Raw genomic sequence first — 144179 nt, forward strand, 5'->3', positions numbered from 1 at the left:
TCAGGTCAGCCCTTACAGGACCAGCTGAGATGCTCAGCAAACCATTCCCCTTAGTTTGCATTTGGTCTCCCTGATATAGTGAAGACCACATCAGGAATGGCAGATACAGTAAACTAGGTTGGATCCCATTACCTGGCACTTCTTCCACAAGGACTGATCCCTTCACTAATTTTGTTTCGTGTCATACTCCCCACCAAACCTGTCAATCCCCATGGGCAACTGACACTTGCAGATGAAAAATAAAATACATCACCTGCTGGCACACACCTCCCTCACCTCTAACCAGTGCCCCAAACAGTCCTTCCAGGTGAAACAGAGGTTCACCTGCCTCTCCTTCAACCTAGTTCACTGCAGTAGGTTCTCCTGATGTGGTCTTGTCTACATCGGGGAGAGCAACGTAAACTAAGTGCACATTTCACCGAGCATCACAGCCCGGTCCAAACGGGCTGGCCTGAGCTCCCACTCACCACCCATTTCAATTCCCCTTCCCAATTCCTTTCCAACATGACCTCCTTGGCTTCCTCTGTTGCCACAGTGAGTCAGACCGCAAATTGAACGAATAACATCTTACCTTCTGCCTGGTTAGCTTACAGCCTGGAGGACTCAACATTGAGTTCACCAATTTTAAATAACCATTCCAGCCCCGCCTCCTCCCTTCCATTCCACCAAATGACCCCACCTTCTCGTTCCCAACTGTATTCATCCCTCCCATCGAACAACCACGTTGCACCCACCACTTGTGTCCACCTATCCCCTACCTCACCATCCTTCTGCTCTCCACACCCCAACCACTCCTTTCCCTCTTTATCTGCAGTTCCCCCTACCCCCACCCGCAATCCTGAAGAACAGGTATACTTGAAATGTTGACTTCTTCACCTCCTGATGCTACCGGACTTGCTGTTTCTTCCAACCTCCTGTTTGTCTAATGTTACACAGGAATATAAGGAAACTAGTCAGCACAACACGCAGGTAAGCAGCTACCACGGGTCAACCAATAATGAGCCTCTTCCCTGGAACGAGGAAGAGGACATTCAGCCACCCGAGACACTGACACACGAACAGAAGAGGCCATTCAGCCTCTCCAAACTGTTACACAGAAATAGGAGGACGTCATCGATGCTGTAACTTTACAAACCAATTAAGCAGAGAATGCACAAACAGACTGTTCCATGCTGTGCCTTCTGGCTCCATTGCTAATGTTTCACGCATATTACATTAACATGGTTTGCTGATGGTAAGGAGGCACAGCGGATGATTTGTGCCATGTCTCAAGGAGGCATCTTCCATCTCTGAGAAGACAGTCTAGTCTTCTGCATGGAGGTCAGAAGCTTTTGAGAATGACCAACCCTGTCAGAGTGTCGCTGCTGACAATTTTGTGAACAACATGATGCTCAGTACTTACTGCTCTGTATGAATTCTGTCAGTGGCTCATGGCCAAGGACATCCACCTCCTTTTCACCAAGAGCACTTCCCATCATCTCGCCTTCTCATTAATACAAAATGAGAAGGATGATATGTTTTGCCAAATCATTTTGTTGCCTTGCAAAACGCTATGCTTTAAGCACAGCCACGCCAACAGCAATGCCACGTTTGCCATTGGAGATCATTGGAGATGCTGAGGAGGTGATGGCCTAACCGTATTATCCCTGTAATGTTAACCCAGAGACCCAGGTGATGTCTCAGACCCCGGATTCGAATCCCACCAAGGCAAATGTTAGATTTTGCATTCAATAAAATATCAGGAATTGAGAATCAAATGAAGCAATGAAAGCATTGTGTTTGTCCTACCTGGCACACTAGTGCACTTCAGGGAAGGAAATCTACCATCTTCACCCGGTCGGATTTACATGTGACTCCAGGCCCATAGCACTGTGGTTAACACACAGTTGTAGTTTGAAATGGACAAGCCAGCCGCTCAGTTATGTCACTCACTACAAATTCTCAAATAAATGAATGCGGGCGGACCTCAGCACTGACTACTTACAGCCCATAGACTGCAGTGGGTCAGGAGGGCAGCTCACCAACACCTTCTCAAGGACAATGAAGAAAGGGAATTATATACTGGCCCAGCATCCCATTACTGAATAAAAGAAGATGATCACACTCAAGGAAGAGAGACAAAGTGACATAACTCACTTCAAACGGGGACTTTTATATATACCTGACACGGGCATGAATTTCAGTAATATGAGAACAAGAGAAAAATAAATAAGATTAGTCTGGATTTTTATTTCCATTCCAGCTGATCATCAACGAACCCTTTGTTTGTTCTTTCTCTCTACCTCTCTCTTTCTCTATCGATTCAACTCACTCCTTCTTCCTTTCACAGCAGCCAAACATGTCATCAACATCAAACACACTGTTTCCCAGCTGCATTCAGTTCTGATGTATAGTGATAGGATGCGAAATTTCACTTCTATTTTTCTCTCGACCTGAGGCTGCCAAATCTGTTCAGTTTCTCTGGCACTTACTCATTCCTTTTGTTTCTGATCTCTAGTATCATACTTTGTATTTTTTCCCTCTACCTTACATGTTGTTATTGCGTGGGATGTCTGCATCACTGGCAGGGCAGCATTTGTGGACCTCACTAAATGCCTGTTACTGTGAGGCCATTCCTTAAAGTATTGAGTCTGATATCAGTCTTAATTCAGATCAGGCAATAATGTGAGATTTCTTCACCAAAGGATAACAGTGAAATAGATAAACTTCTTGACAAAGTGCTGGTTGGATTATATTAGTAAAATTCACTTTTATTTCCAGTTCCTCTTATTTGAATTTAAGTTCTGTCATCATCTGAGATAAGATTTGAAACAGCGTCCATAGTGTAGATATCTGGACCACTGAATTACGTGGCCACCGACAGTACTACTCTGACACAGTGTCCCTGTCATGAATATATTTTACAGACAAGAACAAGATTTTGATGGAAACATTTGTAACGGAAAGAGCGATTAGAAGAGAACAGGAACCATAAAGTCTCAGTTTTACCATGGTGTAGTTAATGGTTTATTTAGCACCCCCACTGACGTCAAGATGGGGTCTGGGGATATCATGGAGTTGGTAGTGGGTAGCTTTAGTGATGGAGAGAATACCAAGACATAAATCAATTCGGGGCAAATGGGTACTTCGGGATTGTGAACAGTCTTGTTCTCAGATGTTTGTGAGGGCGGGAGTGTGGGTGGTTCTGAAATTTGTGGAGAATGAATGGATTTGCATTTGAAACTGAAGACAATAGTTTCAGTCTTTACTAAAAATAGATAACAGAAATAGCATTGAAGTTCACCATGGCTTATGGGATTAATAAATCGATAGAGATGGGGAGACTTACCAGGAACACCAACAATAGCGAGCATGGGATAGTAACCAGCCTGAATAATCCACAGTACACCTAATATCCGATATGGTAATTTGTGCCAAAACCAGGAAAGATACATAAGACCCAAAGATAAACTCCTGTCCATTGTTGCAGCATTCCAGTCTATTTTTCTTAGATTCTGAACCATTGGTGCGACATTCCAGTCTACTGTTCTCAGATTCTGGTCCATTGTTGGAATATTCCAGTCTGTGGTTCTCTGATTCTGATCTCTCCTCTCCCTGTTTCTGCAACTGCTGATCCTTGTCAGTGTTGCAGATGATGCATCTGCAGCAACAATGGGATAAAGCATTGGAAGACGCCCGGTACAAATAGAAGAGAAAAACCATCCAGTGACATAATTAGGATCCATGGAGACTAACATCAATCACAGTCACTGCACAAACAGATCCAGATAATTTCTTTCAGAATTCGACCTTCAGTTCAAAATAACAACTGGATTGAATTGAATGTTGACATTGCTGACTAATGGATTAGGAATTGGCTGGCTGGAAGGAGACAGAGGGTAGTAGTTGATGGTAAAGGTTCATCTTGGAGTGCAGTTACTAGCGGTGTTCCACAAGGATCTGTTTTGGGACCATTGCTGTTTGTCATTTTTATAAATGATCTGGAAGAAGGGCTTGAAGGCTGGGTGAGCAAGTTTGCGGATGATACGAAAGTCGGTGGAGTGGTGGGCAGTGAAGAAGGATGTGGCAGGTTACAGCGGGATATAGATAAGTTGCAGAGCTAGGCAGAAAGGTGGCAAATGGAGTTCAATGTAGCTAAGTGTGAAGTCATTCACTTTGGTAGGAGTAACAAGAAGATGGATTACTGGGTTAATGGTAGGCTACTTGGTAGTGTGGATGAGCAGAGGGATCTTGGTGTCCATGTATACAGATCTCTGAAAGTTGCCACCCTGGTAAATAGTGCTGTGAAGAAGGCTTATGGTGTACTGGGCTTTATTGGTAGAGGAATTGAGTTCCGGAGTCCTGAGGTCATGTTGCAGTTGTATAAGACTCTGGTGCGGCCTTATCTGGAGTATTGTCTACAGTTTTGGTCGCCATACTATAGGAAGGATGTGGAGGCACTGGAACGGGTGCAGAGGAGGTTTACCAGGACGTTGCCTGGCATGGTAGGAAGATCGTATGAGGAAAGGCTGAGGCACTTGGGGCTGTTCTCATTGGAGAAAAGAAGGTTTAAGGGAGATTTGAGAGAGGTGTACAAGATGATTTGGGGTTTAAATAGGGTTAACAGTGAGAACCTTTTTCCATGTATGGAGTCAGCTGTTACTAGGGGACACAGGTTTAAATTAAGCGGAGGTTGGTATAGGACAGATGGTAGGGTAGATTCTTTTCACAGCGGGTTGTGAGTTCATGGAATGCCCTGCCAGTAGCAGTGGTGGACTCTCCCTCTTTATGGTCATTTAAGCGGGCATTGGATAGGTATATGGAGGATAGTGGGCTAGTGTAGGTTAGGTAGGCTTCGGTCGGAGAAACATCGAGGGCCGAAGGGCCTGTACTGCGCTGTATTTTTCTATGTTCAATGTTCTATGGTCACATCTCCCATCACCAATTGCTCTCGTGAAGTTAGTTGTGAGGGAGAATTATGGACGTTTTCTTATCGCAGGCTAGATGATTCTGCTGTGTTGTTCATTTGCAATACTGTAACCACCTGAACGCTCCATCATGACCATCCACAAAAAAATCACAATCTAGACTTGGTTTCCATGCTGGTCTCTCCTCGACTAGTACAGTCGCAAAGCAACAGATTCTCAGTGGATATATTTGCCCTGACCATATACAGGAAGTGTGGATCTGTCTGGACAATCCACTCGTGACCATGCTGAATCTTCAACACACAGTATGATTGAGTACCGTTTTATGAAAACTAACAAACAACTTAATGCATTATATTGTCTTCAAAGCTGTAAGATTTACATTTTTGGAATTCCGTCCAAAGCCAAATGTGGCATGTTCTCACAAAGCTAGTCCTTTTACAGGGTTATGTTGTCATTGATGTTTTTTAAAGAGGGTCTAAACGACCAAGGATTCCAATATGTCATAATTTTGAAAGGTTCGTTGGGGTCCTTTTGTTTATACCTAACTGATAATACCTCATACAGAAGCCTTTCAAGTCTTGAAAAGTAGCCTGTATAATCAAGAGGACCTGTCCAGCTCCCACAACTGGACAGGCTGGATCAGTTCGGGGGTTTGTTGAGTCAGGGTCACTGGACGCTCTCTGCCTCATTCTGACCTTCTGACCTTATAACCTGTAAGCAGTTGTGTCAGTTTTACCCTTGGTGCTGAGGGGTTTTGTTTATTGGGTTGTTGCAAGTATATTGGAACAGCATCCTTAAATCGGGATAGCCTGTCAGGTTCGGATACGCTACGTTATTCAGGTATTCTATTTTCGGTTCCTTATGTTTCATTTGGTAATTTGGCAAATAAATGTCATTTGTTTAAAAATCGGCTGTCTGACCAGCTAATTCACTCTGGAAGTATCAGCTATACACTAACCTTCAAAAAATAGCAAATCTAAGGTCCGGGATTCCCATTTAAACGTTTTGAGGGGTCGGGTCTGGTCCGCAACAAATTAGGGGGCCTTTGCAGAATTTAGACAGCGAGTGGCGGGTGCTATTGTGTCTTATTTCGTGTGTTGATTTGGTGAGTAAGCAGAGCTTCAGGTAGCAATGGTTCTTGCAGGAACCAAGCTTGTTTTGGAGGTCGGGAAAGTGACCTTGTGGGTTTTACAGAATGCACATAAGTCCAAGCAGCGGGAATTAGTAGACAAAGTGAGTTGAAGCAACCGTCTGATGTGAGGAAAGATGAGATGATTGCAGCAGTAGTTCAGCATTCCATCTTGCTGGAAACTCTATCAGGATCTGTGGTATGACTAAACTTCAATCGCAAAAGAAGCAGCTTGAGTTAGAAGCAGAGATGAAGCAGTTTGAGCTACAGTCAGAAGAGGAAGAAAGATAACCGAATAGGTTTAGCAGAGGAAAGAGAAAAAAATAATGCATTCAGCAGGAGAGAAAGAAAAAGAGGGAGCATTTGAGCTTCAGAGATGGACACTTAGAATGGAAAGTCAGCTTTAAAGGATGAGGATGAAGGCTGAAGGTAAGCTTAGTGAGGAACAGACTGAGGATGGGCAATCCCATTGTAGTCCAAAGCCTAGTTTCAGTATATTCACAGCTTGCCTAAATTTGATGAGTAGGAAAGTGGCTAAAGAATTTCAGTGGCCAGTGACCATGTAGGTTTTGTTGACCCAAACAAAACTTGTATGTAGAGCTAGTGAGATATGTGCAACACAATCAAAGGAGGGATCTGGGGAGTATGAGGAGAGGAAAACATATATGTGAGCTTGTGCCAAAAGCCTACAGACAACGTTTCAGGAATTTAAGGAAGGATCCTGTTCGAACACATATTGAGTTTGAAAGGATCAAACAAAGTAATTTTGATAGATGGATAAGAGCTTTAAAAAGAGAGCAAACATACGATGGTCTTCGAGAGACAATTACTTTGAAGGTGTTTAAGCATTCACATAGTGCACACTCATTTGGAAGATCATAGATTTATAAAGCCAAAACTGGCAGCTGAAGAGGCTGATGATTATGACTAGTGATTATGATTATAAAACTTGTTCTGGCTTCCAGAATCAATTTCAGTCCATGATGGATAGAAATTGTGGCAAAGAGAAATCCCCACGTAGAAAGGGAGATATAGATCTCGGTGAAGAACTTACGACAGGGTAAAAAGGCAATACGTGAAGGAGGCAAATAAGATAAAAAGCTCTGGTGTTTTCATTGCACCAAATTAGGACACATGAAATCACTGTTTTGGTGGGTTCAGAAAAAAAACGGATGCAGGAAAAAAGATAAGTCTGGGAGTTTTGTCGGAGTGGTAACAGAAAGCACAGTGGAAGCTAGAAAGCTGCATCAGAGTGTACAAGCTGATTGGAAGTTTGTTAAGGAGGAAGTGCCAGATCTGCTTGGAAAATATACCTGCAAAGGGAAATTTTACTCACATAGGGCAGGTAGAGAGGGTGTAATATTAAGAGACACAGGATCCTCTGTGAAAACATAAGGAGATATGTACTCCTGAAGGACTATTTCCAGAAAAGGTACTGCAAGAGGGAATTCACCATGAGACAAAAGGTGCAAAAGTATGTAATGTGTGCTTAGCGTGTCCCAAAAAGTGTGGGGAAATTGTGGCAGGGGTACTGGACAAACTCTCAGCTCCAGGAATGAAATTTGTCCTTGCAGAAAATATAGCTGATTCAGTGGTTGGATTACTGCTACTCTCGTTTAAAAGCCAGTGGATATGCAGACAACTGAATCAATGTAGGAATCTTATCCTGGAAACTTTCCTGATTATGGGTAATAAAGTCCCAATATCACCAGTTGAAATAGAAAATACTAAAAACGTAAAGATAAGGAAGCTTAAGTGGCATGAGCAGATACTTTGGTCCATCAGAAAGTTGAGACAAAACAGGTGCAAATAGGTGATCATGTAAATATTTTTTGCTCAGCTAAACTGATTGATTCACAGCAGGAAGATAAAAGTTTAAAGCAGTTGCATCAAAAAACAAATACGTTAGGAATTTTGAATGTATCCCTAAGTGTTATTACCTTAAAAATGATGTCCAAATGAGGAAATCTAGACTAACTATTTTCAAGGAGATGAGAAATGGGAAGAGATTCATCAAATCATATTGCCAATGGGTTACAGAAAGGAGGTGATGCGAATGGTGTATGAGTTACCATCTAGAAGTCAGTTAGGAGTGAGGAAAAAAACAGACCAAATACAGAGACACTTCACTGGCCTGGACCGCAACAGGATGCAGTTGAATTTTGCCAGATGTGTCATACATGTCATGTAATTGGAAAAACTCAAGCGATAATAAAATCTGCACCTTTCATAACTATTCCGGCATTTGAGGAACCTTTTACAGGAGTCTTAATTGATTGGCTAGGTTCCCGATCGCAAACAAAAAAGTGGCCATCAGTATTTGTTAACACTAATGGTGGCATCGACTAGATTTCCAGAGGTCATCCCAAGATACAGTATCACAGCTAAAAGAATTGGAAAGGAATTACTCTTTTATAAAAAAAAGATACGGACTACCAATGAAGATACAGTGGGATCAAGGTTCAAACTTTACATCTAATTTATCACGATAATGTTTTAGGATTAAGCAATTCAAATCTACTGCAAACCATTCAAAATTGCAAGGAGCGCTAAAAATGTGACATTAAACATTAAAGACCATGTTGAGGGCTTATAATCCAGGGATTATCCAGATGATTAAGGTTTGGGAATTCCATTTGCAGTTTTTGTTATCAGGAATGCCCAAAATTAACAGAGCAAATTCATTCCATTGGAATTATGTTTGGGGCATTAAGTGAGAGAACCATTAAAATTGATTAAGGAGAAAATAGCAAATCAGAGTTTAAAGGCCACACATTTGGACTCGGTCTCAAAACTTAAGGGACGATTAATAGCGCTGGGGAGTTGGCTAGACAGCATTTAAAAGTATTGCAATATGCAATAAAATAGGAAGCGGATGGGAAATGTTTTTAAAAAGTGCAATTTTGCGATCGGGGATAAGGTATTACTATTTCTTCCAGTTATAGGTGAACCTTGACAAGCAAGGTTTAGTAGCCCTTATCAAATACAACGGATATTGAGTGAGGGTTTTAAGTATCTTAAGTCATTTGGTGCTTCAGCACGATCTTAGAATGCTGGGGATGCTTAGAGTTATGATAATAGCTCTCTTATTATTGGGATTTTGTCAAACATCAATGTCATATGTGTTATTAACGGTTCCTGAGTCTGATAACCCGCAAGTAATAGATGCCGATGCATGCAGCTTGGTAAATTGTGGGGATGTACATAATCAGGGACAGTACCACAGCTCAGAAATACATCTTAAGTCCGATGGGAATGGCCTCGGGGATGGTACTTGGTATAATAGTCTCGTCACAATACACTGGGCCACCTTCCGAACAGCTTTTGATTGTCCCGATACAGTGTAACCCAATATACTTAACGATAACGAAACATCGCACGAAGCAACCCTGGGGGTGGGGGGGGGGGGGGGGGGGGGCGGCGGGGGGCACCTATCAGTTACATTTACATGAAAACTATCGGGAATGATTTCTTGGGCTGTTGTTTACGAATTAGCGTAGGACAGGGAAAATGGGCAGAACTACTGGATAATAAGGTACAACCTTTCACCCCTCCCGATGACTTTAAAGTAGTAAAAAGTATAGAGGTAAAGGACTTAAACAGACCATTGAAATAGAAACTGGGTACGGGGATGAAAATGCCTGGATTGAATGGGTAAAGTATACTGTAAAAAGTCTGAACAAAAGCAATTGCTATGCATGTGCCTCCGGTATACCAGGTGGCCCAGGTGGTTCCCTTTCCGCTCGGGTGGAAGCGAGACAGGAAGGGCATGAAACATATGATAGCCCTGTAACAGGATAAGACTGCATGGAATGATAGGAACTGTACCTCCCTATCTCTGATGTTCCCTCCCTTGGAGATGAAAGACTTAAAAGCATCCCCCGAGTCAGCTCTCTTTTGGTGGGTGACAGTTAATAAAAATGTAGATTGGATAAATTACATTTTCTATAACCAACAGCGATTTATAAATTGTACAAGAAATGCTGTTAAAGGAATATCAGAACAGCTTGACGCGACAAGTAGGATGGCTTGGGAAAACAGAATGGCCCTTGATATGATTCTAGTGGAAAAAGGGTATGTGTGTGTGTGTGTGTGATGTTAGGAGGAAGCTGTTTTACCTTCATTCCCAATAACACTGCACCTGATGGTTCAATTGCTCGGGCCGTAAGGGCTTTGACTACCTTAGCAGAGAAACTGCTGATAATTCAGGAGAAAACACATCTCTCACGTGATGGCGTCAATCATTGTTTAGAAAATGGAAGGCTATGGTGGTTTCCATCCTTACTTCCCTGGTAGTAGTAGCCATGGTATTGGTAGCCATTGGCTGTTGCATCATACCCTGTATTTGAGGGCTCACCCAAAGATTGATTGAGACAGCCTTAATGAAAGAGATGCCCCCTAAAAGGGAATCAGGCAGAAGGACTTTCTTCTATTAAATAATGAGGGGATGAGTGAGACCAAGATGGATGAAGTCTCAGGAATGATGCTTGTGAATTTTGGGGGCGGTGCTTAAAGGAAAAATTGCAGAAACAACAATTAAATGTAAAAATAGAAAGGGGGAATTGTGAGGAGTAATTATAAATGTTGTTATCAGCAACAATCACAAGGCTGAAAAAATGAAAGTGGAAGAGGGGTGTAGGTTAAGCGAGATATGCTTGCACAAACAGCTATAAGTATCTGTTTCCCACTTCTGCAAAAACAAACAAAAAACACAATCAAGAGTTCATAAGGATCCGTATGGGCAAAGAATGGAAGGAAATGTTGCTTTAGCGAAGAAGGAAGCAGATGACAGTCAAGGAGGATATATAACAATAGACCACAGAGGGATGTGGTGAAACAGCCAAGCAGGACATGCATTTTTGTCACGAACAAGGCCAGATGAGGCAACAGATAAACAGCCGTGTTGAAAGAAGTGGGAGATGTAAACAGGGGAGAAGCAATGGAATAAGTAGGGGAGGAGTAAAAGGGGAATGAATTGTACAAAAAGTTGTGTACTAGTTAAATTCGGTGTGCCTATCTCATAGGCACCACTCTTGCAAGAGTATAATAACCGATACTGCTGCTTCAGATCTTGTCTCAGACTGAAGTTATTGAATTCAGTGGGTTCTATTTCCCACACAACCATGGAGATCCTGCTTTTAAACTCAGGTCTTGGTTCCTAAACATTCTTTGCTGGACCTTTCACTCCTCTTAAGGATATCATTCATATCAATGTGTACCACGACCGCTGGCTGTTCACCCACCCCCTTCAGTATGCCCAGAACATGCTCAGAGACATCCCTGATCCTCGCACCAACCGCCCTTTGTACGAACAATTCATAGAATCACAGAATCACTGCAGTGGGAAAACAGGCCATTTCACACAGCACGTCCACGCTGACCCTCCGAAGTGTAACGTACTCTGACCCATTCCCCTACTCGATTACTCTGCATTTGCCCCTGACTAATGCACCTAACCGGCACATAGTTGAACACTATTGGCAAAAAGTAAGCAACCTAGACCCATTCTGTTACCCTATGTTGAATCTGCTTTCTCACAGCAGATACTTCCATAAACACTGAGCATGACCAGCAACTTGTGGTTTTGTCACCGATGATATTTGCCTATTGACAAAAACATGCACAACTCAGACTTGAAACAAAGCTAAATTTAAAATCTCAGGGGAAAACTAAATATTTAGTCATTCAATGATCCCAGTAAAGCTTTATTGAATTACTCCTGTTCTCTCTGTGAACGCCATTTGTTCACTTTCCCAATCCTGAATAAAGGAGATTTTTGCATCATTTTTAAAATCAGAAAGCTCGGAAAAGTTGCACATTTACTTCTTCATATGGGAATGTGATTGCATCTCATTCGTTCATCTCATTTCAATTACAGAGGATTATTCACAAAACACACACAATGTATCACTTTGTCGAAGAATACCAGTAACATTGTAAGCAATTGGAATCATAACTGGAAAGAAGGATTTAGACAAAGGAAGGATGAGAGAAAGCGGGTCTTATTTAAAAAAAAAACTATTACGTGAACTTAGGTGATCAAATTCATGGAAAACTACATAGGGCTGACAAACGATATTGATATGAACGTGTAGAGGTGTACAGTGTTCTGAAAAAAGTTAAAATGTAAAATTTGACTGTGAAACAAATAGTGAGTCTGAGTTGTCATGGCACAAAATCAAATTCAAATTCGGCCGGTCAGTTTAACTATGCCCCAACACTCTGAAATCCAATGGAGTTTGAAATATAATGTTTTTGATGACATCCAAATCAATTAAATAATCCAATGTTTTGAGGTGTAAAACTGGACAGTTTGAACATTTAGGGAGAGAACTGCCAAGGGCATCCACAAAGCTGAAGAGCTTTCTGAAAGGTACCTGTCTGTAAGACGTTTGCACAGCAGAACATCAATGCCAACCGAGATAAAAATCTACAGAGAAAAATCTACAAAGGAGAATTGACAAAGCTGACTGGTTTTGAAACGTGATTGTATTTTTTTCAAATCTTAATCATGGTGTTATCTTTTATCGGACCAGTATTGTAGAGTGGAAGGTAAAAGATAGGTTTAACGAAACGAGTTCTAAATAATTTTCATTTTAATATTCTCTGTTGGACTTAAATAACAAAATTGTTAATTTTACTTTAAATAGTGACCTCTGTAAATGGATCATTGCCTCTCGAAATTTAACAGATTACAGCATGAGGTGCACTTTTTTCTTTGTGGCTGGTTCAGATTAGGAGAAGGGTTAACCCTGTGTCATAACAGTTTGGGGCCTTTTGTCTGTGATTAAAACAAGTTTAGACAGATCTAGTCTGAGATTTGGGCAGAGTTAAATGGGTTTGGGGTATGAAAATGCACAGCAGATTTAATCATTTACATTAACTCATTTAATAATTTAATCAATCATAATCAGTTATTATCCGAGAGCTTTAAATAAAAAGTCGATGAGACACTTTGTTTAATTTCGGTGACTTGTAGTTGGTTAATTTTAAAGTGAGAGAAATGGCTCTTTAAAAATGTTAAAAAGATTTAAGATGATTCTCACTTTTGCCGATGGCATTTAATAGGAAAAATAAAGGCCAAATATTTAGAATTAGCAAAGAATTTAGATTTGGGTTTAACCAAGAACAAGAGTAAAGTTGAAATTGTCAGGAAATTAATCAAACAAAAAGGTGTGCCAGAGAAACAGACAAGTGAACGATATTTAGAAAAAAAACTTAAATTACAGTTGAAGAAAATGTAGTTTTAAAGATAAACAAAGGGAGAGAGAAAGAGAGAGAAGAAAGAGAAAGCAAGAGGGAAGAGAGACAGGGGATTAAAAAGAGAGGAGAAGGTTCTCAGCTGAGCAAAGGGAGATTGAATTTGAACTTGAGAAGTTGTGATTTAGTATGCAAAGTCAAGTGAACAGGCTGGAGAGTAAAAGGGACATTAGTGATGTATACAACTATGTCAAAATTCTGTCACATTTTGATGAGAAAGATGTTGAAGCCTTCTTTATTTCTTTTTTTAAAATGGCTAGGCAGGTAGAGAGGTGAAAGGATTTATGGGTAATGGTAGTTCAGGCTAAGCTGGTCGGCACAGTTAGTGAGGTATTTGCTCCCCTGCCAGTTGAGGGGTCAAGAGATTATGAAGACGTGAAACAAGGTATTTTATGTGCTTAGGAATTGGTACTGGAAGCATATAGATAGCAGTTCAGAAACATAAAGAAGGAACAAGATCATCCTTATGTTGAGTTCGAAAGAATTAAACATAGGCATTTTGATAGATGGGTGCAGGCTTTAAAGATAGATAAGACCTATGAGGCTCTAAGGGAGATTATTCTGCTGGAGGAGTTTAAAACCTCACTTCCAGAGATGATAATAATTCATGTGGAGGGAAAGAAAGTTCAGAAATTGAGAAGGGCAGGAGAATTAATAGATGAATACATGCTGCTGCATAAGACAAGCTTCCAGCCAGAATTTTGTCCTGTGAGGGATAGAGTTTGGGAGAAGGGGAGATGCTACACTATAAAAGAAAGAGTAGAACATATGAGTTTACCACAGGTTAAAGAAGCTGCCCAAGTGAGTGGAAAGGAGGTGAAAGGCCTCAGGTGTTTTCACTGTAAATGAGTGGGACACAGAAAATTACAGTGCCGGTGGTTTCCAAAGGGCATTAGGAAAAGGTGTTTTCACCGACATAAGGACGTTAATGTATGGTCACAGTGCTGATTGTTAAGAAAAGGACTGTGGGAAAAGATGTGGTAAACGAAGCTAAGCCAGTGGCATTAGTGAAAGATTTAAAGGAAACCCCAACAAGACCGAAGAGCTGCAGGAAAGTGCACAGCCAAGGCAGGGGCTAGGTATGGAGTTAGTACCTGATCTCTATAAAGAATTTGCGTCTGTGAGTAAAGTTTACTCAGAACTAAAGGGGGTAGAAGAGCAAGAAGTTACCATTTTGAGAGATACATGATCTAACCAGACGATAATATGAAGAGATGAATGAATTTGCAGTCTTTCTGATCTGTTACCCGGGAATGCATTAATGTATGGGAAGGATGGACAGAAATTTAGCATTTCCCAATGTAAGATCAGGTTGGAGTGCCTAATCAAGACTGGGGATGTTATAGCGGGAAGGATTGACAGACTGTCACATCCAGGAATGCAGTTTGTTCTTGGGAAGGGTTTAGCAGTTTCCAAGTTGGGAGTGACATCGCTTGTTGTGGAGAAGCCCAAGGAAGACAAAGAAACGGAAGTGTTAAATCGGAAATATCCTGGTATTTTCCCAGGCTGTGCAGTAACCATATCCCACTATTACAAGTCACAGCACGAAGGACAAACTATAGACAAAGATGAAGGAGTTGAGATTCAGTTAATGGACACCCTGTTTGCCGTAATGGTGCAGGGAAAACCTTAACAGGCAGTGGGTCAGACAGAGGTGTTTTGTCCTGAAAGGCTAAAGGACTTGAAACAGACAGACAAGACGATAAAAGATATATATGTGGATGTGTACTCTGAAAAGGAGGCAGAGGATATTCATGAGGGTTATTATCTGAAAGATAGACCTTAAGACAGAAATAGAGACCACATCAGGTTAGTGCAGAGGAGAAATGTGCTGAGGTGCACCAGATTGTGTTGCTAGTAGCATAGAGACAGGAAGTTTTACAGGTAGCATATGAAATACCTGTAGGAGGTCACATAGGGTACGAAAGACTCGGGCTAAGGGACAAAAATATTTTTATTGACCTGGAATGCACAAAGATGTGGTTAACGTTTTGCATACATGTCATTCATGCCAAATGGTAGGTAGGACACGGACAGTAATGAAACTAGCACCTCTGTTGCCAATTCCCACATTTGAAGACCACTTCATGTGACTTATAAATGAGTGTGCAGGTCCCCTCCTGAAAAGTAGAGGAGAGAAAGAATTGGAGAAACAGGTGTTATTTACTCCCCCACAGAGTGAAGAATCAATTCCAAATGTCGTGGATTTTGATGTGCCTCAAAATATGTCAAAAACGTAGAATTCCTTCAGCAGTGGGGTAGATTAGTAAACTATCTGTCTCAGGAGCATAGAACACAGTTGAAAGGTTTGTTATTGCAATATGAGGACATATGTTAGAATCATATGGTGGGCACTATTGTATATGAAGTTGTTGTAGAGAGTACTGTTCCGATAAAACAATCCATATCGGCTTTATCCCTCAAAGCCAGACAGGTCCAGAAGGAGGTGGAGGATATGCTCAATGAGGACATCATCGAACCAAGCCCAAGCGAGTGGAGCTCGCCGATCATCTTAGTTCCCAAACCGGATGGGACTCAATGATTTTGCTTGGATTATTGGAAGATCGACACTATTACAAAATCACACTTATATCCAAGACCAACATTGGAGGACTGTATCGAGAAAGTTGGACAAGTCAGTTACATCACGAAGTTGGATTTAATGCGTGGTTTCTGGCAGGTACCTTTATCAGAGACAGTGAAATAAATTTCTGAATTGTAATACCAAATGATCTGTATCAATTCAAAGTGATGCCCTTTGGAATGACGAACACACCCAACACATTCCAAAGACTCATGAACAGAGTTTTAGCCTGATTAATAAACTGTGCAGTCCGTTTAGACGGATGTAGTGATCTTTACTAAGTCCTGGAAAGATCACTTGGTACAGTTGGCAGAGCTTTTTGAATGAATACGAGAAACAAAACTGGTGATAAAATTAAACAAAACACAATTTGTGAAAGCAGACATGATGTTCTAGGGACAAAATATCAGTCATGGAAGGTTGATCCCATGGAACGCAAAGACAAAAGCAACCAAGGAATTTCCACGGCCAACCTCGAAGAAAAAAGTACTTCGCTCCTTCGGAGTCAGCGGATTCTATCGGAAGTTTGTTCCAAATGTCAGCAGTGTAGTGGCACCGTTAACCGACTTGCTGAAGAACAACACAAAGTATTGGATGACAGAACAATGCCAGGAGGCATTCGACCATTCAAAAGAAATATTGAGCACCAAACCAGTCTCAGCTACACCAAACGCTTGAAAACATTTCAAAGTTGCTGTCGATGTGAGTGACATAGGAGTTGGATCTGCACTGCGATGCGATGGGATCGTCCTTTTCAAAGAAGCTCAACATCGACCAGATAAAATATTCCACGGTTGAGAAAGGAGTATTGAGTTTGGTACAAGCCTTATAACATTTTAATGTGTACTCACAAACAGAGTGTTGGAGATGGTTGTGTACACGGAGCCCAATCTGCTTACATTCTTTGAACGCTTTAAAGACTATTTCATTGGAGTCTTATGTTACAGACTTTTAATTTAAAAATCTATACACGTAGTGTCTTAAGTATGTAATCTCAGATGCGTTCTCACAGATTTAACTGATAAAGATTAGACGAGATTTGTAATTATCCAATGTTAAATATAGGTAAAGGGGAAGAAGTTAAGGTGAACTTAGATTTAGGTTATCTGTATGTTATGGTAATGTGTTGAAAGAATAGAAAAACAAATGAGACCGTATTTTCATTATGATTGTTCTTTTTTGAGAGAGAAGGGGTTATGAATGTGTAAAGGGTATTGTACATTTAAGAGAGTTGAAGGATTTCCAAGCACAGTGAGTTCTGGAAAATTTACAATGTAACATGTGGTCCAGCAGCTTGCAGTGCCTGCGTTGCTATGAGACAAAAAATAAAATCAAATTTGATCAATCCATTTAAATTATGTTCCAAGAAGCTAAATTACAATCGCGTTTAAATTTGGCATTTGGCAATATTATAAAAAAAAGGATATTACCCGATGATTTGGGATAGAAAGCTGAAAAGAAATTCGACCAGTTAGGGGAGAACTGCCACGCCACCAACATCTGCAGACTGCCCGGAGAATAGCTCTCCGAAATGTACATATATTTATCAATGACCTGTGAAACAGAAACTCTAAGGAGAAGAAGCGAAGACAGAGGACGATACAAAGAGAAGATTCGACAGCTGGCTGGTTCTGAAATTTGAATGTTTTGGTATATCTTAATTGGGGGTGGGGTGGGGGGGGGATTATCGGACCAGTATTATAGAAGAGTAAGTAAAAGATAGGTCAGAGAAAGGAGTTGCAAAAAGTTATTAGGTAATTATTCCCTGTTAGACTTTTTTTTAAAAAAAATGTTAATTCTTGCTTTAAATAGTGACCTTTAGGATGGTTATTGGCCTTTCGAATTTTTACAAATTACAGCATGGGTTAAATCTTTTCTGTGTTGCAAGTTTAAATTAGCGTGAGGTGGTGGAGATGGTGGGAGGGGGGGAAGGTTTCCCCCGTGTTGTAACACATTAACTCGGATTTCTCTGCACAGATGCTGCCGGACCAGCAGAGCTTTTCCAGCACATTTCTGTCTTAGTTTCTGGTTGACGAAATCTGAAGTTCTCTTGACTTTCTTATGTGTATCATTGACAGCCACGGTTGAGGTCCTGGAGGACAGGAAGACAGCTCATGTTGTTACATTATTTGTAATTTGTCTGCAAAGAAAACCCAGGGAACTACAGACCGTGAGTTTGATGTCAAGGGTGGATAGGTGTTTGTAGGAGATTCTGGGAGGCAGGATTTACATGCATTTGGAAAGGCAAGGACTGATTAGGGATATTCAGCACGACTTTTTGTCTGGGAATCCATGTCTCACAAACTAGATTGGAGTTTTAGAAGAAGTGATCAGGAAGATAGATGAAGGTAAAGCAACATACGTTGTCTATGTGGACCTTATTGATGCCCAACAAGGTTCCACATGGTAGTCTGTTTAATAAGGTTAGATCACAGGAGATCAGGGAGAGCGATCCAATTAGATACAAAACAGACTTGACTGTAGGAGACAGAGGGTGCTGGGAGAGATTTGCTGTTCCAATTGGAGGCCTGTGTCCAGCGTTGTGCCACAAGGACCAGGCTGCTGTTGTTCATGGTTTTTGTAAATGGTTTGGATGAGAATATTGGAACTGTGGATAGTAATTTGGAGATGAAACCCCCAAAATTGGAGCTATGGTGTACAGTGAAGAAGGCTATCTTAGGGAACAAAGCTTTCTTGATCTACTTGACAAGTGGGCTGAGGATTGGCTGATGGATCTTCATGCAGATAAATGCGACATTTTGCATTTTGTTAGACAAAAGTGTGTAGGTTTTATTCAGAAAATGGTAGCGCGCTGGGGAGTGTTGCCAAACAGGGAAATCTAGGGTCCAGGTACATAGTTCCGTGAAAGTGGAGTCGCAGATTGACAGGACAGTGAATAAGGCATAAGGCAAGCTGACTTCCATCGGTCAGAGGATTGATTATAGGAATTGGCACATCATGTTCTGGCTCTACAAGAGAATGGTCAGGCCACATTTGAAGCAATTCTTGTTGTCCTGCTATTGGAAGAATGTTATAAACTGAGAAGGGGACAAAAATATTTAAAATGATGTGATGGAGACGGGAAGTTTTGAGATATAAGGATAGGCTGGGATTTTGTTCCTTTTGCGTTGGAGGCTGAGAGGTTACCTTTATTACATCATGAGAGGCATGGATAGGATAAATAGACAAGATCATTTCCTCCAGGTGGGTGTGTCCAGAACCAGACAGGATAGGTTTAAGGTGAGAGAGAAAAGAGATCTAAGGGACAGTTGTTTCTCACAGAGGGTGGCGTGTATATGTAGCGAGTTTTCAGAGGAAGTAGCATTGGGGAGTACAGTTACAACATTTGAAAGAATATTGGATGTGTACATGAATACCAAAGGTTTGGAGGGGTGTGTGCCTAAAGAAGAAAAATAGTAATCATTCGGTTTAGAAAACCAGGTGAGTATGGACGAGTTGAGCCAAAATGTCTGTTTGTTTATTGTATGATTCGAAGAGTCAATGACTTTTTCACTCCTCCTTCATCACTAGTCTTTAATTGCATTCAATTCATTTCCAAGTCAAAGCTCATCTGCAGATATTTTAAATGATCTAACTCTGCAAACTTTCTTAAATAGAGAATTCCTGACATTGATGTGGTTCTGCAGACCACAGCAGCAGCAGAAACAGAATTAAATTCAAGCACAATCTGTGACGTTTTTCCTGGGATAATCCCTCAGTCTACCATTCCAACCAAGTTGATCTATGGTTTAGTGATGTATAGGTGAATGTGCCAGTGTCCCAATCGTGTATACCTAAACCTGATGACAACCCGTTAAAGCTACCATAACTAACTGTCTGCATTCCAAACTGCAGCAATAACATGTGATAGAGAGGGTGTAATGATCCCAACACCAACAAACCAACAGTACTGTCACATCCAGCCATAAATGGTGATGGACGGTTAAACAATTTCATGGAGGAGAGGGCTCACTATTATCCCCATCCTAAATAATGGAACAGTCCTGTACATCAGTGTAAAAGATAAGGATGTAGTTTTGGCAAGATACTCCGCCAGACGTGTTGAGTGGATGATCCACCTCACCCTCGCATGATGCCCAAAGAATCACAGATGCCAGTCTTCAATCAATTCGATTTGGTTCAAGCGACATGAAGAAACAGTTGAACACAGTAGATACGGCAAGGGCAAAGAGCCCTGACACGATTCCTACAACAGGACTAAAGACTTGTGCTGTGCAACAACCGTGTCCCTGGGGGAAGCTGTTTCATTCCAGCTCCAACTCTGACATCTTCTTGGCAATGTGGAAAATTACTCAACTATGTCCAGTCCGCGAAAAGGAGAATAATTACAATCTGACCATTTGCCACCCCCTCAGTCCCATCACGATAGTTAAACTGGTTGAAGTTCTTTTTGACAGATCTGTCAAACCGCACAGAAATAACCAGCTCAGTGTGGTTTCCAATAGGTCCCTACGTGGAGATGGTGCTGTTGTGGAAATATCACTGGGTTACTAATCCAGACCAGGCTAATGCTCTGTCAGCTGATGGAATTGAATAGCAAATTAACAACATATCGAGATCTAAAATCTGGTATCAGTCACGATGATGCTGAAATCAATGCCGATTGCAAACTCCAATTTGCTTCATCAATGTACATTCAGGAAGTGAATTCTGGCCTGGTGAATTCCATGCATTCCTGGTCTGGCTTAAACGATACTCTATACACACATGCATGTGATAAACTTTTCAATGGTCTCAAAAACGGCAAAGTAGGACACAAAATTGTATCAAACTGCTCTGAATTTGGAAGGATAAAACTGACAGAATTCCCGGCACCAGCCTCAGTATCCGAAAAGGGAATGGGAAGCACATTCTTGTTGACCCTGCAGAGGTCTACTTCCTATCGGCTGAGAGCTTGTGACAGCCATACTCCAGATGCCTCCCGCTCACTTTCGTGTCGAGAAATCCTTATTCATATTCAGTGCCTTGTGTTCCACAGCTTATGTGGGAGAGAAATTCCCAGAGTCACCAGTCACTGAGCGCAGACATTTATTCTCATCTCAATGCAGAGTGGCCTGTCTGTACCTAATACGGTGGCCTCTTGTTTTAGACGTGCCAGGCAGGGTAATTAACATCTTCCAATATGTCTCACACTGTCAGAGTTTTATATGTCTCACTGAGATCTCCATTCATTTTCCTGAAGCCCATGGAATACAGGCCCAAACGCCCCAAACTCTGCTCTCACAACAAGCCTGTCATTCCAGAGATCGGTCTGGTCATCCTTCACTGCACTCCCTCAATGTCAGGTTTGTCACTTATTAGGTAAGGAGACCAGTACTGCACACAATAATGCACAGTGTTCGAGATGGCCTCTCACCGAGGTCCTGTACACCTGCAGTAAGACACCCTTCCTTCTGTCAGTCAATCCCCTAGAAATTAAGGTCAACATACCATTTATCTTCCTGCCTGCTTTCTGCTCTTGCAATACTACTTTCAGTGATTGGTGTACAAGGAGATACAGATCCTTTTAAATGTTACAGCTCCCAACTTGGTGGGTTTGTGTACACTGGTCAGCGTGCCAATGCCATTCCCAGGATTGACTTCTGGGTTCAGAACTCACTGTCCTGCATTGACCCCGGAGGGCTGCGCAACAGGAAAAAAAAGAACATAAATCCCTTTAAAGACCAACATGTTTCATACAATCCCTTTTCAAATGATAGGTTGCTGTTCTATTGTACCTATCAAAGTACACACCATCACATCCACCCCCATTGATCTTCATCTGCCACATATTTGCCCATTCACGCCACTTGTCTCAATCACCTTGGAGCTTTTGTTTTAAATCCTCCTCACCCACTAACAATCTGACATCATTTAGTGCTGTCAGCAGATTTGATTCCCTCACCTAAATGTTTGGCATGCATTGAGAATAGCTGTGTCACAATCACTAATCCCTACGACACGCCATGATCCTTCAACTTCAAAACAGATTGTTTTGGTCTCCCCATCGAAGAAAGGAAATACTGGCACTACAATGTATGCAGAGGGGGCTCGTTACGTTGGTTTCAGAGGTGAGGAGTCTGGTTATGAGGAGAGACTGAATAGATTGGAATTATACATTGAAATCATGTTCATATTTTAGTCCCAATGCCGTAACATTTGAGTTTGCACACTCGGCCATAGTCTTTATCAAGATCTTTCTGAAACTCTAAATGCATTGCATCCATTTCTTCTCTGTATGCATCGACCAGTCAGTTTGTCAAATATAATTCCCATTTCATGTTCGCCCATTACATAAGAACGTACAAACTAGGAGCAGGAGTAGGCCATCGGGCCCTTCAAGCCTGTGCCACCATTCAATAAGATCATGGCTGATCATTTCATAGCCTCAGCTCCACTTACCCGCCCACTCACCATAATCCATCATTCCTTTAATCTTCAAACAATTATCTATAAGAGTTCAAACACATTCAATGACAAATCCTCAAGAATTCCATAGATTCACAAGCTTCTTGGTCAAGATGTTCCTTCTCAATTCAGTCCTAAATCTGCTCCATATAGTTTTGAGGCTTTGCCCTGTTATCTAATTTCACATGCTTCTGGAAACATCCTTTATATTTCTATCGTACCTACTCCCTTCACAATTATAAATGTTTCTACTCCTTCCTCCCTCATTCTTTCAAATTCCAATCAATGTATAATTCCAATCTATTCAGTCTCTCCTCATAACCAGACCCCTCACCTCTGGAACCAACCTAACGAGCCTCCTCTGTATACATTATTGTGCCAGTATTTCCTTTCTCAGATGGGGAGACCAAAACTGCACGTACTACAGGTGTGGTCTCCCCAGCATCCTTTAAATCTGCAACATTACCTCCCTACTTTTACACTCAATCCCTTTCGCAATGAAGGGCAAAATTCAATTTGTCTTGTTAATTACCTGTTGCCCCTACAGACCAGCTTCTGTGATTCATGCACAAGGACACCCAGGTCCCTCTGCACAAGAGCATGCTGCATTTTTTAAACAATTCAAATAAGAGTCCTCTTTTGTATTTGTCCTACCAAAATGGATGATTTTACATTTGTTATCATTGCACTACATCTGCCAGACCTTGACCCACTCACTTCAACTCTTTATGTTCCTTTGTAAAATTTAACCATCCTCTCCACATTTTACTCTGCCAGTCATGTTAGTATCGTCTGCAACCTTTGAGATACTACACGTGCTCCCCTACTACAAATTATCTATGTAAGCTGTGAATAATTGCAGTCGCCGCTCTGATCCCTGAGGCACTCCACTAGTCACTGATCAGCAACCAGAAAAACAATCATGTATTCCCACTCGTTGCTTCATGTTAGTTAACCAATCCTCTCTCCATGTTAATACATTACCCGTAATGCCACACCTTATGCAGCAGCCTTTTTGGCGTCACTATATTGAATGTCTTTTGGAAATCTCAGTACACCACACCTACTGGGTCCCTGCAGTTGTAATGTCTTCATAGAATTCCAGTAGGTTAGTTACACGTGGCCTGCCTTTTATTAACCAACACTGTGTCTGCCCAACGGGACATTTTCTATCAAGATACATTGCCATTTATTCCTTGATTATAGATTGAAATATTTTCTCCTACAGATGTTCGGCTAACTGGTCTATAATTCCCCATGTTTTGTCTATCTCCCTTTTTAAACAGTGCTGTCTGAACTCCTGTTTTCCAATTTGCTGGAACTGTATCAGAGTCCAGTGAAATCAGAAAAATTTCCACAAGTACATTTGCTATTTCTCTCATCACCTCTGTTAGTACCTTGGGATACATTCCATCAGGGCCAGGAGACTTATCTACCTTTGGCTCATGAGCGTGCCCAACACTCTCTCTCTCGGGAATGGTTGTTTCCAGATACTAACTTACCTTCCTGCATTTGACAATTACTGACATGTTATTAGTGTCCTTCATTGTGTAGATCAACTAAATAACTCTTCAATTCCTCGTCCATTTCCTCATATCTCATTACTGCATCCCACTTCTCACCTTCTAAAGGACAATTGCTTACCCTAGCCATTCATTTCGTTTTGTATATTTATAGAATATTTTGCTATCTGTCTCTATATTCTGAGTAGTTTAATCTCATAACCTATCTGATGTGTCCTGATCACTTTTTTGTTGCTTTATTTTGAAATTTAACGGTTTTGACATTATTTTGACATTTAAAGTTTTCCCAATCTTCTACTTTCCCACTGGTCTTTGCCATTATTTATACCATTTATTTTAATTTGATAGACTCCCTTATTTCCTGAGACATTCACGGCAGATTACCCTTTTCCTATAGTCCTTCCATTTCACCATTATATGCTGTTGCTGAGAACGTTGAAAAATTGTTTTGAAAGCCTTCCACTGTTCATCAACGGTTCCACCGTAAAGTCTTCACTTCCAGCCATCTTTTGCCAAGATCAAAGGGTTGTACAATTTATGCACATGAATTGAACACACCTAAGATGGCTATTAAGTACTTAATCAGTTAGAATGGAAACGCGAGTTTGATTGATTAAAATGCAAATCACTGCCTGGAGATAACTTCAGGTACTATCGATGTAAATGAAGTAACATTTGCTGTCAGATAATATATTGTAAGCTTGAGGCCTTGTTTGGACTCTGTCTGTGTCTTGACCTGGAGTCAGACTGGTTTTATTTACAAAGTAGGAGTAGCGCGTGTGCTTATGTGTGTGAGAGAGGGGGCGTGTCTGCGTGAAGGGGAGTGAGAGACATACATTCTGTATGTGAGAGAGAGTGAGGTGGATTGTGCGTGTGTGTGCGGGATGGAGAGAGACAGAAGGTCTGTGTTCATCCGTGTGTGTGACAGAGTGGGATGCGTGTGTGGAAACTGAGAGAGGGGCAGTGTGATTGTGTGTGAGGGGCAGATAGGGAGAGTGTGCATTAGTGTATGTAACGGGGAGAGTGAGAGTGTGTACTTGTCCAGACTAAGACACAGACACTGATCACTTTCCCCACACACACTCACTCCGTGGTTTCAGAGCTTCCCCTCTCTGTAGCCTCTTCTCCATTTGTTGTTCATGTTACAGACCCAGATGCTGTAACTACAGTCCCCATGTTCCATTCAGAGTTGGGTCACCAAATCCTCAGGTTGTCCGGAATGTCTGAGGCAGCTCACAGCACAACCTCCAGCAAACCATCCCCAGCAGCTCCACTAACTTTTAAATAACAGGAGTCAGTCACAAGCCCCTCAGCTACAAGTTAGATGCCTGGTCCTTTACGATTATACTTAAGGGCATTCCTCGTTTTACTGACTTCACAATCAACTGAGAGAGACAAACAGAGGCATTCCGCGATCAGGCACATACCAAGTTTCAAACACGTGAGTCAGAGCTGCTGGAACACCGCTGTCCATGGAGCACCACATGGGAGACATCGGGAAGTGACCAACAGCCTGGCACACACCATTTTAATGTTTTTGAAGTTCGCCATGCTAGCACGCGATACACGAGGGAGTCAAAAGCCAAGGCCAGGGAAAGATACAGAAAAAAACCCAAATAATTAATTAACTGATAACTTGGTGAAAATGTGGATAAGGAGATGGGGTGATTGGAATAACTGGATAAGTGAGACAACAGTGGGCCCAATCACAAAAATGCATACATTGAAGAAAGACTTTGCCAGATTAGCTGGAATGGTCCATTGCCTCAAATTTTGAATCTGCTTCACAAATGAGCACAGACACCATAAACTGGGGTAAGGTAATGGCGAAGATTGAGAGGTAAGCAGACCGTGCTTGTGGACTACTCCATAAAGTGGACTATCTGCACAGCATGAAGAACATTGCAAACTTTGCCAGGATATTGCAACCCTCTACCACCACCCTCGGTCTTCTACCTTTGAACCAATTTTGTATCCAAATGGCTAGTTCTCCATGTATTTCATATGAACGAACCTTGTTAAACAGTTGACCATCCACAATGTTGTTCAATACCTTACTGATGTCCATATCGACAATGTACACCTCTCTACCTCAATTAATCTTCTTAGTCGCTTCTTTAAAATATTCTGTCAGGTCAGTGAGGCACAATATTGCTTGCTCAAAGCCATGTTGACTATCCCTGATCAGTCGTTTCCTTTCAAAATGCATGAAACTCCAATGCCTTATAATCCTCTCCAACAACTTACCCACCACTGATGTCAGGTTCACTGGCTTTTCCTTATTACCCTTCTTCAATCCTTTAAGTAATGGCAGCACGTTAGCCAACCTCCAGTCTGCCAGCACTTTACCTGTGGCTAATGATGATAGCACGGGGCTCAGCAATCACTTCCCTAGCTTCCCACAGAGTATAGCGTACATCTAATAAAAGCCAAGACGTTTTCCTTTCTTTGCATGTTTTAAGACCTCCAGCAGCTTCTCTGTAGTACAGACACTTTCTAAGATGTCACTACATACTTCCCAAGTTCCCTCGCTTCCATATCCTCCTGCACAGTAAATACTGATACAAAATATTCGTTCAGTACCTCCCCCATTTCCTGTGGTTCTGCACATGGGCAGCCTTGCTGATCTTTAAGGATGTCCTATTCTCCCCACAGATACTCTTCGTTCTTGACGTATTTGTAGAATTCCTTTGGAATCTCCTTAACTCTATTTGCCAAAGCTATCACACGTCCCCTTTTTGTGCTCCTAATTTACCTCTTAAGTATACTCTTGTTGACTTCAGACTCTTCTAGTGATTCACTTTAAATCAGGAATTAAGAGGCTAATGATGACCATTCCGATGTAAGAAAAATCCATCAGGTTCACTGACACCTTTAAAGGAAACAAACTGCCATCCTTACCTGGTCTGGTCTACATGAGACTCCAGACACACATCAATGTGGATTACTGTTAACTGTCCTCTGGGCAATTAGGGATGGGTAATAGATGCTTGCCTAGCCAGGGACGCCCTCATCCCATGAATGAATTAAGAAAACAAAACTTAATTCCTGCTGTCTATACCTGACATAACCTTCCCTTTTTTCCGTGACCAGAACCTCAACTTCTCTAATTCTCCACCATTGCTTACACCTACCAGCCTTACCCTTCACCCTAACAGGAACATACTGTCTCTGTTCTCCTGATGTCTCATTTTTGAAGGCTTCCCCCTTATCTGCCAATATCTGCCCCAATCGACTTTGAAAATTCTTGATTAATATAAAAATTGTCTTTTCAACAATTTACAACGTTAAGTTTTAGACCTGGTTCATCCTTTTCCATCTCTATTTTGAAACTAATAGAATTATGATGGCTTGCCATCAAGTGCTCCCACAAAACCACCCCCTCCCCACTGCCTTATTCCCAAGGGTAAGGTGATGTTTAGCTCCTTCCCTGTGATGAAGAGCATTGGACAAACAGCTACAGCGTTGTAACTGGGATTGGGGTCAGCAGAGTCTTCGACTCATTGGGTTGATTCTAACAACAATTTGTCTCAGTGACATTTTCATTGTGTGTGACAGAGGGATTGTCTGCACGAGGCTGAGCTAGTTTCTTGGAACTATCTTATCGAATGCACCTCATTAACTACTCACCCTAACCCATGGTGACCCTCTCATCATGGCTGGAGGTACTCACCATTTCCCGGGTGCCCCTGGATATTCCATAATCCCTGACATTGGTGCCACCTTTAAACGTCCAATGGGCACACGGTTGAGCTTTCTCAGTTTGGAGCTGCCCTGCACGGTTTACCCCGAGAATGGGGGATAAGGGGCAATCACACCACAGTTTGTCGACAGGGGCACGGAGCTCCTGGTGGATGGGCTAGTACAGAAGAGGATTATTCTCTTCCCAGAGGCGGCCACATTACCAGACCCACCGAGCATAGTCTGAGCTCACCACCCAACTCAGTGCAGTATCTGCAGTCTGAGGAAATGCCCAGCAATACAGGACAAGCATCAATAGCCTTCCCTGCTCTGTCAGGATAAGTATGACTGTGTTCTCTCTGCTCCCTCACAATCACTGTATATCTGTTATAGCACCGACACACGAACAAGGCTCATGCTCCACTACTCTCACTACTGCAAATAGCACCTTCCTTCTCTCTCTCTTTCCCCTCCACTATATCTCCCACACTAATAACACTGTTTGGATACAACACTATGGACTGACTCCCTCTGGACACATCGCCATCTCACCTCCCTCCCCACCCACACCAGCACGAATAGCAGGTACTCCCACTCCCACCTTCACTCCCTCCCTCCATTTCTCGCATTCCAGGAGAAACAGCCTGGAATAGGATGGAAAAGGACAAGCTGGGTGGTGGAGTGCCCAATGCCAATTCCCCACCATCACCACCCGTACCTGTGTGTCTGTATTTGACTCTGTGAGTATCTATAATTAAGTGCAGGTCTGACATCTCTGTGGTGCTGAAAATGAAACAATCTCTCCCTCAGCTGGCCTCCCCACCCTACTGCAGTGAGAGCGGCAGAGAGTGACAACCCTCGAGGATTCAGTCTGGGAGGGAGAGACAGTGAGAGAGCTCATAGCACGATGCAAACTGACAGCACCTTCAACACACACACACGCACCCACGTGCAGGCTCGCACACACAATGCTGGTACATGGTGGGCTGCAAATATACTTGGGCCTGTCAGAATGGAAATGCTCACCTCCAGGTGAACGATTTTGTCAGACGGTGACATGAATTGATTTCTCATTCTGTGAGTTGCAATCTTAAAACTTAGTTGAGAAAGTATTGAAAAGTCCTGAAAAAGGCCCAGTAGTGTTGCTAATGACACAGGAACAACATTGCTCAGTATCGGACAAAACAGCTCTATGCTTCCAAAGATATTATTGGAAAATCAAACTGCTGTACAATTTGAGAGATTCACAGAAGATTTGTTATCTTCTGAGAGAGTAAAACTCTGCCATTGATGCAGTGGTGTGGACAGTCCAGCAGAGGGTAGTATTGTATGAATCTAATCACCAAACTCAGAGGCGAGCACTGCTGCCTCACAGCGCCAGGCACCCTCAGGCGGATTGTCTGTGTGAAGTTTCACATTCTCTCCGTGTCTGCGAGGGTTTCCACCAGATTCTCCTGTTTCCACGCACAGTCCAAAGATGTGGATGTTAGGTGAATTGGCTATGCCAAATTGTCCATAGTGCCCAGGGATGAGTAGGTTAGGGGCATTAGTCATGAGTAAACGTAGGAGAGTATTTCAATGGGTCTGGGTGGGTTATTCTTCGAAGGGTCAGTGTGGATGTATTGGGTCGAAGGACCTGCTTCCACACTGTAGGAATTCTATGAACTCTGCGAACAACAGGGACAGACAGAGAGAGAAGAGGGAGACTTTGATCCCAATTTCCATCTATTTACTTCAAAAACAACTCTACACAGAGATGCAGACAGAGGTACACACAAACTGAGATACTGACACTAACACACATAACACAGGCCCACAGAGATACGCACACAGATATGGACGTTTACACACAAACACACGAACATAACCCCACATACAGGCACACAATGTCTTTAATACAGAGATATATACGTTTTAATTAATAAGTTATCAATGGTGAGTCGAAGAAGGCAGGAGAATGGGGTTGAGAAATATTTTAGCAGTGATCAAATGTCATGGCAGACAAGATGGGCTGAATGGCCAAATTCTGCTCCAAGGTTCATTGCTCATATGATCTTGCGGTGCCTGGAATTGTCTTTCCACGAGGTCAGTGGAGGCTGAATTTGGTAAGAATTTGATTTAGGAGAGTTAATGAGAATGTGGACAGGTTTGAGGGGCTGAATGGTCGATATATGTTCCTAATGGTCGACTCCTTATATATCAAAAGAGTGGTGATTCGTTTGAGGGGAACGCATTTTGAGAATAAGGACCTTCCCACTTCTGACTGAGACAGGGATGTTCCTTTCTCTTTAGGGTTGTATGATCTGTGATGTTCTCATGCCGAAGTAGCAAGGTTCAGTTCCATAGATCTTTGACGAACAAGAGAATCCATATTTATTAGGAACTGACAGGAAGGGGATGTTTAATCACAATCACATCAACAATGCGCATTCTGAATGGTGCAGCAGGCCCGAGGGGTTGAATGTCCAGATGCTGTTCTCTCAACCACTCAATAATGTTACAGAGGTAAAGAAAGGTCCCATTCAGCCAGTCAACATCATTATAATGAGACAGGCGGAGATCATTCTGCCCTTTAAGGATTTACACAGTAAAAGATTGAAGTCATTCAGCCCACTAAGTACATTACACAGTGTAGGATGAGGCCATCCAACCTTTCTAGCCTGGTGCCCAGCAACAGGGGAAACCTGGTAAACTATCAGGGAATAAACATTCGGGATAAATGTTTATATTCAGGTTGTAAAGTTGCAACTTGGTGGAATGCCTCAGGGATCAGTGTGACATTATCAACAATTGACAATTTACACCAATGACTTGGATGCGGTGACTGATTGGATTGGAACTCAATTAGTGCATTTTCCAAGATAATCATTTAACAGCATATGGAGACTCTGCAATGGAATACCGACAGGGGAAATTAGTGAGCAAAGCTTTGGCAGAAAACAGTATAACAAGGGCTAAGGGAAGGCAGTGCTCAGAACAGATAAAATAACAGTAACCTACTGAAATGGAGAGAACATCGCAGAATGCATTGGTACGGAGGGATGTGTGTGTCACGGTACATGAGCCATATAAACCTAGTCAGCAGATTCCGCAAGTGATTAGAGAAGTGTATTGAATGATGCTGTTTCATGCAAACGCTATTGGGTATAATCATTGGGATGTTTTACTGCATCTGTACATGACAATGCTGAGACTACATCGAATGTATTGTATGTAGTAATGAACCCTAAAATTGAAAGAAAAAAATATGCAATTGTTTTAGAAGCTTTTCACACATGCTTCACTTTACTCCTTGCTAGAATGAATGCCTGATAGAACCATAGTGTCATACAGCACGGAAACAGACCCTTCAGTCCAGCTCATTTGCACCGACCGGATATTCCAATCTGATGTAAAACCATTCGCCAACATTAACCCATAACTCTCTAAACCTTCTTATTCATTTACCCATCCATTGCCTCTTAAATGTTGTAATTGTACCAGCCGCTGCCACTTTCGCTGCCAGCTCGTCCCATACATGCACTCCCCTCTGTGTGAAAACGTTACCACTCAGGTATCTTTTTATTTTTCCCCTCTCACTTTAAGTCTTTGCCCTCTGGTTTGGACTCCTCCAGCCTTGGAAAATAACCTTGGCTGATCCCGCATCCATGCCCCTCATGGACTCTACAAGGTCAGAGTACTTCAGGCCTGAGAATGAGAGCTGATCGTATTGTACCATATAAGACCCTGAGGAGAGTGTATTGGGGCGGAGCTGAGGATAAGAGAATAAAACTAAGGATTTAATTTTAAAAACAATATACTCATTTTAACACAGGTACTATGAAGACTTTAATATATTGTACAAAAATTATGCAGATACATCTAACTACACCTCCAAATTATAAATTACAAATTATTCCTAAATGGAGCAGGTAATGGGGATGGAGTAATTCAATCAGGAGAACGTTTACCCAGACCTTACCTAGTTCAGGTTGGTGGTTGGGTCACATTATTGCATGCTTCAGATCAGGGAGGGAGCAAATGCGACCTGTCGTAGAAGCAAACGGCCATTGCTCCATCTCTACTTGTACTTCTCTACAGTAACATATGAGAGCTGAAAACCAATCAGCCATCTTTAGAACTCTTTGAGGGTTCCTGTTGAGGATTCATTGGAATCGCTCCTCTGCCTGCAGCAAAGGGAATTCAGCCAAATCCAACTGTTCCAGGAGAAACCCCAATGCTAGCAGCTTCTGTGAGGCAGAATCACTTTAGAGGCAGAATAACAATTGAAACTATCTCAATTTTGCAATTGTCATGAAATTAACTGTTATTTGGACAAAGCTCTTTCGAATTAATATTCTGCAGAGTTTCTTTATTTTCCCGTTTGCCTTCAGACGTGTGTGTGTGTGTGTGTGTGCGTTCGTGTGTCTTTGTGTGCATATTTCTGTGTCTCAGATTTACAGAAAAATAAATGTTGATGTAGGTATTGTCAATGATCAAACTCTATATCATTTATGTATCCATCGTATTTCGAGTAACTTTGCTTTGGTTTTAGATTTTTTACAAATTTAAGAAACCTGTCTTACTTGTTCCTAACACTGATCCTGACCCAGTCTGAGACAGATATCATTTACCATATCACAAACTTAGTTACACGGATAATTTGTCGTGACGTCTGGAGGAGTGGGACTAGAAAAAGAAGCGATGACTCTCTTACCTCGGTAGGAACAGGGATAAGGAGAAATTCTCAGAAGGCCATTTGAGTGGGAATTTCTCCTCCCCACAGGTTTGTGGTACCTCTGTGTTTGCATTTATTCAAAGGTGTGTTAGTTAAATATTTGACAGGAAAGTGATTCAAGTATAATGAACTGCAGATAGGAACGTACAGCTGAGACCACAATCTGATCAGCCACAAACTTAGTGCTTGGTGGGGCAGGGGCCCATTCCTGTATCTCAGTCCTATTTCGCCCCATTCCATTCAGCCCCTCAATCTGCGACACAAGAGCAGTTGGAGACTACTTGCTCCTACTACCTTGTGCACAGAAACCGAGGAGACCATTCAGCCCCTGAATACAGTCAAACATGATTTGTTGTGGATTGGAGAACGTTCTTGGGAAAAAAAGAGTTGGTGTTACTGTGAAACAGTTCCATCCTCACTCCTTACAGAAGTTCCCCCCTCTCCATTTATTTGTCATGTTGTTGATCCAGATTCACGGTGAATAATGACCCCTTACCCTACCCAGATATTGCTCACAAAATCCTCTGGTCTCTTTGACTACAGCATTCCTTCACAGGACAGCCAGGAAAATAACAACGATGAACTTTCCAATAAGAGAATTCAAGAACATGAGAAGCAGGACAGGTCATTCAGCCCCTACTGCCTGCCTTTCCCTTCAATAAGATTATGGCTGATCTGCTCTATGCCCCAACTCCTGGAGTGCCTGCCGTGTCAAACATCCATCCATCCCTGTCTTACCACTATCTCAATGATCTATCTCCCCAAACTCTCTGGTATAGAGAAGTCCCGATGGTCACACCCCTATGTGAGAGGGAAACACACCGCACACATACAACCGTGATCTATTGACATGAACAAAATATATAAAAAACAGGTAATAGTGACTGGCTCTGACAACAAGGAAATGTTTACCTGAGGATGGTATCAAGGAACCTGAAGAAAATGGAATTTAATGGAAATCAAGGGTAACCTCCCCACAGGTTGGAGTGATTCAGCACAAACAAGATGTTTGTGGTTTTTCGACATATATCACCTCAGTCTCGGGACATCTCTGCTAGAGATCCACAGCACAAGCATCCTCATTTGCGCCTCGATGTCTTTCCCCCCATCAGAATCTCAGAAGTGGAGGTGGTGACTGAAAATGATGTAATGTTCAGAACAATGTGCCCCGCTCAGCTCCTGAAGCAATCTGTGTCCATGTGGAGGAATACCCGGATAGCATTCAGGCTTGTGCTGTTGAAGTGTCAGTAACATTCATGTAACAGTCCTGCTGGACACTGTGTGTTACCAGAGTAAAGAGAGGTGCTCGTTCAGCACCTCAAGCTAACTTAACAGGAATATGAGGAGGTCATTCCGCCCATCAATGCTATTGGATAAGAATAGGGATAGCCAATTCAATCCTTCCTGACTATTACACAGGAAGGTAAGGAGTCCAGTCAAACACATTGAGCTGCTAAACAGGAACCACGGGTTGCCCAGTCAGGTTCTTCAGCGTATCCCATGACATCAGGAGGTGGCCATTCAGCCGCTCAAGCCCCTTGTACAGAAATAGGAGGATGTTATCTACAAACAAACATGACAAACGAATGAAACAGACCCTGCATGGATAGACTGCTCCATGTCGTTCCTTCTGGCTCCATTGCTAATGGTCCACAATGTATACATTAATATGGTTTGTTGATGGTGAGGAGAGAGGACACTCTCCGAGAAGGCAGACCGGTATTCTCTATGGAGGTCAGAAACTGTTGGGAATGGCTAACATTTTCAGGAGTTAGGCATTGCAACCGCTGACAGATTTGTGAACAATGTGACTTTCAGTGCAGGGTCACACACCAACTGCACATTGAGGCAATGAAAGTTCATTCAGAGCCTGAAGCTCTCTCCAAACCAACATAGGAGCTTCACAGAGTTACATAAACTACCAAGAAGCACGTGTCATGGGCAAAATGTAATTTCTTATGGCACCAATGTCTTTCTCTGGACATAATGTGTGTTCGTCCATAATCTTCAAGTTTCAATACAATCAACTCTTCTGCTCTCTCCGTGCTACCAACTAAACATCCATTTCGTTCACACTCGCTTTATATTACCATCATCCCAGAGATTAATCTGATAAAACAGCTTTGCACTTCCTCTGTGACAAGTTGATCATTGATTTATAAAGGTCAGAAAGTCTGTCCACAATAGCCCAAATACTGCCTCAACAGCATTCCACAACTCGTCCACATGATTCATTTTGTAATGAAGGCTGACATTTCATTTCCTGTTCTGATTAATGGATGCCGTGCATGAATTCTATTCGTGACTTGTGGCCAAGGACATTCCGATCCTTTGTGCCAAAAGCACTTTGCAGACTTTCACCTTTAAATAAATACAGCATGAAAAGGACTGTATGTATTGTTCACATTCAAATCAGTTCTTTGTGTTACAACCAGCGATGCTCCACGCACTGATGCATGTGATACCCAATCAGTTGTGACCTTCTGTCCAAAGGAAGACCCTAGTCTCTGTGTTCTCTCTATCATCCAATTCTCAATCCATGCAGGATACCTTCCCCTTACCCGAGAACTGTAACTTTCTTCTCTCATCTGTGTGCAACCGTGTGAACCTTCTTCTGAAAATACAAATACACCGTTCACACTAGTTCTCACTTGTCGATGTCACAACCAACATCGTCCATAAACTCCAGTATGTTTTTCAAAGGTAGTTTTCCTGTCCTGAATCTCGTTGACACTACTCAATCATATTATTGTTCTCCAATGATCTATTTATGATTAAATACAAAAAATGCTCATAGTTATCTCACTAATGACATAAAACCTATCTCCCAGTTGGTTTTCTGTTTTCACTCTCCGTCCTGTTGTAAATATGTGCGGTCACAATAGCTGCCTTCCAGCCTGCAGGATCCATTACACATCATAAAGAGTTTTGATCTCTTTCATATAATTACGGAAAAGGCAGGAAAGAAGGCCCATCGTGTCTGCACCAGGTCCGAAGAGTTATCCAGCAAGCTCAATTCTCCAACCCTATCTCTGTAGCCCTCTAAATTCATCACTGACCTGTTCCAGCACCTTACCAACCTTCAACACAATGAGTTTTTCCAGTACTTCAACTTTACTAACTCTAAATTTCTTAATTTCCTCACTTTTGCCAGTAACCATGTTCTCTAATATTTCCGAAAAAGATTTTCTGGTTGCTTCTTCTGTTTAGACAGAACCAATGTATTCACCTGACTGGACAGAGGTGGCCACTGTCACCTTGTGAATATGTGCGATGATGGGACTCTGGCATAATGGATATGTCCCCTACTCCTGCCTAGCAAGGTCCAGAATCAAAATGGTTGATGGACATTTTGAATATAGTCCTCTCCCTGGTGTGAGACTGCACAGCTTTGTGACCTCCCCATTGTTGAAATAAACTGGATTCACTCTTTGCACCTGGGAAAGGTATACCATTGGGAAGTATTTGTGGAAATCTCAGAAAGGATAATGCAGTGCTCAACTCCTCCCTATGCAGTTTCAGCAGACTCAGATACACTATAAAATCTATCCTCATACCTTGCACAGAGTAGGAACACCAGGCCCTCTGGTCTCCCTGAATGAATGCAGCAGCTAACAACGCAAATCCAAGAAAACCATCCAGAGAAACTACACTGACTTTCCAATGTCAGGAGCAAGTCAATACTTATATATATGGCACCGTGTTGAAAATGCCAACATCTCCTCTGTTTGTATTCCTGGCTGATAAACTGTTACATTTCTGTGCCGTCCCTGAAATATGAATAGTTCTGCTCTCGTGGAAATAGTTGACAACGTAACTGCACAATTATCTGTATGTCAGTCACGGTAATAGCAACACTGCTATTGATGGTGGAGATGCTGGGGGAGGTGATGGTCTAGTGGTATTTTCTCTAGACTGTAAATTCGGAGATTTCCACAAATATTTCCCAATGGTATACCTTTCCGAGGTAATGACCCAAACCCGGACTTCAATCCCGTCACATCAGACGCTGGAATTTGAATTCAATAAAATATTTGGAATTAACAATCTAATGAAGTATTGATGGGTGCCAAAACCAGGAACATCTGGCTCACTGGTCTCCTTCAGGGAAGAAAATCTGATTTCTTCAATGGTCTGGCCTGCATGTGATTCTAGGCTGTCAGCAGTGGTAGTCTCTCAAATGGCCTTTGAAATTGTCAAATCAGACATTCAGTTATAACACTACAAGGTCTCAAAGAAGTGTAACCAGACAGACTGAACCACTGCCAGTCTACAGCACGTCGATGTGCAGTGGTTCAGTGAAGCAGTTCCCCAGCACCTTCTCAAAAGCAACTCGGAAAGTGAAATAAATGCTGGCCCAGCCAACAACACCCATGTCCCATTAATGAAGAAAAGAAGATGACCACACTCAGGATGGGGTGATAGAGGGGACATAACCCACTTGAAACAGGGACTTGGATATATACCTACATGGGCATGATACTCAGGAATATGGGAAAAAGTGAAAGAAAAATGAAAATGATCTCCCAATTTATTTCCCTACCAGCTGATTATCCACAGTCCCTTTGTTTATTTTTTCAATGTCTCTATTTCTCCATATATTCAACTCAATCCACCAACACACATTGCACAATTTCCCAGATGCTTCCACATCTGAAGCATGGTGAGTCGACTCAAAATGCTAACTCTCGACAGAGTCTACCAAACCTGCTCGGTTTCCCCAGCATTCTGTTTTTTGTTATGTTTCTTTGTTTGATTTAACCTTTACTTTTGTTATTTTATGGGACATTGATCAATCAAGTCCGCATTGACCCTGTGCAGAGCATTGCACCCAGACCCACCTCATACCCCCTTCCTGCATTTCCCATGGCTAACCCGACTCCTACCCTGTCCCTGCGTCTCCCATAGCCAACACACCTCGCTGCATATGATGGGTAATTTAGCATGGTCAATCTACTGAACTTGTGTGCACTGTGGGAGGAAACTGAACCTGACAGACATGTAGAAAATAGAACATAGAACAGTACAGCACAGAACAGGCCCTTCAGCCCACGATGTTGTGCTGACCACTGATCCTCATGTATGCACCCTCAACCTTCTGTGAACATATGCATTCCAATAGTCTCTTAAATGTCCCCAATGACCTTGCTTCTACACCTACTGTTGGCAACGCATTCCATGCTCTCACAACTCTGTATAAAGAACCCACCTCTGACATCCCCTCTATACTTTCCTCCAACCAGCGTAAAACAATGGCCCCTCGTGTTAGTCATTTCTGCCCTAGCAAATGGTCCCGGGCTATCGACTCTATCAATGCCTCTCATTATTTTGTATACCTCAATTAGGTCCCCTCTCCTCCTCCTTTTCTCCAATGAAAAAAGTCCGAGCTCAGTCAACCTCTCTTCATAAGATAAACCCTCCAGTCCAGGCAGCATCCTGGTAAACCTCATTTGAACCCTCTCCAAAGCATCCACATCTTTCCTATAATAGGGCGACCAGAACTGGGCACAGTATTCCAACTGCGGTCCAATCAAATTTTTATAGAGCTGCAACAAGATCTCATGACTCTTAAACTCAATCCCCCTGTTAATGAAAGCCAAAACACCATATGCTTTCTTAACAACCCTGTCCATTTGTGGCCATTTTAAGGGATCTATGTACCTGCACACCCAAGATCCCTCTGTTCCTCCACATTGCCAAGAATCCTATCCATAATCCTGTGCTCAGCTTTCAAATTCGACCTTCCAAAATGCATTACCTCGCATTTATCCAGGTTGAAGTCCATTTGCCACCTCTCAGCCCATCTCTGCATCCTGTCAATGTCCTGCAGCAGCCTACAACAGCCTCTATACTGTCAATGACACCCCCAACCTTTGTGTCATCTGCAAGCTTGCTGACCCATCATTCAATCCCCTCATCCAAGTCATTAATAAAAATTATAAACAGTAGAGGCCCAAGGACAGAGCTTTGTGGAACACCACTCACTACAGACTTCCAGGCAGAATATGTTCCTTCTACTACCATTCGCTGTTTTCTGTTGGCCGGCCAATTCTGCATCCAGACAGCTAAGTTCCCCTGTATCCCATTTCTCCTGACCTTCTGAACGAGTCTGCCATGGGGAACCTTATCAAATGCCATGCTGAAGTCCACATACACCACATCCACAGCTCGACCCTCATCAACTTTTCTAGTCACATTCTCAATGAACTCGATAAGGTATGTGAGGCATGACCTGCCCCTCACAAATCCGTGTTGACTGCATTTAAACAAGCCATACTCTTCCAGATGGTCATAAATCCTATCCTTCAGAATCCTTTCTAACACCTTGCAGACATCAGATGTGAGACTTACTGGTCTGTAATTGCCGGGAATTTCCCTATTTCCTTTCGTGAAGAGAGGAATTACATTTGCCTCTCTCCAGTCCTCAGGTACGACTCCAGTGGAGAGCGAGGATGAAAAGGTATTCGCAAGTGGCGAAGCAATTGCATTTCTCATTTCCCAAAGCAGCCGAGGACAAATCTGGTCTGGGCCTGGCGACTTGTCAATCTTAATGTTCGACAAAATTTTCAGCACATCAGCTTCCTCTATCTCTATCCATTCCAGCATGCACACCTGCTCTTCAAAGGTTTCATTCACTACAAAGTTTGTTTCTTTCATAAAGACAGAAGCAAAAAATCTCATTTAGGGCTTCCCCTACCTCCTCAGACTCCACACACAAGTTCCCTATGCTATCCCTTATCGGCCCTACTCTTTCTTTGACCATTCTTTTATTCCTCACATAAGTGTAAAATGCCTTTGTGTTGTCCCTAATCCGATCTGCCAAGCCTTTCTCGTGCCTCCTCCTGGCTCTCCCCAGACCATTTTTGAGTTCCTTCCTTGCCTGCCTGTAATACTCTCGAGCCGAGCTTGACCCTAGCGCCTCCTCCTTATGTAAGCTACCTTTTTCCTTTTGACGAGAATCTCAACCGCTCTCGTCATCCAAGGTTGCTTTATCTTACCCCGTCTTGCCAGTCTCAGAGGGACATGTTTATTCATCACTTGCAACAACTGTTCCTTAAACAGTCTCCACATGTCTATAGTGCCTTTACCATGGAACAATTACTCCCAGTCCATCCTTCCTAACTCATGTCTAATTGCATCATAGTTTCCTCTTCCCCAATTAAATATCCTCCCATTTTGCCTAATCTTCTCCTTCTCCATAGCTATGTAGAATGTGAGGCGGTTTTGCTCACTGTCACCAAAATGCTCTCCCACCACAAGATCTGATACCTGCCCCAGCTCGCTTCCGAGCACCAAGTCTAGAATGGCCTCTCTCGTCGTACTGTCAACGTACTGAGTTAGGAAACCCTCCTGAACATACCTTACAAAAACAGCTCCATTCAAATCTTCTGCTCGAAGGAGGTTCCAATCAATATTGGGAAAGTTAAAGTCACCCATTACAACAACCCTACTACATTCACACTTTTCCAAAATCTGCCGACCTATGCTTTCTTCAATCTCCCTGTTGATATTGGGGGGCCTGTAGTAAACCCCTAACGAGGTGAGTGCTCCCTTGCTGTTCCTAATTTCCTCCCATACTGACTTGGGTCGGCAGATCTTTCTCGACAATGGAAGCTTCTGTAGCTGTGATACCCTCTCTGTTTAGTAGTGCTACACCCCCTCCTCTTCCCCCCCCCCCCCCACATTCTTTATAAATGCTCTAAACCCTGGAACATCCAGCAACCATTCCTGCCCCTGAGAAACCCATGTCTCTGTTATGGCGACAACATCATATCACCAGGTACTGATCCATGCTCTAAGTTCATCACTTTTATTCCTGATACTCCTTGCGTTAAAGCAAACACACTTTAACTGATCCCTTCGTTCCTTCCCAGGAAAATCCTTCCCACTAGCTGGTCTACCTCTTGCTATTGCCTCACCTGCATCAACTCTCACCTCCGGTATACAGATCAGGTTCCCACCCGCCTGCCATACTAGTTTAAACCCATGTGAATAAGAACGTGAAAGGTATGAGCAGAGTGAACAGACAGCAGCTTGTTCCCCTTTGTCAAAGGAATAAAAATAAGGGAGAACACGTTCAAATTAAAAGATAAGGCACTAAGAGAGGATTGGTTGAATCTGTTTTGAACCCAGATTGTCTGAGAGGGTAGATAAGGAAAGAAACCTCACAAACTTTATAAAGCACTTGTATCAGCACTGGATGATGTAGACACGATGGGCCTTGTCTTTATAACATGATTCCATGTGGTAGCAGCCATGAAAGCTCTGATATATTCTGAAGCAGCAGCCAATTGGACTTGTTGGTTTGTTCCATTGAACTGTGCTCAGTAAGTGGCGAGATTATAAACCAGCATCATCCCATGGAGTATCAGCACTTACTCAACCTAGGACACGCCAGTCATCTCGGAGAACATCTAGGATTACACACATGCTCAGTGAAGAGTCATTAAACGACAGCACCAACATTAGTCCAACTGCTTGACACCATTATTTTAAGGACACCAATGACATAGAAAGAGACTTCCTTTCATTATTATATAGACTTATCGTGTAAGGTTGCTATTTCTCTGAAGAATAGTAAATTCCTTCTCATATATTCATATTGATAAAGAGTCCGTTTTCCTGCGAGCTGTTCATCACAGCAAGAGAGCTTGTGTAACACTCCATCCACCACCAGTAATATTTACTCCCAGCTAAACCAGCACATGAGATGCACTGCTGGTACTCCATCCCACCAGCCACTTGGGTGGACCAACACCAACTGGACTGGAACTTCTCAAGGACAAATTATTGCTGGTCTAACTCCATGAAAATCACAAATGAACGAAGAAGACAATCCGATTTTCTAATAATTATTAAACAATGAGGACATTTTGTTGATCTGATGAATTGGTCGTGGCCTTTGAAGTTGTATGATCTATTTCCGTGAAAGCATTTCGTGCATGTACTGAAAGAACAAAAAATCTCAGGTCACAGATACACGATAACGCAGCATTTAAACACAAACTGCCAGGGAATAGTAGGGTATAGATCTTCAGGTAACTGGGAATAATGTAGTTTGGTGTTTTCTGGCTGGCATAGTTGTACTGGGCTGAAAGGCCTGTTTGCATGCTGTATGACTCTATCACTTTAATTGTTGCAAACAGAGAATATAGTCTCACTATTTCCATAGCTTGTGAGTATCAAGTAATGAGGAATCCAATCTCGAAGGGCACATAGGATATGCAGTTAGATCATTATCCCTTCAATATCAAATTGTTCAGAACCCTTTTCTCTGTTTGTAACATATCTGTTAGTGTTTCTGCTGCACAAGAATCCCTGGAGTTTATCACCATATTCTGAATAGAAATTAAACACAGCAACAGAATGCTGGCCTTGGTAATGAAACGCACCTCACAAGAACAACTGAAAGGAATCTGAAGTATTAAAGTTAGCCATTCGACCCAATCTGATTTTTAAAGCAGTTTCAAGGCAGGCTTTCGCTTTGTCCTATGCTCCTGACCTCTCTACAACATCATGAATCTTTCCTGAGTGCTTTTCCCGTGCTCTTTAAAAGTCACATTTGGAAAACTGTGCTCAATTATCTGAAAGGAGAGTTTTCATGTTCATAACAATTGTGTCAGAAGTTTTCAGTATTTAAAGACAACAGAAATGCAGAAACTAGCATCATGAGTAAGGAATCAAAACAGCTCCATCATGCGATAAGATCGTGGATGATCTGACTGTGGTCTCAATCAGACATTCTTCCTTTGCTCTTAAAACATTAGTGCATCATTCTTCATCAAGAATCTGCCTGCCTTTGCCTAAGGAATAGTCAATGTCTTATTCTCCATCGCTCTCTCGGAAGGGAGTTCCACAAAGGCACAATACTTTGAGATGATTACACCAAATCACCATCTTCTTCACTGAGATATTCTTCAGCTTTACAACCCATCCACTCATGGCAATCTCTGACACAAGCTGAAACATTGTTTCAGAATTCAACTTGAAAAGACTACTTGGAATATTCTGGGGTTAAACAAGATCACATATTGTTCGCCTAAACTCCAGCAGATCCAGGGCCAGTCAGTTCAAGATGTCCCCCATAAATAAACACTCCTCCCAGGAGTCAGCTGAGTGAACCTTCTCTGGTTTGCATTTCCTATCATTGTGGCCATCACTCTCTTGTGGTTACATCACAACATTATAAATCTGCACAAAATTGTCCCCACTTTTTAATGTATTCTGTTTCAGAATGTTTCAATGTCTATTTTACCTCAATAAAAAATTGATATACACGGAAAGTTTTTATTTTGTAATCGAGGTGCCCGGTTCCTTTGTGCCTCAAGCCAATCTCTCCACTGAAATAATACCCTACTTTCCATTCAACCCGCAAATATCTTTCAGCATAGACACATTTTTCCTACTATGTTCCATACACCAATATTTGCCTGTTCACTTGGCCCACCTTAATCTTCTTATAGACTCATATCCTCTTCATATCTTCCTTCTCTAACAGTTTCAAAAGTTTGTATTCTTCCCTAATGCAAACAGAATATTTGGCCAAAGAAACACACTGTGGCGACATTTCAAAGTAATTGACAATGAAATATTTTTACTCCATGTCTAAGCTATAAATTTGATGCAAAGCTGAAGTGTTTTGCAGTCCCATCACTCAGTTCCCAATACTCAAAGTAGGATCAATTGGTGTGGAATGTGTGGGGGTAGATTTGAGGAACCGCAAAGGTGGAAAACCATAGTTGGAGTAATGTATAGGCCATTTAATCGTAGTCAGGAGCTGGGGCGCATAATAGACCAGGAGATAGAAAAGATATGAAGGAGAGGCAAAGTTACAGTGATTGGGGGACTGGGAAAATTAGTGGCAGTAATTTGCAAGGAAAGGAATTTGTGGAATGTCTACAAGATGGCTTTTTGGAGCAGCTTATCGTGCAGGCAACAAGGGAACGGGCAATACTAGATTTAGTGTTGTGCAGTGAGGCAGACTTGATAAAGAATATTTCGCTTAAGTATAAGAGAAAGCAGATAACATGGCAAATAGCAGTGGGAAACCAGAGGACTAGGAAGCTTGATTGAGATCGACTCCCGCCTGGACTGGGTCTCTTCAACGGACGCAGCAACTACTCTCGGAGTTTAACAAGCTCCAAGATCAGGCTCACCCCTGCAGGTGAGTCCCCCAGGGCAGCCGCAGACATCTGTCTTGCTACAGGGTGGGGGGAGGGGACCCTCTCTGTTGTGAACTGCGAGACCCTTTGCCTTTGGACATTTTAAAAAGCATCAAACTGCTAAACGGCAAAGCCGCAGGGCGAAAACTATTTAACAGGTGAGGTGAGAATGGGTACCCCACTTTGCCTGGGTCTTGGGCAGAGCTCTGTAGACTCAGACCTGCTGGGTCGCCATCATCTTGGATCTCCCTGATACCTTTCTTAAAAGGGAATAAGGCAAAAGGCAGAAAATTACAAACTGATCAGCCTAACCTCGATCGTGGGTAACTTCCTGGAATCCACTGTGAAGGATGAGATTTGTGAATAATTAAGTAGGGCGAAGTAAGTATGGTTTCATCAAGGGGAATTCATGCTAATGAATCTGTTAGAACACTAGGAGGATGTAACAAGCAGGTTAGATCAAGGAGAGCTAATGGATACTATGTGTCTGGACTTCAAGAAGGACGTTAACAAGGTGCTTCACAGGAGGCCTGGAGTAAGGGCCCATGGTATCAGAGATAAGGTACTAGTCTGTACAGAAGCTTGGCTGTCTGGCAGAAGATAGAGAGTGGGAATAAAAGGGTCCTTCTCAGGATAGAAGTCAATGACAACTGGTGTTTTGCAACTTTTTACTTTGTACGTTAACAATCGAGATGAAAGAAAAGAGGGCAATCCAGCGAGGTTTTTAGATGATGCAAAGGTAGATAGAGGGACAGGTATCATTGAGATGGGAGGGAGGCTGCAGAAGGATTTAGACATGGTAGGAGAGTGGGCAAAGACGTGGCAGATGGAGTAACTTGGGAAAGTGCGAGGTTATGCACTTTAGTAGGAAGAAGAGAGGCATGGACTATTTTATAGCTGGGGAAAAAATTCAGAAGTCTGAAGTGCAAAGTGTTGCGAGTTCCAATCAGGATTATCTCAAGGTAAATGTGCAGGTTGTGTCAGTAGCTAGGAAGGTGCTGTATCTGCCACACAGTGTGTTTGAAATCTTACATTCAGCAAAAGAACTGAGTCAACTCTTATAAACAATGATATTTGTTTATTGAACGCAATTATAATTAGAACAATAAAACGTATTATAACGTAATGAAAAACACTCCAATCTATCTTATGGGTTAACTTAAGCTTGGATGATCACATACCATCCCACCAGAAGTTGACCGGATTCCACGTGGTGAAGTCTTCGTTTTCTTCTGATTGCCTTGTAGGTGTCTTCTCTTTCAGTGGTTATTCTCGAGTTACCACTCTCTGAGGGGTTTTATGGTGATTCATATCCTTCCAAGTCTTCATGCCTTTTTGGAGGGTGTGGAAGATCTGCCAATGAAATGATCAGGTTCATTTCCCCTGATCAATCAGATCCAACCTGGGGTTGTCACATTGATGGCCCAAAGGGCGAATTTCCATTGTCCCATTCAGGTCCAACTTCAGGTTCGTATTACAGGGTCTCGAGCTGTCAGGTTTATTTGCAAACCATCTCTGGGTAGCTGCAGCCTGTCTGGATTCTGCAGCATGTGGAAGAATTTGGTCAAGGATGGGTTCTACTTCCCAGCATACTTTAATCATTGTTCATTTTTGTAACTCCAAAGTAAATTTATTATTGTCCATTGTAAGATTATTATTTCAGGTGGTCAATCTGGTCAGAAAGGCAAATACAGTGATGACATTTCTTTTGAGATGACAGTGGTTAGCACTGCTGCCTCACAGTGTCAGAGACCTGGGTTCAATTCCTGCCTCAGGCGACTGACTGTGTGGAGTTTGCACATTCTCCCCGTGTCTGCGTGGGTTTCCTCCGGGTGCTCCGGTTTCCTCCCACAGTCCAAAGATGTGCAGGTCAGGTGAATTGGCCATGCTAAATTGCCCGTAGTGTTAGGTAAGGGGTAGATGTAGGGGTATGGGTGGGTTGCGCTTCAGCAGATCGGTGTGGACTTGTTGGGCCGAAGGGCCTGTTTCCACACTGTAAGTAATCTAATCTAATCTAATCTAGTTGAATGGATGGATTTCCGCGGCTATATAAGACTCTGGTCAGACCACATTTGGTGTATTATGTACAGTTTTGGGCCACATAACTCATAAAAGATGTAGCACCCCGGAGCCTGTCCAGAGGAGCTTCAGAAGAATGGTCCTAGGAATAAAAAACTTAACATATGAGGTGTCTGGGTCTATACTCGCTGGAGTGTATAAGGGTGAAGGGGGCTCTAATCGAAGCATACAGAATACTGGTTGCCTGGTCAGAGTAGATGTTGGGAAGATGCTTCCACTGTTCGGAGAGAAAGCACTCAAGGATATAGCCTGAGGGTCAAGAGAAAATCTTTAGAACGGAGATAAGGAGAAATGTCTTCAGTCTGAGAGTGGTGAGTCTATGGTAAGGATGGCAGTTTCCTTCCCTAAAGGACATCAGTGAACCAGGTATGTTTTTCTTGGCAATCGATTCATAACCACTATCAGTCTCTTAATTCCAGATCTGAATTCAAGCTCCGCCACTTGCTGTGGCAGGATTTGGACCCAGGTCACCAGAACATTATCTGGGTTTATCACATAAGAATTCAATTATAACACCACGAGGCCACTAACTTGCCCAATCCTCCACAGTGTGACTAACGTGTGAAGTATGAAATGCGCTGGTAGTTGTCTTCATATTATCCTTGACTTCCTCATCAAGATATGGATGATTTTTTTTTCCATAATACAATTCCTCTTTGGTCTTTAGTATCTTCCTAACTGTTTGCCAAATTTCTTCAGCTGTCCTGCCTTTCACTGTTCTTTTCATCCCCCAGACCACCACAGCCAAATCCCTCCTTCAGTCTGTATAATTATCATTGCCTAACACTAAAACTCACATGTATGACTCAGTCTTCACTCTTTCAATCTGAATGTGAAACTCCAGCATGTTGTGGGTATTCCTTCCAAGGCAAAGCTCATCCACCAATCCTTTCTTGTTACATATTATCAACTCTAAATTAGATTAGATGCCCCATATTTAGGAAACAGGCCCTTTGGCCCAACAAGTCCACACCAACCCTCCGAAAAGTAACCCACCCAGACCCCTCTGAGTTACATACCTCACTCTATGGGCAATCTAGCATGGCCAATTCACCTGGCCTGCACATCTTCAGACTGTGGGAGGAAACCCATGCAGACAGGGGGAAAATGTGCAAACTACACGCAGACAGTCCCCCGAGGCTGGAATCGAACCTGGGTGCCTGTTGCTGTGCTAACCACTGAGCCCCATTCTCCGGTTGTTTCCATGATGGCCTGCTCTCAGAAATAATCTCTCATACATTCTCTGAATCTTTATTCAAAGATATCACTGTCAAGTTGATTAATTGAGCCAATCTGCATGTTCAAACCACCCATAGTTACTGTTGTGCCCTTGTTACACACCCTCATTCTTTTCTACCTCAAAAGTACTTTGGGGGGAATAGTGGCTGAAAATTACTCTTCCCAAGAGGTTTCTTCTCTTGCATTTATTTGCACTGAGACGAATTTCAAATTATTTTTCGCACAAAACACTTTGAAAAGATCTGAGTTCCCACTCGCATGAACAAATATTTATTTTCTTTTCACTAGCCACATTTCCCAGTAAATATCGAGGATTCAAATGGGCTAAAAGTGGTCATGAGATAGCTTTAGTAAACAGGGTTGAGGAAAATCCCGAAGACTTATTTCCATATATAAGGAGCAAGAGGGTAACTAGTGAAATGTTTGGCCCACACAAGGACAAAGGAAGAAAGTTATGCATGGAGTCAGAGACAATGGGTGAGATTCTTAGGAAGTACTTTGCATCTGTATTCACCAAGGAGAGGGACATGACGGATGTTGAGGTTAGGGATAGATCTCTGAGTACTCTGGGTCAAGTCGACATAAAAAGGAAGGAAGTTTTGGATACTCTGAAAGGTATTAAGGTAGACAAGCCCCCAAGTCTGGATGGGATCAATCACAGGTTACTGAGGGATGTGAGTGTGGAAATAACTGGGGCTTTAACATTTATCTTTGCAGGATGATTGAACATGGGTGAGGTCCCGGAGGACTGGCGAATTTCTAATATTGTCCCCATGGCAAACTCTTGATCATTGATCAGGTCAGTAAACCCATCACTTTGCATCATGATCGACATTAAAAGTGGATGTCAAAAGGGTGAATTCGCGTACAGTGCTACTGAACCTCACAGCTGCCTGTGGCACTGAGTGAGACACCGGCCTGCTCCTGAATCTGCCCAGAGAGTTTCCATCCTGGGTCAGGGCAGTCATTCAAACATTCTCTGACAGAGAATCATTTAAGATCCGCCTTGAGCAGGAGTAAAGAAACCAACAGGCTATCACTGCTCTCAGTGCAGGTATCAATGCTGTCTAAATTAGATACCAATGGCTGACCAGGAATCAGCTGTAACAAATTCATCTTCAGTCAGAGCCTGGCCCATGGAGCAGATGTATGGACATGGAGTGTCAGAATCACAACGCACAAGTTACTTATGGTGATGACATCTGGCATGTCCCCCAGAGTCCATACATCTGCCTCCTGGACCAGTCACTGGGTGTAAACAATTGACAGTCTATTGCAGCATCTTGTGTCTCACAGTGAACCCTCTGAAACTATATCCAATAAATGTACCTTCATATTCACCAGTATAAAAATAAAATTGTACATGTTTGTGGATGGTCTGATACTAATTGATAGGACACCCAACAGAATGCTTCTGAAGAAACCAGCAGCAAACGGCAAGCCAAGAATAATTTTAATAATGGAACTTGATGGATTTTGTCTTGTCTAGGTAACCACACATATTGTGCTGGCACTTAGGTGAATGTAACAATGCACATCAAAACTGGAGGTCTTGGTCTAACGCTCTACCGCAGCTTCCTGACTTCACACAGCTCCCTCCCTCGCACGCCTCACTCACTCAATCAAAAATTAATGAGAATCCACAAACTGAGTGAAACTTGGAACACAGAACAATACAGCACAGTAAGAGCCCTTCAGCCCTCAATGTTTTGCTGGCCTTTTATCCTAATCTTAGATCAGACTAACCTACATGCCCTTCAATGTACTAACTTCCATGTTCCTATCCAAGAGTCTTCTTAACTATCTCTAATGTATCTGACTCTACTACCACCGCTGGCGGTGCATTCCGCCCACCCACCACTCTCGGAATAAAGAACCTACCTTTGGCATCTCCTCTAAAGCTTCCTCCAATCACTTTAAAGTTATGACCCTTGTTGATAGCCAATTCTACCCTGGGAAAAGGCTCTGGCTATCCACTCTATGTCTCTCAACATCTTGTACATCTCTGTCAAGTCACCTCTCATCCTTCTTCGCTCCAGTGAGAAAAGCCCTAGCTCTCTCAACCTTTCTTCCTAAGACATGTCCTCCACTCCTGGCAGCATCCTGGTAGATATGCTCTGCACACTCTCTGAGGCTTCCACATGTGAGTGCGAGCAGCAGCGGAGGAAAGACGAACCCGAAAGACTGCAAGTAAGGTAAGGCAGTTTTTTTAAAATTACTTACCGATCGCGGGCAGCGTTGTTTTCTCTTTCACAGAAGGATTGGGTGCAGCGGATGAAGTGACGAGGACCAGCGGGGCAGCCGGGATGGAAAGCAGTGAGTACATATATCAGCAAGGCATTTAAAAAGAATAGGGAGGGGGAAAAGAAGAGGGGGTGTAGCACTTCTAATCGGAGAGCGTATCACTGCTACAGAAGTTACCGTTGTCGAGGAAGATCTGCCTATTGGACAGTATGGGTGGAAATTAGGAACAGCAAGGGAGCAGTCACCTCGTTAAGGGTTTACTACAGGCTCCGCAATAGCAACAGGGAGATTGAAGAAAGCATAGCTCGGCAGATTTTGGAAAAGTGTGGATGTAGTAGGGTTGTAGTAATGGATGACTTTAACTTTCCCAATGTTGATTGGTACCTCGTTCGAGCAGAAGATTTGAATGGAGCTGTTTTTGTAAGGTATGTTCAGGAGGGTTTCCTAACTCAGTACGTTGACAGGCCGACGAGAGAGGCCATTCTAGACTTGGTGCTCAGAAACGAGCTGGGGCAGGTATCAGATCGTGCGGTGGGAGAGCATTTTGGTGACAGTGAGCACAACTGCCTCACATTCTACATAGCTATGGAGAAGGAGAAGATTAGGCAAAATAGGAGGATATTTAATTGGGGAAGAGGAAACTATGATGCGATTACACATGAGTTAGGAAACATGGACTGGGAGTAATTGTTCCATGGTAAAGGCACAATAGACATGTGGAGACTGTCTAAGGAACAGTTGTTGCAAGTGATGAATAAACATGTTCCTCTGAGACAGGCAAGACGGGGTAAGAAAAAGGAAGCTTGGATGATGAGACCAATGGAGCTTCTCGTCACAAGGAAGAAGGTAACTTACATAAGGTGGAGGAAGCTAGGGTCAAGCTCAGCTCTAGAGGATTACAGGCAGGCGATGAAGGAGCGCAAAAATGGTCTGGGGAGAGCCAGGAGTGGGCACGAGAAAGGCTTGGCAGAACGGATGAGGGAGAACACAAAGGTATTTTACACTTATGTGGGGAATAAGAGAATGGTCAAAGAAAGACTAGGGCCGATCAGGGTTAGCATCGGGAACATGTCTGTAAAGTCTGAGGAGGTAGGGGAAGCCCTAAATGAATTTTTTGTTTCTGTCTTTATGAAAGAAACAAACTTTGTAATGAATGAAACATTTGAAGAGCAGGTATGCATGCTGTAATGGATAGAGATAGAGGAAGCTGATGTGCTGAAACTTTTGTCAAACATTAAGATTGACAAGTCGCCATGCCCGGACCAGATTTGCCCTCGGCTTCTTTGCGAAGCGAGAAATGTGATTGTTTCACCACTTGCGAAGATCTTTGCATTCTTGCTCTCCACTGGAGTCATACCTGAGGACTGGAGAGACGCAAATGTAATTCCTCTCTTCACGAAAGGAAATAGGGAAATTCCCGGCAATTACAGACCAGTAAGTCTCACGTCTGTCGTCTGCAAGGTGTTGGAAAGGATTCTGAGGGATAGGATTTATGACCAGCTGGAAGAGCATGGCTTGATTAAATGCAGTCAACACGGCTTTGAAAGGGGTAGGTCATGCCTCAAAAACCTTATCAAGTTCTTTGAGGATGTAACTAGAAACGTTGATGAGGGTCGAGCTGTGGATGTGGTGTATATGGACTTCAGCCAGGCATTTGATAAGGTTCCCCATGGTAGGCTCATTCAGAAGGTCAGGAGGAATGGGATACAGGGGAACGTAGCTGTCTGGATACAGAACTGGCTTGCCAACAGAAGACAGCGAGTGGTCGTAGGAGTAACATATTCTGCCTGGACATCAGTGGTGAGTGGTGTTCCACAGGGCTCTGTCCTTTGACTTCTACTGTTTGTAATTTTTATTAATGATTTGGATGAGAGGATTGATGGATCGGTCAGCAGGTTTGCAGACGATACAAAGATGGGAGGTGTCATTTACCGTATAGAGGGCTGTTGTAGGCTGCAGCTCGACATTGACAGGATGCAGAGATGGGCTGAGAGGTGGCAGATGGAGTTCAACCTGGATAAATGCAAGGCGATGCATTTTGGAAGGTCAAATATGAAAGCTGAGTACAGGATTAAAGATAGGAATCTTGGCCGTGTGAGGGAACAGAGGGATCTTGGTGTGCAGGTACATAGATCCCTTAAAATGGCTATCCAAGTGGACAGGGTTGTAAAGAAAGCATATGGTGTTTTGGCTTTCATTAACAGGGCGATTGAGTTTAAGAGCCGTGAGATTTTGTTGTAGCTTTATAAAACTTAGGTGAGACTGCGCTTGGTATACAGCGTCCAGTTCTGGTCGCTGTAATATAGGAAAGATGTGGATGCTTTGGAGATGGTTCAGAGGAGATTTACCAGGATGCTTCCTGGAATGGAGGACTTATCTTATGAAGAGAGGTTGACTGAGCTCGGACTTTTTTCATTGGAGAAGGAGAAGAGGGGACCTAATTGAGGTATACAAGATAATGAGAGGCATAGATATAGTCGATAGCCAGAGACTATTTCCCAGGGCAGAAATGGCTAACACGAGGTGTCATAATTTTAAGCTGGTTGGAGGAAAGTATAGAGGGGATGTCAGAGGCGGGTTCTTTACACAGAGTTGTGAGAGCATGGAATGCGTTGGCAGCAGCAGTTGTGGAAGCAAGATCATTGGGTACATTTAAGAGACTGCTGGACATGGATATGGTCAGAGAAATTTGAGGGTGCATAGATGAGGATCAATGGTCGGCACAACATCGTGGGCTGAAGGGCCTGTTCTGTGCTGTACTGTTCTATGTTCTATGAAGCAACCAGAACTGAACACAGTATTTTAAGTGTGGTTGGACCACAGCTTTATAGATTTAAGCATTAACCTCACTGCTCTTAAACTCAATACTCATGTTAATGAACGCCAACACACTATATGCCTTCTTAACAACCCTGCAAACATCGGTGGCAACTTTGTGGGATCTATGGACATTGAGCCCACTATCCCTCTGTCACTCCACACTGCCATGAATTCGGCCTTGAACCCTGTATTGTGTATGCAAATACAACCTTCCAAAATAAATCGCTTCACAATTTTTAAGGTCGAACTGTATCTGCCACTTATCAGCCCAGCTCTGCATCCTGTCAATGTCCTCTTGTAATCTATACCAACCCTCCATACTATCCACAACTCCACCAACCTTCATGTCATCGGCAAACTTATTAACCCACCATTCCACTACCTCATGAAAGTCATCTATAAAATTCACAAATCGCACAGGTCACAGAGCCAATCCGTATGGAACACCACTGGTCACTGAGCTCCAGGCTGAATACTTTCCATCTGCTACCACTCTCTGTTTTCTATGGGCCTGCCAACTCTATATCTAGACAGTCAAACTTCCCTGTGTCCCATGCCTCCTTACCTTTTGAATGCGCCTACAATGGTGAACCTTATCAAATGCCTTGCTAACATTTTTGTTCACCACATCTACTGGTCGACCATCATCAACGTGTTTTTTCACATCTTCAAAAAACTCAATAAGGTTTCTGAGGGATGACCTGCTGCTGACAAAGCCATGCTGACTACCTCTAATCAAACTATTATTTTCTAAGTAATTGTAAATCCTGCCTCTCAGAATCATCTCTAATACTTTGCCCACCACCGATATAAGACTGACTGTTCTGTCAATCCCATGGTTATCCCTATTCCCTTTCCTGAACAAGGGAATAACATTTGCCATCCTTCAATCATCTGACAATACTCCAGTGGACAATGAGGATGCAAAGGTTATCGCCAAAGGCACACCAATCTCTCCCATCACTTCCTGGAATAACCTCAGGTGTACTCTATCTGACCCAGGTTATTTACCTATCCTTATGTTTGTACTTCAATCAGTCTGTACTTCCCTTCAACATTTCTATTCCATGTCCAACCAACTGATTCACTGCTTTCCATTTCAACGCTATATACAGTGCCGCCTGCCTGAGTAAGTACGGATCCCAACGTCCTGTGAATCACAGAATGAAAAAAGAAGGAATGCACCAACGCCTTCCTGATGAATGGCTTATGCCTAAAACATCAACACGCTTGCTCCTCGGATGCCGCCTGACCTGCTGTGCTTTTCCAGCTCTACACATTTCGACTCTGATCTCTATCAACTGCAGTCCTCACTTTCTACATTACTGCAGCTGTCCCCTCTGTACACTGAGTGGGGAATTAACCATCAAAAACTCATTGTGTGTGGAGCTGACTGCTCAGTTCTGGAGAGTTGCACTTAATGAATAAGTTTTTTTTTAAAAAAAGATATTACAATTCAACATTCAGTGCCAGAGTTAAAATTTTGGTTCATGGTTTGAGCAGCCTTATCCGAAATAGTGAATGACTGAAGAACTCCAAGGTACAGAGTATTCCAAGTGTTATGTTCCAGCTTATGTTAATGCTGGGAGTATTACCAGACAGACTGATGTGGTAAAGGAATGAGTTGAGATTTGGAGGTGTGACATTTTTGCCATCACAGAGACGTGTTTGACGGAGGTCAGGGTCAAGAACTCAATATTCTGTTATACTGTAAAATATGGGCAGGAGAGGAGAGGGTGTTGAAGAGGAGATGGTGTAGGATTATTAATTAAGGAGTCAGTTACAGCAGCAAGGAAGGACAATATCTTGGAAGAGTCTTCAAATGAGGGTTAATCGGCCAAGATTAGGATCAAAATGTTGACAGAACATACTGCTGGGGATATTTTATATAGCCCCAGAAAGATGAAAATACAGGAGCAGATATATAACCAATTCACTGAGGTGTCTAGGAATGCAAGGCTGAAGATGTTAGAGATAGGGAAGCAAAGCTGGAGATGTTACCGAGATAGGAAAACAAGGGTGGAGATGTTACGGAGAGAGGAAAGCAAGGCTTACAGGATGTTACAGGAAAAGGAAAGCGAGGCTGGAGATGTTACAGGAAAAGGAAAGCGAGGCTGGAGATGGCCAAGAGATAGAGTGGCCTGTGCATGCTAGAACAGGTTAGTGAGATATTTTTAAGTTCAATCACAGGATATAAGGAGAAGTGTAGCAGCTGGAAGGTATAGAGATAGGGAAGAATGCAGGGACTGGCAGAATTTGCAGTCATAGATGGGTCTGGAGTATGAGACAAAAATTGTGGAGGTATGGAGGGATACTGAGACACAGATGGATGTAGCGGCTGGAGAAGATGACAAAGAAAGATACAGATATCCAAGTAGATAGTTTAAAAATGGAATTGAGCAATGTCTTAATTGAGAAAATATTATAGAAATCTTTGGAATAGAGAAGGCACTGGGAGGAACAGAAGGAGTGAGACCTTGGATTGTCCAATCAGGAGAGAAATAGAGTCAGTGTCATACAGCACAGGACAGGCCCTTCGGTTGACAGCGACACAAATAAAAAGCCCTGCAGACCCTGAAAACCCCTCCTTCCTAATATCTGGGGGAAAGGGCTAGATTTGGGAGAGGTGTCCTACAGACTGCTCAAACAACAATGTGACACAACAAAACCAGACGGTGTCAGATCAAACACTGACACAGAAACCTCCTGCTGACCCCCCCCCTCCCTCAGCCTCACGGTGTCAGATCAAACATTGACACAGAAACCTCCTGCTGACCCTCCCCCCTCCCTCAGCCTCACGGTGTCAGATCAAACACTGACACAGAAACCTCCTGCTGACCCCCCTCCCTCACCCTCACGATGTCAGATCAAACACTGACACAGAAACCTCCTGCTGACCCCCCCCCCCTCCCTCACGGTGTCAGATCAAACACTGACACAGAAACCTCCTGCTGACCCCCCTCCCTCAGCCTCACGGTGTCAGATCAAACACTGACACAGAAACCTCCTGCTGACCCCCCCCTCCCTCACGGTGTCAGATCAAACACTGACACAGAAACCTCCTGCTGACCCCCCTCCCTCAGCCTCACGGTGTCTGATCAAACACTGACACAGAAACCTCCTGCTGACCGCCCCCCTCCCTCCCTCACGGTGTCAGATCAAACACTGACACAGAAACCTCCTGCTGACTCCCCCCCCCCCTCACGGTATCAGATCAAACACTGACACGGAAACCTCCTGCTGACCCCCCCCCCCTCCCTCAGCCTCACGGTGTCAGATCAAACACTGACACAGAAACCTCCTGCTGACCCCCCCCTCCCTCAGCCTCACGGTGTCAGATCAAACACTGACACAGAAACCTCCTGCTGACCCCCCCCCCTCCCTCAGCCTCACGGGGTCAGATCAAACACTGACACAGAAACCTCCTGCTGACCCCCCCCCCTCCCTCAGCCTCACGGTGTCTGATCAAACACTGACACAGAAACCTCCTGCTGACCCCCCCCCCCTCCCTCACGGGGTCAGATCAAACACTGACACAGAAACCTCCTGCTGATCCCCCCCCCCTCCCTCAGCCTCACGGGGTCAGATCAGACACTGACACAGAAACCTCCTGCTGACCCCCCCCCACCCCTCCCTCACGGTGTCAGATCAAAGACTGACACAGAAACCTCCTGCTGACCCCCCCCCCTCCCTCAGCCTCACGGGGTCAGATCAAACACTGACACAGAAACCTCCTGCTGACCCCCCCCTCCCTTCCTCAGCCTCACGGGGTCAGATCAAACACTGACACAGAAACCTCCTGCTGACCCCCCCCCCCTCCCTCACGGTATCAGATCAAACACTGACACAGAAACCTCCTGCTGACCCCCCCCCCTCAGCCTCACGGGGTCAGATCAAACACTGACACAGAAACCTCCTGCTGACCCCCCCCTCCCTCAGCCTCACGGTGTCAGATCAAACACTGACACAGAAACCTCCTGCTGACCCCCCCCTCCCTCAGCCTCACGGTGTCAGATCAAACACTGACACAGAAACCTCCTGCTGACACCCCCCCTCCCTCAGCCTCACGGTGTCAGATCAAACACTGACACAGAAACCTCCTGCTGACACCCCCCCTCCCTCACGGTGTCAGATCAAACACTGACACAGAAACCTCCTGCTGACCCCCCCTCCCTCAGCCTCACGGGGTCAGATCAAACACTGACACAGAAACCTCCTGCTGACCCCCCCCTCCCTCACGGTGTCAGATCAAACACTGACACAGAAACCTCCTGCTGACCCCCCTCCCTCACGGTGTCTGATCAAACACTGACACAGAAACCTCCTGCTGACCCCCCCCCCCCCCTCAGCCTCACGGGGTCAGATCAAACACTGACACAGAAACCTCCTGCTGACCCCCCCCCCCCCCTCCCTCAGCCTCACGGTGTCAGATCAAACACTGACACAGAAACCTCCTGCTGACCCCCCCCTCCCTCACGGTGTCAGATCAAACACTGACACAGAAACCTCCTGCTGACCCCCCTCCCTCACGGTGTCTGATCAAACACTGACACAGAAACCTCCTGCTGACCCCCCCCCCTCCCTCAGCCTCACGGGGTCAGATCAAACACTGACACGGAAACCTCCTGCTGACCCCCCCCCTCCCTCAGCCTCACGGTGTCAGATCAAACACTGACACAGAAACCTCCTGCTGACCCCCCCCCCTCCCTCAGCCTCACGGTGTCAGATCAAACACTGACACAGAAACCTCCTGCTGACCCCCCCCTCCCTCACGGTGTCAGATCAAACACTGACACAGAAACCTCCTGCTGACCCCCCCCCCCCCCCCCCTCCCTCAGCCTCACGGTGTCAGATCAAACACTGACACAGAAACCTCCTGCTGACCCCCCCCTCCCTCACGGTGTCAGATCAAACACTGACACAGAAACCTCCTGCTGACCGCACCCCCCTCCCTCAGCCTCACGATGTCTGATCAAACACTGACACAGAAACCTCCTGCTGACCCCCCCCTCCCTCACGGGGTCAGATCAAACACTGACACAGAAACCTCCTGCTGACCCCCCTCCCTCAGCCTCACGGTGTCAGATCAAACACTGACACAGAAACCTCCTTCTGACCCCCCTCCCTCAGCTGATGGATCAGTGTCCCTCCACATTGAACAACATGCGGAGGACGCACTGAGAGGGTGACAGAGCTGGAGAATGTATACTGGGTGGGCCATTTCAAACCCCACCAAGAGGGGATCAGCAGCAGCACTGCTGATCGAGATGGTCGTGTCCAAAAGGACACAGCTTCGAGACTGAGTCTGCACCGGGGCAGGCGGGAACGACGGAGAGAGAGAAACACACTTGACCTCATCTTCACCAACCTACTGCTGTAGACACATTGATGATGACCCATACTGGGAACAGTGACTACCACACACAGTATTCCGGAGACAAGGTCACACATACATGTACGCACATGTGAGAGATACTAGAGATACTAACTATCACCATGCTAAACGGGACAGATTTCGAATAGGTCTCGAATGCAGCACTGGCCTATGTGAGGTGATTCGAGTCATTACCAACAGCAGCAGAATTGTATTCCAGAACAATTTCCACTGTCACTACCTGGCATATGCTCCACTTTACCCTGCCCATCAGGCCAGGGAATAAACCCTTGTTCAATGGAGAATACAGGAGGGTCTGCCAAGAGCAGCACCAGCTACACCTCACAATGAGGTGACTTCACCAATCAAGACCACTTACTGACCAAATAGCATAAACAGCCAGTGACAGACAGATCTAACCAACAAATCCGATCTAATCTCTGCAATCCTGTCACATGAAATCAGGGTGAATTGTGTGGTCAATCAAACAACTCACTGGAAGAAGAGGATCCACAAATATCATCTTCCTCAGTGATGGAAGAGGCCAGCACAACAATAGAAAAGGTAAGGCTGAAACATTCACAACAATGTTCAGACGGAAGTATCGATGGGATGATCTATTTTAGTCTCCTCCAGATGGCAGTCGTCAGCTAATTCAATACATTTTTGTTTGTTATCTCCAAGTGGCTGGAGGCATGGGATAATGCAAAAGCTGTGGGCCCTGAGAACATTCCATTCAAGCTGTTCCTGCAGGGATATTGCACTGGGATCTACCTGACAATGTGGGACACTATCCAGGCAGGTCCTGTACACACACAGACAAAACATCAGACAATCAATGACTGCCCCATTGCTCTAATCCATATCACTAATAAAGTGTTGCAATGTTATTGGAATCTACAGTGGATCAAGTAGCACTTCCTCAACACCAACCTGCTCACTGAAACTCAGTTTAGTCTCTGCCAGGGCCACTCATCCCTTGGGCACATTGAAGCCTCGGTTTAATGGTGTACAACAAGAAAACACATCGACTCTCCTGTACCTCAGATGTGGCCTGACCTGTTATGCTTTACCAGGCCCACACTTTGACGTATGCAAATTAATTGGCCACAAGAATATGTCAGGGGCAAGGAATCCTGCAGAAATAACTCACTTCATGATCTCCGAAAGCCTGTCCCCCATCGATAAGACACATGTTGAATATGGGTGTTATGAAATATCCCCCATTTCCTTGGGTGAGTGCAGCTTCATCCTTCATCCACTGATACTCAGTAGTAGCAACACCTGCCATCTACACGGTGCTCTGCAGAAATTTACCAAGGCTCCTTACAACGTATTTCTGAATTCTACAGGTGAGGCGACAGTGACTGCATTTTTAACATTATCTTAACTGCATTTGACCAAGTGTCCAGGATTAACGGCAAAACTAGACCAAATAAGTCTCGTCTGCCCTGGCTGAAGTTATACCTGGCACAAATGACGTTGGTTGGGGTTGGCGGAGAGCAGCCATCTCAGCTCCAGGACAGCTCTGCAGCAGTTCCCGAGGGGTGGGGTTTCTGGGTCAGCCTGTATATCAGAAATGGAAAGGTAAGGCACCATACTCCTACAGGATGATCGGGCTGCTCTCTCGTTAGACAGAGACGACTGGTGGTCGTTTAACTGGACAGTCATCATGCCTCAAGTAAGGGTGAGGTTGAGTAGGACAGTCCTTTAGTCACCCCTGTCATTGCAGGAATTGAACCCACACTGTTGGCATTAATATCTAGCCGTCCAACTGATTGAGCTAACCAAGTCCTCACTCAGCTCCTTGGGAAGATACTGTAATATTATCTCATTCAGTTATGTTGTTAAACACCTCTGGAGCCGGTGAAACTAAAAGCAAATTTCCTAAATCAGAGAGAGGGACAGTATCAGTGAGCTATAAGAGTGATCTCTACCCTAGGCCCGATCATAAATGACCATCCCGACAGTGTGAATGCACAAGTGGGGATGTTTGCCATTGATGTTTGCCAATGTTCAATGCCATTCATGATTTACTCAGATACTGAAGCAGTCCTTATCGAAATGCAACAAGGACCTGGAAATATACAGGTGTGTGCTTAAAAGTGAAAAGTACCATTCCCATTACAAATATACCAGACAATGATTTCCTCTAACAATAGAAAATTGAACCGTATGCTCTAACGTTCAATGCCACCAACATCACTGAACACCCAACTAGCAATATCCTGGGGATTACCGTTAACCAGAACTGGACTGACCATATGATTTCATTACCCATTCCTGTAAAAGGCTTATGCTAAAACATCGACTCTCCTGTACCTCAGATGTGGCCTGACCTGTTATGCTTTACCAGGCCCACACTTTGACGTATGCAAATTAATTGGCCACAAGAATATGTCAGGGGCAAGGAATCCTGCAGAAATAACTCACTTCATGATCTCCGAAAGCCTGTCCCCCATCGATAAGACACATGTTGAATATGGGTGTTATGAAATATCCCCCATTTCCTTGGGTGAGTGCAGCTTCATCCTTCATCCACTGATACTCAGTAGTAGCAACACCTGCCATCTACACGGTGCTCTGCAGAAATTTACCAAGGCTCCTTACAACGTATTTCTGAAGCCCAACCATCAAGAAGGATAAGGGGAGCTGATACATGGGACCCCCACCATGTTCGCGTTCAGTTCCAAGCCATCCACCATTATGATTGGGAAGTATATTGCTGTTCCTTCAGTGTCACTGTTTCAAGGTCCCTCCCGAATGGTATTGGAAGTCTAACTACAACACATGGACTCCAGTGGGTCAGTGTGGCAGTTCACCTCCACCTTCTTAAGGGCAACAAGGGATGGACAATAAATACTGGCCCAATTTTATTCTCTGAATAAATTAAAATGAAAAATATTGTCCAAACATGCCCAATGCTGGACACTGTGCTTTGGGTTTTGTGAGCGCAGGCTGGTTGGGTTCAGTCCATAACTTGCTTGTTGTGATCAGCTAAAGAGTTAATCTGTCAGTCTCTCAGAGGCATGGCCTACATACCGAGCATCACACAGACATTGACATTCACACCCAACATCACTGAGCTCTGAGATCGACATAAGCAATTCAAAATGTATTCATATCTGACTAACATGCTTAAACATACAGTGGAATTGTTACTACAAAAATGATTATGATTGAATATTACCAGGGAGAAAGTGAGCACTGCAGATGCTGAAGATCAGAGTAAAAAAATGTGCTCCTCAAAAAGCACAGCCGTTCAGGCAGCATCTGAGGAGCAGGAGAGTCGACTATTAGTTCACAACATTAATGCAAAGAAAAATAATTGCATATTTTCAAAATTCTTGCACTTAATAATAATGTGGTCTTGGGTGTGGGAATGATATTCATCATTTCAATGTTCCTTACTGTGAGTTGGGCACTGTTTTCATCATATTGTTATTTTAAAAGTGAACAGAATAAATGGGTAGATTTTGTGCATATTGGACAATTTAAAAGTTGGTAATATGAAAGAATGTCGGAACTTCAGTAAAGAGACTTTGCTGTTAATGGTTAGAACAATGCTGTAAACATTTACACAGAGATTTTCAGCTCAAGTCACACACAAGGAAGTTGGGCTGGGATGATGCTGGCCATCAATGGAGCTGCACAATTCTGTTTGGATATTAACATTGTGGGGCTAACATACATTGAATCAATCATAAACTAAATCCAGTGCAAGCTGCCATGTTATGCGGGAGACCATCACCTTTATAACACCGTCATTCAGGCTCGGGTCCAAGGTTCAGAGTTACAGAGTTTAGGGACACACCAGAAGAAATATACTTGCAAGACATGGCTGTTTACAGGTCATTGTTATAAATATTGAACTGCGTCTGGACCAGCGCCATGTGCTAGTCCATTGACCAGTCTGCCCCACACACCACTCCCCGTTGTTCAGGTATGTCTCGAACCAGTCTATTGTGAGGGATTGTGTGAGTAACTGCCCAGCTCCAGTTTGGAAGCACTCAGGACAGATTTTGGAGATGGCCAGTGTTTTGGAGGTCATGGTGAGGGCCAGTAACACTGTGTCTGAATTCAGGCTTTTCCTCAAAATCATTTCCAACAGCTTTGCCGCCTGCAAGATGGTGTGTTCACTGATCTGAACATGAATAGGCTGTTTACTACAGTCACTGAATTGTGCAATATTTAGGTCTGCGCTCTGGTATTTCAATTATTGTTCACTTTAATTGTTTTCAAATAAAAAATGTTGATGTTTGGTTTATTTTAAAATATGAAAGAAATAAAGTGATATTAACTCTTCACTATACAAAATGTAAAATTGACCTGTTGCAAATTTCCCACAGACTAGTCAAGCAACAATCAATAAAGCAGGATTCTGTGAACAGAACTATGTCCCATGCAACATCACCATCCTCACTGGGAGGTTCTGTCCCACTGAAAGAGCACAGCCAGGCAGAAGAAGGCAGGTCCTTGCAATGTAGGGCAGCATGGCGGCTCAGTGGTTAGCACTGCTGCCTTACAGCACCAGGGATCCAGGTTCGATTCCAGACTTGGGCAACTGCCTGTGTGGAGCTTACACATTCTCCCCCTGTCTGTGTGGGTTTCCTCCCACAGTCCAAATATATGCAGCTCAGGTGAATTGGCAATGGTGGTGGGTTGCTCTTCAGAGGGTTAGTTTGGACTGGTTGGGCCGAAGGGTCTGTTCCCACACTGCAGAGAATCTATTCTAATCAAAGTGCTCAGCATTGATGCTGGATCCTGTGGCTGCTAGACGGCTCTGTCGCAGGTTTTGCGGGATTCAATAAAAGGGAAAGCTGTAATTGACCACATTGTCACCTTTCTGCCTGCTGCAGATACACCTCTTCATTTCACTTCTGTGACAATGGTCACTACACAGTCCTTACAGGGAGCAAAAAGCTATCTTCACATTTTGCAGACCCTCCACACAATGATACGTACGGAATGGTACAGACTTTAAACAGGTTAAGCAACTAATGACGATGCATCCATGAGGCACAGAGGCCCTTTGGCGGCGGCAGCAGCATTGTATTCTGTACAACTCATACAGTCTGCAACTTCCTGGAACGACATACCTCCCACTGTACAGTAACCATCACGGCCCGACATACCTCCCACTGTACAGTAACTATCACGGCCTGAAAGACCTCCCACTGCACAGTAACCATCACGGCCCGACATACCTCCCACTGTACAGTAACCATCACGGTCCGACATGCCTCCCACGGTACAGTAACCATCACACCCCGACATACCTCCCACGGTACAGTAACCATCACACCCCGACATACCTCCCACGGTACAGTAACCATCACACCCCGACATACATCCCACTGTACAGTAACCATCACACCCCGACACACCTCCCACTGTACAGTAACCATTACACCCCGACATACCTCCCACTGTACAGTAACCATCACACCCCGACATACCTCCCACTGTACAGTAACCATCACACCCCGACATACCCCCCCACTGTACAGTAACCATCACACCCCGACATACCTCCCACTGTACAGTAACCATCACACCCCGACATACCTCCCACTGTACAGTAACCATTACACCCCGACAGACCTCCCACTGTACAGAAACCATCACACCCCGACATACCTCCCACTGTACAGTAACCATCACGGCCCGACATACCTCCCACTGTACAGTAACCACCACGGCCTGACACACCTCCCACTGCACAGTAACCATCACACCCTGACATACCTCCCACTGTACAGTAACCATCACACTCCGACATACCTCCCAAAGTACAGTAACCATCACACCCCGACTTACCTCCCACTGTACAGTAACCATTACACCCCTACATACCTCCCACTGTACAGTAACCATTACACCCCGACATACCTCCCACTGTACAGAAACCATCACGGACCGATATACCTCGCACTGTACAGTAACCATCACACCCCGACATACCTCCCACTGTACAGTAACCATTACACCCCGACATACCTCCCACTGTACAGTAACCATCACACCCCGACTTACCTCCCACTGTACAGTAACCATTACACCCCTACATACCTCCCACTGTACAGTAACCATTACACCCCGACATACCTCCCACTGTACAGAAACCATCACGGACCGATATACCTCGCACTGTACAGTAACCATCACACCCCGACATACCTCCCACTGTACAGTAACCATTACACCCCGACATACCTCCCACTGCACAGTAAACATCACACCGCGACATACCTCCCACTGTACAGTAACCATCACAGCCCGACATTCCTCCCACTATACAGTAACCATCACGGCCCAACATACCTCCCACTATACAGTAACCATCACACCCCGACATACCTCCCACTGTACAGTAACCATCATGGCCCGACATACCTCCCACTGTACAGTAACCATCATGGCCCAAAATACCTCCCACTGTACAGAAACCATCACGGACCGACAACCCTCCCACTGTACAGTAACCATCACGGCCCGACATACCTCCCACTGTACAGTAACCATCACGGCCCAACATACCTCCCACTGTACAGTAACCATCACACCCCGACATACCTCCCACTGTACAGTAACCATCACAGCCCGACATACCTCCCACTGTACAGTAACCATCACAGCCCGACATACCTCCCACTGTACAGTAACCATCACACCCCGACATACCTCCCACTGTACAGTAACCATCACACCCCGACATACCTCCCACTGTACAGTAACTATCACACCCCGACATACCTCCCACTGTACAGTAACCATCACACCCCGACATACCTCCCACTGTACAGTAACCATCACGGCCCGACATGCATCCCACTGTACAGTAACCATCACACCCCGACATACCTCCCACTGTACAGTAACCATCATGGCCCGACATGCATCCCACTATACAGGAATCAACACGGCCCGACAGACCTCACAAAGGGCAGGATCCATCACGGTCCGACATACCTCCCGCTGTACAGTAAACGCCACGGCCCTATACATCCCACCGTACAGGAAACACCATGGCCCGACACACTGTACGCTAACCATCACAGCCCGACATAGCACCCAGTGTCCAGGTGCCATCACGGCCCGACATACCTCCCAATGAACAATAACTGTCACGGCACCACATACCTCCCACTGTACAGTTACCATCAATGCCTGACATACTGCCCACTGTACATTAACCATCGCGGTCCAACATACTTCCCACTGTACAGTAACCATAAGGGCCCGACGTAACTCCCTCTTTTCGGTAACCATCACGGTCGACATGCCTCCCACCGTACAGTACCCAACACGGCCCAACATCCATCCCATTGTAAGGTAATCTTCACGGCACAGTAACCATCACACCCCAACATAACTCTCATTGCACAGTAACCATCACACCCCGACATACCTCCCACTTACAATAACAATCATGGCCCGACATACCTCCCAATGTACAATAACCGTCACGGCACGACATACCTCCTATTGTACATTAACCATCACGGCCTGACTTACCTCCTACGGTACAATAACAATCATGGACGGACATACCTCCCAATGTGCAATAAACGTCACGGCCTGACATACCTCCCACTGTATAGTAACCAAAACGGCCCGACAGACCTCACAAAGTACAGGATCCATCACGGTCCGACATACCTCCCGCTGTACAGTAAACGCCACGGCCCTATACATCCCACCATAGAGGAACCACCACGGCCCGACACACCTCCCACTGTACACTAACCATCACATCCCGACATAGCACCCAGTGTCCAGGAGCCATCACGGCCCGACATACCTCCCAATGAACAATAACTGTCACGGCACCACATACCTCCCACTGAACAGTAACCATCACGGCCCGACATTCTTCCCACGGTACAGTAACCATAAGGGCCCGACATAACTGCCCCTGTATGGTAACCATCACGGTCGACATACCTCCCACTGCACAGTAACCGGACGGTCTAACATACCTCCCAGTGTACAGGAACCATCACGGCCCAACATATCTCACACTGCACAGTAACCACCACGACCCGACATACCTCCCATTGTACAGTAAGCATCACAGCCCGATATACTTCCCATCGTACAGTAACCATCATGGCCCGACAGACGTCCCATTGTACAGTAAACATCACGACACGACATACCTCCCACTGTATAGTAATCATCACGGCCCAACATACCTCCCATTGTGTAGTAACCAGCACGATCCGACATACCTCCCATTATACAGTAACCATCACGGCCCGACATACATCCCACTGAACAGTAACCATCACACCCCGACATACCTCCCACTGTGCAGTAACCATCAAGGCCCGACATACCTCCCACTGTACAGTAACCATCAAGGCCCGACATACCTCCCACTGTACAGTAACCATCACGGCCCGACATACCTCCCACTGTACAGTAACCATCACACCCCGATATAGATCCCACTGTGCAGTAACCATCAAGGCCCGACATACCTCCCACTGAACAGTAACCATCACACACCGATATAGCTCCCACTGTTCAGTAACCATCACGGCCCGACATACCTCCCACTGTACAGTAACCATCACACCCCGACATACCTCCCACTGTGCAGTAACCATCACGGCCCGACATACCTCCCACTGAACAGTAACCAACACGGCCCGACATACCTCCCACTGTACAGTAACCATCAAGACCAGACATACCTCCCACTGTACAGGAACCATCAAGGCCCGAAAACCTCCCAAAGTACAGTAACCATCACGGCCCGACATACCTCCCATTGTATAGTAACCTTCACGGCCCAACATACCTCCCACTGTACAGTAACCATCACAGCCCGAAAACCTCCCAAAGTACAGTAACCATCACGGCCCGACATACCTCCCATTGTACAGTAACCATCACGGCCCGACATACCTCCCATTGTATAGTAACCATCATGATCCGACATACCTCCCACTGTACAGTAACCATCACGGCCCGAAAACCTCCCAAAGTACAGTAACCATCACGGCCCGACATACCTCCCACTGTACAGTAACCATCACACCCCGACATACCTCCCACTGTACAGTAACCATCACAGCCCGAAAACCTCCCAAAGTACAGTAACCATCACGGCCCGACATACCTCCCATTGTACAGTAACCATCACGGCCCGACATACCTCCCATTGTATAGTAACCATCATGATCCGACATACCTCCCACTGTACAGTAACCATCACGGCCCGAAAACCTCCCAAAGTACAGTAACCATCACGGCCCGACACATCTCCCACTGCGCAGTAACCATCATGGCCTGACATTTATCCCACTGTGCAGTTATCGTCACATCCCGACCTACCTCCCACTGTACACTAACCATCACGGTTCGACAGACCACCCACTGTACAGTAACCATCACACCCCGACATTCCTCCCACTGTACAATAACGTCACGGCTCGACATACCTCCCACTGTACAGTAACCATCACGGTCCTACATACCTCGCACTGTACAGTAAACAACACGGACCGACATACCTCCCATTTTACAGCAACCATCACAGCTCGACATACCTCCCACTGTACATTAACCATCACGGCCCGACATACCTCCCACTGTACAGTAACAATCACGGCCTGACATACCTCCCAATGTACAATAACCGTCACGGCCCGACATACCTCCCACTGTACACTAACCATCGCGGTCCAACATACTTCCCACTGAACAGTAACCATCACACCCCGACATACCTCCCACCGTACAGTAACAATCACACTCCGACATATCTCCCACTGTACAGTAACCATCACGGCCCGACATACCTCCCACTGTACAGTAACCATCACAGCCCGACATACCTCCCACTGTACAGTAACCATCACAGCTCGACATACCTCCCACTGTACAGTAACCATCACAGCCCGACATATCTCCCACTGTACAGTAACCATCACAGTCCGACATACCTCCCACTGTACAGTAACCATCACGGCCCGACATACCTCCCACTGTACAGTAACAATCACGGCCTGACATACCTCCCAATGTACAATAACCGTCACGGCCCGACATACCTCCCACTGTACACTAACCATCGCGGTCCAACATACTTCCCACTGAACAGTAACCATCACACCCCGACATACCTCCCACCGTACAGTAACAATCACACTCCGACATATCTCCCACTGTACAGTAACCATCACGGCCCGACATACCTCCCACTGTACAGTAACCATCACAGCCCGACATACCTCCCACTGTACAGTAACCATCACAGACCGACATACCTCCCACTGTACAGTAACCATCACAGCCCGACATACCTCCCACTGTACAGTAACCATCACGGCCCGACATACCTCCCATTGTACAGTAACCATCACACCCCGACATACCTCCCACCGTACAGTAACCATCACGGCCCGACATACCTTCCATTGTACAGTAACCATCACGGCCCGACATACCTCCCACTGTACAGTAACCATCATGGTCCGACATACCTCCCATTGTACAGTAACCATCACGGCCCGACATACCTCCCATTGTACAGTAACCATCACGGCCCGACATACCTCCCATTGTATAGTAACCATCATGGTCCGACATACCTCCCACTGTACAGTAACCACCACGGCCCGAAAACCTCCCAAAGTACAGAAACCATCACGGCCCGACATACCTCCCACTGTACAGTAACCATCACGGCCCGAAAACCTCCCACTGAACAGTAACCATCACGGCCCGACATACTTCCCACTGTACAGTAACCATAAGGGCCCGACGTAACTCCCGCTTTTCGGTAACCATCACGGTCGACATGCCTCCCACCGTACAGTAACCATCACGGCCCAACATCCATCCCATTGTACGGTAATCTTCACGGCACAGTAACCATCATACCCCAACATAACTCCCATTGTACAGTAACCATCACACCCCGACATTCCTCCCACTGTACAGTAACAATCATGCCCCGACATACCTCCCAATGTACAATAACCGTCACGGCACGACATACCTCCTATTGTACATTAACCATCACGGCCTGACATACCTCCCACGGTACAGTAACAATCATGGTCCGACATACCTCCCAATGTACAATAAACGTCATGGCCTGACATACCTCCCACTGTACAGTAACCATCACGGCCTGACATACCTCCCACTGTACAGTAACCATCATGGCCCGACATACATCCCACTACACAGTAACCAAAACGGCCCGACAGACCTCACAAAGTACCGGATCCATCACGGTCCGACATACCTCCCGCTGTACAGTAAACGCCACGGACCTATACATCCCACCATAGAGGAACCACCACGGCCCGACACACCTCCCACTGTACACTAACCATCACAGCCCGACATAGCACCCAGTGTCCAGGAGCCATCACGGCCCGACATACCTCCCAATGAACAATAACTGTCACGGCACCACATACCTCCCACTGAACAGTAACCATCACGGCCCGACATTCTTCCCACGGTACAGTAACCATAAGGGCCCGAAATAACTGCCCCTGTATGGTAACCATCACGGTCGACATACCTCCCACTGCACAGTAACCGGACGGTCTAACATACCTCCCTGTGTACAGTAACCATCACGGCCCGACATATCTCCCATTGTACAGTAAGCATCACGGCCCGATATACTTCCCATCGTACAGTAACCATCATGGCCCGACAGACGACCCATTGCACAGTAAACATCACGACCCGACATACCTCCCACTGTATAGTAACCATCACGGCCCAACATACCTCCCATTGTACAGTAACCAGCACGATCCGACATACCTCCCTCTGTGCAGTAACCATCACGACCCGACATACCTCCCATTGTGTAGTAACCAGCACGATCCGACATACCTCCCACTGTGCAGTAACCATCACGGCCCGATATACCTCGCACTGAACAGTAACCATCACACGCCGACATACCTCCCACTGTGCAGTAACCATCAAGGCCCGACATACCTCCCACTGTGCAGTAACCATCAAGGCCCGACATACCTCCCACTGTACAGTAACCATCACACCCCGACATACCTCCCACTGTACAGTAACCATCACACCCCGACATACCTCCCACTGAACAGTAACCATCACACCCAGACATACCTCCCACTGTACAGTAACCATCACGATCCGACATACCTCCCACTGTACAGTAACTAACACGGACCGACATACCTCCCACTGTACAGTAACCAACACGGCCCGACATACCTCCCACTGTACAGTAACCAACACGGCCCGACATACCTCCCACTGTGCAGTAACCATCAAGGCCCGACATACCTCCCACTGTACAGTAACCAACACGGCCCGACATACCTCCCACTGTACAGTAACCATCACGGCCCGACATACCTCCCACTGAACAGTAACCATCACACCCCGACATACCTCCCACTGTACAGTAACCAACACGGCCCGACATAACTCCCATTTCACAGTAACCATCACGGCCCGACATGCCTCCCACTGTACAGTTACCATCACACCCCGACATACCTCCCACTGTACAGTAACCAACACGGCCCGACATACCTCCCACTGTGCAGTAACCATCAAGGCCCGACATACCTCCCACTGTACAGTAACCAACACGGCCCGACATACCTCCCACTGTACAGTAACCATCACGGCCCGACATACCTCCCACTGAACAGTAACCATCACACCCCGACATACCTCCCACTGTACAGTAACCAACACGGCCCGACATAACTCCCATTTCACAGTAACCATCACGGCCCGACATACCTCCCATTTTACAGCAACCATCACAGCTCGACATACCTCCCACTGTACATTAACCATCACGGCCCGACATACCTCCCACTGTACAGTAACAATCACGGCCTGACATACCTCCCAATGTACAATAACCGTCACGGCCCGACATACCTCCCACTGTACACTAACCATCGCGGTCCAACATACTTCCCACTGAACAGTAACCATCACACCCCGACATACCTCCCACCGTACACTAACCATCACAGTCCGATATACCTCCCACTGTACATTAACCATCACGGCCCGACATACCTCGCACTGTACAGTAACCATCACGGCCCGAAAACCTCCCAAAGTACAGTAACCATCACGGCCCGACATACCTCCCATTGTATAGTAACCATCACACCCCGACATACCTCCCACTGTACAGTAACAATCACGGCCCAACATACCTCCCGCTGTACAGTAACCATCACGGCGCGACGTTCCTCACATTGTACAGTAACCATCACGGTCCGACAAACTTCCCACTGTACAGTAATCATCACGGACTGACATACCTCCCATTGTACTGTAACCATCACGGCCTGACATACCTCACATTGTGCATAACCATCAAGGCGCGACACAACTCCCACTGTTACAGTAACCATCATAGCCCCAAATACGTCCCACTGTACAGTAACCGTCATGGTCGAACACGCCTCCCAATCCACAGTAACGATCTCGGCCCGACACACCTACCACTCTACAGTATCCATCACGGCCCGCCAGTCATCCCACTGTACAGTTACCATCTCAGCCTGACATCCCTCCACTCTACAGTAAACGTACGGTCAGATATATCTTCCACTGTACAGTTACCATCACGGCCGGACATACCTACCACTCGACAGCAACCATTACCACCCAAAATACCTCAAACTGTACAGTAACAATCACGGCCCGACATACCTCCCACTATACAGTCACCATAACAACCTGACAAACCCACCATAGTACAGTAACCATCATGGCCCGACATACATCCCACCGTACAGTAAGCATCACGGCCCGACATACCTCCCACTGTACAGTAACCATCACCGTCGAACACGCCTCACAATCTACAGTAACCATCTCGGCCCGACACACCTATCCCTGTACAGTAATGATCACGGCTCCACATTCATCCACTGGACAGTAATCATCACGGCCCGACATACCTCCCACTGTACAGTAACCATCACACCCCGACATACATCCCACTGTACAGTAACCAACACGGCCCGACATACCTCCCATTGTATAGTAACCATCATGATCCGACATACCTCCCACTGTACAGTAACCACCACGGCCCGAAAACCTCCCAAAGTACAGTAAACATCACGGCCCGACATACCTCCCACTGTACAGTAACGATCACGGCCCGAAAACCTCCCACTGAACAGTAACCATCACGGCCCGACATACTTCCCACTGTACAGTAACCATAAGGGCCCGACGTAACTCCCTCTTTTCGGTAACCATCACGGTAGACATGCCTCCCACAGTACAGTAACCATCACGGCCCAACATCCATCCCATTGTACGGTAATCTTCACGGCACAGTAACCATCACACCCCAACATAACTCCCATTGTACAGTAACCATCACACCCCGACATACCTACCACAGTACAGTAACAATCATGCCCCGACATACCTCCCAATGTACAATAACCGTCACGGCACGACATACCTCCTATTGTACATTAACCATCACAGCCTGACATACCTCCCACGGTACAGTAACAATCATGGCCCGACATACCTCCCAATGTACAATAAACGTCACGGCCTGACATACCTCCCACTGTACAGTAACCATCACGGCCTGACATACCTCCCACTGTACAGTAACCATTATGGCCCGACATACATCCCACTACTCAGTAACCAAAACGGCCCGACAGACCTCACAAAGTACAGGATCCATCACGGTCCGACATACCTCCCGCTGTACAGTAAACGCCACGGCCCTGTACATCCCACCATAGAGGAACCACCACGGCCCGACACACCTCCCACTGTACACTAACCATCACAGCCCGACATAGCACCCAGTGTCCAGGAGCCATCACGGACCGACATACCTCCCAATGAACAATAACTGTCACGGCACCACATACCTCCCACTGAACAGTAACCATCACGGCCCGACAAACCTCGCACTGTACAGTAACCATCACACCCCGACATACCTCCCACTGTACAGTAACCATTACACCCCGACATACCTCCCACTGTACAGTAACCATCACACCCCGACATACCTCCCACTGTACAGTAACCATCACACCCCGACATACCTCCCACCGTACAGTAACCATCACACCCGACATACCTCCCACTGTACAGTAACCATCACATCCCGACATACCTCCCACTGTACAGTAACCATTACACCTCGACATACCTCCCACTGTACAGAAACCATCACGGACCGACATACCTCCCACTGTACAGTAACCATCACGGACCGATATACCTCCCACTGTACAGTAACCATCACGGACCGACATACCTCCCACTGTACAGAAACCATCACGGACCGATATACCTCCCACTGTACAGTAACCATCACGGCCCGACATACCACCCACTGTACAGTAACCATCACACCCCGACATTCCTCCCACTGTACAGTAACCATCGCGGTCCGACATACCTCCCACTGTAGAGTAACCATCACGGACCGACGCACCTCCCACTCTACAGTAACCATCATGTCCGGACATATCTCCCACTGTACAGTAACTTTCATGGCCCGACACACCTCTCACTGTACAGTAACCAACACGGCACGACGTACCTCCCACCGTACAGAGAATATCACAGCCCGACCTAACTGCCAAAGTACAGTAAACATCACGGTCCGACACACCTCCCACTGTACAGTAACTATCACGGACCGACATACCCCCCAAAGTATAGTAACTTTCACGGCCCCAAATACCTCCCAGAGTACAGTAACTACAACATCGCCCTCTGTACAGTAACCATCACAGCCCAACATACCTCTCACTGTACAGAAACCATCACGGCCCAACATACCTCCCACTGTACAGTAACCAGCACGGCCCAACATACCTCCCACTGTACAGAAACCATCACGGCCCGACATACCTCCCACTGTACAGTAACCATCACGGCCCAACATACCTCCCACTGTACAGTAACCATCACGGCCCAACATACCTCCCACTGTACAGAAACCATCACGGCCCGACATACCTCCCACTGTACAGTAACCATCACGGCCCGACATACATCCCACTATACAGGAATCAACACGGCCCGACAGACCTCACAAAGTACAGGATCCATCACGGTCCGACATACCTCCCGCTGTACAGTAAACGCCACGGCCCTATACATCCCACCGTACAGGAAACACCACGGCCTGACACACTGTACGCGAACCATCACAGCCCGACAAACCTCCCACAGTACAGTAACCATCACGGCCTGACATACCGCCCACTGTACATTAACCATCGCGGTCCAACATACATCCCACTGAACAGTAACCATCACGGCCCGACATACTTCCCACTGTACAGTAACCATAAGGGCCCGACATAACTCCCCCTTTTCGGTAACCATCACGGTCGACATACCTCCCACTGTAGAGTATCCATCACACCCCGACATACCTCCCACTGTACAGTAACCAAAACGGCCCGACAGACCTCACAAAGTACAGGATCCATCACGGTCCGACATACCTCCCGCTGTACAGTAAACGCCACGGCCCTACACATCCCACCATAGAGGAACCACCACGGCCCGACACACCTCTCACTGTACACTAACCATCACAGCCCGACATAGCACCCAGTGTCCAGGAGCCATCACGGCCCGACATACCTCCCAATGAACAATAACTGTCACGGCACCACATACCTCCCACTGAACAGTAACCATCACGGCCCGACATTCTTCCCACGGTACAGTAACCATAAGGGCCCGACATAACTGCCCCTGTATGGTAACCATCACGGTCGACATACCTCCCACTGCACAGTAACCGGACGGTCTAACATACCTCCCTGTGTACAGTAACCATCACGGCCCGACATATCTCCCACTGCACAGTAACCACCACGACCCGACATACCTCCCATTGTACAGTAAGCATCACGGCCCGATATACTTCCCATCGTACAGTAACCATCACGGCCCGACAGAAGTCCCATTGTACAGTAAACATCACGACCCGACATACCTCCCACTGTATAGTAATCACCACGGCCCAACATACCTCCCACTGAACAGTAACCATCACGGCCCGACATACCTCCCACTGAACAGTAACCATCACACCCCGACATACCTCCCACTGTACAGTAACAATCACACCCCGACATATCTCCCACTGTACAGTAACCATCACGGCTCGACATACCTCCCACTGTACAGTAACCATCACGGCACGACATACCTCCCACTGTGCAGTAACCATCACGGCCCGACATACCTCCCACTGTGCAGTAACCATCACGATCCGACATACCTCCTATTATACAGTAACCATCACACCCCGACATACCTCCCACTGTATAGTAACCATCACGATCCGACATACCTCCCACTGTACAGTAACCATCACGGCCCGACATACCTCCCACTGTACAGTAACCAACACGGCCCGACATAACTCCCATTTCACAGTAACCATCATGGACCGACATACCTCCCATTTTAGAGTAACGATCACGACCCGCCGTACCTCTCACTATACAGCCACCGTCACGGCCCGACACATCTCCCACTGCGCAGTAACCATCATGGCCTGACATATATCCCACTGTGCAGTTATCGTCACATCCCGACCTACCTCCCACTGTACAGTAACCATCACGGTCCTACATACCTCGCACTGTACAGTAACCAACACGGACCGACATACCTCCCATTTTACAGCAACCATCACAGCTCGACATACCTCCCACTGTACATTAACCATCACGGCCCGACATACCTCCCACTGTACAGTAACAATCACGGCCTGACATACCTCCCAATGTACAATAACCGTCACGGCCCGACATACCTCCCACTGTACACTAACCATCGCGGTCCAACATACTTCCCACTGAACAGTAACCATCACACCCCGACATACCTCCCACCGTACACTAACCATCACAGTCCGATATACCTCCAACTGTACATTAACCATCACGGCCCGACATACCTCGCACTGTACAGTAACCATCACGGCCTGAAAACCTCCCAAAGTACAGTTACCATCACGGCCCGACATACCTCCCATTGTATAGTAACCATCACACCCCGACATACCTCCCACTGTACAGTAACAATCACGGCCCAACATACCTCCCGCTGTACAGTAACCATCACGGCGCGACGTTCCTCACATTGTACAGTAACCATCACGGTCCGACAAACTTCCCACTGTACAGTAATCATCACGGACTGACATACCTCCCATTGTACTGTAACCATCACGGCCTGACATACCTCACATTGTACATAACCATCACGGCGCGACACAACTCCCACTGTTACAGTAACCATCATAGCCCCAAATACGTCCCACTGTACAGTAACCGTCATGGTCGAACACGCCTCCCAATCCACAGTAACGATCTCGGCCCGACACACCTACCACTCTACAGTATCCATCACGGCCCGCCAGTCATCCCACTGTACAGTTACCATCTCAGCCTGACATCCCTCCCACTCTACAGTAAACGTTAGGCCAGATATATCTTCCATTGTACAGTTACCATCACGGCCGGACATACCTACCACTCGACAGCAACCATTACCACCCAAAATACCTCAAACTGTACAGTAACACTCACGGCCCGACATACCTCCCACTATACAGTCACCATCACAACCTGACATACCCACCACTGTACAGTAACCATCATGGCCAGACATACATCCCACCGTACAGTAACCATCACGGCCCGACATACCTCCCACTGTACAGTAACCATCACCGTCGAACACGCCTCACAATCTACAGTAACCATCTCGGCCCGACACACCTATCCCTGTACAGTAATGATCACGGCTCCACATTCATCCACTGGACAGTAATCATCACGGCCCGACATACCTCCCACTGTACAGTAACGATCACACCCCGACATACCTCCCACTGTACAGTAACCAACACGGCCCGACATACCTCCCACTGAACAGTAACCATCACGGACCGACATACCTCCCAATGTACAATAAACGTCATGGCCTGACATACCTCCCACTGTACAGTAACCATCACAGCCCGACATACCTCCCACTGTGCAGTAACCATCACAGCCCGACATACCTGCCACTGTGCAGTAACCAACACGGCCCGACATACCTCCCACTGAACAGTAACCATCACGGACCGACATACCTCCCACTGTACAGTAACCATCACACCCCGACTTACCTCCCACTGTACAGTAACCAACACGGCCCGACATACCTGCCACTGAACAGTAACCATCACAGCCCGACATACCTCCCACTGTGCAGTAACCATCACAGCCCGACATACCTGCCACTGTGCAGTAACCAACACGGCCCGACATACCTCCCACTGAACAGTAACCATCACGGACCGACATACCTCCCACTGTGCAGTAACCAACACGGCCCGACATACCTCCCACTGAACAGTAACCATCACACCCCGACATACCTCCCACTGTACAGTAACCAACACGGCCCGACATAACTCCCATTTCACAGTAACCATCATGGACCGACATACCTCCCATTTTAGAGTAACGATCACGACCCGACGTACCTCTCACTATACAGCAACCGTCACGGCCCGACACATCTCCCACTGCGCAGTAACCATCATGGCCTGACATATATCCCACTGTGCAGTTATCGTCACATCCCGACCTACCTCCCACTGTACACTAACCATCACGGTTCGACAGACCACCCACTGTACAGTAACCATCACATCCCGACATTCCTCCCACTGTACAGTAACCAACACGGACCGACATACCTCCCATTTTACAGCAACCATCACAGCTCGACATACCACCCACTGTACAGTAACCATCACAGTCCGACATACCTCCCACTGTCCATTAACCATCACGGCCCGACATACCTCCCACTGTACAGTAACAATCACGGCCTGACATACCTCCCAATGTACAATAACCGTCACGGCCCGACATACCTCCCACTGTACACTAACCATCGCGGTCCAACATACTTCCCACTGAACAGTAACCATCACACCCCGGCATACCTCCCACCGTACAGTAACCATCACACCCCGACATATCTCCCACTGTACAGTAACCATCACGGCCCGACATACCTCCCACTGTACAGTAACCATCACAGCCCGACATACCTCCCACTGTACAGTAACCATCACAGCCCGACATACCTCCCATTGTACAGTAACCATCACACCCCGACATACCTCCCACCGTACAGTAACCATCACGGCCCGACATACCTCCCATTGTACAGTAACCATCACACCCCGACATACCTCCCACCGTACAGTAACCATCACGGCCCGACATACCTCCCATTGTACAGTAACCATCACGGCCCGACATACCTCCCACTGTACAGTAACCATCACGGTCCGACATACCTCCCATTGTATAGTAACTATCATGATCCGACATACCTCCCAGTGTACAGTAACCACCACGGCCCGAATACCTCCCAAAGTACAGTAACCATCATGGTCCGACATACCTCCCACTGTACAGTAAACATCACACCCCGACATACCTCCCACTGTACAGTAACCATCACACCCCGACATACCTCCCACTGTACAGTAACCACCACGGCCCGAAAACCTCCCAAAGTACAGTAACCATCACGGCCCGACATACCTCCCACTGTACAGTTACCATCACACCCCGACATACCTCCCACTGTGCAGTAACCATCACGGCCCGAAATATCTCCCATTGTACAGTAACCATCACGGCCCGACATACCTCCCACTGTACAGTAACCATCACGGCCCGACATACCTCCCACTGTACAGTAACCATCACGGCCCGAAAACCTCCCACTGAACAGTAACCATCACGGCCCGACATACTTCCCACTGTACAGTAACCATAAGGGCCCGACGTAACTCCCTCTTTTCGGTAACCATCAAGGTCGACATGCCTCCCACCGTACAGTACCCATCACGGCCCAACATCCATCCCATTGTACGGTAATCTTCACGGCACAGTAACCATCACACCCCAACATAACTCCCATTGTACAGTAACCATCACACCCCGACATACCTCCCACTGTACAGTAACAATCATGCCCCGACATACCTCCCAATGTACAATAACCGTCACGGCACGACATACCTCCTATTGTACATTAACCATCACGGCCTGACATACCTCCCACGGTACAGTAACAATCATGGCCCGACATACCTCCCAATGTACAATAAACGTCATGGCCTGACATACCTCCCACTGTACAGTAACCATCACGGCCTGACATACCTCCCACTGTACAGTAACCATCATGGCCCGACATACATCCCACTACACAGTAACCAAAACGGCCCGACAGACCTCACAAAGTCCAGGATCCATCACGGTCCGACATACTTCCCGCTGTACAGTAAACGCCACGGCCCTATACATCCCACCATAGAGGAACCACCACGGCCCGACACACCTCCCACTGTACACTAACCATCACATCCCGACATAGCACCCAGTGTCCAGGAGCCATCACGGCCCGACATACCTCCCAATGAACAATAACTGTCACGGCACCACATACCTCCCACTGAACAGTAACCATCACGGCCCGACATTCTTCCCACGGTACAGTAACCATAAGGGCCCGACATAACTGCCCCTGTATGGTAACCATCACGGTCGACATACCTCCCACTGCACAGTAACCGGACGGTCTAACATACCTCCCTGTGTACAGTAACCATCACGGCCCGACATATCTCCCATTGTACAGTAAGCATCACGGCCCGACATACTTCCCATCGTACAGTAACCATCATGGCCCGACAGACGACCCATTGTACAGTAAACATCACGACCCGACATACCTCCCACTGTATAGTAACCATCACGGCCCAACATACCTCCCACTGTACAGTAACCAGCAGGATCCGACATACCTCCCACTGTGCAGTAACCATCACGACCCAACATACCTCCCATTGTGTAGTAACCAGCACGATCCGACATACCTCCCACTGTGCAGTAACCATCACACCCCGACATACCTCCCACTGTACAGTAACCATCACACCCCGACATCAAGGCCCGACATACCTCCCACTGTACAGTAACCATCACACCCCGACATACCTCCCACTGTGCAGTAACCATCAAGGCCCGACATACCTCTCACTGAACAGTAACCATCACACCCCGACATACCTCCCACTGTACAGTAACCATCACGGCCGGACATACCTCCCACTGTACAGTAACCAACACGGCCCGACATACCTCCCACTGTACAGTAACCATCACACCCCGACTTACCTCCCACTGTACAGTAACCAACACGGCCCGACATACCTCCCACTGAACAGTAACCATCACAGCCCGACATACCTCCCACTGTGCAGTAACCATCACAGCCCGACATACCTGCCACTGTGCAGTAACCAACACGGCCCGACATACCTCCCACTGAACAGTAACCATCACGGACCGACATACCTCCCACTGTGCAGTAACCAACACGGCCCGACATACCTCCCACTGAACAGTAACCATCACACCCCGACATACCTCCCACTGTACAGTAACCAACACGGCCCGACATAACTCCCATTTCACAGTAACCATCATGGACCGACATACCTCCCATTTTAGAGTAACGATCACGACCCGACGTACCTCTCACTATACAGCAACCGTCACGGCCCGACACATCTCCCACTGCGCAGTAACCATCATGGCCTGACATATATCCCACTGTGCAGTTATCGTCACATCCCGACCTACCTCCCACTGTACACTAACCATCACGGCCCGACATACCTCCCACTGTACAGTAACCATCACACCCCGACATACCTCCCACTGTACAGTATCCATCCCAGCCCGACATACCTCCCACTGTACAGTAACCATCACACCCCGACATACCTCCCACTGTGCAGTAACCAACACGGCCCGACATACCTCCCACTGAACAGTAACCATCACGGACCGACATACCTCCCACTGTACAGTAACCAACACGGCCCGACATACCTCCCACTGAACAGTAACCATCACACCCCGACATACCTCCCACTGTACAGTAAACAACACGGCCCGAAATAACTCCCATTTCACAGTAACCATCATGGAATGACATACCTCCCATTTTAGAGTAACGATCACGACCCGACGTACCTCTCACTATACAGCAACCGTCACGGCCCGGCACATCTCCCACTGCGCAGTAACCATCATGGCCTGACATATATCCCACTGTGCAGTTATCGTCACATCCCGACCTACCTCCCACTGTACACTAACCATCACGGTTCGACAGACCACCCACTGTACAGTAACCATCACACCCCGACATTCCTCCCACTGTACAATAACGTCACGGCTCGACATACCTCCCACTGTACAGTAACCATCACGGTCCTACATACCTCCCACTGTACAGTAACCAACACGGACCGACATACCTCCCATTTTACAGCAACCATCACAGCTCGACATACCTCCCACTGTACATTAACCATCACGGCCCGACATACCTCCCACTGTACAGTAACAATCACGGCCTGACATACCTCCCAATGTACAATAACCGTCACGGCCCGACATACCTCCCACTGTACACTAACCATCGCGGTCCTACATACTTCCCACTGAACAGTAACCATCACACCCCGACATACCTCCCACCGTACACTAACCATCACAGTCCGATATACCTCCCACTGTACATTAACCATCACGTCCCAACATACCTCGCACTGTACAGTAACCATTACGGCCCGAAAACCTCCCAAAGTACAGTAACCATCACGGCCCGACATACCTCCCATTGTATAGTAACCATCACACCCCGACATACCTCCCACTGTACAGTAACAATCACGGCCCAACATACCTCCCGCTGTACAATAACCATCACGGCGTGATGTTCCTCACATTGTACAGTAACCATCACGGTCCGACAAACTTCCCACTGTACAGTAATCATCACGGACTGACATACCTCCCATTGTACTGTAACCATCACGGCCTGACATACCTCACATTGTACATAACCATCACGGCGTGACACAACTCCCACTGTTACAGTAACCATCATAGCCCCAAATACCTCCCACTGTACAGTAACCGTCATGGTCGAACACGCCTCCCAATCCACAGTAACGATCTCGGCCCGACACACCTACCACTCTACAGTATCCATCACGGCCCGCCAGTCATCCCACTGTACAGTTACCATCTCAGCCTGACATCCCTCCCACTCTACAGTAAACGTACGGCCAGATATATCTTCCACTGTACAGTTACCATCACGGCCGGACATACCTACCACTCGACAGCAACCATTACCACCCAAAATACCTCAAACTGTACAGTAACAATCACGGCCCGACATACCTCCCACTATACAGTCACCATCACAACCTGACATACACACCACAGTACAGTAACCATCATGGCCCGACATACATCCCACCGTACAGTAAGCATCACGGCCCGACATACCTCCCACTGTACAGTAACCATCACCGTCGAACACGCCTCACAATCTACAGTAACCATCACACCCCGACATACCTCCCACTGTACAGTAACCGTCACACCCCAACATTCCTCCCACTGTACAGTAACCATCATGGCCCGACATACCTCCCACTGTACAGTAACCATCACACCCCAACATACCTCCCACTGTACAGTAACCATCACGGCCTGATATATCGCCCACTGCACAGTAACCGACAGAACCCAAAATACATCCCACAGTACAGTAGCCATCACGGCCAAATATACCTCAAACTGTACAGTAAAAATCACGGCCCGACATACCTCCCAATTTACAGTAAACTTCACAGCTCGACATACCTCCCACTGTACAGTCACCATCACAACCTGACATACCCCCCACTGTACAGTAAACATCACGGTCCGACATACCTCCCACTGTACAGTAACCGTCGCCGCCTGACATACCTCTCACTGTACAGTCACGATCACCCCACGACATACCTCCCATTGTACAGTAACCGTCATGGCCCGACATTCCTCCCAAAGTACAATCACAATCACAATCCTACATACATCCCATCGCACAGTAACCAACACGGCAAGACATACATCCCACTGTATAGTAACCATCAAAGACCGACATACCTCCCATTGTACAGTAACCATCACCGCCTGACATACCTCCCACTGTACAGTAACCATCACGACCCGACATACCCCCCACTGTGCAGTAACCGTCACGGCCTGACATACCTCCCACTGTACAGTAACCATCACACCTCGACATACCTCACACTGTACAGTAACCATCACGGCCCGACATACCTCCCACTGTACAGTAACCATCACGGCCCGACATACCCCCCACTGTGCAGTAACCATCACGGGCCGACATACCTCCCACTGTACAGTAACCATCATGGCGCAACAAACCTCCCACTGTACAGTAAGCATCACGGCCCCATGTATCTCCAAATATGCAGTAACCATCATGGCCCGACATACCTCCCATTGTACAGTTACCATCAGGACACGACATACCTCCCATTGCACAGTAACCAACACAGCCAGACATACCTCCCACTGTAAAGTAACCATCACGGCCCGACATACCTCCCACTGTACAGTAACCATCACAGCCCGACATACCTCCCACTGTAAAGTAACCATCACACCCCGACATACCTCCCACTGTACAGTAACCATCACAGCCCGACATACCTCCCACTGTACAGTAACCATCACACCCCGACATACATCCCACTGTACAGTAACCATCACGACCCTACATTCATCCCATTGCACAGTAACCAACACGGCAAGACATACATCCCAGTGTATAGTAACCGTCACGGCCTGACATACCCTCCCATTGTATAGTAACCATCAAAGCCCGACATACATCACACTGTACACTAACCATCACGACCCGACATACCTCCCACAGTGCAGTAACCGTCACGGCCTGACATACGTCCCACTGTACAGTAATAATCACGGCGCAACATACCTCCCATTGTACAGTAACCATCACGGCCCGACATACCTCCCATTGCACAGTAACCAACACAGCCAGACATCCCTCCCATTGTACAGTAACCATCACGGCCGGACATATCTCCCATTGTGCAGTAACCATCACGGCCCGACATACCTCCCACTGTACAGTAACCATCACGGCCCGACATACCTCCCACTGTACAGTAACCATCACGGCCCGACATACCCCCCACTGTACAGTAACCGTCACGGCCCGATATACCTCCCACTGTACAGTAACCATCACGGCCCGACATACCTCCCATTGTACAGTAAGCATCACGGCCCGATATACTTCCCATCGTACAGTAACCATCATGGCCCGACAGACGACCCATTGTACAGTAAACATCACGACCCGACATACCTCCCACTGTATAGTAACCATCACGGCCGGACATATTTCCCATTGTGCAGTAACCATCACGGCCGGGCATATCTCCCATTGTGCAGTAACCATCACGGCCCGACATACCTCCCACTGAACAGTAACCATCACACCCCGACATACCTCCCACTGTGCAGTAACCATCAAGGCCCGACATACCTCCCACTGTACAGTAACCATCACACCCCGACATACCTCCCACTGTATAGTAACCATCACGCTCCGACATACCTCCCACTGTACAGTAACCAACACCGACCGACATACCTCCCACTGTATAGTAACCATCACACACCGACATACCTCCCACTGTATAGTAACCATCACGATCCGACATACCTCCCACTGAACAGTAACCAACACGGCCCGACATACCTCCCACTGTATAGTAACCATCACGATCCGACATACCTCCCACTGTACAGTAACCAGCACGGACCGACATACATCCCATTTTACAGCAACCATCACAGCTCGACATACCTCCCACTGTACATTAACCATCACGGCCCGACATACCTCCCACTGTACAGTAACCATCACGTCCCGACATACCTCCCACTGTACAGTAACAATCACGGCCTGACATACCTCCCAATGTACAATAACCGTCACGGCCCGACATACCTCCCACTGTACACTAACCATCGCGGTCCAACATACTTCCCACTGAACAGTAACCATCACACCCCGACATACCTCCCACCGTACAGTAACCATCACACCCCGACATACCTCCCACCGTACACTAACCATCACAGTCCGATATACCTCCCACTGTACATTAACCATCACGTCCCGACATACCTCACACTGTACAGTAACCATTACGGCCCGAAAACCTCCCAAAGTACAGTAACCATCACGGCCCGACATACCTCCCATTGTATAGTAACCATCACACCCCGACATACCTCCCACTGTACAGTAACAATCACGGCCCAACATACCTCCCGCTGTACAATAACCATCACGGCGCGACGTTCCTCACATTGTACAGTAACCATCACGGTCCGACAAACTTCCCACTGTACAGTAATCATCACGGACTGACATACCTCCCATTGTACTGTAACCATCACGGCCTGACATACCTCACATTGTACATAACCATCACGGCGCGACACAACTCCCACTGTTACAGTAACCATCATAGCCCCAAATACCTCCCACTGTACAGTAACCGTCATGGTCGAACACGCCTCCCAATCCACAGTAACGATCTCGGCCCGACACACCTACCACTCTACAGTATCCATCACGGCCCGCCAGTCTTCCCACTGTACAGTTACCATCTCAGCCTGACATCCCTCCCACTCTACAGTAAACGTACGGCCAGATATATCTTCCACTGTACAGTTACCATCACGGCCGGACATACCTACCACTCGACAGCAACCATTACCACCCAAAATACCTCAAACTGTACAGTAACAATCACGGCCCGACATACCTCCCACTATACAGTCACCATCACAACCTGACATACCCACCACAGTACAGTAACCATCATGGCCCGACATACATCCCACCGTACAGTAACCATCACGGCCCGACATACCTCCCACTGTACAGTAACCATCACCGTCGAACACGCCTCACAATCTACAGTAACCATCTCGGCCCGACACACCTATCCCTGTACAGTAATGATCACGGCTCCACATTCATCCACTGGACAGTAATCATCACGGCCCGACATACCTCCCACTGTACAGTAACCATCACACCCCGACATACCTCCCACTGTACAGTAACCATCACGGCCCGACATACCTCCCACTGTACAGTAACCATCACACCCCGACATACCTCCCACTGTACAGTAACCATCACACCCCGACATACCTCCCACTGTACAGTAACCATCACGGCCCGACATACCTCCCACTGTACAGTAACCATCACACCCCGACATACCTCCCACTGTACAGTAACCGTCACACCCCAACATACCTCCCACTGTACAGTAACCATCATGGCCCGACATACCTCCCACTGTACAGTAACCGTCACACCCCAACATACCTCCCACTGTACTGTAACCGACAGAACCCAAAATACATCCCACTGTACAGTAACCATCACGGCCCGACAGACCTCCCAATTTACAGTAACCTTCACGGCTCGACATACCTCCCACTGTACAGTCACCATCACAACCTGACATACCCCCCACTGTACAGTAAACATCACGGCCCGACATACCTCCCACTGTACAGTAACCGTCGCCGCCTGACATACCTCTCACTGTACAGTCACGATCACCCCACGACATACCTCCCATTGTACAGTAACCGTCATGGCCCGACATTCCTCCCAAAGTACAGTCACAATCACAACCCTACATACATCCCATTGCACAGTAACCAACACGGCAAGACATACATCCCACTGTATAGTAACCATCAAAGCCCGACATTCCTCCCATTGTACAGTAACCATCACCGCCTGACATACCTCCCACTGTACAGTAACCATCACGACCCGACATACCCCCCACTGCGCAGTAACCATCACGGGCCGACATACCTCCCACTGTACAGTAACCATCATGGCGCAACAAACCTCCCACTGTACAGTAAGCATCACGGCCCCATGTATCTCCAAATATGCAGTAACCATCATGGCCCGACATACCTCCCATTGTACAGTTACCATCAGGACACGACATACCTCCCATTGCACAGTAACCAACACAGCCAGACATACCTCCCACTGTAAAGTAACCATCACGGCCCGACATACCTCCCACTGTACAGTAAACATCACAGCCCGACATACCTCCCACTGTACAGTAACCATCACAGCCCGACATGCCTCCCACTGTACAGTAACCATTACACCCCGACATACCTCCCACTGTACAGTAACCATCACACCCCGACATACCTCCCACCGTACACTCACCATCACGACCCTACATTCATCCCATTGCACAGTAACCAACACGGCAAGACATACATCCCACTGTATAGTAACCGTCACGGCCTGACATACCCTCCCATTGTACAGTAACCATCAAAGCCCGACATACATCACACTGTACACTAACCATCACGACCCGACATACCTCCCACTGTGCAGTAACCGTCACGGCCTGACATACGTCCCACTGTACAGTAACCATCACGGCGCAACATACCTCCCATTGTACAGTAACCATCACGGCCCGACATACCTCCCATTGCACAGTAACCAACACAGCCAGACATACCTCCCATTGTACAGTAACCATCACGGCCGGACATATCTCCCATTGTGCAGTAACCATCACGGCCCGACATACCTCCCACTGTACAGTAACCATCACAGCCCGACATACCTCCCACTGTACAGTAACCATCACGGCCCGACATACCCCCCACTGTACAGTAACCATCACGGTCCAACATAGAATCCCAATGTATAGGAACCGACTCAGCCCAACATACCTCCCACTGTACAGTAACCATCACGGCCCGACATACCTCCCACTCCACAGTAACCGACCCGGCCTGACATAACTCCCGCTCCACAGTTACCGTCTCGGCCTGACATACCTCCCACTGTACAGTAACCATCACGGCCTGACATACCTCCCATTGTACTTAACCATCACGGCCCGACACAACTCCCACTGTTACAGTAACCATCACAGCCCCAAATACCTCCCACTGTACAGTAACCGTCATGGTCGAACACGCCTCCCAATCCACAGTAACGCTCTCGGCCCGACACACCTACCACTGCACAGTATCCATCACGGCCCGCCAGTCATCCCACTGTAGAGTTACCATCTCAGCCTGACATACCTCCCACTCTACAGTAAACGACACGGCCAGATATATCTTCCACTGTACAGTTCCCATCACGGCCTGACATACCTACCACTCGACAGCAACCATCACTACCCAAAATACCTCAAACTGTACAGTAACAATCACGGCCCGACATACCTCCCACTATACAGTCACCATCACAAGCTGACATACCTCCCACTGTACAGTAACCATCACGACCCGACATACCTCCCACTGTACAGTAACCATCACGGCCCTCAAATACCTCCCACAGTACAGCAACCATCACGGGCCGACGTACATCCCACTGTACAGTAACCATATGGTGCAACAAACCTCCCACTGTGCAGTAACCATCATGGCCCGACATACCTCCCCCTGTACAGTAACCATCACGACCCGACATACCTCCCATTGCACAGTAACCAACACAGCCAGACATACCTCCCACTGTACTGTAACCATCACGGCCCGACACAACTCCCACTGTTACAGTAACCATCACAGCCCCAAATACCTCCCACTGTACAGTAACTGTCATGGTCGAACACGCCTCCCAATCCACAGTAACGATCTCGGCCCGACACACCTACCACTCTACAGTATCCATCACGGTCCGCCACTCATCCCACTGTACAGTTACCATCTCAGCCTGACATACCTCCCACTCTACAGTAAACGTCACGGCCAGCTATACCTCCCACTGTACAGTTACCCTCACGGCCTGACATACCTACCACTCGACAGCAACCATCACTACCCAAAATACCTCAAACTGTACAGTAACAATCACGGCCCAACATACCTCCCACTGTGCAGTCACCATCAGAACCTGACATACCCACCACAGTACAGTAACCATCACAGCCCCACAGACCTCCCACTGTACAGACACCATCACAGGCCGACATACATCCCATTGTACAGTAACCGTCACACCATGACATACCTCCCACTGTACATTAACCATCATGGCACGACATACCACCCACTGTACAGTAACCATCACAGCCCCAAATACCTCCCACTGTACAGTAACCATCACCGTCGAACGCGCGTCACAATCTACAGTAACCATCTCGGCCCGACACACCTATTCCTGTACAGTAATGGTCACGGCCCGACATTCATCCCACTGTACAGTAACCATCACGGCCTGACATACTGCCCACTGTACAGTATTCATCAGAACCCAAAATACATCCCACTGTACAGTAACCATCACGGCCAAACATACCTACCACTGTACAGTAACCATGACTACCCAACATATCTCAAACTGTACAGTAAACATCACGGCCCGACATTCCTCCCAATTTACAGTAACTTTCACAGCTGGACATACCTCCCACTGTAGTCACCATCACAACCTGACATACCGCCCACTGTACAGTAAACATCACGGCCCGACATACATCCCACTGTACAGTAACCATCACGGCCTGACATACCTCCCACTGTACAGTAACCATCACACCCTGACATACCGCCCACTGTACAGTAAACATCACGGCCCGACATACATCCCACTGTGCAGTAACCGTCACGGCCTGACATACCTCTCACTGCACAGTCACTATCACACCACGACATACCTCCCACTGTACAGTAACCGTCATGGCCCGACATACCTCCCATTGTAGAGTAAACATCACGGCCCAATATACCTCCCATTGCACAGTACCCAACACGGCCAGACATGCCTCCCACTGTATAGTAACCATCACGGCCCGACATACCTCCCACTGTTGAGTAACAGTCACGGCCCGACATACCTCCCACTGTACAGTAACCGTCATGGCTCGACATACCTCCCAAAGTACAGTAACCATCACGGTCCCAAATACCTCCCACTGTACAGTAGCCATCACTGTCGAACACGACTCGCAATCTGCAGTAACCACCTCGGCCCGACAAACCTATCGCTGTACAGTCATGATCACGGCCCGACATACCTCCCACTGTACAGTAATCACCACAGCCCGACATACCTCCCACTGTACAGTACCCATCACGGCCCGACATACCTCCCACGGTACAGTAACCATCACACCCTGACATACCTCCCACTGCACAGTAACCATCATGGCCTGTCATACCTCCCACTGTACAGTAACCATGAAACGCCAAAATACATCCCACTGTACAGTAATCATCACGGCCAAACTTACCTCCCACTGTAAGTCACCGTCACGGCCCGACACACTCCCACGGTATAGTAACCATCACGTCACAACTTATGACCCATTGCACAGTAAACTATACAGCTAAACATACCCCCCACTGTGCAGTAACCGTCACGGCCTGACATACCTCCCACTGTTCACTAACCGTCATGGTCCGACATAACTCCCACTGTACAGGAACCATCACCGCCTGACATACCTCCCACTGTACAGTAACCATCACGGTCCCAAATACCTCCCACTGCACAGTAACCCTCACAGCCCGACATACCTCCCACTGTACAGTAACCATCACGGCCCGACCTACCTCCCACTGTACAGTAACCAACACGGCAAGACATACCTCCCACTGTACAGTAACCATCACAGCCCGACATACCTCCCACTGTACAGTAACCATCACGGCCCGACATACCTCCCACTGTACAGTAACCATCACACCCCGACATACCCCCCACTGTACAGTAACCATCACACCCCGACATACCTCCCACTGTACAGTAACCATCACGGCCTGATATACCTCTCATTGTACAGTAACCATCACACCCCGACATACCCCCCACTGTACAGTAACCATCACACCCCGACATACCTCCCACTGTACAGTAACCAGCACACCCCGACATACCTCCCATTGTACAGTAACCATCACAAAACGACGTACCTCCCATTGTACAGTAACCATCACGGCCCTACATATCCTCCACTGTACAGTAACCGTCATGGACCAACCTAACTCCCACTGAACAGTAACCATCACACCCCGACATACCTCCCACTGTACAGTAACCATCACGGCCCGACATACCTCCCAAAGTACAGTATCCCCCACGGCCCGACATCTCTCCCACTGTACATTAGCCGTCATGGCCCGACATGCACTCCACTGTAGAGTAACAGTCACGGCCTGACATACCTCCCACTGCACTGTCATCACGGTCCGACATACCTCCCATTCTACTGTAACCATCACGATCCGATAAACCTCCCATTGCACAGTAACCAACACAGTCAGACAGACGTCCGATTGTACACTAACCATCACGTTCTGACATACCTCCCACAGTACTGTAACACTCATTGCCCGACATACCTTCCGCTGTACAGTTACCATCACGGCCCGACATACCTCCCATTGTACAGTAACCATCACGGCCCGACATACCTCCCACTGTACAGTAACCATCACGGCCAGACATGCCTCCCACTGTACAGTAACCATCACGGCCCAACATACCTCCTACTGTAGAGTAACCCCCACGGCCCGACATACCTCCCACTGTACAGTAACCATCACAACCCGACATACCTCCCACTGTACAGTAACCATCACGACCTGACATATCTCCCACTGTACAGTAACCAACACGGCAAGACATACCTCCCACTGTACAGGAACCATCACAGCCCGACATACCTCCCACTGTACAGTAACCATCACGGCCCGACATACCTCCCACTGTACAGTAACCATCACGGCCTGATATACCTCTCATTGTACAGTAACCATCACAAAACGACGTACCTCCCATTGTACAGTAACCATCACGGCCCTACATATCCTCCACTGTACAGTAACCATCACGCCCCGACATACCTCCCACTGTACAGTAACCATCACGGCCCGACATACCTCCCATTGTACAGTAACCATCACGGCCTGATATACCTCTCATTGTACAGTAACCATCACACCCCGACATACCTCCCATTGTACAGTAACCATCACACCCCGACATACCTCCCATTGTACAGTAACCATCACGGCCCTACATATCCTCCACTGTACAGTAACCGTCATGGACCAACCTAACTCCCACTGAACAGTAACCATCACACCCCGACATACCTCCCACTGTACAGTAACCATCACGGCCCGACATACCTCCCAAAGTACAGTATCCCCCACGGCCCGACATCTCTCCCACTGTACATTAGCCGTCATGGCCCGACATGCACTCCACTGTAGAGTAACAGTCACGGCCTGACATACCTCCCACTGCACTGTCATCACGGTCCGACATACCTCCCATTCTACTGTAACCATCACGATCCGATAAACCTCCCATTGCACAGTAACCAACACAGTCAGACATACGTCCGATTGTACACTAACCATCACGTTCTGACATACCTCCCACAGTACTGTAACACTCATTGCCCGACATACCTTCCGCTGTACAGTTACCATCACGGCCCGACATACCTCCCATTGTACAGTAACCATCACGGCCAGACATGCCTCCCACTGTACAGTAACCATCACGGCCAGACATGCCTCCCACTGTACAGTAACCATCACGGCCCAACATACCTCCTACTGTACAGTAACCCCCATGGCCCGACATATCTCCCACTGTACAATAACCATCACGGCCCGATATACCTCCCTCTGTACAGTAACCATCACGGCCCAACATACCTCCTACTGTACAGTAACCCCCACGGCCTGACATATCTCCCACTGTACAGTAATCATCACGGCCAGACATACCTCCTACTGTACAGTAACCCCTCGGCCCGACATATCTCCTACTGTACACTAACTATCACGGTCCGACATACCTCCCCCTGTACAGTAACCATCACGGACGACATACCTCCCATTGCCCAGTAACGAACACGGCACGACATACCTCCCACTGTACAGTAACCATCACGGCCAGACATACCTCCCACTGTACAGTAACCATCACACCCTGACATACCTCCCACGGTACAGTAACCATCACGGCCACAAATACCTCGCACTGTACATTAGCCATCACATTCGAACACGCCTCCCACTGTACAGTAACCATCACGGCCCGACCCACCTACCACTGCACAGTTACTACCACGCCCCGACATACCTCCCACTGTACAGTAACCATCACGGCCCGACATACCTCCCACTGTACAGTAACCATCACACCCCGACATACCTCCCACAGTACAGTAACCATCACACCCCGACATACCTCCCACTGTACAGTAACCATCACACCCCGACATACCTCCCACTGTACAGTAACCATCACGGCCCGACATACCTCCCACTGTACAGTAACCATCACACCCCGACATACCTCCCACTGTACAGTAACCATCACACCCCACATACCTCCCTCTGTTCAGAAACCATCACAGCCCGACATACCTCCCACAGTACAGTAACGATTATGGCACGACATACCTCCCACTGTACAGTGATGTGGGATCAGCAGTCACTTAGTATGGAGAACTGTCTGATCATATAAGACAGAGTAATGGTGGAACAGTGTTTTTGTGACTGTAGATCTGTAAATAGATTGGCGGAGTTGCAGATTGTGAGAATGATTGCCAGAGAAAGAACAAGATATAGGTCAGCCGCAGACTTCGACAGAGAAAACACAGATGTAACTTTATTTGTACAATTGTGACATGATGCATTTTGGAAGGTATAATAAAGGATAGAAGTATAAAGTGGATGGAAAAACTACTGATTGCATCAACATCCGAAGGGATCTTGGTGTACAGCTCCACAGTTCCCTGAAAGTGGTAACATGGGTGAAGAGGGTGATCAAGAAGACTGATGGCAAGATTCAAACATGCATCGGAGTGTGCAGTATGAAAATTAGCAGGTCATTTTGTAGCTGGAGGGAAAGTTATTTCGAGGTACATTTAGAATATTGTGTATACTCTTGGTTGCCACACAATGTTAAAGTTTTGGAGAGTGGATGGAAAGGTTTTACCAGCATGTTGTCTGGTTTGGAGGGTATTAGCCAGAAGGAGAAATTGAACATACGTGGCTTGTTTGCACCTGGGTATCATTGGCTATGGGGCTACCGGATAGATATTTACAAAATTGTCAGAGGCATAGATAGAAGGACAGTTAGAGGCTTTTTTTTTCTCTCAGAGAAGAAATATCAATTACTCTGGACGGTAGGTTTTAGGTAAAAGGGAGAAAGTTCAGGGGATGTGATAGGTAAGATTTTTTTTTGCTGTTCCAGACAGAATGTGAAAGTGCCTTAAATGCACTGATAGAGGGGAAGAAGCCAATATAGCAAGGTTTCAGAGGGATCATGGCACAAGTATGAGTAAGTAAGGAATAGAATGACATCAAAGATATTGGAGCAAATACTTTGTTTTAACTTTGGAAAGACGTCATGTGTCAGTACGGGCTTGCTGGGTTGTAGGGCCTGTTCCTGTGCTGGACTGTTCTTTAAGTCAAGATTTGAGCGCGGGAGTGGCGGGATGCTCACTGAATGATTACTGATGATCAACAGCCACATTATTGTGGATCCTACCGACCACCCCCACACGCCCCCTCCCCCCAAATTGCAGCTTCATATCCTCCCCCACTGTTGGGAAACTCAATATGCAGAATTTGACATGAAAGTCAGACCTGGTACCTGGTGACTCCATCTCGCTGCTCGCTCCTGCAGACTTCGATCCTGGACACCAGCTTCTCGGGAACACTGCATGAACAGAAGCTGCATGTACTCCACACCCACCAATGCTGAAATCTGACACATGCCAGCCTCAGTATGCCATCCCAGCACATCTCCGACCCACTGACTGTATGCTTCTTTACTTCAATGCTGCAGCTCAGGGTGCACTGACAACTCTCATTGCAATGCTGCTGCAAAGACACTGTGCTTAGGGACACACACCCAGCTCATGGCCTGTCCCTCTGGGCTGATCACTCCGTGTTTGTACACAGTCAATGCTGCTGCAAGGACACTGTGCTCCGGAATATTCACCCAGATCATAGATTGGCCATCTGGACTGCTCATTCTGTTTCTAAACACACTCGCTTTGAGCGAACTTGAAAGCTCACAGAATTATTGCCTTGTCTTAACCTGCCCTCAATAGTGTTTCCCCTCAACTAGAGCTACCAAGCTCACTCGCCTGCTGTATTGCCTTGGTGTTTAGCGCAGACACAAACCCAGAACGCTTAATATCATTGTCCACAGTCAGTCACGGTGCCCAGCACACTGAGTCTAGGAGAGTCTCAGATCCCAGTCCGGGAGCTTGAACACGGTCAGTCTGCCTCTCGTGGTTTTTAGGGTCAGGATCCTTCCTCTGTGAGGGGGTGAGGAGTTGAATGTTGGGCTGTCTCATACCTCTCTGTCTGCTCTATTGTGGGATAGTTCCTCCTGGAATGAGAGAATTATCAAGAGGTATACGGGAGGTGGAAGTGGTTGGTACAGCTGTTAGTGCTGGGACAGCTGAGGGAAAGGTGGCGAGTTGTCATGAGTGAGTGTGTGGGCAGCAGAGACACCAGGCAGACCTGGCGAGCGGGACAGAGAAGAGGTTAGAGAGAAACAGAGAGAAGGTGCTGCATTCAGTGAGAGTCAGAGAACATGAGTCTTGGTTGGAGGTGGGTGCAGTAACAGCGAGAGAGAGAGAGAGGGCAAGGTCACAAAGTGCAGATGTTGGCACTTACCCTGGTCACTGACGTCCTTCCTACACAGTTGGGCATTCACCCAGAAGGCTGGCATCTCACTGGCCCACGGGTCAATCACAGACAAGCTAGCAGGTCTGGTGTCATGGCTTCCCCTGCCAGTCAAAGAGTCATAGAGATGTTCAGCATGGAAACAGACCCTTCGTTCCAACCCGTCCAAGCCGACCAGATATCCCGATTCAATCCAGTCCCACCTGCCAGCACCCGGCTCATATCCCTCCAAACCCTTCCTATTCATATACCCATCGAAATGCCTCTTAAATGTTGCAATTGCACCAGCATCCACCACTTCTTCTTGAAGCTCATTCCGTACACACATCCTCCTATGCGTGAAAAAGTTGCCCCTTAGGTCTTTTTTATATCTTTCCCCTCTCACCCTAAACCTATGCCCTCTAGTTCTGGACGTACCCACCCCAGGGAAAAAACTTTGTCTATTTATCCTGAAGGAAGATAATGTCCCTGTCCTGCACCATGCCATCCACCAGAACCTCAGTGGCTCAGCCACATAGTGGGGCCCTCAGTTTACACCTTTTCCAAATGCCGCCGTCATGTCCAGAGCAATTTCAGATTGCCAATCCAAGAGCGCAATGACTTATTTAAAATTGGCATCTGTAGCAGGGTATCCGGTGCAATCTGGAATATGTGGGCAGTGGGTACATATGACAAAGCAGAAAATAATAATTGGGCTCGTATCAGATGAAAGAAGGGACATTGAGGCAGGGCAGGTAGTTAATGAGCCAGATTGAGGATGTTATCATGACAACATTCACTGAGACTTGTGGAGACAAACCTTCCATGAAAATGACAGAAATGAGATTGGCCAAGTCAAAAGTTTCAGGCCCTTGTCTTGTGCAGATTTTGTCGTGCAAACTATTGTAAGTTATATACTTAAAGAGAGTGAGGGCCTACAAAGGAGATTCACATCATTAAAAGAAGCTAGGTCGAAAAATCCCCGGCCATGTTTGCTCATTGTTCATCTTTTTCGGTTCCTCTCTGAATAGAGGCAAAGTGTCAGAGACCTGCTGATATTGTAGCTTAGTTTAGTATGAAGCAAGGGGCTGACTGAGTACTTACATATGGGAATTCTGCGAGGCAGGAAGAATGGACCCTTCGAAAGTCCCAAAGGAATCCAGGACTGTCAGCCTGAATTGCTGCAGGGAAAGCTGTATGTAATTAATCTGGCTATTTGGTTTTCATGCAGAGACTCGTACAGTTGATGTGAATTACTTGATTTAATGAGCGAACAAATAGCAGTCTGCTTAAAAATGGAAGCTATGAGCTCCAGTTGAATGCACCAGCAACCTGGAGAAGTCGAAGTCAAGTCATTTAGGGACAGCAATCAATGGAAAGAATACACAATAAATGAACGTACTGTTAGTGTGGACAGATCCTAGTATAAATACCTCCCTATTTCTCCTTTTTTTAAGCTTTGACAAAGGGTCAGTTAGACTCGAAATGTCAGCTATTGTCTCTCCTTATAGATGCTGCCATACCTGTGAGATTTTCCAACATTTTCTCTTTTGGCTTCAGATTCCAGCATCCGCAGTAATTTGCTTTTACCCTGAAGATAGCCGGCATCGTCAATTATCTAGATAAGGCAGCAAATGGCATCATTTCCTCTCTCAGTTCAAGTGCAGAATGTAAGAGCAGGAAGCTTATACAAGAACTGTATAAATAACCAGATCAATCACAGCCTGTGTGCTGCATGTGGTTCTGGTCACTATATCACATGGAAGGATGGAATTAGAATGGAGAGTGTACAGGAAGAATATGAAGATTGCAGATGCTGGAAATTAGAGTCAAAGAGTGTGGTGTGAGAAAAGCACAGCAGGTCAGGTAGCATCAGAGTGCCAGAGAAATGATGTTTCGAGCATGTTTCACTCTTGGAGGTGGTACAGAAGAGATTTGTTATCCTGAGAAACTGATAATGCAGTTATGAGGAAAGGTTGAAGTGGAGGATACTGAGAGGAGATTCGATTAGCCTGCACGTGTTGTCAAGGGCCTGGATAGAGAGGGAGATACTGTCTTCTTCTTATTGGAGACCTCAGTTACCAGCAGAAAATATTTAATTTAATTGGTTAAAATATTAGAAAAGTGGTGAGGAAAGTTGTTATTTCACCCGGAGTAAGGAAGGGATCTGGGAGTCATGCATGGAAGCGGAGTCGAGGGAGAAACTCTGGAAAATTTTAAAAATGTGCCTTGGTCTGAACCTGAAGTCCTACAGTCTCTGTGGAATCACAACAATGTTTTTTTTTATTTTGGAAAGGATGAAGCTGGGTTCCACCTTCTTTTTAGTCAGTGCAGACAATTTCGAGAGTAATCTGTGTTGTAGAAATTTCTGATATTTAGACAATATCTAGAGAATCAATACAAAGGGATTGGGGAGAGGACAGAGATGAGTAGTGTGTAAATTGATTAGCATCACAAAAGTACTGATTCCAGCCTTTATATACAATGCTACTTCACTGTCGTGGCACTTTTCTCCTTCTTGTATAAAAGCTGAAAACCTTTGAGTGTAATGGCTGGAGGGGGTTATGGAGATCATGAGATCGATCAGGGCGGGAAGGAGTTAGTGACATTGATAGACTGATGATTGTGTCTGCTGGAGGAGATTGTAAAGATCGGGAGCTTTCTATGTATCAGAGTAATTACAGACAAAGCTGTAAGTCCTTGAGAATTATTACATAGAGAGGCAGTATTTAGAGGAGATTGGAGAGAAAGGAGGTTTATAAAATGGCCTGTATGAGTAACAGAGATAAGTAGGGGTACTTTGACTGATGGATGTTTCAGAGGTAAAAACGGATCGCACAGGATCAATGAGGTTATGGAGACACAGTATTATTAGAGTTGGAGAAGTCTTGAGACATCGACCAATCCCCACAGAAATCTTAAGGCAAGAAGGGTGTCATTTGAACCATGATGTTTGCACCAGCTCTTCATCTGAGTTGATTCCAGAGTAGTGACCTTTTGCTTTCTCCCGTACCATTACACATTTATAAAGGTCTGTGAGAAGATTTGTAGCTTGGGTGCTCGCTGCTGTGGTTCTGTTCGCCGAGCTGGAAATTTGTGTTGCAGACGTTTCATCCCCGTCTAGGTGACATCCTCAGTGCTTGGGAGCCTCCTGTGAAGCGCTTCTGTGATGTTTCCTCTGGCATTAATAGTGGTTTGTCTCTGCCGCTTCCAGTTGTCAGTTCCAGCTGTCCGCTGCAGTGGTCAGTATATTGGGTCCAGGTCGATGTGTTTGTTGATAGAATCTGTGGATGAGTGCCATGCCTCTAGGAATTTCCTGGCTGTTCTCTGTTTGGCTTGTCCTATAATAGTGGTGTTGTCCCAGTCGAAATCATGTTGATTGTCATCTGCTTGTGTGGCTACTAAGGATAGCTGGTCGTGTCGTTTCGTGGCGAGTTGGTGTTCATGGATGCGGATCGTTAGCTGTCTTCCTGTTTGTCCTATGTAGTGTTTTGTGCAGTCCTTGCATGGGATTTTGTACACTACGTTGGTTTTGCTCATGCTGGGTATCGGGTCCTTCGTTCTGGTGAGTTGTTGTCTGAGAGTGGCTGTTGGTTTGTGTGCTGTTATGAGTCCTAGTGGTCGTAGTAGTCTGGCTGTCAGTTCAGAAATGTTCTTGATGTATGGTAACGTGGCTAGTCCTTTGGGTTGTGGCATGTCCTCATTCTGTTGTCTTTCCCTTTGGCATCTGTTGATGAAATTGCACAGTATCCGTTTTTGGCGAATACATTGTAGAGGTGTTCATCTTCCTCCTTTTGCAGTTCTGGTGTGCTGCAGTGTGTTGTGGCCCTTTTCAACCGTGTCTTGATGCAACTTCTTTTGTGTGTGTTGGGGTGGTTGCTTTCGTAGTTCAGGACTTGGTCTGTGTGTGTGGTTTTCCTGTACACCTTTGTGGTGAATTCTCCGTTCAGTGTTCTGCCACACACGCGGATGACAAGCAACATGAGTTCGACTGGTACAACAATACTATCATAGGACAAGCCAAACAAAGAACAGCCAGGGAATTCCTAGAGTCATGGCACTCATCCACAGATTCTATCAACAAACACATCGACCTGGACCTAAGAGACCGGCCACTGCAGCGGACAGCTGGAACTTACAACCGGAAGCGGCAGAGATAAACCACTACAAATGCCGGAGGAAAGATCACAGAACCGCTTCACAGGAGGCTCCCAAGTACTGAGGATGTCACCTCGACAGTGGACGAAATGTCTGCAACACAAATTCCCAGCTCGGCAAACAGAACCACAACAATTACACATTTCATTTAGTCGCAATAATCATCCAATCCCCTCTTGAAAAATTCCATTGAACATCCGTTTACAACACTTCCAAGTGTATCCTAAATACTCGCCAAGTTTAAAGGTTCTTACTTCTATCATAGTTCCCCTATTGTACATAACCTGAAATCTGTGTCCTCTCGTTTTGTGAGTGGGTACCATTTTATCCAATCTAATCTATTCAGTCTGCCTATGAGTTTGAAAAACTTCATCCGATCTCCTCTTAGCCACCTTCACTTCATTGAGAACAGTTCCAACAGTCTGACTTCATAACTGATCTTACTCATTCCTGGAAATATTCTTTTAGATCAGTTCTTTCTCCTTTCCAATGGGTTTATATCCTTCCGATCATGGGACACAGTTGAAGTCGAATGTGTTTGATGCAAGTTCAACATCACCCCTTTACTCTTGAACTGTCAGTATTTATAAAGACAGGAATACTGTATGCTTTGCCAATGTTTAATGTCCTACAAACTTCAATGATCTTTGCACATCATGTGCTTCTGTTTTCCTGCCTATTTTATATGGTCTTTTAATTTTCTTGATAGAAAGTAGCATTTTCTCATGTTCCAATGTGCCAAACTTCATCAATCACCTCTCTACTGTTTCTAAGAAGTTGGCAATGTATGTTTAGAGTTCGACAACGTTTTCCTCACAGTTTACATTTTTTAAGTGCTGTGGATGAAAGGTCATTGAGTAGATTTAAAACAAAGATAGAAAAATTCTTGATAGCCCGGAATTAAAGGGGGGAAGAAGGAAAATGGGCTTGAAAAACCGATCAGTCAACATTGAATGGTGGAGCAGACTCGATGGACACAGTGAGATTCTTGACCCCACTATCCTGGAATTACATTGACAGTCACAGAAACACTGACACCTTCTTCAATTTCCTGACTCCCCTGTGACTATTGCTCCTTCTTTCTTCTCCCTCCCTTCCTGTACAGTCAGGCTGCTTGTGGTACCACAAACATGGCTCTGGCTGCCCTCCCCTGAGCAGACAGTACCTTCATCAGCTTCCAAACTGGGAAACTGAATTGGGAGGGAGTCTCACCTCCCCTCCCCTCCAGGGTAATCCTGTATTCCCTGGCTGTAGCTCTTGACTGATCACCCATTCCCTTCCTTTTTACAGGCCGTTATGACAGCAGTGTGATCCCCTCCATGAATTTGTTGTCCACCTAACTCTCATCATAGATGTCTCACATAATCTCCAGGCATTAGCTGCATGACTTGGTGTTCGTCTCGAACATCAGCAGTGGCTATGACTTCCCAATGTAAAAGAAAACGTTTTCCATTGAACCAACCTGCACTACCACAACATAAGCTGAAACGTGTTTAGTCTTACTCAATGAATTACGTTGTATAAAGTTAATATCAGAGGCACACGTTCAACATTCCTTCGCTTATCGACCTGTAGGTGACTGAGATTCTTTGTTGTACTGATTCAGACTTTCACTTATTACTGACATATCAGCCTTCAGCCCAACTTCCAAGAAAGAAAATGTCAATTTGCAGCAATTTACAGCAAGTAACGGTTTATTAACAGCGAATGAACTTACATTTTCTTCTGTGAAGACGATTGTGTGACTTTCAAAATCAATTCAGGGGGTCACAGCCGCAGAAAGGCGTGTCTCTGTGACTCCCAGGTACATATAATCCTCCAACTCCACTCTGCTCCCTCACAGGGTCACCGTCTCTGTGACTCCCAGGGATGTGTAATCCTCCAGCTCCCACTCCACTCTGCTCCCTCACAGGGTCACCGTCTCTGTGACTCCCAGGTATGTGTAATCCTCCAGCTCCAACTCCACTCTGCTCCCTCACAGGGTCACCGTCTCTGTGACTCCCAGGTATGTGTAATCCTCCAGCTCCCACTCCACTCTGCTCCCTCACAGGGTCACCGTCTCTGTGACTCCCATGTACGTGTAATCCTCCAGCTCCCACTCCACTCTGCTCCCTCACAGGGTCACCATCTCTGTGACTCCCAGGTATGTGTAATCCTCCAGCTCCCACTCCACTCTGCTCCCTCACAGGGTCACCGACTCTGTGACTCCCAGGTACGTGTAATCCTCCAGCTCCCACTCCACTCTGCTCCCTCACAGGGTCACCATCTCTGTGACTCCCAGGTACGTGTAATCCTCCAGCTCCCACTCCACTCTGCTCCCTCACAGGGTCACCATCTCTGTGACTCCCAGGTATGTGTAATCCTCCAGCTCCCACTCCACTCTGCTCCCTCACAGGGTCACCGACTCTGTGACTCCCAGGTACGTGTAATCCTCCAGCTCCCACTCCACTCTGCTCCCTCACAGGGTCACCGACTCTGTGACTCCCAGGTATGTGTAATCCTCCAGCTCCCACTCCACTCTGCTCCCTCACAGGGTCACCGTCTCTGTGACTCCCAGGGCCTTGTCCTCCTCCAGCTCCCACTCCACTCTGCTCCCTCACAGGGTCACCGACTCTGTGACTCCCATGCACAATTAGGCCTCGATCCTCAACGCGGATTTATATCCTCCCACTTTAGTGCCTTAAACTCCCAGGTGTGATTTGGCCTCATGCTCCTGCTCCAAGTTGGTCCCTCACATGATCACTCCTTCTGTGACTCAGTGCTAGTTTCGAGCCTCCTCCTCTGCTGTTTCTCCAACTCCAAGTCCCAGTCGGCCTCGATCCTCACTGCTGATTTATATTCTCTCACTCTGTGCTGCTCTCTCTCAGGTTCTCTGCCTTTGTGACTCCCAAGTAATTGTATTCCTCAAGCCTGAGCTGAGATTTATAATATCCCATTCTGCACTGCCCCCTCACAGGATCACCGCTGTGCCTGGAAGATAGTGAAAAAGAGGAGGATTAGACGGGGAAGAGGATGTTACAGTGATTGAGCGAGCTGTCGGAGATGGAACAGGTTATCTGGGGAGGTAGGCAGATCTGCAGTGCCGAAAGCAGGTTTCTGAAAGATACAGGGAGAGTTGAAGACACTGAATAAGGCAAAGGAAATAGAGAGGCGATGGCTTATTGGTAACGGAGCCTTGTCTCGTCTAAACGGCTTTTTCTGAGCTGCTTACAGAGACAGAAAGACTTCAACCTCCAATAAGCTTGCACATTCTGTTGCAGCTTTATAGCTTCCACTGTGCTTTCTGTTACCGCTCCAACAAAACTCCCAGGCTTATTCTGTTTTCCTACATCTGCACTTTTATCCCCCCGGACCTAAGTTATTGCAAAGAAAGCACCGGAGCTTTTCTAACTTCTTTATCCTCTTCATGGGTTTCCTTTTTTCCTGTGGTAAATTGTTCTTAATATCTTCACTGTGATCTACCTTTCCCTTTCCACGTGAGGATTTCTCTTTGGCCTAATTTCTATCCCTCATGGACTGACATTGATTCTGGAAGCCACACCGTGTTGTATGGATCAATTCATAATCATCAACCACTTCAGCTGTTTTACCTTTCTGCTCTTCCAAATGAGTTTGCACTATATCATGCAAGCATTTTTGAACCCCTCCAAGTTAATTGTCTCTCACCGAGCATCGTAGATTTTCTTGATTTTTAAGCTCTTATCCATCTATCAAAATTACTTGCTTGATCCTTTCAAATTCAAAATAGGTTTGACCAGGTTCCCTCCTTAGATTCCTGAAACATTCTGATTAAAAGGCTTCTGCTAAACAGGTTATGAGTTAAGAAGTGCAGAAGGAGGGGAGAAAATCCAATTTCAACATTGACACTGACTCAACCTACCCCAGACTGAACCTATCTGACCAACTAGAGAGGTGGCCACGTCCTCCTGATCATACACGTTTCTTTTTAAAGACTTGAAAGTTGTCTGCCTGCAGCATTATTGTTATGTATAAACAAAAGGACACCAATAAACCTTTAAGAATTCAGACATATTGGTCATTTAGAACCTCTCTAGGAAAAATCACGAACAACATAACATTGTAAAGGGACCGGCTTTGTGACAACATGCCACCTTTCGCTTTGGACTGAATTCAATAAATGTAAGTCTCACTGTATTGAAGCCATAAAAGTGAATTAAGGTGTTTGTGAATTTATACAAAAAAATGCTGAAGTGCATTGTGTGTTGAAGATACAAAATTGCCTTATTCGAACAATTAGAGGAATGCCTAGGCAAATCGACACTTCCTGTGCATGGTCAGAGCAAATATGCCCCCTGAAAATCTACTGGTTGCTGCTTGTTCGAGTGAAGGGGAGCACGCTAACACTATATAGATTATGTGTTTGGGGGTGGTGGTAGGAGGTTCAGGCGGTTACAGCATTGCAAATGGACAACGTAGCAGAAACAGTTAGCCTGAGATAAGAAAACATCCATCATTCTCCCTCACAACTAACTTCACTCGAGCGATTGGTAATGGGAGATGTGACCAATAGCCAGCGATGCCAGCATTCAACCGAGTCCAGTTATTATTGTGATCTGAAGATACCACACTGACAGGAGTTAACTGATCTGTTTGTTCAGTGACTGTGATTGATGACAGACTCCATGGATTCCAAATGTGTCACTGGATGGTTTCCCTCTTCTATTTTTAAGGGGCCTATTACAGCACTTTATCCCATAGTAGCAGCAGATGCATCACCTCTAACACTAACAGGGATCCGCAGTTGCAGAGAGGGGAAGTGGATAGATAAACATCTGAGAATAGTTTAGAATTTTCCAGTAATGGATCAGAATCTGAGAATATTAGACTGGAATACTGCAACAATGGACAGGAGTTTATCCTTGGGTCTTTTCTATCTTTCGTGGTATTTGTCAACATTACAAAATCGGATCGAAGCCGTACTGATGATTATCCAGGCGGGTTACTATCCCATGCTCGCAATTATTGGTGTTCCTGGTAAGTCTTTCCATCTCTATCTATTTATTAATCCCATAAACCATGCTGAAATTCATTACTATTTCTGTTAGCTTTATTTGCAAAGACGGAAACTATTGTCTTCAGTTTCAAATACAAATTGCACTCATTACTATAAACGTCTGAACCACCCAACACCCCAGTCCGCACAAACATCTGAGAACTAGACTGTACACCATCACAAATTACCTTTTGCCTTGAATTGATTTATTTCTCGGTATTATCCCAATCATTAAACATACCCACTACCAGGTCCGTAATATTCCCAGTCCCCAACTTGACGTCAGTGCGGGTCCCAAATAAATAATTATCTATGCCTTGGTACAATTCAGACTTTATGCATCGTGTTCTCTTCTAAGCATTCTGTCGGTTACAAATATGGCCATCAGAACCTTTTTCTTGTCTCTAAAGTAAATTCATGAGAGGGACAGTGTGTCAGAGAAGGAATGCCGCTGGACATGTAATTCAGAGGCCCAGATTACTACACTAAAGACACTGTTTCAAATCCTACCTCAGATTACGTCAGAACTTAAATTCAAATGACAGGAATTGGAAATAAGATCTAATGTCACTATTATCAACAATAACAGCACCAGTTTTTTTTCAATAAGTTTATCTATTTCATTGAGGGTCTTTGGTAAAGAAACCGAGCATTATTACCTGGTCTGGCTGAAGACTGATATCAGCCCCACAGCAATGAGCTTGGCTGTTTACTGCCTGAAGTAATGACCTCACAGTAACGGACATTTAGAGAGGTCAACAAATGCTGACCTTACCAGCGATGCAGACATGCCATCTCATAACAATATTGAAATTTAAACAAAACAAAGAATGCTGCAAGATATCAGAAACAAAAATAAATCGAGAAACTGCTGCAGAAACTGAGCAGACTTGGCACCCTTGGGTCGAGGGAAAAATAGAATTGACATTTCGAGTCCACTGTCCATCCAACATAACTGAACACAGCTTAAAAATATTGTGATCGATGTTGGTGACAGCGATGTCTGTTATGAAGGGGAGAAGGAGGGAGTTGAATAGTTAGAGAAAGAGAGAGTTAAAAGAACATCTGTGGTAAAGGGGAGAAGGGATGACTTGAGTAGATAAAGACAGGGAGAGAGAACAAGAAGCAAACAAAGGAATTGTTAATGATCAGCTGGAAAGAAAATAAAAATGAGATTAATCTTATTTATTTTTTTTCCATTCTGAAATTACTGAAAATCATGCCATGTCGAGTATACACCAAAGTCACTGTTTAAAGTGAGTTATGTCCCTTTGTCTCTCTTCCCTGAGTGCATTCGTTATCTCCCCTTATTCATTAGTGGGATGCTGGGCCAGTATTTATTTCCCTTTCCTCATTATCAATGAGAAGGTGTTGATGAGCTGCCTTTCTGACCCACTGCAGTCCTTGGCTGTAAATAGTCAGTGCTTAGGTTCATGTGGTTTCATTTCTTTGAGACTTTGTAGTGAGTGTTATAGATGAGTGGCTGGCGTTTCCATTTCAAAGGGCAATCGAGAGTCAAATGCATTGCTGGAGTCACATGTAAACCCGAACAGCTGAAGGTGGTAAATTTCATTCCCTGAAGGATATTAGAGTGCTAGATAGGATTTTATGGCAATTGACAATGGTTTCATAGCTTCATTTGATTTTATTGGATTCAAGTTTTACCACTTGCCGTCGTGGGATTCGATTCTGGGGTGGGGATCAGCACATGGGTCCCTGGATTAATAATACCTCAAGGACGTCACCTTCCCAGCATCTTCAACCATCACCATTAGCAATATTAATGTTGATGTTGGTGTGGCTATGATTGAAACACAGCTGTTCGCGAGGCTAAGGAATGGTTTTGCAAAACATATTTTCCTTCTTAATTTTCTCTTTATTTGAAGATTAGAGGATCGGAAATGCCCTTGGCGAAAATGAGCGCGGTGTCTTTGATCATGAGTCACTAACAGAATTCATACCAGGCATCAAGTAATCAACATAGTAAATTGTATACTGTTCTTCTTTGCAAAATGATTCACGTATAGGAGTGACGACACCTTCCTGCTGTCGTAGAGTGTTGTTCGGAAAGTAATTGGGGCACTATGTACAGATTATTTTTCCTTTATTAGGAATGATCACTTTACTACAGAGAGACAGTGTAAAGGAGTTTCACTGGACTAATTCCTGTGGTGATGGTATTTCGAAGAGACCGTGAAAGAAATAAACTGTATCACTACAAAACAAATTGTATTAAAACTTGAGGGTTATGGATCAACACTCATTATTTTCAAAACGGAACATTGACAGCGTTATCTAAAACATCTGCGATACATGCTTTCACAATTGGGCAAATATATAGAAAGGAAACGATTTGAAGGACAGGGGAAAAGTGTAGGCAAACGGGGTTAGCAAAAATGGACATTTTGGTCAGCATTGACCAATTTGGGCTGAATGGCCTGTCTCCGCTCTGTCGGACTTTATGATACTATACTTACCTGAGTGGGGCCTCATGTTCGTGAAGTGACAGCTCCAGGTTCTGAATGAACTCTCTCTACCTCAATGTGCAGCTGGTGTGTGACCCTGTACTGAACGTCACGTTGCTCACAAATCTGTAAGTAGCCACACTCTGATAGTGTTCGCCATTAACACTAGCTTCTGACCTCCATACAGAACACTAGCTTGTCTTCTCAGCGATTGGAGATGCCTCCTTGAGACTTGACACAAACCATCCGCTGTCCCTCCTCACTGTCAGTAAACATGGTATCGTTAATGTAAGACGTGTGTACCATTAGCAATGGAGCCAAGAGGAACAAAATGGAACAGCCTGTCTATGCAGACTATGCTTCATTGAATTGTCATGTTGGAGCATCAATGGCACCCTCCTTTCCGTTACAGTCTGGAGGGGCTGAATGCCCTCTTCTCTTCATGCATTAGTGTTTCGAGGGGCGGAATGTCCTCCTCCTGGTTTCAGTGAAAAGTTTCATGGACACTATTGGGCAACCCTTGGTTCAAGCTTACCAGTGTGATGTACTGTCTAGACTCCTTATCTTCCTCGGTAATAGTAGACAGGCAGGGGGCAGGAAGAACACAGCAAGTCACACAACATTTGAGTTCTCCAATTTCAGGTAAACTTTCTTCTAATCCACCAACTCCCTTCCCAGCCTCTCCCCTCCCTTCCTTTCCACTGATCAAACCTTTTCCCGGCTACCACCCAGATTCAGTCCTCTCATAGTCCAACCGAGTGGTACCCCTTTACCTGTATCCACCTATCCCCACCTCACCACCGTGCCTCCTCTTTTCTTGCCCCGCCTCTTTATCTTTAGCTCCCTTATATGCCCGCAGTAATGAAGAAGTGTTATACCCAAGGTGTTGCTTATCCACCTGCTGATGCTGCCTGGCTTGTTGTAATCTTCAGCCTCCTGCATGTCTATTTTGGATTCCAACATGTGTAGATTGTTTTTTTTTTCAAAATCTCTTCCTGTGTAGTCGGCTGGAGAAAACGAATGAGCTGTGCTTCTTCTTACCAATAGTTTTGATGCGTTGAATGGATTTCTGACATTCCTGTGAAACCAGCTTGAGATGCTGCATGAGCTTCCTTTTTTTAACCATGGAAATGTGTAGGTTCTGATCGCACTATTACATGAATGTTACTGACACTTTAACAACACAAGTTTGAATGCTGTCTGTTATTGATACTTTAGCACCTGTGGAGGAGAGCAATGTTCAGAACATTGTGTGATCTTCACTGAACATCCCCACTTTTGATCGTATGGTAGAGGGAAAGACATTGATGAATCAGCTAGAGTTGTTTGTGCCGAGAAACATTCCCTGAGGATCGCCTACAGAGATATCCAGGGACTGAGAGGATTGATCATCACCAGCCACATTGTGTTCTCAATGACCCAAACAGTGGGCATTTCAATCTTGTTCAGATTCCTTGACACCTTGTTCAGTCAAATCCTGCCGCGATGTGAGGGCCAATCACTCTGACATTGTTTTCATATCTTTTGCTCATGTCAATGGGCCAAGGCATATGTGTGGGGAGTGTTTCCTTCTCTCAGAGGATAGTGACTGTTGGGGCCTCTCTATTCCAGACAGCTACGTCATTGAAAGGTTGGGGGCGTGGGGTGGTGTTAATGGATTTTGACACGTTAGGGAGTTGAGGGCTACAAAGAAGTGGACATGAAAGAGAAATTCTGGCCAAGAACAAATCAGCCATGACCTTACTGAATTGAAGGGCAGGCCTGAGGAGTTATGTAGCCCGGTATTATTCCAGTAAACCCCATTGTCCACTCACTTTGTGGCCTCTTCCATTTCCTGTATTACTGACTTGAAGTAGCTGCAAAGACTGATACTGTTACTGCATGATCTAAACTGGGTCTAGTTTTATCGACTTGAGGGACTGATTAGTCTCCTCCTGTTACTGTATATCAGGCTCCATGGGCTGAAAAGGTTCATCTTGTTCTGGTGTAAATCCATATAGTACAGATCTACCACCATTGGAGAAAGTGAGCACTGCAGATGCTGGAGATTAGAGTCGAAAGGTGTGACACTGGAAAAGCACGGCAGGTCATGCAGCATCCGAGAAGCAGGAGAATCGATGTTTTGGCCATTCCTGAAATGGGCTTATGCTAGAAACGTCTATTCTCCTGCCCCTCCGATGCTGCCTGACCTGCTGTCTGTTGCCAGTACTACACGTTTCGACGTCTATCGGCCCACCCTAGTCAAACTTCCTGATCACACTATCAAAGAACTTTAAACAAATTCATCAGGCGTGAACTTCCACTCATGCTTACTATTCGTAATCAAACCCTGTTTTCCAAATGTATGTTATCCCTCTGAATCTTCTCAAGTAATTTACCTTCCACAGATGTTAAACCTACTGGTCTATAGTTCCCTGACTTTATTTTTCAGTCCTTCTTGAATAAGGGTACAACATTTGCAATCCCCCAGTCTTTCGGGATCTCATTTTTGGTAAATGATGATCAAAATTATCAGCCAGGACCACCATTGCTCCTCTAGCTACTTGCAGTGTTCTTGAATATATCTGGTAAGGACAATGAGATTTATCCAACTTCAAACATTCCAATACACCCTGTACCTCCTCTACTGTAATATAGACTGTCCCTAAGATATCATACTCAACTTTCCCCAATTCCCAAGTGTTCGTGTCTTTCTCCACGTTAAACACAGAGGAGAAATATATTTTGAAGGCATCACCCATCTCTTATGGTTACACATATACGTGCTCACTTCGGTCTTTGAGTGGTCCTATTCTCTCAATAGTTAATGCTTTTCCTTTAATAGACTTAAAGTACCTCTTTGAATTCACCCTAAACTTCTCAGCCAAGGCTATCTCATAGCCCTTTATTGCTGCCCTGATTTCCGGCTTCAGTAAAGTCCTGTATCCCTTACATGCATCCAGGAGTTCCATTGATCCCACCTGCCTGGACTTGAGCGACACTTCCACATTATTTTTCAGGTCAAAGCCTCAATAATTCTTGTCATTCAGGGTTCCCCATTCCTGTCAACTTTCCTTTCACGCTCACAGGAACATATACTGTAGATTTTGAACTCTAACTGTCTCGTATTTGCCAGAGTTCCCTTTGCCTGCAAACAAACTACTCCAATCAACCCTACAGCTCCTGTATAAATCCATCAAAATTCATCTTGCTACAATTTAGAACTTGAACGTGTGGAGCAGTTTCATCATCACTCTCCATAACCATTTGAAAATCAATAGAACTATAGTCAGTGATCGCAAAATGCTCACCCACTGTCACCTGTATCACCTGTCCTGCCCTATTTCTTAAGAGTAGGTCAACCTTTGCCCCTTCCCGAACAGGACCCTCTACATACCACTTGAGGAAACTTTCCTGGCACACTTAATGGATTCCATTCCATAAAATCCCTAAAAGCTCTGACAGACCCAGTCTGCCCTATTAAAACCCCTATTATGACAACCCAATTGTTCCTGCAATTCTCCCCTCTCTCCCGCATATTTGTTCATTCAATTAACATTGACTATTTGGGGACGTATAGTAGATCCCCACTAAAGTCACCATCCCCTTCTTATTTCTAAGCTCCGCCCACAAAGCCTCACTGGTTGATCCTTTATTTATATATCATCTCTGATCACTGCTGTGATACTCACCTTAATCAAAAACGTAACGCCCCCTCCCCTCCTTCCACCACCCTGTCCTTCCTAACGCACTTTATCCTGGTACATTAAGTTGTCAGTCCTGTCCCTCCTTTAGCCAGGTTTCTGTAATTGCTAAAATATCCCTGTCCCACGTACGTATCCACGCCCTGAGTTCATTGGCCTCACCAGTCAGCTCTTTTGTCTTGAAATAAATGCAATTTAATTAGCAGACATTCCTTGATCACTATGGTATTCTAGCCTGAACTGTCTCTCCTGCTTACTGTTTCTGATTACTGTATGTCCTTTCAGCCTTGAACTTTCCTCCATGATCATGAGGATAACTCCACCCCCTCGTCCCCCGCCAATCTAGTTTAAACTTTCCCATTTTGCACGAGCAAAACTGGCTGCCAAGCTGTTGGTCCCCCCTCCACTGCATGTGCCACCTGTCCCTCTTGAACAGGTCAACTCTGTCACAGAAAGGATAACAATGATCTAAAAGTCTGAATCCCTCCTCACTATCAATTCTTTAGTCACATATTTATCTGCCATATCCTCCTATCCTTACCTTCACAAACTCATGACACTGGAAATAATCAGGAGATTACCACTGTTGAGATCCTGGTTTTTAACTTTTCTCCAATCTCTCTGTAATCTCTCTGTAGGACCTCATTCCTATATCTACCTGTGTCATTTGTGCCAACGTGCACAATGACTTCTGGCTGAACACCCTCCCCCATTGAGAATGCTCTGCAGCCGATCGGAGACATCCTGGACCCTGATACCCGAGAGGCAACACACCATCGTGGTTTCCCGTTTGAGGCCACTGAATTTCCGATCTGTCCCTCTAACAATCGAATCCCCTATCTCTAAGACCCTGTTTATCTTTATCCTTTCCTGGTGCTCCCCAGAGCCAATCGTAGTGCAACCAACCTGGCTACTGCTGCTGTCCCCGAACGGTCATTTCCTGACACCCATCCCCCATCCCCCAAACACACACGAAATAAGTATCCAAAATGGTATACTTGTTTTTGAGAGGAATAGCCACAGGGGATTCCTGCACTCCCTGCCTACTCCCTTTGCCATTTCTGGTGGTCGCCCAGCTACTCTCTGCCTGGAACACGACAGGAAGCAATGAAAGCCTGTTGGATTCAATTCCACTTATTTTAATCAAACAGGGCTGACAGGCAAGGATGATGAACTCAGGTAGTGAATCTTTACATGGGATTGGAATATGATAGTCTTTACAGAAACTTGGCTAAGGGAGGGACTTAGGTGTGACCACCTCACGAAAGCTCTTATCGATGAAGTGCTCCGTTTCTGGGTGATCCGAAGAGCAGCCAGCTCCAGCTCCAGAATACGATCTCCCAAGGAGCTGTAGTTGGTTGCACTGCCCACACGTGTAGTCATCAGGGACATTGGAAATCTCCCTGAGCTCCTACATCCTGCAGGAGGAACGTGCAACTGCCTTAACTGCCATCTCAACAGCTGTCAGACTAGCTTTAAAAGGACTTTATCTGAGCGTACCTGTACCTTTTGGTGAGCTGCTGCTCACCGAAACCTCTCGAACCAAAACATTACTACCGACTCTGCGACTAGCAGCACGTCAATAGACCGCTCCACATTTTGTTTTGGTTAGGGAAAGAGGGAGACACGAGACTGATGTAGCATTTGGGCCTTATGCACTCTAACACCAGGCCCATGCTTAGACTTTGTCTTGCTGAGATCTTCTTTCTAGAAGTGGTGACTGCGCTGGTGCAAATAGTCACCCCAACAGTCAATCTGCGTTGTTGCAGTCCTCTGGTCTTTTCTGTCTATTAGTACTGCATTTATGAATTACTTGAATCTATTGATTGCATTCCAAACTGTGTCTCACTCCGGAGGGAGAAAGGTTGATGGTCCAGTGAATACAAACTATGACAAAAAGTTTACCATTAGACAAATGAGTGACAGTATACCCATCCTCTCGCTGAGTCTGTTTTTTTTTTCCTTTCAATTGGCGTATATTTATTCTGATAACCTTCCATTCCATTTTCCTGCGTTTTTCCCGCAACTCTTGTTTAAAAATCTGCCCGTCTCAGCCTTGAAGATATTTAGTGATCCAGCCTCAAAAACTTTCACAATTTTCTACATTTGTTTCCATCCCACTGGTATGAGACTTGGTCGTCTTTAATCCCATGACATTTTTTCTAGCACTTTGTGTGGAAGTTGAACCTACATTAGATGTTGTCCTGTTGGACTACACCACCTCTGCTGCCAGAGGCAAAACAAAAAACAACACAAACTTAAAGAGCCTGCAATCCCCTCCCTGATCTTCCACATCAGGCTAAGATACAGTTTATCCAAATCGAGGGATTTGTCCACTTTTTATCCTGCATCAACCTCCAATTCTTCCTCAGCTTCTGTGTCAATTTGCACACTGTCAGGAACAGACAGTGAATCCAAGAACTGCTTCTCCAAAATGAAGACCAATATGTAGTAAGTGTTTTGCATATTATCTGGCTGTGTGCACAGGTTGCCTCCTCGGTCCCTAATACTCCCTATCCTTTCTCTTGTTACCCTCTTGCCCTTAGTAAACCAATAAAATATCTTTGGATTCTTGAAGATATCGCCCAGTAATGTTTTTATCTCCCCCACCCCCCTTTTTTCTCTTCTACTTACTTTCTTGTGTTTTGCTCTACATGCTCTCTGCTCTTCTGGGACTTCCATTAACCTGCTCACTTTATTTCTCCTTTAAGCTTATCTTTCCTTTTGTAATCCGTTCTGAATATTTGTACACATCCAAGCTTCACTGGGCTGGTTTTCCTAAATTTCATTTTCCGTGTAACATGTTGCGGTGACACTCTCATCAATTCCATTTTGAGCATGTGACACCCCCCCCCCCCCCCACCCCCACGCTGTTCTGCTACAGTTTCACCCAGAAGTAACTGCACTGTGGCCAGATCCTTGTCTTTGTTTTGATAAAATCTGCCTCCCTCTTCCAAATTATTCTTATTTTTCAAACCTTTATCTTTTGGTCTTTTCCTTAACAAGCTAAAGTACATGCGTCACGGTCACTGGTCCGACAATGTTCTCCCAATTCTGCCTGCAACACCTGACTGGCTTCGTTCCCCACAGTGAGGGTCGGCACAGCGCCGCCAATTGTTGTATCTGCTACATGTTGATATTAGAGGCTCTCTGGAATAAATGTCAATACATACTTAACAAATAAGGATGGAGAGTGTGGGGGTTGTGAGGGAATGAGGTGTGTGAGATCAGGGAGACAGTGCAGAAGAAAATGTTAAAGGGAAAGAGGTTGGGTTGGGGAATTGTGTGATTAACAACTGGCAGAAAAAACACAGGAAAACTTGCTATATGTCAAAGTGAATACCTGGGAAAGAATTTATTATGCTTCAGAGAAATAACACCCTTCTTGCTAGAGGTCTGCATTATAATGGAGTAAAAGCTGTGTTCATATAATGGCTGTAGCTATACTAATGGTGGCAAACAGCTAGAATAATATCAGTGCTGTCGTTGGACAATGTTTACACTCAGCAAATAAATTACCCTGGATGTTGCCAGAGATGGCTGGGCTGCCTTTGGTTGAGTAATTGCTGAAGCTGCATGAGATGATGCTGGTTAGTAATATAGATACTTACTGAGTACAGACAAAGGAACAAAGCAGCAACTGCCTTTGCTTATTGTTTCCGGATATATCAGAGTGTTCATGGCTGCCACTGCAAAAAATCGTGCAATGAAAAACAGTCCAATCACGCCTGTGCCAGCAAGTGAATATCCAAAGGCTTTTTAAAAGTTTGTGAGGTTACCTGCCTCATCCACCCTCCTAGACAACGCATTCCAGATTCATACCATTCTGTCAGTTCGAAACACATTCCACAAATCCTCTCTCAATCCCCTGCCTTTCACTTTAAAAGTGTGTCCCTTCATTTTTGATCCTTTGACAAGGGAAACAGCTGCTGTCTGTTCATCCTCTCCATACCCCTTACGCTCTTGTACACCTGTACCATATTCCCTCCTTAATCTTCCCTGCTGCAAAGAAAAAACGAGCAAATTTAGCCCTCCTCTTTCATACTCACTTTTGAGTACTCTCTTTTCTTGTTACTTCTGACTTGCATCTTCCAAATTTATCGATGTTAAATTTCATCAGGCCATTGATCTGACTGTTTGAAGAATCTGTTTGTATCCTCCTGTAGACTAACACTTTCCTCCTGACTGTGATCCACCCAGCTCATCTTTGTGTCATTCATAACATTGCTCATCATTCCACTGCTCCCCACATTCCACATTCTCACAATCGTCATTTCTGAATATCACAAACAAACTGTGATTTCCTTCCTGTTCTCCAGATGTTTGTCAGAGGACGATTTGACAATTCCAGTCTCTTGCTTTTCCTATTTTGGTGAAGTTATGCGTGATGTAGTTAACACATCTTATGAGGGATCCACAAATGACATTTCGACACAGAGTTGAATTCACCTTTTACATTCTGCCACTCTGCATGTTTTATTTATAAGCATTGTAAATAATTTAGGATAAACTAGGGTTTGACACCTTGCAGTGGAACATTAGCAGTTTGTGTGGCACTGTTCTTTGTAACATTCCCCACAATAACCAAAGCTGACGAAATGTTTCATCTGCAGGATGGACATGGACTCATTCATTGTTTGTATAAATCATCGAGTGTGATGAGTGCCCTTACATAAATTCTATGTAATGGGCAAACTGCAGAAGATCAAATCATATTCTCATATCCACCTTGAATTTGAAGCAAATATATACTGTAAAAAAATCAAAAATATTGAAACACCACGTAGGGGAGAAAGAAACATGTCGTCTGCACTTGATGAAGCTATAGAAATATACAGTACATGTCCAACCTGAACAAGAATCAAGTGATAGAAAAGAGAGTACAAGGAATCCTTTCGAAATTTTGAATGGAATCCAGATCCCGATTTTCTTGTACAGAGATATTGTGAGTTTCTGTTATTGTCTGATGCACCGTGAACAGGCTGGTTTTGTTCCTCATGGTACAGAGTGGAGTGTCTTTCTGTCTCTCTGTCACAGCATTTAACCAAACAGCCTCATCACAAATAGGACAAACCTCTCCTCAGAATCAGAAATCCATGCATCAGTTTTCCCTTAAACATTGTGTGGAGAGTGAGCACATTGTTCAAACAGGCCGTGTACTATCCTTTTTTTTTTATTCATGTCACTGATTTTACAATATCTGGTGAGGTCAGAGTAACTTGCGTTGCATCAAAGTAGTATTTGACTCATGTGACATCCGGGATCCTGAGTAAACTGTGGTCAATGGGAATCGCAGGAAATTCTGCGCTGGTAATTTCCTCACAGAACAATGACACTTTCCCCAGAGCTATTGGGAATGTCAAATAAACCCTGTCCTTGCTAGTGCCTTCAAAAACCATGGATAAATTTGTCCTGTTAATAACATCAAGCTATATGATGTTTTCAGATTGGTCTAAAGTCTCTAAAAAGTAAGACCTTGCTGGTCGAGGGTCACTCCAGTGAAATCAGGCCGTTACAATGAGATTACCTTCCCAACTATTTTCAGTCAGTTACTTTCTGAGGACTGATCGTGCGATACCAGTACCACTGAGATCAACGTTTTCTCTGTTCAGCAGCATCGCATTATATTGTCTCAAAGCTGCACCACTCCACAATTCTAATTTATTCACCGGCTTATTCGTCGTGCTAACCAGATGTACTGGGCACACAATTTTCAACAACGTGGTGATGCCCTTGACCCTCTGGAACCTTCCTCCCCTCTCATACCCTGCCCATTGACTCCATGCTCTCCCCAAACTCTACCTCTTGTCGTTTATTCACCATCCCTCCTGAACTTCCACTCTCTAATGCTGAATGTTCTGTACTTAGCAAATATCTGAACTTTACCTCTCTGTGCCCCCAGTTTAATGAATTTTAGGGATGACATTAAGCTGAGCTCTTCCACTGTCTTCGCCTCAGTGCCCGTTTCTTTATGCAAGATTCCTCTCCCTGTCCCATGTACCTCGTTTCCCAGCTGCATCACTCTCCCTCCACCTGGACCCCGCCCTCTGGCCTTTACCTGAACTAACTCGGTTCATTGAGAAATCTCCACATAACATTGGTTGTCTTAATGTCTCTGCACTCCCCTCACCAAATCCAACCTGTCGCTGTCCGAACAGCCTACACTCCATGTGCTTAGATCCAACCCTGACTGTGTTACTTAACCTGTCCGGATAAGTCTGGTGGACTGCTTTCGAAATTGCAGAGGTTGAACGCCCACTCTCCGATACCTCCTCTAATCTCCTCCTGCACCATGATCTTACCATGGCACATCAGGCCATTGTATGATAACTGACCATCTTGCATCTGGAGATTCCTGCCCCACTCATCTCTCCCCCCAACTGCCCCCAAGTTAATGGTCCTCTGATAGTAGAACTCGCTTCTATCTCCCCCCCCCAAAAGAAAATTCACAAACTGAACTGCCTGTGCAGACGCATTGATTCAGCCTGCTCCTGCCACACGGAGGAAGTGCATGGATACACACTTGGGCCCCAGTTATGCCTGTTTCTTCTTGGGGGACATCGACCGTTCCCTGTTCCAGTTCTACTCCAGCACCCATCCACATCTCTTTGTCCGATACATAGATGATATCATCGCTGCTGCATCTCTCTCTCGTCCGGAATTGGAAAAGTTCACCGATTTCGCTTGGAATTTGAAACTCTCCATCACTTTCACCTGGTCGATCTCTCGCTCCTTCCTTCCTTTCCTCAACATTTGTGCTTCCATTTCTGGGGATAGACAAGCCACTGATATCCAGTATTAATCCACCAACTCCCATAGCTTCCTGGAGTATACATCCTCACACCTGGTTTCCTGTATAGACTCAATTCCATTCCACCAGTTCCTCCGTCTCCACCGCATTGCTTCTGATGATACTACATTCAACAAGGAAGCCTTTGAAATGTCCACCTTGTTCCTCCATCAAGGGATTCCCCATCACTGTTGTCAACAGGGTCCTCAACCGAGTCTGACCCATCTCCTGCACTTCTAGCCTCCCCCTCCACTTCACTCTCACAACAGAGTTTCCATTGTTCTCACCTGCTATCTCAGCCGCATTCACATGCAGAGGATCATCAGCCCACATTTCCCCCACCTCCAGCGAGTTGTCCCCACCTGCACATATTCACCTCTCCTCCCCTGTCCACCGTCTAGAGGGATTATTCCCTCCAGGACACACTGGTCTACTCTTTATTCACTCCCACCACAGGTCCACTTCACTTCCCCTGCCGGAGGTGTAACACTTTCCCATTTACCTCCCGACTCATCATTATCAAAGGGACCAACTATACCTTCCAGGTGAAGCAGCACCTTACCAACAATCCTGCAATCCGGTCTACTATATGCGCTGCTCACAATGTGGTCCCCTCTACATTGGGGAAATGAAGGGTAGACTGGGTGACCGCTTCACAGAACATCCAAGTTGGACCGCTGCAGACGACTCTGTGCTTTCAGTTGCCTGCCAGTTTAACAGCCCATCCTGTTCCTTGACCAATATCTCTGTGTCAGTCTTGCTGCAGTGTTCCAGGCAAATTCAGCGCAAGCTGAAAGAACTACACCTCATCTTCCATGTGAGGACTTTGCAGCCCTTTAGATTCAATATCAAGTTCAATAATTTTCGGGCCTGAACTCCCCAAAGTCCTAGCCCCCTATCCATACACCAGGCCGAGTTGTCACATAGCCTTCCATTACTCACACCCTATTGTTAGCTACTGACAATCTCCATTAAGAGCTATCCAGTCTCTTCTGCATATAAACCAACATTTTCCGTGTTACTATCAGTTCTGAGGAAGGGGCACTGGACCTGAAACGTTAACTCTGATTTCTTTGCACAGATGATGCCAGACCTGCTGAGCGATTACAGCAACTTCTGTTTTGTTTCAACATTTTCATGGCAAGTTCTCACAATGCAATACGTCATCGATATTTAGAGCCTGTCAAACATAGGAACTTTGTAATTTCTCATTTAATGTCCATAACAAATTACTCGAGATTCAACTGAGAGATAACAGCTTTGCTGCTATCATTCAGATCAGACACTTTGTCACAGTTCAGAAAGAAGAAAGAAATCAAAAGAGCTGGAGCGAAACTCAGTCGATCTGGCAGCATCTGAGCAGAGGTGCAAAAAATTAACCTTTGATTCTAATAGGACTTTTCAGAACAGTGTCACATCATATTACATATGTTAATTCTGTTGCTCTCGGCAGACACTTCCTCACCTTTTTCGTTTCTCCAGCATTTTCTGTTTGCATTTCATGTTTCCATTATTTCTATATTTCATGTTTCTTGACAGGTCTACACATTGAACTTGGTAATATTTGGACAATGTGGTCCTTTCATGTTTCTATTACAGTTGGTGTGTCTGTGACACCTGAATTACAGCCGAAATCTGTTTCTTCTTTAAGATAGAAAGTAACAAAAAATCTGAACATCTTGAAAATCTCAGGAAATCTATTTTGTTTGAAAATACATTTTAGAGGCAGCTGAACTTCATGAATTAATAGGGATAGGTTTTTGATGATGGAACACTCCGTGTCCTTCATTCAACTAGCTTGTCTCCCCAATCTCCAAAAGCTTTCAATGCATAACATAGAATTATTACAGCAAAGGTGGTGAAAACTCAGCCCATTGTCTCTTCCAGTTTTGGAATTAGCGATATTTCTACTGTCATTCTCTTGTATTGTCCCCGTTGCCCTGTACATTTTGTTATTAGCATCTGCTTTTAATTGTAAGCATCCTGCCTGATATGATCAACATGATCAATCTCAATCAAAAACAGACGTTAGAGGGAAAGCTCAGCAGGTCTGGCTGTATCTGTGAAGAGACATCAAAGTCAATGCTTCAGATGCGGTGACACTAGTTAATCTGTATTCCCAATGATTAAATTGTGTGTATATAAAATATAGTTCACTTTATCACATTTAAAATTATCCTGTTCAGTTCACATTGTCATTCAGCATTGCATCTCCCAAACGTTGGCTCTTTCCTTGTTGTGAACTATATTTAATTCTATCTGACGTTAAGAGTGATGATGACTGGGGAATATCATTGTACTCCCCATGCAGTCTCCACAGCCACTACCCCCATTCCGCCCGATCTACTAGCTAAACCTGACTTATTAATTCATAAGTCTTAATGAATAAGTTCACTTTTGATTTCGGATTGAGGGGAAAAAAAGTAAAAACTTATTGCTTTACAGCAAATAAAACTGCATTAAGATGTTTGTCAATTTGTATAAATTAATTACTTAAACATACTCTAATGGAAGGTTCAACGTTTCTGTATTAGAGCAGTGAGAGGACCATTCAGAGAAGTCCACCCTTCCTGTCTATGTTCAGGGCAATTGTGCCCAGTGACTGTCTGTTGGCTGGGGTTTGTTCCCGTGAAGGAGAGATCAGCACAGTAACAACATCCTGATTGTGTTTCTTTTTATTTAGTGGAGGGGCAGAGATTCGGGGTACGATGGTGACAGCATTGCAAGCATACAACAGGGCAGAGTCGTCTAGCCTGCGATAAGAAAACGTCCATCATTCTCCCTTACAATTGACTTCACGAGGGGAATTAGTGATGGGAGATGCGACCAGTAGCCAGCGATGTCAGCATCCAGTCCAGTCCAGTTATATTGTGAACTGAATGTGAATTGAAAGCTAGAGCTGTTTGCTCAGTGACTGCGATTGATGTCAGTCTCCATGCATTGTAACTGTGTCTTATTGGTGAGGAGCTTCACTCAGTGCGCTGTCCCAGCCTAGGAGCAGATGCATCAGCTCCAACAGTAACAGAGATCAGCAGCTGCACAGACGTGGAGAGGACAGGTCTGAATCTGCGAATAAGGAACTGGATAATTACACCAATGGAGAGGAGGCTTTCCTTGGGTCTTTTCAACATTTCCCTCTGTTGGATATTTGTACCTTATCAGATATTAGTGGTGCTGATTGTGCGGGTTGGAGAGTGTGTGACTAACCTATGGTGGAGGAGTGACGCTCTGAAATCTAGTGTGCTCCCAATTAAACCTGTTGGACTATAAACTGGCGTTGTGTGATTTTTAACTTTGTACATCCCGGTACAACACCGGCATCTCCAAATCATAACCTATTCTCGCTATTGTTGGAGTTCTCTACTTCTGTCCATTCATTAATCCCATAAACAATTTTGAACTTCATTGCAATTTCTGTTATCTATATTTTCCAATGAAAGAAACTTTTATCTTCAATTTCAATTGCAGTTTCTATTCATCTGAATTGCAGACCACACCCTTATATCTGAGAACAAAACTGTGCACAACCTCGAGATCCCTTTTTGCCCTGAACTGATTTATGTCTCTTGTTCTCTCTGTCACGAACCCTGTCCACTACCAGCTCATAATATCCCCAGTCTCCATCTCTGCATCAGTGCTGAACAAACCATTGTCTGCACGTTGATAAAATTCAGGCTTTACATTTCAAGCTCTCTTCTGGCCACTTTTCCAGTTACAAGTATTTCAATCACAGAATTGTTCTTGTCTCGGACGTTACTTCATGATTAGGACAATGTATCAGAGTAGGAATGTCGCTGGATGTAATTCAGGAGCAAAGCTTATTAAACGAAAGACTTTGTTTCAAGCGATTTCATTCAAGTCTTACCACAGCTGATGGCAGAATTTAAATAAAAATGATAAGATTTGGAATAAAAGTGAATTTCACGAAAAACAACTATAAAACCCACATTTTGTCTGAAAATTTTTCTGTTCCACTGACGACTGTCGGTAAAGAAATCTAACGTTACTACCCAGTCTGGGTTAAGTGTGACTTCAGACCCATATCAATGTGCTTGACTTCATATTGGCTTGAGGAATGGCGTCAGAGTCAGGGCAATTAGTGATGATTAACAAATGTTGCCCTGGGCAGAGATGCCGACATCCCTCGGAATAACACATTTGAAGGTAAAACCAAATAAAGAAAGATGCTGGAGATCTGAAATCGCATAAATAATGCAAAGAACAGATCAGAAAGTGCTGGGAAGCTTTTCTGAACTGAAAGCAGCTGGAAAATAGTGTGAACAATGCTGGTGACAGGGAAGTCAGCTTTGAAGGGCAGGAGGAGTGAGTTGAATCGATAGAGAAAGAGAGAGATAGAAGACAAAGAGCAAACAAAGGGAATGATGATCAGCTGGGATGGAAATAAAATGTGAGAATCACCTCATTTATTTTTAACTTTTCCCATCTTCCTGAATATCATGCCCATGGTGGTACATGGATACCCCGCTTTTCAAAAATTCGCTTTTTTCCACTTCCCTTTCCGGAAAACCTCCATTACGTCCTGTTTTCACTAACCAAAAGAAATCCGAAGAGGATTTTCACTTTTAACAAGAAAAGTAAATTTTTCACCCGTAAATTAATGCTACTTCACTTTATGCCTTTTCAGCTTATGAAAGGCTTTGTCGGAACACTCTACTTTCAGATACCGAGGGCAATCTCTATCTATCTAAGATCATGTTTAAAGCGATTTGATCCCACCGGTCTGTGTTCCCTGAGTATTGTCATGTTCTTATATTTATTAATGGGATATAGGTATCGCTGGGTGGGCCAGCATTAGTTCACTTTGTTGATTGCCCTTGAGAAGACCTTGAGCCTCACAGGGCACTTACACAGAGTGAGGCACACAAGGTGACAGCTGCACAGGAGCAGTGGAATTCAAGATCGACTTTAGCAAGATTAACATTATTTGAAAAATTAGAGATGTCAATTCGTTAGTCTAATTACGGTAGGGAAGAAGGTGTTCCTGAGCATGCTGGTCCATGTTTTCAAGTCTCTGTATCTCCTCCCTTTTGGAAGAGGTTGTTGGAGATCATTACCAGTTTGGGAGAGATATTTGATGTTGCCAGCCATTCGCTGACAATGAGAAGTATAAATGGATGGAAGGTTGTCCTCCATGATAGTATGGGCTGTGCACAAATCCGTCTGTAGTTTCTTATGGTCCTGGGAAGAGCAGTTACCGTCACACTATTATGCACATGAATAGAATGCTTTCAGTTGCCAGTATGCAGAGCACTGGGAGAAGGCAGTTCCAAAATATTTAGATGTAACAATTGACCGTTAAATGGATATCTACATTCTGATTGCTGTTTTGACAACAATTGAAATTTAACCAATAAATTTAAATTATGTCTAAGATACCAAATTGAGTTTATTGTATTGCCAACATCCAACCAAAGAGCCATCACATGCTTCAAAAGAATAGAGAAGCCATCACCATGACAATGAGGGAGAAAGAGACGGACGCATATAAGGAGAGAGAGAGAAAACACAGCGAGGAAAACAGAAGGACAGTCAGTAAAACAGAGAAAGGAAACAAAACAAGAAACAAACAGTCACAAGAACAGGGAGAAGGGAAGATTGTAATCTGGGAAAGAAGCAGAAGACAGAGAAAAGGAAAACACGGAAACAGACAGTGTGAGAGAAATAGTGAGATACAAAGCACACAGGGAGCTGGGGATGGGGTCACAGTGTGCTGGGGTGGGGATCAGAGACAGCTGGGAGTGAGCACTGTAGGAACTGGGGGAAAGGAGGTGAGGATTTACTTTGACCTGTACCAAGATATACAGGCAAAGCATAGTAAACAATGATGTACAGAACAATGGCTATAAAATGTGTTTTAGAGCCATGCAGGTTATGCTGCACAGGCGGTGGGCGAGGCGAGATCAACAGGAACAAGATCAGCATTATCTGAGATTAGAGAGTACACTCATCAGTCTAATAACAGTCAAGAAGAAACTGTTCTTGAACCAGCTACTCAGTGTTTTCAAGCTTCTGTACCTTTTAGCCTGATGGAAGCGGTTATAGGAGAATATTACTGGGGTTCTGATGGGTCATTGATAATGTTATAACAAAGAACATTCCAGCACAGTAACAGGCCATTCGATGGTCCAAGCCTGCGCCAATCCAAATCCTTTACCTAAGCCTGTCGCCAATTTTCTAAGAATCTGTATCTCTTTGTTCCCTGCCCATTCATGTAAGTTTCCAGAAACATCTTAAAATAAACCACTGGTCACAGTTCTCCATTTTGAGAAACTCCCTCCCCTTACTATTTTCTGCCTCCTGTTGCCCAGCCAGTTCTTTATTCACCAGCTCGCGCACCATGTGACTTCACTTTCGACATACCCCGACCATGGGGAAACATACCAAACGCCTTCCTGAAGTCCACGTACATGACATCTAAAGACCCTCCCTCATCAATAAACTTTGTCACTTCCTCAAAGAATTCCATTCATTTGGTAAGACATGACCTTCTCTGCACAAAACCATATTGCCTATCACTGGTAAGACTATTTTCATTCAAATAAGAATTATTCCAATCTCTGGACCCTGTCTTTGTGGAGTTTTTTTACAATCTCCCCGTGTCTGCATTGGGAGAATTAACTCTTTTCTCTCTCCATGGTATGTTTCTATGTTTGTTTCAGGCTTCTGCCATCTGCAGTATATTTACTTGTATTTGATGGAGAATTGCTGCAAATATGATGGGTTTGTTGTAAAAGTGGCACTGGTGCTCAGGCTCCCCGAGTACAGGGGAATCTTGCCCAGCTACTTATGTGAGTGCATGTCTCTGATTACCTGCTCTGTCGCTCTCAATCCCTGAGTCCATCCGTCACTGCATGCAGCCTTTCATCGAGCCACACCAGGATTCCCCACACCCCATCACCTGTCACTGGATGCTCCCTACGCAAGGAGCGCACAAATAGTAAGTTCTGGGCACTTTCCGACCCACCAGGGATGCGGGGCAAAGACTCTGCTATTAAAAGGAACAGAATAGCTAAAATCCAATTGCACAACAATGCAAACAGGCTGAATGGCAGCCATCTGTTCTGACATTTTCTGGTCTTTTGGACTAATTCTGTTTATCCTCGTCCATCTACAAATAGATGCTCCATATGTATACCTTGTCATACAGTTTTGGTGAAGGTGATAGATATCAGATTCTATGATCATTGCGACAGATTGATTGGGCTCCACTTTCCTGGTTAATGAGATCACATTAAGTTTTTATTGTCTAGTCTATCCATTTCAAAGTGAAGATCTTGCCAGAGTTGTGCTGAAAGGATTTTTGAATATTGGAGAGACGAGATTATGCCACGTGTCAGTGAGGTTAGGAATAGGAAGGCAGTACAGTTAAAAACGTGGCCAAAGAGCTGGTAGGATAGGCAGCAATTCCAATATGTGGATCATTTGGATTCCCGGGTTGGTAGGATATACACAAGAAGGACGGGATGCATCGGAACTGGCAGCAATCTCCGATATGTGGTCATTGGGATTCCTGGGTCAGTATGAAATACACAAGAAGGACGGGATGGACGTGAACCAGCAGCAATCTCCTGGCAGGCAGGTTTTGTTATTGTCACTCAGGAGGGTTTAAACCAGTGTGGTGGTGGTGGGGGAGGGAGGGTGGAGCCAGAGCAGAACATCCACAAGCACAGTGACTGAAGAGCAGTTGGAGACCAATCCCAGTACAGCTAAGACCAACAACAAACTGGCAGAGGGGAGTGAACACAATGGGGCTGGCAGTCTGAAGTGTGCTGATTTTAATGTGAGCAGTGTGACAGGCAAGACAGATGAGCTTGGAGCTTGGAGTTTGAATGAGTGTATATAACTATGATAAAAATATTACAGAGATTTGGTTGAGAGAGGGATCAGAAAACAGTTAATGCAATAGGTGCAGACAGAGTTGAAGAATGTGCGTTGAGAGGCTGGAGACTGTTGTTTGAAGCATAATAATTATCCAGTAGTTTATTGGAATTGGGCAGTGTGTGATGCAATGTACAGATAGAAGGGACGAGGGAGGAAACAGAAATTGTCTGTTTGCAATATGTTCTGCTTTACTGACAGTCTTTTCTAATCTCCTATTACCAGAGAATAGACGAGGAGAATTTACATCAGGGAAACTCAAACCAAATATCAGGTCAGGATCTGATGGAGTTGGGCTGAAGTGTATTCATTTCAATGGAAGAATTATTATGGTTAAGACCGATGAAGTGACAGCCTGAATCCGTGCATGGGACTATGATGTTGCAGCTTTACAGAGACTTGGTTGAGAGAGGGAAAGGACTGGCCGTTCAACATTCCAGGGTTTCATTGTTTTATGCGAGATGGAGAGGAAGGTAAAAGAGGTGGACGAGGTGTTTTACTAATAAGGGAGAATGCTACATCTGTACTTCAAGAGGACATACAGGAGGGATCATCCACTGCAGCAATATGGGTAAAGCTCAAAAATTAGATGGCTGCAAGCATTGAGTTACTATAATCCCTCCAACAACCACGGAGAGATTGAGGAACAGATATGTACGTCGATTAAGGAAAGGTGTATTAAAAACAGAGTGGTCATAGTGAGTGACTTTAATATCTCCAGTAATGACTAGGAGTCCCTTGGAGCAAGAGGCTTATATGGGGCAGAATTTATTAACTGGCACAGTATGTTGATAGACTAACGAGAGGAAGAGCCATACTGGACCTCATATTGGCTAATGAGCCTGGCCAGGTGACTGACCTTTCAGTGGGACATAATTTTAGAAAGAGTCTATGACCTCTTACACATCCTTGAAATACCCGAGACTCATTCTCTAATGAAAAGTGTAAGTGTTTTGGAGGTGGTTCAAAGGAGGTTTACTAGACTGATAGCTGAAATGACTGAGTTGTCTCATGGATAATGTGTGGAAAGGCTGTTCTTACAAACAGTTTTACTGCAAATTGAACCCAAACTCTGGGTCAGATATGTGGATAACACTTTTGTAATCATTAAAAACACAGAAATAGAGTACACACACCGAATCATCAACGCCACACTCACAGGAATCCGATTCACTAGAGAGGAAGAAAAGGACAACCAACTCCCATTCCTAGACGTGATGGAATAGAGAACACCGAACGGAGAATTCACCACAAAGGTTTACAGGAAAGCCACACACACAGACCAAGTCCTGAACTACGAAAGCAACCACCCCAACAGACACAAAAGAAGTTGCATCAAGACATTATTCAAAAGGGCCACAACACACTGCAGTACACCAGAACTGCAAAAAGAGGAAGAAGAACACCTATGCAATGTATTCGCCAAAACGGATACCCGCACAATTTCATCAATGCCGACGGAATGATCACAGAAGCACTTCACAGGAGGCTCCTAAGCACTGAGGATGTCACCTAGACAGGGGACGAAACATCTGCAACACAAATTCCCAGCTCGGCGAACAGAACCACAACAACGAGCACCCGAGCTATAAATCTTCTCACAAACATTAAACACATTTTATTACTGAGGAAGAAAGGACATGTTCCGATTGGACTTTCTTCGTCTGTGTCCGCGTGAATCCTAACCAAGGAGGTAGACAGAGCTTTAAACTGATTACGAGTGTGTGTGTGCGTGGGGTGGGGGTTCGTTTATAGGGTTTACTTAGAAAAGAGCATGAAAGAGTACAGAGCTCAGGAGAGGTTATTAAAATCACCAGCATAGACGCAAATAGGACAGAGGGTATGGAAAGAGTAAGCAATCAAACTTCAATCACACTGGAAAAACAAATGGCAATGAGAAGAGGGACTGTTAATACAAGATTGAAGGGTTATATCTGAATGCGTGCAGTATAAGGAATAGGGTAAATGAGCTTGTGGCATAGACTGAAATTGGTAGGTATGATGTGATGGGCATCACAGAGAAGTGGCTGCAAGGGGATCAGGATATGCAAGGACATATACCCAATGGAAAAGACAGAGGGAGTGGGTTTACATTATTAATAAGAAATGAAATTAAATCAACAATAAGAAAGGAAGTAAAGTCAGATGGTGTAGAATCTGCATGGGTAGAATTGAGGGATCACAAAGGTAAGACAACCACAGTTGGAGACTTGCACAGGCCTCCAAAGAGTAGTCAGGAGCTGGGGCACAAGATACACCAGGAGATAGAAAAGATCTGTAGGAAAGGCAAAGTTACAGTGATCATGGGGGATTTCAATATGCAAGTGCAATGGGAAACCAGGTTGGTAGTGAATCGCAAGAAAAGGAATTTGAAGAATGTCTATGGGATGGCTTTTTGGAGCATCATGTGGTGGAGCCCGGTCGGGAATAGATGACACTAGGTTTAATGACGCAGGCTAGACAAGGGAGCTTAAGGTGAAGGAAAACTTCAGAAGCAGTAATCAGAACATGGTAGAATCTATTCTGCAATTTGAGAGAGAAGATAGAATCAGAGTTAACAGTATTTCATCTGAATAAAGGCAACTGGAGAGGCATAAGGGAGAAGCTGGGTAGAATTGACCGGGGAGAATGTGAGGACTGCAGATGCTGGAGATCAGAGCTGAAAATGTGTTGCTGGAAAAGCGCATCAGGTCAGGCAGCATCCAAGGAGCAGGAGAATCGACGTTTCGGCCATGAGCCCTTCTTCATGATTGAGGAAAGTGTGTCCAGCAGTGTCAGATAAAAGGTAGGGAGGAGGGACTTGGGGGAGGGGCGTTGGAAATGCGATAGGTGGAAGGAGGTCAAGGTGAGGGTGATAGGCCGGAGTGAGGGTGGGGGTGGAGTGGTGAGGAAGAAGATTGCAGATTAGGAAGGTGGTGCTGAGTTTGAGGGATTTGACTGAGACAAGTTGGTGGGAGGGGAAATGAGGAAACTGGAGAAATCGGAGTTCATCCCTTGTGGTTAGAGGGTTCCTAGGCAGAAGATGAGGCGCTCTTTCTCCAACCGTCGTGTTGCTATGGTCTGGCGATGGAAAAATCCAATGACCTGCATGTCCTTGGTGGAGTGGGAGGAGGAGTTGAAGTGTTTAGCCACGGTGTGGTTGGGTTGGTTGGTCTGGGTTTCCCACAGGTGTTCTCTGAAACGTTCTGCAAGTAGCCGGCCAGTCTCCACAATATAGAGAAGGCCACATTTGGTGCAGCGGATGCAATAAATGATGTGTGTGGAAGTGCAGGTGAATTTGTGGCGGATATGGAAGTATCCCTTGGGGCCTTGGAAGGAAGTAAGGGGGGAGTAGTGGGTGCAAGTTTTGCATTTCTTGGGGTTGCAGGGGAGGGTGTCGGGAGTGGAGGTTGGGTTGGTGGGGGATGTGGATCTGACGAGGGAGTCGCGGAGGGAGTGGTCTTTTCAGAACGCTGATAGGGGAGGGGAGGGAAATATATCCCTGATGGTGGGGTCCGTTTGGAGGTGGCTGAAATGACGACGGATGATACGATGTATATGGAGGTTGGTAGGGTGGGAGGTGAGGACAAGTGGGGTTCTGTCCTGGTGGCGATTGGAGGGGCGGGGCTCAAGGGCGGAGGAGCGAGAAGTGGAGGAGATGTGGTGGAGGGCATCGTCGATCACGACTGGGGGGAAATTCTGGTCTTTGAAGAAGGAGGCCATCTGTGTGGTACGGTATTGGAACTGGTCCTCCTGGGAGCAGATGCAGGGGAGAGGAAGGAATTGGGAATATGGGATGGCGTTTTTACAGGGGGCAGGGTGGGAGGAGGTGTAGTCTAGGTAGCTGTGGGAGTCGGTTGGTTTATAGTAAATGTCCGCGTTGATTCAATCGCGTGAGATAGAAATGGAAAGGTCTAGGAAGGGGAGGGAGGAGTTTGAGACGGTCCAGGTGAATTTTAGGTCGGTGTGGAAGGTGTTGTTAAAGTGGATGAATTGTTCAACCTCCTCGTGGGAGCACGAGGCAGCGTGGATACAGTCATCGATGTAGCAGAGGAAAAGGTGGGGAATGGTGCCAGTGTAGCTGCGGAAGATGGACTGTTCCACATATCCTACGAAGAGGCAGGCATAGCTGGGGCCCATGCGGGTACCCATGGCTGCTCCTTTGGTTTGGAAGAAGTGGGAGGTTTGGAAAGAGAAGTTGTTCAGGGTGAGGACCAGTTCAGTCAGTCGAAAGAGGTTGTCAGTGGAAGGGTACTGGTTGGTTCAGCGGGAAAGGAAGAAGCGGAGGGCTTTGAGTCCTTCGTGATTGTGAATTGACCTGGACATGCGTTTAGCAGGAAAGACAGGGGAACAGCAATGGCTGGATATTCCACGATAATTTAAATGACACTGCAGAGATTCATGCTGAGTAATCGAGGCATGGTACAGGGGGGATGAGGCAACCAGGGCTGACAAGGGAAGTCAGGGATTGCATAGAAGCAAAAAGCAAGCAGATTGAAGGGCAGTGCGGAACTGGAGAACTGGGGCCAACAGAAGGCATGAAAAAATAAATAAGAAGGGAGAAGATTAAGTATGGGGGTAAGCTAACCAGTAATATAAAGGAAACTGTAAGAGATTCTTTAGATATATAAAGTGCAAAAGAGACATAAATGTGAATATGGACCACTGGGAAATGATGCTGGAGAGACAGTAGTGGGAATCAAAGAAATGGCTGAGGAATTTTGCATCAGTCTTCACGGTGGCATACACGAGTAATTTCCCAAGGTTTGAAGAGAGTGAGAGGGCAGTCCTAAATACAGTGGCCATTACCAAGAAGAACATGTTAGAAAACAGAATGGCCTGAATGTGGATAACTCACCTGGACCAGATGGATTACACCCCAGCCTTGTAAGGGAGATCGCTGAAGAGTAAATGCAAGTGTAAGTGGTAATCTTTCAGGAATGACTAAAATCAGGAAAGGGCCAAGTGGCTGTATAATTGCTAACATGACACCCGGTTTAATAAGGGAGTTAGGCAGAAGATGGAAAACTGCAGACTGATTAGCCTAACCTTGGTTGTGGGTAACATCATGGAATTCATCGTGAAGAATGGGATTTCTGAATGTTTGAAGGCCTTTGGTAAAATAGGACAAAGACAGCATGGTTTCATCAAGGGGAGGTCGTGCCTGACAAACCAGCTAGAATACATTGAGGGCGTAATGTGCAGATTTGATCAAGGAGAACCGATAGATGTCATCCATCTGCACCTCAAGAATCCTTTGACAAGGTGCCATGCATGAGACTATTGAGAAAGATATGGGTCCATGGTGTTAGAGGCATGGTGGAAGTTGAAGTTTGGCTGTCTGAAAGAAAGCGGAGAGTGTGGATTAAAGTGTCCTTCTCAGGATGGCAGCCAGTGACAAGTGGTGTTCCACAAGACTGAGTTTTGGGACCACAACTTTTCACTTTGTGCATTCATTATCGATATGACGGAACTGAGGGCATTTGGGCTAAGCTTTCAAACAGTGCAAAGATAGATAGAGGGACAGGTAGCATTGAAGAGGAGGTTCAGCTGCAGGAGGGTGCTCTAGCGCATCTCCTCACCTGCCCAAAACTCCGCCCTTGGACTCCACTCTTCCAACGACAACCAGTTAGAACCTCTCTGGTGCTGGTCTTCCATCCCACCAACCTCAGGATACAATGCATCATCCTCCACCATTTCTGCCACCAACAGTCAGACTCCACCACCAGAGATATACGTCCCTCCCTACCCCTATCATCATACTGCTGAGACCATTCCCTCACAGCTCCCTCGTCATGTCCACGCAACCCCAACAAGCCACCTTCCACTCCCGACACTTTCCCTTTGCCACTACAACAGGTATGAAACCTGTGCCAACACCTCCCTCCTCACCTCCACCCAAGGCCCCAAACGATCCTTCCACATCAGGCAGATAACATCCTGTGCATCCAAACACCTCTTCTAGTCTGTCCATTGCTCCTGGTCTCCACTACATTGGCGAGACAGGACGTCAACTTGCAGAACGGTTTAGGGAACACTCTCGGACACACATACCCAACAACCCCACTGCCCTGTGGCTGAATACTTCAACTCCCCCTCCGACTCCGCCAAGGCTTTGCAGGATTGTGACCTCATCCACAGCCAAATTCTAGCTACCTGACGTGTGAAGGAAGAACGCGTCATCTTCTGTCTTTGGACCCTCCAAACACACGGTATCAAGGACAATTTTACCAGTTTCCTCATTTCCCCTCCCTCCACCTTATGCCAGATCAAACCCTCCAACTCAGAACCGCCATCTTGAACTGTCCTACCTGTCCTCTTCCTTCCCATCTATCCACTCCACCTTCCACTCAGACCTATCACTTCCACCACCCACCTTCATCTCGCTGTCGCCTTCCAAGCTACCTTCCTCCCAGCACCAGCCCCTCTCATTTTTCTCTCTGGCTCCTTCCGCCCACCCCACATTCCTGATGAAGGTTTTATGCCTGAAACGTCGAATCTCCTGCTCCTCAGATGCTGCCTGACAGACTTTACTTTTCTATAACCACACTTTTTGACTCTGATCTCCATCATCTACGGTCCTCACTTTCACCTGCTGAAGGATTTTTACAGGTTTAGAGAGTGAGCAAAGAAGTGGCAGATGTAGTACAACGTTGAAAAGTGTGGAAAAGCATTTTACCAGGATGAATAGAGGCATGGACTATTTTATAAATCGCAAGCACATTCAGAAATCTGAAGTGCAAAAAGACTCGGGCGTTCTCATCCAGGCGTCTTGAAAGGTAAAGTTGCATGTTGTCAGTAGTTAGGAAGGCAAATACAATGATGGCATTTATTTCAAGAAGGCTTCAATATAAAAGCAAGGATGTACTTCTAAGGCTCTACAATGCTTTGGTCATGCTACATTCGGATTATTGTGCGCAGTTTTGAGTCCCATATCTCAGGAAGGATGTGCTGGTCTTGGAGCGTTTTCAGACGAGATCCACGAGAATGGTGACAGGAATGAAAAGCTTAACATATGAAGAATATTTGAGGGCTCTGGGTCTGTATTTGATAGAGTTCAGAAAGCTGTTAGGAGGTCTAATTGAAACGTACAGAATACTAAATGTCCTGGGTCAGAGTGGACTTTGGGAAGATATATCCAATGATAGGAAAGACTAGTACCGGAAGGGACAGAGTAAAGAGAAGACCTTTACAAACAGAGATAAAGAGAGACCTCCTCAGCCAGAGAGCGGTGAATCTATGGAATTCACTGCCACAGAAGTCTGTCGAGTCCAGATCATTGAGTATATTTAAGAGTGAGACAGATAGGTTCTTGACTGTAAAGGGGATCAAGGGTTACAGGTAGAAAGCGGGAGAATGGGGTTGAGAAGCTTAACAGCCATCATTGAATGGCAAAGCAGGCTCAATTTGCTGAATGGCCAAATTTCTGCTCCAATGTCTTATGGTCGTATGGTTAATATTGGCTCTCCTCATTCCTCATTGTAGTTGTATCCTTGAATTTGATCTTCAAGTGATTTACAAAGAGTAATGTTTCACTACTGATGAATGGGAAATATCATGTACCCTCCCTCCAGTCTCAGCACCGTGTCCCCAACAACATAATCACACTGCAATTGAAATCCAATGGTACTTAATCACAGTTGATTGACATCGATAACATTAACAGCATGACCCTCACCTGCTCTCTCTGATTCTCGAATAATCATCTGAATTGTGTGTCACGTCATATTCTCTGTTACCATATCCATGTCAGTTGTCCGTTATCACTCATGTTGTCGTAGGCACATTTTCCTGTCAGATTCTGGACGAGAAAAGTTCTCGCTATATTTTACTGACATTATAATCTCTGATCAGTAGTTACAGACTGTATGTTTCCATTTATAAACGGAGAAACTTGTTTATGTTCTGACAATCCTTTGACGTTACTCCCATATCCAAGGCAGATTGAATGAGTGCACGCATTCAATCTAACATCTCCAATATTCCATCCCTCAGTCACTCCACATATCCCATGCCAAGTTTTAAACGTTCTTTTGAATTTTATTAAAATCAATATTAAATTGAAAAGGGTTAATTGGAGCTATTTGTTCAGTGACTGTGATTAATTTCAATCTCCTTGGATCCTAATTATCCCAGTGGAGCGTTTCCATCAGTGAATGATAAATGGGCTCTTTTCAGCGTGTTATCCCATAGTATGAGTAGAAGCATCACTGACAGCACTAACAGGGATCATCAACTCGAGAGAGAGGGGCAGTAGAGATCATAATCTGAGAACATTAGACTGGAACGTTACAATAATGGTTCAGAATGTGAGGACCTCCGATTTGAATGTTCCAATACTGGATCAGAATCTAAGATCAGTAAACTGGAATGGTACAATAATGGATCAGAATCTGAGATCATTAGACTGGAATGGTTCAACAATCGATCAGAATCTGGGAATATTAGACTGGAATATTACAATAGCAGACAGGAGTTTATTCTGGGGTCTTTACTTTCTTTCTCGGCCTTGGATATCATTAACATCACGGATCCAGGATATCCTTTGGATTATTCAAGGTGGTTACTATCCCATCCTCGCGTTAGTTGGTGTTCCTGGTAAGTCATTATATTTGTCTACTAAACCGGGTTGAACTGAATTTCTGCTCATGATATATAAAATTTGGAAAGTGCAAGACAATGTTTTCAGTTACAAATAAAAACACCTTTTCTTATATTAATCAGTATCAAACTACTATTTCTCAATTACTCACTGATATGCAAGAAAGAACCAGACTGTTCTCAAACTCCATAATCCATTTTGTCCTTCACAGATTTACATCTCTATCTCGTCCCCACTCACCAATCCTGTCCAATACCACCGTCATGATATCCCAGTCACGTCCTCAGTCTCATTGCAACTTCTGAATAAATCATAATTTGTGCCTTTGTTTAATCCGGATGCAACAGTTTCAAGTTCCTTCTAACTATATGTCCGTCACTAAAAAATTGCTCTGGAGGATGTTAAACTTGTTCTCTGTACAAATGGGACGACAGTTTATTGTGTTCAAGACTCATACTCTAGAGCCACAGAATAATAGTCTGTTGATATCTAATGAGGGAAATTAAAAGCAACTCTTTTGATTTGCCATAAAAGCCCATCTGCTTGCCCCAAGTCCTTAAGCGAAGACAATGTGACATTCTTCCCTGCTCGGGTTTCAGTGTGACTTCTGTGATGAACATGTGGGTGTTCTGCACCTTTAACAGAATTAAGAGCCAGCAATAACTACCTGACGGCACCAAGTCTTCTGAAAAATAGATTTAATGTAACATTTGGTTGAACGTCTCGATTAGCTTATTTTCTCAAGACAGAAACAAATTCAGCCAAATAGTTTAAATTATAACCCAAAATGCCCACCTCCAATCAAGTGTGAATTTAAAACATTGATAATCATAAAAGCCAATGACACAGTCCAATGGTTTGGGGGTACAAGACCGCGGGAAATTGACAGTTGAGAGGAGAATTGCCAAGTTACCAGCAGGCAAAGACTGCCTGAAAATTAGCTCTCCTCTCGGTAACTTTATTGATTAGTAACTGGTAAAAGCAGAATCTCAAAGAAGAAAAGAAGACAGGAATATGGAGAAGAACCGAAAGCTTCTTGGTTTTGAGATAAGAAGTTTTGTTTTGTAAATCTTAATTTGGAGTCTAATCGGACTAGTATAGTCGGGGGTTGGGGTGGGGGGTGGGGGGGAGATAAAATATAGCTTAGAGGAAAAAGCTGTAAATATTCGTTCGTCTATTATTCCCTATTATACTTTAAGAAATAAAGTTGTTAATTTTTACTTCAAATAGTTTGGACTCTAGAATTATCATGGATTACTACAGTGGATAAATCTTTTCCCTGTTGCTGGTTTTATATTAAGCAGGACAATGTATCCTGTGTTGTAACACTACAATCCCACAGGAATGTGCTTTTCTCTTTACTGTCCTGTGGAACAGCTGAACCAAACACTCACTTCAAGATCGGCATAACATGCTGCCCTGACCAGGGCTGCATCCATCCTGTGAGAGAAGAACAGAAGTAAAGATAGCTCCCTTCCTCTGCCTGTTTCCCGTATTCCTATAGCTCATTTCTATTCAGGGAGGTGATCATCCCCTATTTTAGGTGTATTCAATCTCTTTGAAATTCTCCCCAAGAGTGATGCACATCTCCTACGCATCTCTGGTGTTGGCTTTATTGATGCTGACGTACAGATGTAAGGAACTTATACATTCCATGTCAGTCATAGTCCAGAGAGACGGAATGGCTTTTTGTGGCATAGGAAAGAAATGGCGATGTCTAAGTGAGAGAAAAGGATTTTTGCAATCATCCCCGAGAGTGTTGTAGAGGCAGTATTTGGGGTACTCTAGATAGACTTTCTCTCAAGTTTCACCAGACTAATCCCTGGGATGATGGCACAATGAGCAGAGAGTGAAGCTCAGTGAGAGAATAAGAGATGATTGTATTGAACCTGAAGGGGGATGGACAGTCACTCATGATGTTCTAAACAGGCACTGATAAGATGATAAATTCCATGGCTTTTATTAACTCGGGTTAAATGATTGTCAATAGGTTAAGAGCATCAGAGGACGTTCCCCTCAGCCCATCCCCACTCCATATGTTGATTGAGAGAGACAGAGGGTCAGTCTTTGATTAAATTCTCCCCACATTAGTGTATTTAGTGTGTGGTCCTGCATTAAACTTCATGTTATCCAAAATCCCGACAACAGCCACAATACCTAAATTCTAAAACAGTTAACTATTCCCTCCAGCTTCTGATGTCCATGGAGAACATGGGTCTGTGTCTCAGAGATGGAAGATGCCTCTCTGAGACTTGAGACAAAGCATCTGGCTACCTTCCTCACTACCAGAAAAACACGTCAAAGTGTCACGTGTCCCACAGGTAATGGAGCCATGAAGAACATCGTGGATCCGTCTCAGAGTGCATTCTCTGCTCCATTGATTTGTCAGGTTGGAGCATCAGTGACACCCTCCTGTTCCTGTATAAGTGTCTCGAGGGGCTGAATGGCCTCCTCCAGGTCCCATGGAACAGGTTCATGGGTCTGACGTGGCTCTGCCTGTTCCTGTTGAACAACTTGATGTGATAATCAGACCCCTTCTCTTCCTGTGGAACAGGCAGGAGGATTGAATCGGCTATTCCTCTCTTCGTTCAGTAGTTTCGATGGGCTGAATGGCTTCGAAATATCCGTTTCTAATGTGCCTGAGATGCTGAATGAGCTGTTCATTTAACTGTGGAAATGTAGAGTGTCTGGCCTTGCTGTTACATGAATGTTACCGGCATTTTAACAGCACAAGCCTGAATGCTGTCTGGGACGTACTGCACATGGACACAGACTAGTCCAGGAGCTGAGGTGCGACACATTGTTCTGACCATTGGGTGATATTCAGTGACCATCCCCGTTTCTGATCTTATGATGAGGAAAGACAGTGATGAACCAGCTGAAATTGTTTGTTTTGAGGCAGCTACCCTGAGGATCTCTTGCAGAGATGTCACAGGACTGAGAAGATTTTCGGTCACCGACCACAAACATCTTCCTTTGTGCTGTAAAAGACCCCAACCAGTGGGGTGGGTACACCTGATTCCCATTAAGCTCAAATAAGATGGTCCTGATGCCATCCTCAGTCAAATGCTACCTTGATATCAAGGCCATTCACTCTTTCCTGAGCCCCTGTGTTCACCTCTTGTTCATATCAATAGATGATGGTGTCTGTGTTGGGAGTGTTTTCCTCTCATACAGGGTAATCAATGCCAGGAATTATCTGGGCTAGATAGTGAGGGAAGTTACATCACTGAAAGTATTCAAAGAGGTGGTACATGAATTTTTGACCTGTCAAAGAGCTAAAGGGTGTGAAGAATTGGACATTAAAGACCAGTTATTGCTAACAGGAGGTCAGCCATGATGGTATACAATGGGTTGATCGTCCGAGTCACCTAATCTTGCTTCTTATGTTCTCATATTCTGTAATTACAAAATAAATAATTGTAATTTTCCTGAACGTTCTGTTATTGAATATTGCAGTAACAGAGAATAAAGTATTTTGTGAGTCATCTCAGGGTGAGGTATGGGGGCTGTATTCATAGTGAATCTGGGTCTCCAACATGACCAACAAATGAAGCACAAGTTGCAGAGCGGAGACACTCTGTAAAGAGACCAGAGGTGTATATTGAAACCAGCCTGGTTTTCCAAATAACATTTTCCAACCCACACCAAACCGTGTGTGACAGTCTTGAGGGATTGAATGATATCCTGTGTTCCGGTGGACCAGGTATTTGGCCTCCATCTGCTAATATCAGGAGCTGTGAGGAGCTGAATAGAACATAGGGACATAGGACTGAGCAGCAGGAGTGGGCTATTAGACACTTTGTCATCGCTCCAGCACTCACAAATTCCATGGGTGATGTGAATGTGGTCGCAGCAGCATTTTTCTCTATATATACCATTTTCCTACATTCACTTGTCTGTCAAATGTCACCAAATATAACTTTGAATAAATGCAAGCATCCAGGCACCACAAACTGCTGGGGAAGGGAATTTCCACTTGAACAGCCCTTTGAACATTTCTCATTTGTGTTTCAACCAACGTTGGAAGTTCACTCCGTCCTTTTCCAGTCCCACTCCTCCACTGGTTACACCAATCTTAAATGGAACCAGTTTTGGGATCTGACCAATGATGTAGGTCTCAGAGTAGGTCATTTTCTAGAAAAGTGTGAGACACAGAAAGTTGGACTAATAACAAATGGTAAAATGATAGAGTGCCCCAAACGTTATACTGCCTTTGAAGTCATTCTGCTCACACAAGCTCCTGGTAGTGGGATTTCACTCTGGAACAGTTGAATTTGTCTGAATTCATTTTGTTCCAGGCAGTGGAGAGATTCCAGTGAATTCTCACCAGAAATCCTTCACAAATGGTAAAGATAACACAGGGATTTTATGGTCTCACACTTTGCTATCGGATGGAACAACGTAAGAGAGAGAGATCAATAGGTTGCTGCTTCTCAGGCAGGGGACATTTTTCTCCTTCTCTGTGTTGAAACATACAATAATGAACACCAAACTGGACCATGTGTGCTCTTCTGGAAGATTCTCTGGAAAACCCGATTATAGATTATATGCATTTGCATTCATTTCAATCGCAAAAATGTCCCCACTTTATAATTTGATAACATGCTTACAGGTGTCTGTGTAAGTTGTAAATATTGGTAGGTGTCTTCATAGTATGTCTGTTAATATAAATGCATCTTTTTCTTAAAATTTATTCTCTAGCTTTAGTCTTCCTGACAAGAGATAATATGCATCCAGTTGATACACTTTTCAGAAAGTCATGGATGGTTCAATACTATTTCTCAGCTAAGATCAAAACTGATAATCCCCCATAACATAAGGCCGGCATTCTAGGAACGAGTAAAGGTAAACCTCTTTGAAAATCTTCGAAAAGAATTACATCCTTTCATTTTAGTTTCGGGGATCAAAACAGCACACAGTGCATCAAATGTGGTCTCAGCAACGCCCTGTACCGATGCAGTTAAACATTCCTGCCTTAAATCTGATACCTTTTGCCAAAAGCAACATCATTCCGCTTACCTTCCAAATCACTTGCTGCATCTGCAGACTGACTTCATATGATTCATGTCCCAAGAGCATGGAAACCGCCTGAATCACAGAGTTCTGCAATCTCTCTGCATTTACATTGTTTACCATTGTTTTATTCTTCATGATAAAATAGGCAACCTACCCTCTGTTATTTCTGCTGAAGGTTTGCTCACTAACCTTCCCTGTCTGTATCACATTGCAGACTCACTACCTTCATTTGATGACACATTAAATGACCATCTTGGTGTACGAGCTAATTGAGCTCCAAGCAATTCCCTCCCCTTCTTTCAGATCTTTGATCCAAATTGTTGATCATTGATGACCCCACAGTGATCTCTGAGGCACTCCATCAATTACAGCTTTGCAGCCTAAAAATAAACATTTGACTCTATTCTCTATTTCTTGTTAGCGACTGATCTTTGCTGGACAGGAGAGTCAATGTTTCCTGCTCCTGGGTAGCCGTTCCGGCGTGTTGAATGGCCTCCTGCTGGGCTGTGTGATGTACTCAACGAGCTGAATTACTTCATTCTATATTGCTGTGCAATTCCTTAGAGAGACAGAATGGTCTCCTCCTGTCTCATTGTATCGAACCTGTCTGATTGAATGGGGTGGTCCCCTACCATGTAATAGCCTCGAGGGTGGATTGAGGGAACAACACACGGGGTAGGGGCAACAGTTGATCATTTGGCGGCACCATTCAGAATGCTCATGGCTGATCCGAGTGTGTCCATCCATCTCCTGTCTGTTCCCAATAAACATTGACTCTCCTTTCCAACAAAGATCAGTCAAGCTCAGACTTATACACTTAATGGCAAGGTCCGAGGGAGTGTAGCTGAACAAAGAAACCTTGTAGGTGTAGGTTCATAGCTCTTGAAAGTGAAGTAGCAGGTAGATAGGATAGTGAAGAAGGGGCTTGGTATGCTTTCCTTTATTGGTCAGAGTATTGAGTACATGAGTTGGGAGGTCATGTTGCTGCTGCACAGGACATTGGTTAGGCCACTGTTGGAATATTGCGTGCAATTCTGATCTCGCTCCTATCAGAAAGATGTTGTGAAGCTTGAACGAGTTCAGAAAAGATTTACAAAGATTTTACCAGGGTTAGAGGATTTGAGATACAGGAAGAGGCTGAACAGGCTGGGGCTGTTTTAACTGGAGCATCGGAGGCTGAGGGGTGACTTTATAGAGGTTTCCAAAATTATGAGGGGCATGGATAGTGTAAATAGGCAAAGTCTTTTCCCTGGTGCCGGGGAGTCCAGAACTATAGGGCATAGGTTTAGGATGAGAGGGGAAAGATACAAAAGAGGCCTAAGGGGCAACGTTTTTCACCCAGAGGGTGTACTTGTATGGAATGAGCTGCCAAAGGAAGTGGTGGAGGCTGGTACAATTGCAACATTTGAGAGGCATTTGGGATGTGTATATGAATTTGGGTCCTCTGCTGTTTGTAATTTTTATTAATGACTTAGATGAGGGAGTCGAAGGGTGGGTCAGTAAATTTGCAGATGATACGAAGATAGGTGGAGTTGTGGACAGTGAGGAGGGCTGTTGTCAGCTGCAGAGGGACTTAGATATGATGCAGAGCTGGGCTGAGGAGTGGCAGATGGAGTTCAACCCTGCCAAGTGTGAGGTTGTCCATTTTGGAAGAACAAATAAGAATGTGGAATACAGGGTTAATGGTAGGGTTCTTAGTCAGGCGGAGGAACAGAGGGATCTTGGGGTCTATGTACATAGATCTTTGAAGGTTGCCACTCAGGTGGATAGAGTTTGTAAGAAGGCCTATGGCGTATTATCGTTCATTAGCAGAGGGATTGAATTCAAGAGTTGTGAAGTGATGTTGCAGCTGTACAGGACTTTGGTTAGGCCACAGTTGGAGTACTGTGTGCAGTTCTGGTCGCCTCACTTTAGGAAAGATGTGGAAGCTTTGGAGAGGGTGCAGAGAAGATTTACCAGGATGTTGCCTGGAATGGAGAGTAGGTCGTACGAGGATAGGTTGAGAGTTCTCAGCCTTTTCTCGTTGGAACGGCGAAGGATGAGGGGTGACTTGATAGAGGTTTATAAGATGATCAGAGGAATAGATAGAGTAGACAGTCAGAAACTTTTTCCCCGGGTACAACAGAGTGTTACAAGTGGACATAAATTTAAGGTGAAGGGTGGAAGGTATAGGGGAGATGTCAGGGGTGGGTTCTTTACCCAGAGAGTGGTGGGGGCATGGAATGCGCTGCCCGTGGGAGTGGTAGAGGCAGAATCATTGGCGACCTTTAAGCGGCATTTGGATAGGTACATGGATGGGTGCTTAATCGAGGTTAGAAGTTCGGCACAGCATCGTGGGCCGAAGGGCCTGTTCTGTGCTGTATTGTTCTATGTTCTAATTGGAAGGGTTTGGAGGTATATGGGCCAGTTGCCGGCAGGGGGACTAGATTGGGTTGAGATATCTGGTCGGCATGGATGGGTTGGACTGAAAGGTCTGTTTCCATGCAGTACATCTCTATGACTCTAGAAACGAGTCTTCACTGCTCCCTGAGGATGAGGATACCACAGGTAGCACATGACTAAAGTGAAAGGTACGTCCTTATTTCTTTGTGGGACCTGTTATTTTAAAACTTTGTTAACTGAACATCAAATCGCCATCTCTTTGTAGATATAAGGGCAGAATAATTAGGAATGAACATAAACCATTCCAGACTCCAAACCTGTCCCACATTCCCACTGAACCTTTCCAATCGAATATGTATCAAACCCTGCCTCTGCTGCTGTCTCAGGAAGAGAATACCTGTTAGCATAGCACCACATGAAAAAGGAGCAGAATGAGGCCATTCGGCCCATCGAGTCTGATATGCCATTCAATAATTTTTTATATGTTCCTCAACCTCATTCTCCTGCCTTCCCCCAAGAATCCTTGATCCTGTTATAAAACAAAAAAAATTACCAATTTGTATCTGTGTCTACGTGTGCGTATGTTTGTCCATCTGCTTGTCATCTGTGTATCTGTGCATGTACGTTTGTCTTTCTGTGTATCAGCCTGTGTGTTTCTATCTATGTTTATGTCTATTTGTGTGTGACTCAATATGTCTGTGTGTGTTTCTACGTGCATGTATGCCTATTCCCTTGTATGCATTGTGTTTGTTCGTATATTGGGGTATTACCAATAATTCTTTGTATTTCTGTGTCTGCATCTCTGTGCAGTGAGGTGACTGCATTTGGGGGTGGTCGGGGGGGGGGGGTGCGGGTGGGTGGGAGTTAAAGGACTGTCGTTTGAAATACCAGTGTTTTTACAGTGAGAATTGTCTTTCACTGAGCAATGTTCCTTAATCAGTCAGTGGGACATGGATGTTTCAGAAATTTCACGCGAGGCATCCCAGTCCACTTCATCTTGTACTAGCTTCCTCCCCACATGGCGGGTGTGGGGGAGGGGTGAGGGAATGGATATTGGGCACTCCACCACCCGGCTTGGCCATTTCTGTCCTATTCCAGGCTGTTTCTCTTGGAATAGAAGGAAGTGATTGAAGGAGTGAGGGCAGGACTGTTAGTGTTGGTGGAGGTGGATCTGGGAGGAATTGTGAGGCGCCTGGAATGAGGCAGTCGACAGTTTTAAATCCATATAGTATTATTAATGTGGGGGGTATTGCGTAGGTGATAGAGAAAGTGTGGGATGGAAGTTGCTGAATTCAATAGTGAGATCGGTAGTGCCTGAGCCTTATTTGGAGATAGAGCATGAAGATTTTCTGGGGGTAAGTGCTTTAACAGACATACAGAGAGGGTGATGGAGCAGAGAGAATTCGGTGACCATTATCCTGACAGAGCAGGGAGGATATTGATGCTTGTCCTATATTGATGGAGATATCTTCAGATCATCTCAGCGTCGAGGTGAGCTTCCCCGAATGTCCTGTCCAAGTTTATTACTAATAATGACACAGACCTGTCCCTCAGATTCCACAGAATCAGTTTATGTAGAACTTACAAATAATAAGGCGCAGCAAATATTGGTGTGTTATATATCGGTTGTAGAAAATCTGAGCATCATATGCTCTGGAACTTAGATATGCAATTATCATGGATACTGCAGTTTTATTGGATGTTCTCAAGCTGCATCTAAACTGTATTTACTAAGTGACTGCTTATGCTGTGCAAAATAAATTCTGTACGTGTATGTGAGGTGGGTTGAAGAGTATGTTGTGAAACAAACTATAGAGCAGTTTATTTTGGGTTTGGTGTTGTGTGATCAGAAGGAAGAATTAATAATCTTGCTTTGAATCAGCTTTGAAGGAATAGAGACGTTAATAAGGTGCATTTTACACGGTGTCTGCATGAATATAGATTGCTTGAACGTTCTGGTTAAACATCATGGTAGCCTGGAGGCTAAAGGGTCAAGTTCGCTCCAGTGAATTGGGAAAGTACAATATAACATACAGTGGGATGCAAGCAATGTTTTTTGGAGTCATAGAGTCAGACAACACGGAGACAGGCCCTTCGGCCCAAACACGTCCATTCCAACCAAAATGTCCATCCACGCTAACCCCATTTCCCTGCAATTGCCCTGTATCTTTCTTATCCTTTCCTGTCTATGTATTTGTACAAATGCCTTTTAAATGTTGCGAATATTCCCGCCTCAACCTCTTCCGCGGGCACCTTCCAGAGCAATGTACCATGTGGAACCTTATTGAAGTCTTTACTTGAATCCATAAAGACTACATACACCATCCTGCCCTCCTCAACGTTGCTAGTCACTTAATCAAAGAATTCAAACAAATTTGTGAGCCATGATCTCCCATGCACAAAGCCGTGCTGAGTTTGATGATGGACTTTTCCCAAAACGTTGATTTTCCTGTTCCTTGGATGCTGATTGGCCTGCTGTGCTTTTCTAGCACCACCCTAATCTTGCTCCTAATCACACCCTGTCTTTCCAAATGCATGTATATCTTATCTCTCAGAACCTGTTCAAGTAAGTTACCTACAACAGATTTTACGTTTACTGGTCTATAGTTCCCATGTTTTTCTTTGTAGCACTTCTTGAGTAAAGACACAGCATTCGCTGTCCTCCAGTCCTTCGTGACTTCACCCGTTGGCCAGCGATGATGCAAAAATATCAGCCAGGGCTCCGGCAATTCCTTCTATGTCCTCCTGCAGTGTTCCTGAATATATCTGATCAGGACCAGGACATTTATAGAAATATTGCAAAGTCTTTTTATTTTAGATACAAGCATCAAAGAAAGGGAAAGTGACACAATGATGTTGAACATAACAAATTCGAAAATGTATTAATGATAGGAAATGGCTTCGGAAGAATTTCAGTCATTGTGGAAACCTGAGAATTCTCAGAAATTCACGATCCAGAAACTAGGGCCATGAAACTGATAAGGAAATCAAAAAATAGAACATGAATGCTAACAAACAGGAACAAAAACACTGCATAAATCTACAATCTGTATTTCAAAGGAAACAAAGTGAAAGCAAGGTCAAATATGGAAATTGGTAATTGGGAGAGGAGAGTTTATTGTGAAGAACAAGGAAATGGCCAAGAAAATAATCAATTGCTTTGTATCTGTCTTCAAGGAGGAAGAACCATAAAATCAGCCAGTAATACCAAGTGATCATGTAGCACTTGTGCAACTGAAGACGAAAAATCAATTTATATCAGTAACAAGGTAGTATTTGAAAGTGT

Source organism: Chiloscyllium punctatum, chromosome 30, assembly GCF_047496795.1.
Source record: "Chiloscyllium punctatum isolate Juve2018m chromosome 30, sChiPun1.3, whole genome shotgun sequence".
NCBI lineage: Eukaryota > Metazoa > Chordata > Chondrichthyes > Orectolobiformes > Hemiscylliidae > Chiloscyllium > Chiloscyllium punctatum.